The 144,179-nt window shown below is 45.1% G+C and overlaps 3 protein-coding genes across 3 annotated transcripts in view; 2 read left to right on the forward strand and 1 right to left on the reverse strand.

Moving 5' to 3' along the window:
• Nucleotides 1–1,415: 1,415 nt before the first annotated feature.
• On the forward strand, nucleotides 1,416–83,958 carry slit1a (slit homolog 1a (Drosophila); the record flags this gene model as incomplete). Its single annotated transcript, XM_056270157.1, has 33 exons — nucleotides 1,416–1,487; nucleotides 1,566–1,637; nucleotides 4,162–4,233; nucleotides 5,782–5,945; nucleotides 8,223–8,370; nucleotides 12,054–12,125; nucleotides 21,508–21,579; nucleotides 25,117–25,188; nucleotides 25,370–25,513; nucleotides 26,248–26,411; nucleotides 31,608–31,631; nucleotides 32,604–32,748; nucleotides 32,835–32,909; nucleotides 39,493–39,636; nucleotides 45,699–45,842; nucleotides 47,192–47,358; nucleotides 48,043–48,175; nucleotides 54,575–54,643; nucleotides 54,797–54,868; nucleotides 54,954–55,025; nucleotides 63,703–63,774; nucleotides 65,637–65,800; nucleotides 67,433–67,557; nucleotides 67,637–67,734; nucleotides 70,465–70,604; nucleotides 71,862–71,955; nucleotides 72,620–72,757; nucleotides 76,295–76,523; nucleotides 77,097–77,227; nucleotides 77,475–77,629; nucleotides 79,079–79,367; nucleotides 79,453–79,664; nucleotides 81,600–83,958. Coding segments are annotated over 33 exons (4,183 nt in total), but the record flags the coding sequence as incomplete, so codon positions are not given.
• Nucleotides 83,959–85,195: 1,237 nt separating this feature from the next.
• On the reverse strand, nucleotides 85,196–108,812 carry wu:fc17b08 (uncharacterized). The gene is made up of 7 exons (XM_056270141.1): nucleotides 108,696–108,812; nucleotides 105,648–105,713; nucleotides 91,980–92,059; nucleotides 91,516–91,648; nucleotides 90,050–90,328; nucleotides 89,872–89,965; nucleotides 85,196–89,740 (listed from the first exon to the last, which is right to left on the reverse strand). Exons 1-7 carry the CDS (start codon nucleotides 108,790–108,792, stop codon nucleotides 85,453–85,455), a joined length of 5,037 nt encoding a protein of 1,678 aa, XP_056126116.1. The 5' UTR covers nucleotides 108,793–108,812; the 3' UTR covers nucleotides 85,196–85,452.
• A 334-nt stretch (nucleotides 108,813–109,146) lies between these two features.
• LOC130103812 (nuclear valosin-containing protein-like) overlaps nucleotides 109,147–144,179 on the forward strand; it is a 48,845-nt gene continuing 13,812 nt past the window's right edge. Inside the window, exons 1-6 of the mRNA XM_056270142.1 lie at nucleotides 109,147–109,316; nucleotides 110,376–110,446; nucleotides 132,491–132,543; nucleotides 133,783–133,870; nucleotides 134,260–134,311; nucleotides 135,596–135,754. Of these exons, the coding sequence (XP_056126117.1) occupies nucleotides 109,260–109,316; nucleotides 110,376–110,446; nucleotides 132,491–132,543; nucleotides 133,783–133,870; nucleotides 134,260–134,311; nucleotides 135,596–135,754 (480 nt within the window). The 5' untranslated portion in view covers nucleotides 109,147–109,259. The remainder of the gene's footprint in view (nucleotides 109,317–110,375; nucleotides 110,447–132,490; nucleotides 132,544–133,782; nucleotides 133,871–134,259; nucleotides 134,312–135,595; nucleotides 135,755–144,179) is intronic.

Here is a 144,179-nt window from a genome sequence, read left to right on the forward strand (position 1 = left end):
ATAGTTGTCGATCTCATGAACCCAATGGCCAATCAGAGGTGTTTAAGTCAGTCAGAGGTTTTATTCAGAGTTATACAGCTCGCGAAACCTCTCGTTAACAAACACAGTGTAGACATGATGTAGAAAGAGATTCACTGTGTGTTGTTGGCAGCTTCGCTTATTATAACGCAACTTTGTGAGATCGCGATGAACTGACAAAGCAACAGTGTTTTAGTGACTGTAGTGGTCTACTAGTAAGTCGTTTAAATCCATTGAATGTTAGTATTGTTTTTCATGCTGCTATGAAGACCGACGACCATGCTACATTGTTTCAGAAGTGACATCTGCGTTTAAATGCTGGATTCACAGAAATATCCTCCTGAGACCCAGAACAGATTTTAGCATTTTTAGAATTATATTTTAGTGAATTTCTCTGACAACATTTTTCACAGTCACAGTTTTAATTATGGATATTCTTATAAAATATTATGAAAATATTCTTAATTATTACTCCCATTATTACACGTCTTTTTTTTATTACATGTTGCCCCAAACACACATTAATATGCAAATTAGATACAGTGCGTATGCATAGAATGGGAAGGGCATTCATTATGATCACGGGGCAGATTACATATAGAGCTCAATACTATATGAGCTCAAAAGACTTTTACAATAGTGGATGATTTGTAAGATAATACTTTATGACATTTGCATCTCATGATCAGCTTCATTTGAGTGGCTTTTCTGATGTAGAAACTTGTCGGCTGGTACAGCACTGCACTTATGATACGATCCCCATACAAGAGCTCAGAGACTCAAAGAAGCAAAGTAAAATGGCATGGTTGCTTGAGCAAATGCTTTTGTTAACACTATCGGTGTGTTTAGGGTTTAGTGTACAGTAGGTGCTATGTTTTTTTGCATACTGGGCATATATATATATAAAAAGCTGCATTTCCCAAAAGCCGCTGTATTGGCCAATAGTCTGCTCAGGCTTGCAGTGCATTTGGGGAGTTCTTACATCGATCGTCACTAACTGGCAAAATGTTCAACGAACAATGAGTAAAGATAGCCTTATATAAATCATTCATTTGAACACCTGATGTCAGAACAGAGCGTGCGTGGATAATGGTTTCTGGGCAATCTCCATATTCCATTGATGCATTAATTATAAGTCTCTCATGAACATTTTGAGATGTAAATTTAGAAGCGGTTAACTCAAGTGCACTGAATGCTGCGTGTCATTTATGAAATGCCATTATGTAAGGTAGTTATGTTCGCTTGACAACGGCAACATACGGATCTACTGTTTAAGCTTCTTCTTCATGTTAGCAAAAGTGTTACAACTTTATTTCAAACTTTCAAATAAGCCAACATCAAAGTTTGTCTTCAAACTCTTCTCATCTAGTTAATCCTATATCTTTGTCTTTTCACAGAGACTTGAGTGAGAACTTCATCCAGGCGATTCCCCGAAAGGCGTTCAGAGGAGCGACGGACATCAAGAACCTGTGAGACTCACGACACGACACAGAACAGCAGATCAGACTCCAGCATGTCCTAAACAGCATTTCCTTCTGTTTTAACAGTCAGTTAGACAAGAATCACATCAGCTGCATCGAGGACGGCGCTTTCCGTGCGTTACGTGGAGTTGAAGTTCTGTGAGTATAAAAACATACACAGTTAAACATGCCGACTGCATCTCATTACCTAAAGACCGGATAGAAACTGAACAGAATCTATGGCAGAAACAAGACCGAGTCTTTACCATCCAGGATTAATCTGTGTGATGTTGTGTGGCAAATGAAAATGTGACGTATGCTTGTACGTTTGCATACACAGTAAAACATACATTATGTCCTGACAGCATGTAAAACATCAGCATTTTACTCACAACTCTATGGGCAAATGTTCATGATTTCTTTTAGGATCATAGACTGATGAATTCATGATGTTAAAAAGGTTAAATCAGTGACATTCACTTGTTGTCATAGTCCCTGATTAGTGTCACACCGGTTCCCTGTTCCTTTGATTTCCTTCCTCGTGTATTTAAGCCTTCAGTCTTCCTCAGTTCTGTCTTGTGTTAACGTTACGTTGTGCATGTGTAGTGTTCTCTTCATGTTCAGCAAAAGTATTACCATTATTCGTTCATCCTGCATCACGCATCATTTTTGAATTGTCAACACAGCCAACTCCTTACAGAATGAGAGACATAAGAAGGTATTGTTTACGGCTGGAGCTGGGGGTTGCTCCCTCGAGGACCACACGAGGAACTTCCTCACCCTGGCATGTCTTATTCACTACCCCGACCGCTCGCTGTGTATATTCTACCACAGAGGCATGCAATATCTCACCGTTCACCTTCTGCCCCGTTGAGGAAGACCTCGCCAGCCCCGCTCCAGCCCCTGAGCCCAGCCAGCAGTCAGCCAGAGGTCAGTCATGCCCACCGCGGGAACGCCAGAACTGCTGACTCTGAGCCCGAGCCGGAGGCTGATTTACTGGAGTCTGTTGAGGTCATCGAGGACATGTTGGAGGAGTTTGAGTCGTCCTGGTTACAGAAGATCTGTTATAGTATGAACAAGTGTTTTCTGTGCTCCCGTCCAATTCTAAGTCGTCCAAGTCATTGCTGTTTAAGCTCAGCTCAAAAGTCTTCGTTGCCCAGCTCCAAGTCTCATTCATTCCAGATGGTCCCGCCTATCCTCCCTCTCCCTCCTCCACTGTCGAAGTTCTTCGGCCTCGTCTTCGCTGTCTCCCTTCAGTCCCTCGGCTCCTCCAGTGGTTCCGCTTTGCTGCATGGATTTTCCAGTCATCAGCTTCGCCGTGGTTTGTGAATCCCTCAGCTCCACCTCAAGCCTCCGAGCCCCGGACTCAAAGCTCCTCCGGCTCCACCATGGACTGCCATCCCTAAGGCTTCGCCGGCTCCCTCATCCCTCCGGCGCCCCCTTGGTCCTCTGTCTCTCCCTTGGTCCTCTGTCTCTCTGGCTCCACCTCAAGCCTCCAAGCCCCGGACTCAAAGCTCCTCCGGCTCCACTATGGACTGCCATCGCTAAGGCTTCGCCGGGCTCCCTCATCCATCTGGGTCCACCTTGGTCCTCTGTCTCTCTGGCTCCACCTCAAGCCTCCAAGCCCCGGACTCAAAGCTCCTCCGGCTCCACTATGGACTGCCATCGCTAAGGCTTCGCCGGGCTCCCTCATCCATCTGGGTCCACCTTGGTCCTCTGTCTCTCTGGCTCCACCTCAAGCCTCCGAGCCCTGAACTCAAAGCTCCTCCGGCTCCACTATGGACTGCCATCGCTAAGGCTTCGCCGGCTCCCTCATCCCTCTGGGTCCACCTTGGTCCTCTGTCTCTCTGGCTCCACCTCAAGCCTCCAAGCCCCAGACTCAACGCTCTTCCGGCTCCACCTTGGTTCTCTGTCTCTCTGGCTCCACCTCAAGCCTGCAAGCCCCGGACTCAAAGCTCCTCCGGCTCCACTATGGACTGCCATTGCTAAGGCTTCGCCAGGCTCCCTCATCCCTCTGGCTCCACCTTGGTCCTCTGTCTCTCTGGCTCCACCTCAAGCCTCCAAGCCCCGGACTCAAAGCTCCTCCGGCTCCACCTTGGTCCTCTGTCTCTCTGGCTCCACCTCAAGCCTCCAAGCCCCGGACTCAAAGCTCCTCCGGCTCCACTATGGACTGCCATCGCTAAGGCTTCGCCGGGCTCCCTCATCCCTCCGGCTCCACCTTGGTCGTCTGTCTCTCTAGGTCCACCTCAAGCCTCCGAGCCCTGGACTCAACGCTCCTCCGGCTCCACTATGGACTGCCATCCCTAAGGCTTCGCCGGCTCCCTCATCCCTCCGGCTCCACCTGGGTCCTCTGTCTCTCTGGCTCCACCTCGTTCTTCAGAGTCAGCTTCTGCGCCTCGACCGTCCACTTCTCGGACTCCTCCGGGCTCCTCCTTCCCTCCGGTTCCACCATGGTCGTCACTCACAAAAATTCAAATTTCGGATATTCGTCGAAAAAAATTTTTGCACATTCAAATGCAAAAAAACTTGCATTTTCTAATTTTTTTATTTAATTGATTTTTACTGAAAAGAAAGAAAATAAAAGGTTACATTTAATGTGTTTGGCCACTTTTGACCGGAGTATGAGTGATTGAGAGCCTAAATGAGGAGCACCAGAGGGTTTAATTGTCTTGATATTTTGCAGAACGCTGAACAACAACAACATCAGCGGCATTCCAGTGTCGAGCTTCAACCACATGCCCAAGCTCAGGACCTTGTGAGTAACACACACATGCACAGCAAACACAAACCATGCATGCACACACACACCCACACACGCACACACACACATGCACGCACGAACACACACACACACACACACACACACACACACAAGTGTCATTCCATGCAGTTTTGGTGGGACGGCTCAGGCCGCACGGCTCTGCCAGAAGCCACAGTCCGTAATTCACACAGACATACAGCAAATTCCCCCAGAAATAAACACCCCACACACTGTTTTTATGAAATGTATATTCTGGTATTTCTGTGGAATTTCTCAACCGGTTTACCACATGGAGTTTCTTTCTCATGATGTTCTGGTTTATTTATTTATTTATTTTATACGGTTACAGATTTATGGTTTGAAACTGACATTACAGGTTTCCATTAATGAATGTCAAGAACATGATTTAAGTTTTAGAGGTTTCAGAGAGTAAAAGCCAGATCCACGTGACTGCAGTCAGTTTGTACGTTCCCTGTTTATTAATTTGAACAGTTTGCAGCAGTAAAACAGGATAGTTTTTGTAGTTCATTCTGAAGCTTGTGTCCCGTCATCTCGCAGCCGACGTTCCTGCTTTACCTAGCAGAAAAAGACCCTACTAATCAGATAATGGAGTTAAAGATAGTGTGTATTGGCCAAATCAAGTCAATCACCTTTATATTCTAAAGCAGCTTCACAGTAATAAACAGGGAATTAATGATCAATAATGTACACTTCAACAAATATGAGACAAATTCTGCTGTTTTTTTAATACTTTCTTTAGTGTGTAATGTTGCTGTTTGAGCATGAAAAAGCTCCAGTTCTTATCAGTGTCAGTGTTTCTGAACTCCTGAAACGCCTCCATTGCAGTCTTGAGTTTCTCCCGGGAACGAACACGTCACAATATTAATCATTATAATAATTCATACGCAGAATAAAGGGGCGGGGCCTGGTTGAGTTAGTCAGTAGTGTGTTAAACTGGCGGTTATGGAAATGGGCGGGACATTTCCCAAACACACTCGAAGCGCTCGACCAATCACAACACACTGCTCCAGCCGACCAATCAGAGCACAGTGTGCTTTCAGAAGGAGGGGCTTCATAGAGACAGGAAGTAAACAGAGCGTTACTGACAGACTGAGAAGAGAGGAGCCGCAACAATGGAGAATATGAGGAGAATAATCAACATTCAAGCAGGAAAACCTGTTCTAGGAGAGCCTGAAACTACATCAAGACTTTGGATATATTAGATCCTCTTTAAACACATTTACAAGACAGATAAAACACCATATCTTGACTATATTAATGCAAGTGAATCTATATAATGAATAATTTAAATAGATTCACAAAAGGCTTTATATAATCTAAAGCTTTTATTATGCATTCAAGTTTGTTTTTAATTCAAACTCCAAAATATAATATTAATATCAGCTCAAAATAATCCAGTTCTCAGGCTTGTAAATGGAGCCGTCTCTGGCTGGATACAGATGTGTTCAAGCCGTCAGGAGGACTCGCTGCCGGCTCCCTCCAGATAAAGCTGTAATGACTTCTGCATGTTTCCTCCTTCAGCCGTTTACATTCCAACAACCTGAACTGTGACTGCAATCTTGCCTGGTTGTCGCAGTGGTTGCGTGAGCGTCCGACCATCGGCCTGTTCACCCAGTGCAGTTCTCCCGCTCCGCTACGAGGGATTAACGTAGCCGAGATCCAGAAACACGAGTTCAGCTGTTCAGGTAAGACCAATCAGTGACCGATCTGCCTTCCATTCCCTATTGTATTCCACTGATCTGAATGAATATATTACCAAAATAACTTACTAGAGCCGAGTTGGTAACACTGGACAATAAAGGCCCTGATATACTCACGGCAAAGTTTTTTCATTCTTCATGTAGGAGTAAAAAGAAATAAACATGAACTGTGATATAGCAAACATCCCGACATCGCACACGCAGCTGAGAGCGACGTTTGATGTGTAAATACGAGCTGCTCTTTCCTCTCAATAACAGAATAAAGAGATTCAGATCTACAGTCGCGTCACGTTTATTCATACAGCACTTTATACAATAGATAGATTTAAAGCAGCAGCTTTACAGTATTAAACATGACAAACAGTGTCAGAGTCTCTTTCAGTTAGAATCACAGCTTCAGTTTCTGCTATAAAGCGGCTCCAGTGTGTTCGTGTTTTTACTCGCGTCTGAACAGAAGAAATGGAGATTTACAGCTCGAAGAAGGCGGAGCTTCAGAGCCACACCCACCTATTACATCATCACCACACTGACCAATGGGAGTCTGAAGGTGTTTAACCAGCCGGAGTGAACTTTTCTAGAAAGATCAGCTTTTAGCCTGGGAAAACCCAGACAACTTCCGGCAAATTTAGATTTGCTCTGAAAGTTAGTCTGGCAAAGAGCTCATTCAAACTCATTTCCAATCCGCCGAAATTGAGGCACCGATCAGAAGCGTTGGGGCGGGCTTTACACGATGACGATAGCGCTGGGATTTTGAAGCAGATTTTGTGGCCTACATTACAAAGATGGATGCCGCCGTCGAACATCACTCGTTCCAATCAGCTATCGCGTCTGTTTTAAGCCATTTGAACGTTTCCTTTTTGTTAAAAACCGAGCAAAAAACAACACTCGGAGATGTGTCTCCGCCGCTCTGCATACGTCATCTCCTTCATCGCTCTGATTGGGTTTAGGTCTATCCGCCACGTCCGTTGGTGACGCCCCTCTGGAAATGATTTGTCTATGACGCTTTGCCAGACCATAACTCAGTTACAACTGAGAATGGTCTGGTTTTAACCAGGCTAATCAGCTTTAACAAGCAGCTTCAACTCCAGAAACGAACTTCGGTTTGGCCTGATTCGCATCAGTTCGCTCTTCAGTTTCACTCTGAAGTATATCGGGGCCTTAAGGTCCAATTATTTAGAATTGGTTAATGCATTAGTTATCATTAAATGCATTTTTTACAGTATGTATTGATATTTGTCAATAAAAATACAACAGTTCATGTTAGCTGAGGTCCAATAACTAACGCAGTCCCACTTATATTAGGTGTCTTTAAATACTACAGTATGTACTAACATTTAAATGAATCTTTGGATACAATGCACTTATTGTGTACATACATTGTTTTTATGTTGTACTTACATTTAAAAAATACCTGCCTGTCATTACAGCTGTAATTCATTTCTGTACTTAACATCTATAAATACCCTGTTGACCTCTTAACCCACCCTTAACACGACTCATCCCACCAAACCTGTCCTAACCGTGCCCGTATCAGCAGCATACGCTCACTCTTTATCTGGTAACACTTTATTTTACAGTGTCACTGTTACATATGTTACATGTAGTTACTATAGTAATAACTATAAATCATGCATAATTACATGCAACTAACCCTGAACCAAACCCTAATCCTAACCCTATAGTAAGAACATTTAGATACTTAATATTACTCAGTACTTAAATGTACAATTACAGTGTAACAAAGACACCTTAAAATAAAGTGTAACTCTTTTATTTTATGACATTGTTACAGTGTAATTTCACAAATTAGTACTGAGGAATAGTAATTAACTACATGTACGTTCTATAGGGTGTTAAGGTTAGGGTTTGGTTTAGGGTTAATTGCTTATAATTATGTATAAATAATTACTACTACTACAGTAAGTACATGTAATGTGTAACTGTCACCTTGAAATACCATGTTTTGCAACATGAACAATAAGTACATTGTACCTAAGAATTATTTTTATGTCAGTACATAGTAGTTAAGGACACGTAATATATGACCAATGAGGTCAACAGATACAACTTTGTATTTCAATAATGTTTTAGTGAATGTTGAATTGAACAAACTAAGATAAATAAATGCTTTAGAAGTTGTTTGTTAGTTCTTTCATTGTTCGAATACTGGGACCTAATTGTATAGTGCTGTTCCTGACTGCTATCTGCACAGTTCGTTTCCATTACTCACAACCTGTTGTCGTTGGTTTGGCCTGTCCTCAGGTCAGTCTGAGAGCGCGGTGGGCCAGTCGTGTAGTTTGGCCACGGGCTCGTGTCCGGCCGTCTGCACCTGCAGTAATAACATCGTGGACTGCAGAGGGAAAGGACTGACGGCGATCCCGGGTAACCTGCCCGACAGCATGGCGGAGATGTAAGTTCCTGAAGCGCAAACAGACGCCAAGGTTAAGGGTTCAATTCCCAGGGAATCCATAAACTGTGAAAACACACTCGCTTTGGATAAAAGCGTCTGCCAAATGCACAAGTATAAATGTAGGTTTGTCTTACATTTACACATTCTTAAAGCAAGATACATTTACTTGAGAGGCAAAATTACTCAAGATTATAATCTTGTTTTCTGAAAAATGTATCAAAATGAAGTGAGTTCATGCTTAAAACTGGAACAAATATCTGCCAATGGGCCAATTTTAGAATGTTTAGATATTCATACTGGTAACACTTCACAATACACTGGAAAATGAGACAGAAACGCTGAGAAAGAACATGATTTTTGCAGTGCAGCGTTGCAATCTCTGGATTCTAGTCACATGACCTACGACAGATGTATTTGGACAGAGACTGAACAGACCACAGGAATGTGCTGTCTGGAATCACTGCAATCCAAAGAATGTAAATTGTGTTTCTATATTTCCTGCGTTTGAAGAGAAGGGAAATTCTGCTAGTGTTTAAGTCGAGCTGTTATTGCCTCTGGCTCTGAAGGCTCCAAATGACCCTGACAAATGACTTTCCTGTTTTAAATGAGGCTGTTTAGACTGAAAGCAACTGCTTTCTTCACAGAACTGTGGACCGAAGCCGCAGGGTGTGCCATTAAAACAGACCCTTAAAAACAAAACCAGCCGCCACAGACACTAATGACATCCAAAACCAGACGAACAGACGAACGCGTCCCACCTTTATCAGCACTGCTGATGTTCTCGAAGTTTCTGCCATGAACAGATCGTTACAGCCAGGCCACAGAAATCATACACACATGAGACATTTATTTTTGGAAGGATTACTGTATGCAGTATTTACCTGTTTATACACTAAAATTACCAATTTAATTTAAACACAGCAAATACTTTAATCAGTTTGTGAATGTACTCTCCTTAAAGCAACTTGCAAATTGACAGAATCCACCTTATGTTTAACATAAGAGCAGGTGTGGCTATTTGATCCAGTGTCATTCGCTTAGATGTACAAAACAGTTTGTTATGTTGCTTGATATTGCAAACTGGTATTTTTACCATATTATTGTAATGTATTGTCTTAATTATAAACACATTGGTTTGTTGTGCAAACACTTTTACCATTTACTGCACTTTATTATTCATCTAGTTATTTCCCTTTAATATCTCACACATTCACAGATAAACAGCTTACATTTGTGTTGCGAAATAAGATGGGCATGTTAAGGCAGAAACATGCGCCTTGTTGCTACGAGACCCAGACCCACCCAGCACTGACCCAGAGCCAAGCCTGCCCAGTCTGACCAGTGCTGGGGGAGTTGCACATGAACTCTGAACTCTGTACCTCCTTATGTGAACTCCTTGATTCCCTCCTACATTTGAGCCCTGTCTCCACCGTTGGTCCCGTTCAGTCCCAAGTCATCTTCGCTGCCATTGGTTCTGCCCAGTTCCAAGTCGTTTAAGTTATCGCTGGTCAAGCCCAGCCCCAGGTCTCCTTCTTCACGAATGATCCCACTCAGCCTCCCTCTCCCTCCTCCGCTGCCAAAGACAGCCCTGCTCGGATTCACCTTGGGCTACGCAGTCGTCAGCTCCGCTTGGTGTGTGGATCCCTCAGCTACACCTCTAGCCTCTGTATAGCCTATAGCTGGTGTGTGGTGAGCGCACTGTTGCTGCACACTGGTGGTGGATTGAGAAGAGATCTTGTGAGATGATTGTTAAGCGCTTTGGGTGTACAGTAGTCCATATGAAAGCGCTATATAAATGCCTCATTCATTCATTCATTCAACCCCGGACTCCACCTTGGCTCAATCCTCCCTCAGCTCCACCTAGTCCGTCATCCCCCAGGCTCCCTCGTCCCTCTGGCTTCACCTTGGCCTTCCAACCCATCGGCTCCACCTTGGCCTTCCAACCCATCGGCTGCACCTTGGCTCAATCCTCCCTCAGCTCCACCTAGTCCGTCATCCCCCAGGCTCCCTCGTCCCTCTGGCTTCACCTTGGCCTTCCAACCCATCGGCTCCACCTTGGCCTTCCAACCCATCGGCTCCACCTTGGCCTTCCAACCCATCGGCTCCACCTTGGCTCAATGCGCCCTCAGCTCCACCTAGTCCGTCATCCCCCAGGCTCCCTCGTCCCTCCGGCTTCACCTTGGTCAGTCATCATCCTGGTTGTGCCATGGATATCCAGTCCTCGGGCTACACCTCTTCCCTCCACCCCTTCGGCACCACTGGGCTCTTCTTTCCCTCTGGCTCCACCATTGTCCTTACTCCCACTGGCTCAACCCTGGTCTGCTGTCTTCGGCCCTCCAGTCCGTCAGTGTCACTCCAGACAGTCGGCTCCTCTGCTCCGCCTAGGTCTCCTCCTCTGACAGCTCCACCTCAGTCGGACAGGCTGCTGACTCCACCTTCCCTCCATCAGTTCCCCCCGTGGGCCTTCATCTTGGCGCTGCTCTGGATCGCACTATGCCACGCACTCCTTCGTCTCCTCCCTGGCTCTTCCCTCCCTCCACTCCCTCCCTTGGGCTGTTCTGTCAGCCGGGAGCCCCCGTACAGGAGGGGGGAGTAACCTCTAGCCTCCAAACCCTGGACTCCACCTCGGACCTCCAACCATTTGGCTCCACCTTAGTTCATCATAATCTCAGGCTCCGCCAGGCTCCCTCGTCCCTCCGGCTTCACCTTGGTCAGTCATCACCCTGGTTACTCCATGGACTTCCGGTCCTCTTGCTACACCTCTTCCCTCCACCCCTTCGGCACCACTGGGCTCTTTCCCTCTGGCTCCCCCATTGTTCTTACTCTCAATGGATCCATACCAAGTCACCTTTATTTATATAGAACTTTTTACAATACAGATTATTTCAAAGCAGCTTTCCAGTGATAACACGAAAATAATGCAACAAAGTTTGTTTCTTGAAGAAAATAGCGTCATAGTCCATCTTAAGTAAGTTCAGGGATGGTTAATTTTTTGTTGTAAAAAAGTTATTAATTTAGTTCCTTTATATATATAGCCGCTCTGGAGAAACCCGTGATATCATCGTCCAGTTCAGTTCTCATATTATGGTGTCAATGCAGGCAGATCAAAATTATTGTTGAATATTCAGTGTCTCCGTACAGGAGAAGGGAGGAATGTCACGGTCTGATTTTCCCATCATCCTCCCTGGCACTTATGCACACACACCTAGCCCTCATGACCAGCAGTATATAGAGCACACACACTCCCTCAGTCATTGTCTGAACTCGTCTGATGCTACAGATTACTACGTGCCTGCCAAATCCCGCTTTAAAGTGAGTGTGTCAAATACGAGTACAGCTAAAAGGTCTCATTTACCAACAAACATCACTGGGAAAGACAATATCTGAATGATATGTTTGCAGAAGTTGATGGATTAGTTACGTCCTGATGTTATGATGCATTGTTGGCATTTAAGTGGCTAGAAAGTCATTTGCGCTGTATGATGTCCAATAAAATGCTAATAAACCAAATACAGAATCCAGAGAGAATATTGATGGCAGAGACTACAGTATTAGTGAAGACTAAACTCAAGACTGACTGCATGATTGCGGGTGAGATGGAGTGGGAGAGTGTGTATTAGAGATGCAATGAAATGTAAACGTTGCAATAACGCTTGCGTGTTTCTCTATTTCTCTTTTTGCAGACGACTGGAACAGAACGGCATCAAGTCCATCCCTCCTGGAGCCTTCTCTCCTTATAAGAAACTGCGCCGAATGTGAGTTTGTAACACAGCTGAGAAAACTCAGCACTGCCGTCATGTGTGCAACAAACATTAGGCTTGCCGTAGATCCCTCACCGTGCTTTAGGTGGCCTTTTTCGTCCAGTTCAATCTCTCATATTCAATTCAAGTTTATTTGTATAGCGCTTTTCACAATACATATTGTTTCAAAGCAGCTTTACAGTATGAACAGGCAGTAAATAAGATGAGTGTGTCAGTATGGCAGTGATATTCAGCTGTAATATAGTATGCTCTGTGGTTAGTTAACGTCATGTATTCAGTTAAAGTCGTCATGAAAGGGAAGTTGTGTTGGTCTTTTCTTCCCCATTGTGCCGTATATCTGAGCGAAACAATGTGGGCGGGGCTTGATTGTGTCTGTGGGGAATTGATTGGATGATTGGATGGTTGTGGTTTGCTATTGGCTGATCTCATGTGAGTGACAGTTGCCCCGCCCACATCATCAGAGAAGAGGAGAGATGCTGCAAGATTACAGGAACATGAATATAACACAATAATGATGTGCACGGATTCAATAGTAGACTACAATATATCAAGATTTTTGATTTTACGATAACTTTAAGTTGGTCGATTGGTGTTTTAACTCCATGGCTATTTTCACGGTGAGTAACAAGTTAAAAAAAAAAAGCAATTAAAAAACCTATAATAAGTTTAGATTAAAAACTCTTAATGGATTCAGTATTGATAGTGTTGCTGAGCCATATAACTTCCTAGGAGAACATAAACCAGAACAATTTAAATAAAACGTTTATGAGATTCTGGACTCTGGCATGAGGATAATATCAGTGGATATTCATTTGATATTAAGAACTTGTTTATTCTGAAACGTCCTGTTCTGTTCGGCATCATGTAGGCTATATATATATTTTACACAGTATGTTTGTATTGAGTTAAACAAAAACTTGATCTGAATAATGACACTTTTGTAGAGCTGCTTTTTTTTTAACTGAATATAAATTTGTCTCATATTTGATCAAGTTTGGGTCGATTGTGTTATTTCCCAGTGTATTACTGTGAAGCTGCTTTGAAACAGTGTGTGTTGTATGAGTAGACGTGCGCTGAGCTGTTGGAGCCGCCGTGTGCTCCTGTAAGCCGGCGCTCTGCAGATTCACTGGTGTCAGGAGCGCTCTCTCTCTCTCTCTCTCTCTCTGGCTGAGCTGGCGTGTGGTTCGATGGTTAGACCACAGGCTTATTAAAGTCTTCTCCGTGGCCTGTAATGCTGGCGTTCACTAATGCTCCTCACCGCAGCCGCTGGAGGCTCAGACCTGCTGGTGTACACACCGACTGAGCCAGAACCGCAGACCCAGCGGGACACTGGCAGACGCTCCACATCTGACCCGTGTGTTCCTCATCTGACCCGTGTGTTCCTCATCTGACCCGTGTGTTCCTCATCTGACCCGTGTGTTCCTCATCTGACCCGTGTGTTCCTCATCTGACCCGTGTGTTCCTCATCTGACCCTTGTGTTCCTCATCTGACCCTTGTGTTCCTCATCTGACCCGTGTGTTCCTCATCTGACCCGTGTGTTCCTCATCTGACCCGTGTGTTCCACATCTGACCCGTGTGTTCCTCATCTGACCCTTGTGTTCCTCCTCTGACCCTTGTGTTCCTCATCTGACCCTTGTGTTCCTCATCTGACCCGTGTGTTCCTCATCTGACCCGTGTGTTCCACATCTGACCCGTGTGTTCCACATCTGACCCGTGTGTTCCTCATCTGACCCGTGTGTTCCTCATCTGACCCTTGTGTTCCTCATCTGACCCGTGTGTTCCTCATCTGACCCGTGTGTTCCTCATCTGACCCTTGTGTTCCTCATCTGACCCTTGTGTTCCTCATCTGACCCGTGTGTTCCACATCTGACCCTTGTGTTCCTCATCTGACCCTTGTGTTCCTCCTCTGACCCGTGTGTTCCACATCTGACCCGTGTGTTCCTCATCTGACCCGTGTGTTCCTCATCTGACCCGTGTGTTCCACATCTGACCCTTGTGTTCCTCATCTGACCCTTGTGTTCCTCATCTGACCCGTGTGTTCCACATCTGACCCGTGTGTTCCTCATCTGACCCGTGTGTTCCTCATCTGACCCGTGTGTTCCTCATCTGACCCTTGTGTTCCTCATCTGACCCTTGTGTTCCTCATCTGACCTGTGTGTTCCTCATCTGACCCTTGTGTTCCTCATCTGACCCTTGTGTTCCTCATCTGACCCGTGTGTTCCTCATCTGACCCGTGTGTTCCTCATCTGACCCTTGTGTTCCTCATCTGACCCTTGTGTTCCTCATCTGACCCGTGTGTTCCACATCTGACCCGTGTGTTCCTCATCTGACCCTTGTGTTCCTCATCTGACCCTTGTGTTCCTCATCTGACCTGTGTGTTCCTTATCTGACCCTTGTGTTCCTCATCTGACCCTTGTGTTCCTCATCTGACCCGTGTGTTCCTCATCTGACCCGTGTGTTCCTCATCTGACCCTTGTGTTCCTCATCTGACCCTTGTGTTCCTCATCTGACCCGTGTGTTCCACATCTGACCCGTGTGTTCCTCATCTGACCCGTGTGTTCCACATCTGACCCTTGTGTTCCTCATCTGACCCGTGTGTTCCTCCTCTGACCCGTGTGTTCCTCACCTGACCCGTGTGTTCCTCATCTGACCCGTGTGTTCCTCCTCTGACCCGTGTTTCTCCTCTGACCCGTGTGTTCCTCCTCTGACCCTTGTGTTCCTCATCTGACCCGTGTGTTCCACATCTGACCCGTGTGTTCCTCATCTGACCCGTGTGTTCCTCATCTGACCCGTGTGTTCCTCATCTGACCCGTGTGTTCCTCCTCTGACCCGTGTGTTCCTCAGCTGACCCGTGTGTTCCTCATCTGACCCGTGTGTTCCTCCTCTGACCCGTGTGTTCCTCATCTGACCCGTGTGTTCCTCATCTGACCCGTGTGTCCACATCTGACCCGTGTGTTCCTCCTCTGACCCGTGTGTTCCTCATCTGACCCGTGTGTTCCTCATCTGACCCGTGTGTTCCTCATCTGACCCTTGTGTTCCTCATCTGACCCTTGTGTTCCTCATCTGACCCGTGTGTTCCACATCTGACCCGTGTGTTCCTCATCTGACCCGTGTGTTCCTCATCTGACCCGTGTGTTCCTCCTCTGACCCGTGTGTTCCTCCTCTGACCCGTGTGTTCCTCATCTGACCCGTGTGTTCCTCATCTGACCCGTGTGTCCACATCTGACCCGTGTGTTCCTCATCTGACCCGTGTGTTCCTCATCTGACCCGTGTGTCCACATCTGACCCGTGTGTTCCTCATCTGACCCGTGTGTTCCTCATCTGACCCGTGTGTCCACATCTGACCCGTGTGTTCCTCATCTGACCCGTGTGTTCCTCATCTGACCCGTGTGTTCCTCATCTGACCCGTGTGTCCACATCTGACCCGTGTGTTCCTCATCTGACCCTTGTGTTCCTCATCTGACCCGTGTGTTCCTCATCTGACCCGTGTGTTCCTCATCTGACCCGTGTGTTCCTCATCTGACCCGTGTGTTCCTCATCTGACCCGTGTGTTCCTCATCTGACCCGTGTGTCCACATCTGACCCGTGTGTTCCTCATCTGACCCGTGTGTTCCTCATCTGACCCGTGTGTTCCTCATCTGACCCGTGTGTCCACATCTGACCCGTGTGTTCCTCATCTGACCCGTGTGTTCCTCATCTGACCCGTGTGTTCCTCATCTGACCCGTGTGTTCCTCATCTGACCCGTGTGTTCCTCATCTGACCCGTGTGTTCCTCATCTGACCCGTGTGTTCCACATCTGACCCGTGTGTTCCTCATCTGACCCGTGTGTTCCTCATCTGACCCGTGTGTTCCTCATCTGACCCGTGTGTCCACATCTGACCCGTGTGTTCCTCATCTGACCCGTGTGTTCCTCATCTGACCCGTGTGTTCCTCCTCTGACCCGTGTGTTCCTCATCTGACCCGTGTGTTCCTCATCTGACCCGTGTGTCCACATCTGACCCGTGTGTTCCTCATCTGACCCGTGTGTTCCTCATCTGACCCGTGTGTTCCTCATCTGACCCGTGTGTCCACATCTGACCCGTGTGTTCCTCATCTGACCCTTGTGTTCCTCCTCTGACCCGTGTGTTCCTCATCTGACCCGTGTGTTCCTCATCTGACCCGTGTGTCCACATCTGACCCGTGTGTTCCTCATCTGACCCGTGTGTTCCTCATCTGACCCGTGTGTTCCTCATCTGACCCGTGTGTCCACATCTGACCCGTGTGTTCCTCATCTGACCCTTGTGTTCCTCATCTGACCCGTGTGTTCCTCATCTGACCCGTGTGTTCCTCATCTGACCCTTGTGTTCCTCATCTGACCCTTGTGTTCCTCATCTGACCCGTGTGTTCCTCATCTGACCCGTGTGTTCCTCATCTGACCCTTGTGTTCCTCATCTGACCCGTGTGTTCCTCATCTGACCCGTGTGTTCCTCATCTGACCCGTGTGTTCCTCATCTGACCCGTGTGTTCCTCATCTGACCCGTGTGTTCCTCATCTGACCCGTGTGTTCCTCATCTGACCCGTGTGTTCCTCCTCTGACCCGTGTGTTCCTCATCTGACCCGTGTGTTCCTCATCTGACCCGTGTGTCCACATCTGACCCGTGTGTTCCTCATCTGACCCGTGTGTTCCTCATCTGACCCGTGTGTTCCTCATCTGACCCGTGTGTCCACATCTGACCCGTGTGTTCCTCATCTGACCCTTGTGTTCCTCATCTGACCCTTGTGTTCCTCATCTGACCCGTGTGTTCCACATCTGACCCGTGTGTTCCTCATCTGACCCGTGTGTTCCTCATCTGACCCGTGTGTTCCTCCTCTGACCCGTGTGTTCCTCATCTGACCCGTGTGTTCCTCATCTGACCCGTGTGTCCACATCTGACCCGTGTGTTCCTCATCTGACCCGTGTGTTCCTCATCTGACCCGTGTGTCCACATCTGACCCGTGTGTTCCTCATCTGACCCGTGTGTTCCTCATCTGACCCGTGTGTCCACATCTGACCCGTGTGTTCCTCATCTGACCCGTGTGTTCCTCATCTGACCCGTGTGTTCCTCATCTGACCCGTGTGTCCACATCTGACCCGTGTGTTCCTCATCTGACCCTTGTGTTCCTCATCTGACCCGTGTGTTCCTCATCTGACCCGTGTGTTCCTCATCTGACCCGTGTGTTCCTCATCTGACCCGTGTGTTCCTCATCTGACCCGTGTGTTCCTCATCTGACCCGTGTGTCCACATCTGACCCGTGTGTTCCTCATCTGACCCGTGTGTTCCTCATCTGACCCGTGTGTTCCTCATCTGACCTGTGTGTCCACATCTGACCCGTGTGTTCCTCATCTGACCCGTGTGTTCCTCATCTGACCCGTGTGTTCCTCATCTGACCCGTGTGTTCCTCATCTGACCCGTGTGTTCCTCATCTGACCCGTGTGTTCCACATCTGACCTGTGTGTTCCTCATCTGACCCGTGTGTTCCTCATCTGACCCGTGTGTCCACATCTGACCCGTGTGTTCCTCATCTGACCCGTGTGTTCCTCATCTGACCCGTGTGTTCCTCCTCTGACCCGTGTGTTCCTCATCTGACCCGTGTGTTCCTCATCTGACCCGTGTGTCCACATCTGACCCGTGTGTTCCTCATCTGACCCGTGTGTTCCTCATCTGACCCGTGTGTTCCTCATCTGACCCGTGTGTCCACATCTGACCCGTGTGTTCCTCATCTGACCCTTGTGTTCCTCCTCTGACCCGTGTGTTCCTCATCTGACCCGTGTGTTCCTCATCTGACCCGTGTGTCCACATCTGACCCGTGTGTTCCTCATCTGACCCGTGTGTTCCTCATCTGACCCGTGTGTTCCTCATCTGACCCGTGTGTCCACATCTGACCCGTGTGTTCCTCATCTGACCCTTGTGTTCCTCATCTGACCCTTGTGTTCCTCATCTGACCCGTGTGTTCCTCATCTGACCCTTGTGTTCCTCATCTGACCCGTGTGTTCCTCATCTGACCCGTGTGTTCCTCATCTGACCCGTGTGTTCCACATCTGACCTGTGTGTTCCTCATCTGACCCGTGTGTTCCTCCTCTGACCCGTGTGTTCCTCATCTGACCCGTGTGTTCCTCATCTGACCCGTGTGTCCACATCTGACCCGTGTGTTCCTCATCTGACCCGTGTGTTCCTCATCTGACCCGTGTGTTCCTCATCTGACCCGTGTGTCCACATCTGACCCGTGTGTTCCTCATCTGACCCTTGTGTTCCTCCTCTGACCCGTGTGTTCCTCATCTGACCCGTGTGTTCCTCATCTGACCCGTGTGTCCACATCTGACCCGTGTGTTCCTCATCTGACCCGTGTGTTCCTCATCTGACCCGTGTGTTCCTCATCTGACCCGTGTGTCCACATCTGACCCGTGTGTTCCTCATCTGACCCTTGTGTTCCTCATCTGACCCTTGTGTTCCTCATCTGACCCGTGTGTTCCTCATCTGACCCGTGTGTTCCTCATCTGACCCGTGTGTTCCTCATCTGACCCGTGTGTTCCTCATCTGACCCGTGTGTTCCTCATCTGACCCGTGTGTTCCACATCTGACCTGTGTGTTCCTCATCTGACCCGTGTGTTCCTCATCTGACCCGTGTGTCCACATCTGACCCTTGTGTTCCTCATCTGAGCCGTGTGTTCCTCATCTGACCCGTGTGTTCCTCATCTGACCCGTGTGTTCCTCATCTGACCCGTGTTTTCCACATCTGACCTGTGTTTTCCTCATCTGACCCGTGTGTTCCTCATCTGACCCGTGTGTTCCTCATCTGACCCGTGTGTTCCTCATCTGACCCGTGTGTTCCTCATCTGACCCGTGTGTTCCTCATCTGACCCGTGTGTTCCTCATCTGACCCGTGTGTTCCTCATCTGACCTGTGTGTTCCTCATCTGACCCTTGTGTTCCTCATCTGACCCTTGTGTTCCTCATCTGACCCGTGTGTTCCTCATCTGACCCGTGTGTTCCTCATCTGACCCTTGTGTTCCTCATCTGACCCGTGTGTTCCTCATCTGACCCGTGTGTTCCTCATCTGACCCGTGTGTTCCTCATCTGACCCGTGTGTTCCACATCTGACCTGTGTGTTCCTCATCTGACCCGTGTGTTCCTCATCTGACCCGTGTGTCCACATCTGACCCGTGTGTTCCTCATCTGACCCGTGTGTTCCTCATCTGACCCGTGTGTTCCTCCTCTGACCCGTGTGTTCCTCATCTGACCCGTGTGTTCCTCATCTGACCCGTGTGTCCACATCTGACCCGTGTGTTCCTCATCTGACCCGTGTGTTCCTCATCTGACCCGTGTGTTCCTCATCTGACCCGTGTGTCCACATCTGACCCGTGTGTTCCTCATCTGACCCTTGTGTTCCTCCTCTGACCCGTGTGTTCCTCATCTGACCCGTGTGTTCCTCATCTGACCTGTGTGTCCACATCTGACCCGTGTGTTCCTCATCTGACCCGTGTGTTCCTCATCTGACCCGTGTGTTCCTCATCTGACCCGTGTGTCCACATCTGACCCGTGTGTTCCTCATCTGACCCTTGTGTTCCTCATCTGACCCTTGTGTTCCTCATCTGACCCGTGTGTTCCTCATCTGACCCGTGTGTTCCTCATCTGACCCGTGTGTTCCTCATCTGACCCGTGTGTTCCTCATCTGACCCGTGTGTTCCTCATCTGACCCGTGTGTTCCACATCTGACCCGTGTGTTCCTCATCTGACCCGTGTGTTCCTCATCTGACCCGTGTGTCCACATCTGACCCTTGTGTTCCTCATCTGACCCGTGTGTTCCTCATCTGACCCGTGTGTTCCTCATCTGACCCGTGTGTTCCACATCTGACCCGTGTGTTCCTCATCTGACCCGTGTGTTCCTCATCTGACCCGTGTGTTCCTCATCTGACCCGTGTGTTCCTCATCTGACCCTTGTGTTCCTCATCTGACCCTTGTGTTCCTCATCTGACCCGTGTGTTCCTCATCTGACCCGTGTGTTCCTCATCTGACCCTTGTGTTCCTCATCTGACCCGTGTGTTCCTCATCTGACCCGTGTGTTCCTCATCTGACCCGTGTGTTCCTCATCTGACCCGTGTGTTCCACATCTGACCTGTGTGTTCCTCATCTGACCCGTGTGTTCCTCATCTGACCCGTGTGTCCACATCTGACCCGTGTGTTCCTCATCTGACCCGTGTGTTCCTCATCTGACCCGTGTGTTCCTCCTCTGACCCGTGTGTTCCTCATCTGACCCGTGTGTTCCTCATCTGACCCGTGTGTCCACATCTGACCCGTGTGTTCCTCATCTGACCCGTGTGTTCCTCATCTGACCCGTGTGTTCCTCATCTGACCCGTGTGTCCACATCTGACCCGTGTGTTCCTCATCTGACCCTTGTGTTCCTCCTCTGACCCGTGTGTTCCTCATCTGACCCGTGTGTTCCTCATCTGACCCGTGTGTCCACATCTGACCCGTGTGTTCCTCATCTGACCCGTGTGTTCCTCATCTGACCCGTGTGTTCCTCATCTGACCCGTGTGTCCACATCTGACCCGTGTGTTCCTCATCTGACCCTTGTGTTCCTCATCTGACCCTTGTGTTCCTCATCTGACCCGTGTGTTCCTCATCTGACCCGTGTGTTCCTCATCTGACCCGTGTGTTCCTCATCTGACCCGTGTGTTCCTCATCTGACCCGTGTGTTCCTCATCTGACCCGTGTGTTCCACATCTGACCTGTGTGTTCCTCATCTGACCCGTGTGTTCCTCATCTGACCCGTGTGTCCACATCTGACCCTTGTGTTCCTCATCTGACCCGTGTGTTCCTCATCTGACCCGTGTGTTCCTCATCTGACCCGTGTGTTCCACATCTGACCCGTGTGTTCCTCATCTGACCCGTGTGTTCCTCATCTGACCCGTGTTTTCCACATCTGACCTGTGTTTTCCTCATCTGACCCGTGTGTTCCTCATCTGACCCGTGTGTTCCTCATCTGACCCGTGTGTTCCTCATCTGACCCGTGTGTTCCTCATCTGACCCGTGTGTTCCTCATCTGACCCGTGTGTTCCTCATCTGACCCGTGTGTTCCTCATCTGACCTGTGTGTTCCTCATCTGACCCTTGTGTTCCTCATCTGACCCTTGTGTTCCTCATCTGACCCGTGTGTTCCTCATCTGACCCGTGTGTTCCTCATCTGACCCTTGTGTTCCTCATCTGACCCGTGTGTTCCTCATCTGACCCGTGTGTTCCTCATCTGACCCGTGTGTTCCTCATCTGACCCGTGTGTTCCTCATCTGACCCGTGTGTTCCTCATCTGACCCGTGTGTTCCTCATCTGACCCCAGACTCTTTCTGTCTCTCTCCGCAGAGATCTCAGCAACAACCAGATCTCCGAGATCGCTCCCAACGCCTTCCTGGGCCTGCGCTCGCTGAACTCACTGTGAGTGTGTGTGTGAGAGAGAGAGAGTGTGTGTGTGTGTGTGTGTGTGTGTGTGTGTGTGTGTGTGTGTGTGTGTGTGTGTGTGTGTGTGTGCTGTACATCACAACGAGTGCTGTGATAGGTGGTTTGTGGCTTATCTCATGCATATTAATTAGCCCATGCTGACTCTCTGGGTGTAAACTCATTAATATTCATGAGACAACCCTTCACCTCATCTAAACTTACTGTACATCACCCAGATGCTTTATTCCTGAATTCTCTAATTCACTTTTGATTCTATTCCATCAGGTTTTGTAAGTTAAAGAACTGGCTGTATTTTGTTCTTCTTAAATTCAGAATAAAAAGCACATTCACCTGATCTGGGGCCGGTTGCAAAAGACTAATCTTACAAGTTAGTCATCACATGTTATTTAAACACCTTTTTTAGCCGGTTACATAAAAACGAAGACTGGTCTATTGTAATACTAAAAAGTAAGACTGATTACTGCCCCTTGACTAACCGCTAGTTGGTCATACTAGTATTAATACAGACAGTCTTAACAGAACGGCTATGTTTATGCAACTGGCCCCTTTTTACTAAATGTTAATTGATGATCTTATTGTGAACGATTCATGTTCCACTTTTATTTTATTTATTTTTAAATCGTAATGTTTAATCAAAATGTCATGACCAGTGAAGCGTCAGTCTTCTCTCTGGTGGCGTATGCAGATTCTCTTTAAACTCCGCCCCTGCAAGCTCACGCTCATCTGCATACACTTGAGGGACACGCCTACATCTCAACATCCAATCAACAACCTGGAACCAAGTCCCGCCCAACATTTGTCTTATTCGATAATCCATTACACTCGGATGTATGTTAACAATATGAAAGAAAATATCTCTCTACTACAATTTCATCGCAAATGTAATGCAAATAATTCATCTTTTTATTTTTTTTTATTTTTTTATTTATTATATTTATTGTAGATTTTCAGGTTTTCAGACAAATAGACAATACAATCACAGGACAGAACCAAATGAAATAACTTCAGATGCCAAAAAGTTCCCATAAAGTTATGAAAACGTTATTTCTCTGAACGTTCAAAAAGTTTTTAAAATGTTTTAAAGGGGTCATATAATGCCATTTTTGTACAAGCTAATATGATTCTTTAGGGTCTAAATTAAAAGTTTGTAATATACTTTAATTAAAAATTCTCATTAGTATTGTAAGAAAACAGTTATTTTACCTGGTCAAAAACAGCTCTGTTTTCAGCACGCCGTTTCAGTGCATATGCCTTTAAATGATCATGAGCTCTGCTGACTCCGCCCCTCTGTTCTGTGCTACACTGTAACTCAATAACACAATAACCATAACGCGTTGTTCAGTATAAACGTGGTATAAATTATGAATTATATTGAGAACGTCATACATAGAAAACATGCCGTAATGTACCCTGAGTGTAAACCTTAGACGCATTCATTGTGAAGCGTGCAGCTAGCAATATGCAAAGATATAAATATTAATATAAAGTTTAATAAAACGTTACAGCCACTTCAGTTCTTCTGGAGGTTCAGCAGGAACACGAATAGCTGGTACCGATCCTTTATTCAGGAAGCTTCTTAGCAAAACCAGCTCTATACTGACCCTCGTTTATAAAGCAGTCTGGTGAGAAATGATTTGCGCAAACATGAGAGCATTGACGTTGCTCGTGGGGAATATTCCCTTCGAAAACAAACTCAGCCACTGCGTCTTCAGCGGTTCGGATTCAGGAACATTAAAATGACTGTGTTCGTTATTACACCCAAGAACAGAACACCACAATCGCTTAGACGCCATTCTGCTCATAGACAGTGCTCCAGCATATCAACAATGAGCGCGCCGGTCCGCGCAGACTATGATTGACAGCTCTCACGAGCGAGGGCGGGTCTGGGTTGAAACGCTCCTGTCAATCAACAATCGTGGGAGGGGCTTCCGAGCGTGTGACGTCACAGGCTCGAACGGCTCGATTTGAGGCAGGGGAAAACATATAAGGAGATTAAAACAAAAACACTGGATGGATTTTTATCATTATATGATGGTTGTGTACAGGCACTGCCAACACACATTTCAGTACAATCAACTTGTAAAAGTGCATGTACCATTATATGACCCCTTTAAAAACGTTTTTTCTTGGAACGTTCCATTGTATCATTCTTCAAACATTATGTGAATGTTACTTTTGAATGTCCTCTGAACATCCCGAAACGTAACGTTTAAAAAACGTTTGACGAACATCTTACTAAATCATTACAGAAAAAAACAAAGTATAAATAAAGTTTTGAGAACATAATATATGTTATAATGCATCTTTTCATAAAATTATGACTTAAGTTAAAATGCATTATATTTGCATATTTCTTGTTACATCTGAAATTGGTCATTTTCTTAAATGTTTGAACATTATGCTTTTAAAAGGTGTAGCAATGAACAGATTTGTAATATGTATGTGGTTATAATTTTTCATGATATACATTCCAAGGCATAATTTATGCATTCAAATACTCTTCACCACTCTGTAAACCCGAATTAGTTGGCAAAACTCAAATAATTTGAGGTAATCAGTTACATACATTTTTTAAGTTAAGAAATCTAACGCTTAAGTAAGCAGAACTTGCAGATTTTTATTTTGTACTCATACATGCTTTTAAAAGGTGTAGCAATGAACAGATTTGTAATATGTATGTGGTTATAATTTTTCATGATATACATTCCAAGGCATAATTTATGCATTCAAATACTCTTCACCACTCTGTAAACCCGAATTAGTTGGCAAAACTCAAATAATTTGAGGTAATCAGTTACATACATTTTTTAAGTTAAGAAATCTAACGCTTAAGTAAGCAGAACTTGCAGATTTTTATTTTGTACTCATACATTTTAATCGCTCTTAACTTGAAATATTTGAGTAAGCTAATTCAGACACAATTTAAGATTATCATGTAATCTCAATATAAATATTTTTAGTAGTGGAAACTTGACTAGCTTTAACCAGCTTATTCAATAAATGCTACCTTGCTAATTAGTAACAAAATGCTTTGATAGCATTAGCATAGCATAGCACTCGATGAATGAGTGCAGCAATTTAAAACATTTAACATACACTGTTCTCAAAGCAAGCTCACGCTCCACTCGTCACGATGAAACCCCCAAAACCCAACAGAAACTCTTCTGAATGCATAACAAAACATTAAACACAACTAAATCTCACACTTAACATTAATCTGGCACAAAGCATGCTGGGAAATAGAAATCCCAGCCCAGTTTCCTAGCCTAGATAGATAGATAGAAGAAAAGAAAAGAAAAGAAAACAAAAGAAAAGAAAACAAAAGAAAAGAAAAAGAAAGTTCTAAATACTCATAAAAGTTAATTTGATGGAACTAATTTGTATAAATTTGAGTTGGCTCTACTCAAACCAATGAGTTATTTGAGCGTTAGGGTTCACGGTGATGATTGGCAGCTCCTCTAGCGTACGGACACGTGCTCACGCTCTAGCGCTGACTGTGTCTGTGATGTTCAGGGTTCTGTACGGAAACAAGATCACGGATCTTCCCAGAGGAGTGTTTGACGGACTCTACGCCCTCCAGCTGCTGTGAGTGTCACATGATGAAAACCTGAGAAACTGACCACTGGTGTGTGCGTGATGTTGTTCATCAGCGTCTCTCGCTCTCTCTCTCTCTCGCTCTCGCGCGCTCGCTCTCTCTCTCTCTCTCTCTCTCTCTCTCTCTCTCTCTCTATCTCTCGCTCTCTCTCTCTTCCTCCTGTGTTTCCAGGCTTTTGAATGCAAACGAGATCCACTGTCTTCGTGCAAACAGCTTCACGGACCTGCAGAATCTCTCGCTGCTTTCTTTATACGACAACAAGATCCAGACGCTGGCCAAGGGCACCTTCTCCTCGCTGCGCGTGATACAGACCCTGTGAGCACACACACCTGTGCACTCTTATCAGATCAATGCAGGACGTGTATGCATGCTTAATGCTTATTGATATCTAGTGCATTTAAATTTAGTGGTTATATTCTCATAAAAACATGCAGAATACTGTGTTGTTGATGTAGTCCTGTTAACTGTTGGCCTAAAGTTCTCTTATTGCAGAAGTGAAAGTGCTTGATGAAATGTTACGTTTTACAAAAGAAAGTTTAAGAAAGTATAGAAGTTTAAGTTTGTAAAGCAAATGTGCTGTACTAAACTTGATTTTTTTTTTTACCAAACATATATTTTACAAAATAATTTGCTATGAAATCAAAGCCGTATCTATTCTAATCGTGCTCCAAATTTGAGGTTTGTGTGAGGTTTTGTTTAGGCGCTTTCCCAAAAACAGCCGCCGGCGACAAACACACTGATGCGTTCTTCTGTCACAAAAGCAAAATTATCTGCCAATGGGGTGAGAAAAATAATCGTAATTAATTCAAACAGAAACAAGATGATTTTTCTTACGCCATTGGCAGATAATTTTGCTTTTTTTAAGCATCAACTCACTTAATTTTTATTTATTTCCCCAGAAAACATGACTTAATATCTCATGTCATTTTACTCATCTAGTAAATGCATCTTGATTTAAGAATTGTTAGATATTTGGACTGGAAACAAGACAAAACTACTGAGTACGAGAAGCATTTTCAGCAGTGTGTGTGTGTGTGTGTTGTCCTCAGTCATCTGGCGCAGAACCCGTTCATCTGTGACTGTAACCTGAAGTGGCTGGCGGATTACCTGCGCTCGAACCCCATCGAGACCAGCGGCGCCCGCTGTACCAGCCCTCGCCGGCTCGCCAACAAGCGCATCGGCCAGATCAAGAGCAAGAAGTTCCGCTGCTCCGGTGAAGCACACGCACTACACACTACACACTACACACTGACTACACACTACACACTACTGCACTACACACTACACACTACTGCACTACACACTACACACTACACACTACACACTACTGCACTACTGCACTACACACTACACACTACACACTACACACTACTGCACTACACACTACTGCACTACACACTACACACTACACACTACACACTACTGCACTACACACTACACACTACACACTACACACTACTGCACTACACACTACACACTACACACTACACACTACTGCACTACACACTACACACTACTGCACTACACACTACACACTACACACTACTGCACTACACACTACACACTACACACTACACACTACTGCACTACACACTACACACTACACACTACTGCACTACACACTACACACTACACACTACACACTACTGCACTACACACTACACACTACACACTACACACTACTGCACTACACACTACACACTACACACTACACACTACTGCACTACTGCACTACACACTACACACTACACACTACACACTACTGCACTACACACTACTGCACTACACACTACACACTACACACTACACACTACTGCACTACACACTACACACTACACACTACACACTACTGCACTACACACTACACACTACACACTACACACTACTGCACTACACACTACACACTACTGCACTACACACTACACACTACACACTACACACTACTGCACTACACACTACACACTACACACTACACACTACTGCACTACACACTACACACTACACACTACTGCACTACACACTACACACTACACACTACACACTACTGCACTACACACTACACACTACACACTACACACTACTGCACTACACACTACACACTACACACTACTGCACTACTGCACTACACACTACACACGCACTACACACTACACACTACTGCACTACTGCACTACACACTACACACTGACTACACACTACACACTACTGCACTACACACTACACACTACACGCACTACACACTACACACTACACACTGACTACACACTACACACTACTGCACTACACACTACACACTACACACTACTGCACTACACACTACACACTACTGCACTACTGCACTACACACTACACACTACACACTACTGCACTACACACTACACACTACACACGCACTACACACTACTGCACTACACACTACACACTACTGCACTACACACTACTGCACTACTGCACTACACACTACACACTACTGCACTACACACTACTGCACTACTGCACTACACACTACTGCACTACACACTACACACTACTGCACTACTGCACTACACACTACTGCACTACACACTACTGCACTATACACTACACACTACTGCACTACACACTACTGCACTACACACTACTGCACTACACACTACACACTACTGCACTACACACTACACACTACACACTACACACTACTGCACTACTGCACTACACACTACACACTACTGCACTACACACTACACACTACACACTACACACTACTGCACTACTGCACTACACACTACACACTACTGCACTACACACTACTGCACTACACACTACACACTACTGCACTACACACTACACACTACACACTACACACTACTGCACTACTGCACTACACACTACACACTACTGCACTACACACTACGCACTACACACTACACACTACTGCACTACACACTACACACTACACACTACACACTACTGCACTACTGCACTACACACTACACACTACACACTACACACTACTGCACTACACACTACTGCACTACACACTACACACTACACACTACACACTACTGCACTACACACTACACACTACACACTACTGCACTACACACTACACACTACACACTACACACTACTGCACTACACACTACACACTACTGCACTACACACTACACACTACACACTACACACTACTGCACTACACACTACACACTACACACTACACACTACTGCACTACACACTACACACTACACACTACTGCACTACACACTACACACTACACACTACACACTACTGCACTACACACTACACACTACACACTACACACTACTGCACTACACACTACACACTACACACTACTGCACTACTGCACTACACACTACACACGCACTACACACTACACACTACTGCACTACTGCACTACACACTACACACTGACTACACACTACACACTACTGCACTACACACTACACACTACACGCACTACACACTACACACTACACACTGACTACACACTACACACTACTGCACTACACACTACACACTACACACTACTGCACTACACACTACACACTACTGCACTACTGCACTACACACTACACACTACACACTACTGCACTACACACTACACACTACACACGCACTACACACTACTGCACTACACACTACACACTACTGCACTACACACTACTGCACTACTGCACTACACACTACACACTACTGCACTACACACTACTGCACTACTGCACTACACACTACTGCACTACACACTACACACTACTGCACTACTGCACTACACACTACTGCACTACACACTACTGCACTATACACTACACACTACTGCACTACACACTACTGCACTACACACTACTGCACTACTGCACTACACACTACACACTACTGCACTACACACTACACACTACTGCACTACACACTACACACTACTGCACTACACACTACTGCACTACTGCACTACACACTACACACTACTGCACTACACACTACACACTACTGCACTACTGCACTACACACTACTGCACTACACACTACTGCACTACACACTACACACTACTGCACTACACACTACTGCACTACACACTACTGCACTACTGCACTACACACTACACACTACTGCACTACACACTACACACTACTGCACTACACACTACACACTACTGCACTACACACTACTGCACTACTGCACTACACACTACACACTACTGCACTACACACTACACACTACTGCACTACTGCACTACACACTACTGCACTACACACTACTGCACTACACACTACACACTACTGCACTACACACTACTGCACTACTGCACTACACACTACACACTACTGCACTACACACTACACACTACTGCACTACACACTACACACTACTGCACTACACACTACACACTACTGCACTACACACTACTGCACTACTGCACTACACACTACACACTACTGCACTACACACTACTGCACTACTGCACTACACACTACACACTACTGCACTACACACTACTGCACTACACACTACTGCACTACACACTACTGCACTACACACTACACACTACACACTACTGCACTACACACTACACACTACTGCACTACACACTACACACTACTGCACTACACACTACTGCACTACACACTACTGCACTACACACTACTGCACTACTGCACTACACACTACTGCACTACACACTACTGCACTACACACTACTGCACTACACACTACTGCACTACACACTACACACTACTGCACTACACACTACTGCACTACACACTACTGCACTACACACTACTGCACTACACACTACTGCACAACACACTACTGCACTACACACTACACACTACTGCACTACTGCACAACACACTACTGCACTACACACTACACACTACTGCACTACTGCACAACACACTACACACGCACTACTGCACTACACACTACTGCACAACACACTACTGCACTACACACTACACACTACACACTACTGCACTACTGCACAACACACTACACACGCACTACTGCACTACACACTACTGCACTACTGCACTACACACTACACACTACTGCACTACACACTACTGCACTACACACTACACACTACTGCACTACACACTACTGCACTACACACTACTGCACTACACACTACTGCACAACACACTACTGCACTACACACTACACACTACACACTACTGCACTACTGCACAACACACTACACACGCACTACTGCACTACACACTGATTATTTTATTAAATGCCGTTGCGTACGTCTTCTATATCTTAAATTTATGCATGTGGCAAACACTTTTATCCAAAGCGACTTACATTGCATTTCAAGCCACACATTTACATTCTTATCAGTTCTTGCTTTCCTTGGGAATCGAACCCATGACCTTGGCGTTGCAAGCGCCAGCGCTCTACTGTTGTGCATAAGACTGACATGACGCCTTCATAATCATGACAGGACAGGACACATGTCATGAATATGAAGGAGGGTTTATGCATGTTTATGACAACTGTCATTAAGTGTCTTTCGCTCAATTATTACATTTTTTAATGCAAATATGACATTGTTTGAGATGTCTTTGTTATGACACCTTGACATTACCAAGACAAAATAAATTGTCATAAATATGTCATAAACATGACATAGCAGATTAATTATCAAAGTTAAGAAGCCACTTAGCTTTATGGGTTAACATTACATTAAACTGTCAGGTGGCTGGTTTTGACATTGGCTGTCATAAGGCCATTATAACTGTGTCATGAATATTTTTCTTGACCTCGACTACAGTGGTACACATTGAATTTGTTATTAAAAGGTTATAACGGCCTCATAACAGCCAATGTCAAAACCACCTGACAGTTTAATGTAATGTTAACCCATAAAGCTAAGTGGTTTCTTAACTTTGATAATTAATCTGTAATGTCATATTTATGACAATTGATGTTGTCTTGGTAATGTCAAGTTGTCATGACAAAGACACTGACAGGTTATGATGTATTGGTTTATGTCAAGGTGTCATAACAAAGACATCTCAAACAATGTCATATTTGCATTAAAAATGTCATAATTCAGCGAATGACACTTAATGACAGTTCTCATAAAAATGCATAAACCCTCCTTCATATTCATGACACGTGTCCTGTCCTGTCATGATTATGAAGGCGTCATGTCAGTCTTATGCACATCCCTTCAAGTAAAGTGTTACCCAACATATCTTGATGGCAGTAGCACAGCAAAATGAATGTTTTATGCTGTACACAATGGAGTTGTACTACCGTAAACATACACACTACATAGAGAGAGCCTGTAACAACACTTGCAACTCTCCGTTGTCTTCCAACATCGCTGGGATCCATTTCCCATCATGTGTGTGTATTGTGAGATGCTGATTGCTGATTCTTGTCCTGTTGTGTCTCCGTCACAGCCAAAGAGCAGTACGTCATCCCGGGTGAGTGTGTGTCCCGTCCACTGTACATCACACACACGCTTCTCTTAGTAGTCTGTGTTTGCACAGGTGCTTTCAGTCCAGTACACTATTACACATGTCTTTCAAAGAAGAAAATACTATTTCAGCTTTTCAACTTCACAATTTCACGTTCAACGTGTTACTTGCCGTTTCTTTGAAAATGTTTGTGAAATTGACTAACAATTGCGGTAACACTTTATTGTGATAGTCCCCTTTAGACATTCTACTTACAAATAACTACATGTCAGCTCTCAGTAGAGTATTAGTAGACTGTCAGGGTTAGTAGGATAAGTTGACCTGTAGTCAATCATTTTATCCCTTAAAACTAATCTTTGATCACCAAAATTACATATTTAAATGTTTTTTTCCTTGAAAAATGTCTTAAAATATCTTCAATGTAACTCGACACCCTTGTTTTAAAAAGCGAACTTAAAAAAAGTTACAGAATTTTACATGTATTTTTATGAAAAATGTGCAAAAATACTATTTTGAAATATATATTTTCAAAATCATGTTTTACTCTAAAACCGCAAGAAAATCAAAGCCATAAATCTGAACAAGTTGTGATCTTGATATCTCAGTAAATGAGCGTTCAGTGAGATGTTGTTCGGCTGCAGTACCGAACGCTTCCACTAGAGGAAACTCGTCTCTCATTCATTTCCAATGCGCTCGTGTCTGACCGCGAAGAGCACAAGTGTGACTATTGTTATCAGGACCATTTAACCTTTTCAAATCATGTTCATGATCTTTTTGTGTGTTCACACAGCAAGTGCCAAACCCTTTACCAAGCTTCATACCATTCCGATGAAGAAAAGAATTATAAAAAAAACGAATGTTCAATTTTCCGGTCAAAAATGACCCAAGAGCACCAGATGTTAGACCAGATGACTAGAAGAACGTTTGTTTGTAACCTTGAGAGAGCGTTTCCTGCTGACGGAGTTGTTTTTGCTGCAGGAACGGAGGACACGCGTCTAAACACCGACTGTAATAATGACCCGGTCTGTCCCGCCAAGTGCCGCTGCGAGGCGAACGTAGTGGACTGCTCCAACCTGAGACTGAACCGCATCCCCGAACACATCCCAGCATCCACCACTGAACTGTAAGACGCCGTCAGCCAATGTTTCTGATGAGAACGGATCCCATAAGTCTGTTTGGTTTAATCTCACTTTCATATGTTTTCACAAGCCGTCTCAACAATAACGAGATCACGACGATCGAAGCCACGGGTGTTTTCAAGACGCTGTCTCACCTGAAGAAGATGTAAGTCCCGCTTAGGGTTGGGTATCCTTTTAATTACATCGATTCTGATTCTTATCGATTCCTAATTTAAAGGTAAAAAAAAAACCTTAGATATCATTCACATTTAGTCTTATTGCAGGTTTAAAAGGTTTAAAAATACCATAGAAAAACAACTAGCCTAACTAAAATAAATTTCAAGCATTATTAAAGACAAGTAGACACTCAGTTATTAAAAAAGAACAAATAAAAAATTAGCAATCGAAACAAATAGATACAACTGAACAAAGATACGATTGAAATAAACTACTCGGTTACTATCGTAACCTCAGTTCCCTGAGAGAGGGAACGAGTATTGCGTAGCTATACGCAGTGGGGAAACTCCTTTTCCTCGATTTACTGAAACCTATATGTAAAACGCATTTGCATCTGCACAGCTAGCACACTGAGCGTCTGGCACGCTCATAGGCTGTGCTGCCGCAACTGCACAACCAATGGCGCGGGCGACTCTGACATGCAGCCAATGAGCTAGCTCAACGTCAGAGCCCGTCAAGGGGGTGTGGCTTAGCCTATAAAAGACCCCCGAATTCGCCATTATAGCAGGTTTATACGACTGAAGCGACAACTTCACCAGTTACTAAGTGCGGCCGGCTACGCAATACTCGTTCCCTCTCTCAGGGAACTGAGGCTACGATAGTAACCGAGTAGTTCCCTTTCGAACGGTCACTTCGTATTGCGTAGCTATAGGCAGTGGGGACGCCCTGTAAAACGCCGCACCCTTATTAACTGGTTGCACTGCAACTCAGGCCCCCTGAGCTAACAGAACAAGCCAGAACCCAATATATGAATATATATATATAACAGACCAGACACTGTCAGGCCTGAATAATATATAAGAGTCAGTAACAACCAACAGAATATACTAACAAACCCCGACACTGTCGGGATTATTAGTACAATTCATAACCGGCCTAAGCGGGTTTTATATGTATGTGATTATGCACAGTAATTTTTTGTAGACAAGACCAGACAGCATCGAGTCTTAATCATACTGAAAGAACCTTCGCCTGCAGGGAAGGCACCTCCATATTATAGAACTTCATAAATGTGGAAGGCGAGGACCAGCCGGCCGCATCACAAATATCTTGAATGGGAAACCCAGATGACCAAGCCCATGACGAGGCCATGCCTCTAGTCGAATGGGCCCTGACACCTATAGGGCAAACCTGACCCACTGAAGTATAAGCCATTGAAATGGCATCCACTATCCATCTAGACAGTCTTTGCTTGGTAACTGGACCACCCTTAGATCGGCCACCAAAGCAGACAAACAGCTGTTCTGACTGTCTAAAAGACGCAGAACGCTCCAGATAGACTCTCAGCGCCCTGACAGGGCAGAGAGGATTAACCTCCCCATCCTCAGCAGAAGGGGGAAGGGCTAATAGCGTGATAACTTGCGCTCTAAACGGCGTTGAGAGCACCTTGGGTACGTAACCATGCCTGGGTTTGAGAATGACTCTGGAGTCATCCGCTCCAAACTCCAAACATGCCGGACTCACAGAAAGGGCCTGCAGATCTCCCACTCGCTTGATAGATGCCAAAGCCAACAGGAGAGCAGTCTTAAGCGAGAGTGGTTTTAGATCCACCGACCGGAGCGGTTCAAAAGGCGGCCCCTTCAGGGCCCTGAGGACCGTGGAGAGGTCCCAGGGAGGTACTGATGGGGGCCTGGAGGGGTTAATTCTCCTAGCGCCCTTCAGAAATCTTACCACCAGGTCATTTCTTCCCAGTGATTGACCAGCCACCAACGCATGATGCGCTGCGATGGCTGCCACATAAACCTTGAGCGTGGACGGGGTGCGGCCCGCGTCCAGTAGCTCCTGCAGGAAGGAGAGTACCACCGATACCTCACATGACTCTGGGTCAACTCGATTTTTCGAGCACCAGCTGGAAAAACCCGACCACTTCAAAGCATAAAGACGCCTAGTAGACGGGGCCCTTGCTTCAGAGATAGTGCTTAAGACCTTGTCAGGAAGGCCCCCGGGTACCCGTTTAGGGGCCACACATGGAGGGCCCATAAATCGGGTCGGGGGTGCCATATCGTCCCTTTGGCCTGTGTGAGGAGGTCCCTCCTCATTGGAACGGGCCAGGGGACCGTGTCTGACAGCTGAACCAGCTCCGGAAACCATGGTCTGGATTTCCAGAGAGGAGCCACCAGAAGGACTGGGCATCCGCTCTCCTTGACCCGTTCGATGACTTGTGGGACCATCGAGATGGGGGGGAAAGCATAAAGGGGGCGGTTGGGCCAGGGATGGGCCAGCGCGTCCCTGTTCTTCGAGAAAAACACCCTGCAGTGGGTGTTGGCTCTCGAGGCGAAAAGGTCGATTTCGGCCTCGCCGAATCTCTCCCATATCAGACTGACCGTCTGAGGGTTCAGAGACCACTCGCTTACGGGAGTGTTGCCCCGTGAGAGCATATCCGCGCCCAGATTTTGGACGCCCGGGATGTGCGCTGCTCTCAGGGAGCTCAGGTTGGCCTGTGCCCATAGGAGGAGGTCCCTCGCCATAGCATGCAGGTTGCCCGACCTGATGCCACCCTGGCGATTTATGTAGGCCACCACTGACATGTTGTCCGTACGGACCAGGACATGGTGACCCCTGAGGTTTAACAGAAATGCTTTCAGGGCCAAACCAACTGCTTTCATTTCCAGACAGTTGATATGTAAGCTCTGCTCCGTGCTCGACCAGAGGCCGGAGGCAGGCTTGCCCTCGTGCAGCGCTCCCCAACCCAGGTTGGATGCGTCTGTAAAAACCACCTTCCTCCTGAAAACTATCCCCATGGTCACCCCCTTGCGGTACCAGTCCTGAGCCCGCCAGGGAATCAGTGTTCTTAAACACCCGTGATTCACCATAATGCGCAGGCTGCCTGACTGCCATGCATGGGTTGGCACACGGCGTTTCAGCCAGTGCTGCAGCGGGCGCATGCGCAGTAATCCCATGTGGAGTACTGATGATGCGGCTGCCATTAGACCAAGCAGTTTCTGAAACCTCTTCAGAGGCGCGCGCGCGCTCGCGCGCCCTGAATGCGGCTGCCAGTGTCTGCACAGAGAGCGCGCGCTCTTGAGTGAGCCGCGCTTTCATTGTCACCGAGTCTAAAACCGTGCCCAGAAAGACCACAGTCTGGCTGGGGTTCAGTTCGCTTTTGGCAACATTGATTGTGAGACCCAGGCATTTAAAATGGCCGAGAATCAAATCCCTGTGAACTATTAGTTCGTCTCTCGACTGCGCTAGCACCAGCCAGTCGTCGAGATAATTCAGCACACGCACTCCCTGGCTTTTTAGCGGGGAGAGCGCTGCATCCATACATTTCGTGAATGTACGGGGTGCCAAACACAGACCGAACGGCAGAACGGTGTATTGATATGCCCTCCCCTCGAAGGCGAATCTCAAGAATGGCCTGTGACGAGGGTCGATCTGAATATGAAAGTATGCATCTTTCAGATCCATTGAAACAAACCAATCCCCCGGGCGAACTTGCGCGAGAATTTGTTTGAGTATTAACATTCTGAAAGGCCGTCTCATGAGAGCCCTGTTCAAACGTCTCAGATCTAGTATGGGTCTGAGCCCGCCGTCTTTCTTTGGAATTAGAAAATAGCGGCTGTAAAACCCCGAATACATTAGCTCGGGAGGGACTGACTCTATCGCTCCTTTTGCTAATAAATTCTGAACTTCGGTGCGAAGCACGTGACCCACGCCGCTTCTCACCGATGTCTCGATAACCGCCTGGAATTTCGGGGGTCTGCGAGCGAATTGGAGCGAGTAGCCTCGCTTTATAGTGTTTATGACCCAACTCGACACACCAGGGATGGCTTGCCAGGCCATCGCCCGTGTGGCTAGGGCTTGACACACTGAATGGGGGGGACCGCCTAACATAGGGGGACCTGATATCCTTACACTGTGATTTGTGCACATACTGAGTGTTTGACTGATTATACAGGCTTTTGCCCGGGGGGATTTCAGTCTTACAACAGGGCGGGGGCCGCCTAGTGAAGGGGGACCGTGAACCCGTGTGTTGTGATTGTGAAACATACTCTTTTTGTGCTTTAGTTGGGTCGCCGTGAAAACGGCGTTTGTTTGCAAAGACGCGCTCACTGCTGCGGGCCTGTTTACAATAATAAAATCCCCAGCCGCCTGAACTGAACAGGGAGCTGTGGGAAGTTTTGCCGGTTTTTTCGAGGGTGGTCCGGCTAGCGCGAGACACGAGCCCTCTCTCTTTCCTCTCCGTGCTAGGACGACTTCGGAGGCACCTGGTCGGTCGCGGCGCTGGGTCGAGGGCCTTGACGCCAGGGGAGCGGGTAGCGCTTCACGGGCCTTGGCTGGCGTTGGCTATCAGCCGCAGGGCGGGGCTGAGAGGCCTGTTTCACCGGCTTGGCTGGATGAGGCGAAGGCGGCGGCTTGGGCTTGCTGGTCGCGGAGCTCGAACGTTTCGGCAAGAACTGTCGCATGGCCTGGGACGCTTTCTGTGCCTCTGTGTACCTCTCCGAGAATCCTTTCACCGCCGGGCCGAAAAGACCGGAGCTGGACACCGGGGCGTCGAGAAACCTCGTTCTGTCGGCGTCCTTAATCTCGGTGAGGTTAAGCCAAAGATGGCGCTCGAGCACGACCAAGCTCGCCATGTTTCTTCCGATGGCCTGTGCTGTAGCCTTAGTAGCACGCAGCGCTAAGTCTGTAGCACTCCTCAGGTCTCGAAAGGTCTCCGGGTCCGGGCCAGTCTCGTCCATGGACCGGAGGAGTTTGGCCTGGTAGACCTGCAACACGGCCATCGTGTGCAGGGCCGATGCAGCCTGACCGGAGGCGGAGTACGCGCGTCCAGCGAGGGCTAAGGTGTTTCGGCAGGGTTTGTTGGGATGAGCGGCTCTAGCTCGCCAGCTAGCTGCAGTGCTCGGGCAAAGATGAGCTGCCACGGCCTCTTCGAGGGGCGGCAAAGACTCATAACCCTTTTCCGCTGCGCCATCCACGGAGGAGAGCGTCGCGGAAACTGCAGATCCCACACGTGCTGAGTATGGAGCGCGCCAGGCCTTGGTTAGCTCCTCGTGGACCTCGGGGAAAAATGGCGCTGGTTTGTGACGCGGGGCCTGCTGGCGCCCCTCCAGAAACCATCCATCCAGCCGACTACGAGGCGGCTCCTCGGGCGAGGCCCACTCTAGCTCGAGGTCCGCATCGGCCTTCGTCAGGATCCGAAGCATTTCGGCGTCGGAGTTCGTCCTGGTCGCTAATCCACTGGCCACAGATTGAGAAGCGGAGACGGGGTCGAGAGAGCCCGGCCATTCGTCCTCAGAAGCGGCGATGGATATGCTGTCGTCGCGCTCGAGAGATCCGCCGAAGGAGACGAGGCCCGCCACGTGTGGGGGGGGGGGGGCGTTGGTCTCCTGTGAACAGGACCGGTGATGGCGTTTGAGTCGGAGAAAGTGAAGCACGCGGGGACGCGGCCGGCATGCGTTCACAAATCTCCAAACCCTCCGGTTGCCGTTGGCTGCGACGCTTCTTCTTCCTCGGAATGGAAAGCGTGGTTGAAGCGGCATCGCCGTCTCGAGAGAGAGCTAGCCGATTGCGCAGCACGGAGATAGGCATGCAGTCGCAGGCCGCACATCCGCCGACAGAGAGTGCATTCTCCGCGTGGTCGACACCCAAGCAGGAAATGCAGCTCTCGTGTTGGTCTGCCTCGTGCAGACGGCCTCCGCACGTGGCGCAGGATGAACGAGGCATTCTGAAACAAACACAATAATAGAAAGGATATAGGATGTTGCCGGATAGCCACAGGTGAGACGGCGTCAGGAGACGACGGCGTGCAGGCGAAGTCTGCTGAAGAGAAGCTCGCTCAGGCTGAAAGGCTTGTTCGACGGCGAATTCACAGTAAAAAGCTCAGGGACATGTGTACTGTCGCTGAAGGAGTAAAATCTGCTATAATGGCGAATTCGGGGGTCTTTAATAGGCTAAGCCACACCCCCTTGACGGGCTCTGACGTTGAGCTAGCTCATTGGCTGCATGTCAGAGTCGCCCGCGCCATTGGTTGTGCAGTTGCGGCAGCACAGCCTATGAGCGTGCCAGACGCTCAGTGTGCTAGCTGTGCAGCTGCAAATGCGTTTTACATATAGGTTTCAGTAAATCGAGGAAAAGGAGTTTCCCCACTGCGTATAGCTACGCAATACGAAGTGACCGTTCGAAAGGGAACAGTGTTTTAAGATATTCAGGTACAGAAACTGTAATCAAATGTAACACTGCACTTTATAAAATATACATTACAAGTATAGTTACAAAAGTTATTCAGTGAAAAACGAGTGAATTTTCTGTGTCTTGTGTTGTGTGATTAGTGTTATTATAGAGATGGCAGGAATATGAGTGCTGTCACTTTAAGAGCCGCACGGGTTCGATACACTGATACACACGACACAGCGCAGAGTCTCTCACGCTTGAAGATCATATTGAAATACTCACAAAGGGATCGATAAGAGGAATCGAAATGTTATATTTATAACAAGTATCTGATTCCCGACCCTACCGCTCTCATGTCTGGTTGTGATTCTTCACTAATGTTTCCCTTCGATCCGCAGAAACCTGAGCAACAATAAGATCTCTGAGATCGAGGATGGGGCGTTTGAAGGGGCGTCTTCGGTCAGTGAACTGCACCTGACGGCGAACCAGCTGGACTCGGCTCACAGTGGGATGTTCCGGGGTCTGGACGGCCTGCGCATGCTGTGAGCTCATGCACTCTCAGTCGAAAACCGTCATGATGTAGTAGAGCTGCACAGTTAGATGATGTAGTAGAGCTGCACAGTTAGATAATGTAGTAGAGCTGCACAGTTAGATAATGTAGTAGAGCTGCACAGTTAGATAATGTAGTAGAGCTGCACAGTTAGATAATGTAGTAGAGCTGCACAGTTAAATAATGTAGTAGAGCAGCACAGTTAGATAATGTAGTAGAGCTGCACAGTTAGATAATGTAGTAGAGCAGCACAGTTAGATAATGTAGTAGAGCTGCACAGTTAGATAATGTAGTAGAGCAGCACAGTTAGATAATGTAGTAGAGCAGCACAGTTAGATGATGTAGTAGAGCAGCACAGTTAGATAATGTAGTAGAGCTGCACAGTTAGATAATGTAGTAGAGCTGCACAGTTAGATAATGTAGTAGAGCTGCACAGTTAGATAATGTAGTAGAGCAGCACAGTTAGATGATGTAGTAGAGCTGCACAGTTAGATGATGTAGTAGAGCAGCACAGTTAGATAATGTAGTAGAGCAGCACAGTTAGATAATGAAGTAGAGCTGCACAGTTAGATAATGTAGTAGAGCTGCACAGTTAGATAATGTAGTAGAGCTGCACAGTTAGATAATGTAGTAGAGCTGCACAGTTAGATAATGTAGTAGAGCTGCACAGTTAAATAATGTAGAAGAGCAGCACAGTTAGATAATGTAGTAGAGCAGCACAGTTAGATAATGTAGTAGAGCTGCACAGTTAGATAATGTAGTAGAGCTGCACAGTTAGATGATGTAGTAGAGCTGCACAGTTAGATAATGTAGTAGAGCTGCACAGTTAGATAATGTAGTAGAGCTGCACAGTTAGATAATGTAGTAGAGCTGCACAGTTAGATAATGTAGTAGAGCTGCACAGTTAGATAATGTAGTAGAGCTGCACAGTTAGATAATGTAGTAGAGCAGCACAGTTAGATAATGTAGTAGAGCTGCACAGTTAGATAATGTAGTAGAGCAGCACAGTTAGATAATGTAGTAGAGCTGCACAGTTAGATAATGTAGTAGAGCAGCACAGTTAGATAATGTAGTAGAGCTGCACAGTTAGATAATGTAGTAGAGCAGCACAGTTAGATAATGTAGTAGAGCAGCACAGTTAGATGATGTAGTAGAGCAGCACAGTTAGATGATGTAGTAGAGCTGCACAGTTAGATGATGTAGTAGAGCTGCACAGTTAGATAATGTAGTAGAGCTGCACAGTTAGATAATGTAGTAGAGCTGCACAGTTAGATAATGTAGTAGAGCTGCACAGTTAGATAATGTAGTAGAGCAGCACAGTTAGATGATGTAGTAGAGCTGCACAGTTAGATGATGTAGTAGAGCAGCACAGTTAGATGATGTAGTAGAGCAGCACAGTTAGATAATGTAGTAGAGCAGCACAGTTAGATGATGTAGTAGAGCTGCACAGTTAGATAATGTAGTAGAGCTGCACAGTTAGATAATGTAGTAGAGCAGCACAGTTAGATGATGTAGTAGAGCTGCACAGTTAGATAATGTAGTAGAGCAGCACAGTTAGATAATGTAGTAGAGCTGCACAGTTAGATGATGTAGTAGAGCTGCACAGTTAGATAATGTAGTAGAGCTGCACAGTTAGATGATGTAGTAGAGCTGCACAGTTAGATGATGTAGTAGAGCAGTACAGTTAGATAATGTAGTAGAGCTGCACAGTCAGATAATGTAGTAGAGCTGCACAGTTAGATAATGTAGTAGATCTGCACAGTTAGATGATGTAGTAGATCTGCACAGTTAGATGATGTAGTAGAGCTGCACAGTTAGATAATGTAGTAGAGCAGCACAGTTAGATAATGTAGTAGAGCTGCACAGTTAGATAATGTAGTAGAGCAGCACAGTTAGATAATGAAGTAGAGCTGCACAGTTAGATAATGTAGTAGAGCTGCACAGTTAGATAATGTAGTAGAGCAGCACAGTTAGATGATGTAGTAGAGCAGCACAGTTAGATAATGTAGTAGAGCTGCACAGTTAGATAATTTAGTAGAGCTGCACAGTTAGATAATGTAGTAGAGCAGCACAGTTAGATAATGTAGTAGAGCTGCACAGTTAGATAATGTAGTAGAGCTGCACAGTTAGATAATGTAGTAGAGCAGCACAGTTAGATAATGTAGTAGAGCAGCACAGTTAGATAATGTAGTAGAGCTGCACAGTTAGATAATGTAGTAGAGCAGCACAGTTAGATAATGTAGTAGAGCTGCACAGTTAGATAATGTAGTAGAGCTGCACAGTTAGATAATGTAGTAGAGCAGCACAGTTAGATAATGTAGTAGAGCAGCACAGTTAGATAATGTAGTAGAGCTGCACAGTTAGATAATGTAGTAGAGCTGCACAGTTAGATAATGTAGTAGAGCAGCACAGTTAGATAATGTAGTAGAGCAGCACAGTTAGATAATGTAGTAGAGCAGCACAGTTAGATAATGTAGTAGAGCTGCACAGTTAGATAATGTAGTAGAGCAGCACAGTTAGATAATGTAGTAGAGCTGCACAGTTAGATAATGTAGTAGAGCTGCACAGTTAGATAATGTAGTAGAGCAGCACAGTTAGATAATGTAGTAGAGCTGCACAGTTAGATAATGTAGTAGAGCTGCACAGTTAGATGATGTAGTAGAGCTGCACAGTTAGATGATGTAGTAGAGCTGCACAGTTAGATGATGCAGTTAGATGATGTAGTAGAGCAGCACAGTTAGATAATGTAGTAGAGCTGCACAGTTAGATGATGTAGTAGAGCTGCACAGTTAGATAATGTAGTAGAACTGCACAGTTAGATAATGTAGTAGAGCTGCACAGTTAGATAATGTAGTAGAGCAGCACAGTTAGATAATGTAGTAGAACTGCACAGTTAGATAATGTAGTAGAGCTGCACAGTTAGATAATGTAGTAGAACTGCACAGTTAGATAATGTAGTAGAGCTGCACAGTTAGATGATGTAGTAGAGCTGCACAGTTAGATGATGTAGTAGAGCTGCACAGTTAGATAATGTAGTAGAACTGCACAGTTAGATAATGTAGTAGAGCTGCACAGTTAGATAATGTAGTAGAGCTGCACAGTTAGATAATGTAGTAGAGCTGCACAGTTAGATAATGTAGTAGAGCTGCACGGTTAGATAATGTAGTAGAACTGCACAGTTAGATAATGTAGTAGAGCTGCACAGTTAGATAATGTAGTAGAGCTGCACGGTTAGATAATGTAGTAGAACTGCACAGTTAGATGATGTAGTAGAGCTGCACAGTTAGTGAATGTAGTAGAGCTGCACAGTTAGATAATGTAGTAGAACTGCACAGTTAGATAATGTAGTAGAGCAGCACAGTTAGATAATGTAGTAGAGCTGCACAGTTAGATAATGTAGTAGAGCAGCACAGTTAGATAATGTAGTAGAGCTGCACAGTTAGATAATGTAGTAGAGTTGCACAGTTAGATGATGTAGTAGAGCTGCACAGTTAGATAATGTAGTAGAGCAGCACAGTTAGATAATGTAGTAGAGCTGCACAGTTAGATAATGTAGTAGAGCTGCACAGTTAGATAATGTAGTAGAGCTGCACAGTTAGATGATGTAGTAGAGCTGCACAGTTAGATAATGTAGTAGAGCAGCACAGTTAGATAATGTAGTAGAGCTGCACAGTTAGATAATGTAGTAGAGCTGCACAGTTAGATAATGTAGTGGAGCTGCACAGTTAGATGATGTAGTAGAGCTGCACAGTTAGATAATGTAGTAGAGCAGCACAGTTAGATAATGTAGTAGAGCTGCACAGTTAGATAATGTAGTAGAGCTGCACAGTTAGATAATGTAGTAGAGCTGCACAGTTAGATAATGTAGTAGAGCAGCACAGTTAGATGATGTAGTAGAGCTCCAGTTAGATAATGTAGTAGAGCTGCACAGTTAGATAATGTAGTAGAGCTACACAGTTAGATGATGTAGTAGAGCTGCACAGTTAGATGATGTAGTAGAGCAGCACAGTTAGATGATGTAGTAGAGCTGCACAGTTAGATAATGTAGTAGAGCTGCACAGTTAGATAATGTAGTAGAGCAGCACAGTTAGATGATGTAGTAGAGCTGCACAGTTAGATAATGTAGTAGAGCTGCACAGTTAGATAATGTAGTAGAGCTGCACAGTTAGATAATGTAGTAGAGCTGCACAGTTAGATAATGTAGTAGAGCTGCACAGTTAGATAATGTAGTAGAGCTGCACAGTTAGATGATGTAGTAGAGCTGCACAGTTAGATAATGTAGTAGAGCTGCACAGTTAGATAGTGTAGTAGAGTTGCACAGTTAGATGATGTAGTAGAGCTGCACAGTTAGATAATGTAGTAGAGCTGCACAATTAGATGATGTAGTAGAGCTGCACAGTTAGATGATGTAGTAGAGTTGCACAGTTAGATGATGTAGTAGAGCTGCACAGTTAGATAATGTAGTAGAGCTGCACAGTTAGATAATGTAGTAGAGCAGCACAGTTAGATAATGTAGTAGAGCAGCACAGTTAGATAATGTAGTAGAGCAGCACAGTTAGATAATGTAGTAGAGCTGCACAGTTAGATAATGTAGTAGAGCTGCACAGTTAGATAATGTAGTAGAGCTGCACAGTTAGATAATGTAGTAGAGCTGCACAGTTAGATAATGTAGTAGAGCAGCACAGTTAGATAATGTAGTAGAGCAGCACAGTTAGATAATGTAGTAGAGCAGCACAGTTAGATAATGTAGTAGAGCTGCACAGTTAGATGATGTAGTAGAGCAGCACAGTTAGATAATGTAGTAGAGCTGCACAGTTAGATAATGTAGTAGAGCTGCACAGTTAGATGATGTAGTAGAACTGCACAGTTAGATAATGTAGTAGAGCTGCACAGTTAGATAATGTAGTAGAGCAGCACAGTTAGATAATGTAGTAGAGCTGCACAGTTAGATAATGTAGTAGAGCTGCACAGTTAGATAATGTAGTAGAGCTGCACAGTTAGATAATGTAGTAGAGCAGCACAGTTAGATAATGTAGTAGAACTGCACAGTTAGTCGAAATGAAACCGCACGCAATTTGTCAAAAGCTGTGATTATTTTTTAATGCGCAGTTTGTCGGTGAAGCGGCTGATCGGTAGTAGATGCTCCATCTGAACACCAGAGGGCGTCACACACACACGCACACACCACTTATCCATCTGAACACTTGAGGGCGTATCACACACACACACACACACACACACGCACACACCACTTATCCATCTGAACACTTGAGGGCGTCTCACACACACACACACACACACACAAACACCACATATCCAACTGAACACCAGAGGGCGTCACACACACACACCACATATCCATCTGAACACTAGAGGGCGTCTCACACACACACACACACACATCCATCTGAACACTAGAGGGCGTCTCACACACACACACACACACACACACACACCACATATCCATCTGAACACCAGAGGGCGTCTCACAGACACATACACACACACACACACACACACCACATGTCCATCTGAACACCAGAGGGCGTCACACACACACACACACACACACACCCCGCCGCAGAAGTAGGATAACGCACATCATTCCAGGAAACCCCTATCGCTGTATCTGAATAAACAGAAGATTGAAACGCTTTGATTAAGCATGACTAATAAACACACGGCTGCCTTTTTCTGTGTGAGAAGCGCATCATCTCACTGAAGGACGAGCTCAACTGTCCTCATGAAGTGAGTTTGGAGTAAAAGTGTGTTATTAAATGTTGTCTTTTGTTGGACAAGAGGTTCATAAATGCATCTCACGTTTGGAAAGATGTTTGACGTGTTGCTTTTTCAAATGCACGTTATAAGCTACTCAAACTCGCAGATCTTTCAGAGTGAGCCGCGTTTACTGAGCCGTGCTTCACTGACACGCTGCGCATAACTAATAATCACAGACTTTGCCATTTCAAATCGTGATGAGCCAAATCAGTTTAAGTGCGATAATGTAGCATTTTCTTCATCTGAGTTCATCCTCACGCTCTGTGTGTTTTCCAGAATGCTGCGGAACAATCGCATCGGCTGCATTCACAACGACAGCTTCACAGGCTTACACAACGTGCGTCTGCTGTCCCTGTACGACAACACGCTGACCAGCATCACCCCGGGAGCCTTCGACACGCTGCAGAGCCTCTCCACCCTGTACGGACACACTGCTTTAGCATGAGCTGAGACATGTTTCCTCTAACCTGTAACTCCAGCTGGGAACGATAACTGAACCATCTCAGAACGTTACGAACAAACGTTCTTCCAGGAACGTTAATAGAACGCTCGTTCAAAGTTATCTGGCCTTTAATAATGCTCTCAAAGCACGTTATTTATACATCAGTTACAGAATTTTTTTTTCTGAAATGTTCTAGTTGTACATTCTTATGTTACTTCTTGTTTCAGAACGTTCAGAGAATATTCAAAAGTAACATTCCCATAATATTTGCAAAACGAAATGTTCCTTTAAAGGAGTAGGTCACTTCAGAATTAAAATTTCCTGATAATTTACTCTCCCCCACGTCCTCCGTTCATGTATTTTTTTCTTCAGTCTAAAAGAAAAGGTTTTTGAGGAAAACATTCCAGGATGTTTCTCCATATAGTGACTTCAATGGGGTCCAACGGGTCGAAGGTCCAGATGTGAGTTTCAGTGCAGCTTCAAAGTCTCGACACGATCCAGCCGAGGAATAAGAGTCTGATCTAGACAAACCAGCGGACATTTATAACAAAATACACATTTATATACTTTTAACCACAAATACTCGTCTTGCACTAGTTTTGCAATGCATAATCACGCTGAAAGGTCAAGCGTGACGTAGGAGGAAGAACAGACCCAGTGTTTACAAAGAGAATGTGCAAAGACTAAGTCAAACGCCATTTACAAAAAAAAATAACGAAATAAAAGGTAAAACAATGATGTCGGATGATTTTGAAGTAAAAAAAGAGATTAGAGTTTTTCGCTCTACTCTACTTTTCTGAACCGGAACACCCGTGACCTTTCAACCGGATTACGTAATGTATGGCGCATCATAGCTAGTGCAAGACCAGCATTTGTGGTTAAAAGTATATAAATGTAAAAAAAAATTAGACCGATTGTTTGTCTAGATAAGACTCTTATTGCTCGGCTGGGATCGTGTCGAGACTTTGAACCTTTAGATACTATGTATCTAGGGTGGCTATATAATGGAATTTTGTTCATTCCATTCCCAAAATTAGCCAGTAATCTTGCAAAAACGCCAAAGTTAGCTAACATATTTTAAGAAAGGCACACATAAAAAAAACACATTTACCCCTGTTTGCATCTGCAAGCCCCGCCTTCTAAATGAAAGAGCCAATCGCCAATTGGTAAAGTCATTGCATCACTGCAGCTTTACAATATCCCCATTCAAAGAGATGAAACTCTAAGAGGCGTTTCAAAGTGGCCGCCGAGTGAAATGACTTTCCTTATAGGGACTTTGGTTTGGTCATGCAGACGAGGCTAATTAATATGCATGTGTGTGTGGCAGAAACCTGCTGGCCAACCCGTTCAACTGCGACTGCCACCTGTCCTGGCTGAGCGTCTGGCTGAGGAGCCGCAAGATCGTGACGGGGAACCCTCGCTGCCAGCGGCCCGCCTTCCTCAAAGAGATCCCACTGCAGGACGTCGCTCTGCCAGACTTCCAATGCGGAGACGGTGGGATCGACAGTCAAAACAACATTCATTCAGACACCCTCAACATTTCTCACATCATCACAGTTTATTCGCTATAGCTATAAATATGAACTCAGAGTTCTCAGTTCTTGCACACTGAGTCCGAAATTTTCATATGCGCTTTTTCGTATTCGTGATTCGGTGGCTCTGAATTGTCAAAACACCATTCAAACTCCATTCAAAGAGCTTGCTACGGATGCGAAAAATGCAGAACATTGAAACGGATCCGATTTTTTTTTTATGACGAATGTTTAGGAGGCAGTGTGCAAGCGTTATTGACATAACGTGAGCTCGGATTTATTTTTTAACGTGCGACAATTTCAGAAGCGAATTTCGGACTCAGTGTGCAAGGGCCTTAACACTGCAGAAAAAACACTGCCACAAAACATGGTCAGGTCAAAGTTTCAGAATAATATTTGGTGCCAAATTTTTATAGATTTTACTGGTAGTCACTGTATGAAGAATATTTGGGTATAATATGTCACAGTTTACTTTATTCTGCTCTCCTCACTTACATAAATGAACTATAGTGTCCTGCACACACTAGTGAAAAAATATCAAATATTATATCTGGTGTCTGAATAATAGTAGGTTTGACTGTAATTCAGCGAGCTGCATGTGTGTATGCCCAGTGTTGTGCGAGTGCTAACGCTGGTGTGTCCTCAGATCACGAGGAGGCGAGCTGCTCTCCGCCGGCCCAGTGTCCCAGCGAGTGCTCCTGTCTGGAGGCGGTGGTGCGCTGCAGCAACAAACACCTGCACCTCCTGCCCAAAGGCATTCCTCGCAACGTCACCGAGCTGTGAGTCTCAGACACAACGAGCCAAAGCTATTACACTGTGTGTCCTGATCAGGGTTTGCAATTAACTTTTTTACTCACCAGCCAATTTGGCAAGTTACCGGCCATTCAGAACTTCTACTAGCCAAAATAAGAGAGAAATAAACCAGATTAACTACGTCAGATACTGTATATATATGATCAAATTTGGGTTTCATACAATTATTTCTTATTCAAACAAAATCCTCATCCAGCATCTCCTCTCTTCCTCTTTCATCCTCATCACCACAAATGTGTTTTAGGTAGACAGATCAATACAGGACAGAGAACATCAAAAAAGATTTAGGATGTTGGAAAATAACAATGCTCTTTAATCTTCGCTATTGCTTCAATGCAAATGAACAAGCGTGCCGTTATTTGTTGTGTAGTGACGTGTGTGTGTTCAAGTAAGCCAGATATGAGCAGATCTGTGCAGTACGCTGTATTTAATATATCACGAGGACTCAGTGTTTGCGCTTAATCTGTGCAGATTTGTCTTACTTGAACTTCCCCAGCAAAGTGAGTAAACATAATAAGTAACGCCAAACTGGCTCGTGATTTGACAGCTTAACCCGCCACAGCTGATCTTTACCCGCATATGGCGGGTGTTAATCTCAAACCCTCGTCCTAACCATAGACTGTAAAAAAATATGGACGTAGTGTGCGTGACATCACCTGAATGTTTCTGAAGAGCATTTCTGAAGCCCAAAGTGGGCGGAGCGGGCCGTCGCCATCTTGGCAGCGTCACTCCCGGATAAACGAAAATGTGGAGCGAGGCGGATTAGCTGAGATGACGTGACGCTAACGCTAACAGACAAATGGCTACTAGTGACAACAGCGGCAATCCACCTGTCACTCAAGTGGCCACGCCCTTAATTATGCAGAATGTCCTGGTTACGTATGCATCCCTGAAGGAGGGAACGGAGGACGTAGTCGACGTCGACTGAATGGGGATCACGCCAGGGAGCCAATCATCTTCGAGTACTATTGAACGAGCCAATGGGAATTGGCGTGCGTGAGAACATCACACACTCCGTCACATGGATCGGGCTGGGTGTCTCTACTGCGGCCGGCTCCAAGCTGAGGCCTGGCTGGAGGCTGCTGCGGAGGCCCAGCGGGAGCGGCGGCAGGGGAACGCCCTTGGCGACGAGCAGGCGGAGGAACTGCCACCGGCGGCGGGGTGGAGGCAGCAGCGGGCCGCCGGGGCAGGATGTGCCGGGTGGCCTCCTTCTGCGCTTGGGCGGCGTCGCCCACCAGCCCAACCTGAGAAACTGGGGAGACCAGGAACCGAACCTTGTCCGCATCCGCCATATCAACCAGGCTGAGCCAACGATGGCGCTCCTGGACCTCTAAGGTGGACATCGCCAGACCGATCGCGCATGCCACGACACTCGTGCCCCGGAAGGCGAGGTCGGAAGCACTGCGGTGCTCACCTATGAGCGCACAGTCTGGGCTACCCTCGTGCATGTCCATGGTTGCCCTGGCCTGACAGACCTGTAGCAGTGCCATGGCACACTTGCCCACAGGCTTTGTAAGCTCTGCCCGTCGGAACAGACGAGAACTCACAGGCCTTAGGGGGAAACGAGGATCCCCCCAAAAGGCAGCGGCCGCCGGACACAGGTGCACCTGTGTCGCGACAGACCGCTCCACTGGAGGGATAGCCTCGCAACCCTTCACCGCTCCTCCCTCAAGGGTAGTGAGGGGGAAAAGCTATTCAGGTAGTTTCTGGCAGAGAAAGGTGCCGTCCACAACCTGTTAAGCTCTCCATGCACTTCGGGAAAGAAAAGCACTGGGGCGGCGAGCTGAGAACCAGTGCGGCCCGCCCCGAGATACCAATCCTCCAACCGAGACTGAACGGGACACGGTGGAGGGTTCCACTCGAGCCCGGCAGCCTCGGCGGCCCGTTTCAGCATGGCTGACATTTCTGGATCTGGCTCGGGCAACGTTACACTCCCAGAGGGAGATAACACAGCCGAGTCGTCATCTCCAGAGGCCAGCTCACCCTCCGATGCTGCTATCGACATCTTATCCTCTGGGGGAAGCCCAATTGAAACGGCTGATCGGTCCATTACAGAGGGACCAGCACGTCTAACAGGAATTCCATCGGCTGCGGTGTGATGGAGGAGTGAGGAGCCCACAGGGAATGGTTACCGGGCGAGACCCCCATCACTATCCTCCGATCACCCATCCCACACGGCACCCAGGGGTGGGGCAAGGTAATGGGGATTCGCGCTTCGCGGACGAAGGCGAGTCTCGATCTTAACACCGCGACAGTCATATTTCCGCAATGGGAACATGTACCGCCCACAAAAGCTGCTTCAGCGTGCTGTAAGTCCAAACACGAGATGCAACAATTGAGACCGTCAGAGAGGAAAAGGGAACGACCGCATCCAGAAACGCACAGGTGGAATGACATCTGGAAAAAGACGCAAACGCACCCGTGTTGCTCTTTCAGGAAATAGGACCCATCACCAGTGCCGGATCACACAGGGGAATGACCGCGGCAACACTGAACAGTGATCTGAAACAGTGAAGCACTCACTCTTCCGCCCTCTAACCAGCCGTCAACACACACAAACATTTAGAAATTTGTTGCTGTTAAAGCTCGCGATCACCGCTGCACTCGCGCTGTAGAAACCACCAGCACTGGGAGATTCTTCCAGAAGAACACGACACACTCGGTCGTTGTAAAAACGGCACTCTTCAGAGACATCAAACGATCGGCTCCGAAGCGAAAGGCAACTAGTGCGTGCATCCACTTCCGTATTTATACCCGCGCCGCGGGGGCGGAGTGTGTGATGTCATCACGCATGCCAATTCCCATTGGCTCGTTCAATAGTACTCGAAGATGATTGGCTCCCTGGCATGATCCCCATTCAGTCGACGTCGTCTACGTCTGACGTTCTCGACTGAAAGGGAACTTTAAGGCTTAATATAATTTAAACGGATGAGTTATAAAAAATATTCACCCCCCTCACAGTTGTCATGAAGGGCAAAATTAGCTATATAGACCAAAACCCCTTTTTGCACCAGGCTGTAAACATGTTTTTTTCTGCTGTAAAGTTGAGCAATTTAACATGGGGGTTTATGGGATTGACTCTCTTTTGGAGCCTGACTCTAGTGGCCAGTCGATGAACTCCAGCGTAAGTCTCTTCCGTGTTGATTCACGAGAGATAACGGAAGGTGCAAGGAGAAGGACTGCATTTTTCTTTATTTAATCAGGGACAATACACATTAATAACATGAAAAAATCAAGATTTAGCCAAATAAGCTCATTTTCACCTGCAGTCCCTCATACAAATATTTTTTGGAGTGTTGTTGCTGGTTACAAAAACTCTTTAATGTCAATTCTTTAATAAACTCTGAGATGATCAGCTCCCTTATCAAATCGCAGTGTTACAGGATACAAGCTACTTTACACACATACAGTTTCAGTTATTCTGCCAAACATCTTTTGGTAACACTTAACAATATGGTTCCATTACCAACATTAATTACCATGAACTAAAAATTAAAAGTAATTTTCAAGCATGTATTATTAATCTTGCTTAATGTTAATTTCAACATTTAGGAATACATTATCAATATCAAAAGTTAATATTATTGAATTTCATTTAATTTCTCTTTATTTGAAAGGGGACAGTGTACATTAATCAACATTAAAACAATGTAAATGTACCCGAGTGAGCTCAGAAGTGCTCATTTTCATCGGTAGTCCCCCAGCCAGGTGTACAAAAGGCAGCCTTAAAGATAATCACAGGTATAAAATCACAAAATAAAATTACATACAACACATTATGGTTAAGAAATACAATTCTTGTAAAATAAATATATAATGTTTAAATGCACACAGAAAGCATTAGTGCCCACAAGTTTGGCTCTCTACAAGCCATTTTCTTGCATTCTTTTTGTATGAAAAGATTGACAAAGACTCTCGGATGGTTTCGGGCACTGTGTTACACTGCTGCGCTGCTCTTACGGAGAAGACAGCCTGACCAAAAGCTGTTTTTCTCCGGGGGATAATGCAGTCTTCCCTCACTGCCCCTCTGGTTACCCTACCCTCACTAGATCTAAAATGTATACCATGGAGCAGAGCTGACATGAACTAACAATGAACAAAATATCGTTCCCTGAACGGGACCTTATCTGAAGTGTTGTGGTCCTGGATGAGGCGGTTCTGTGTGTGTGTGTGTGTGTGTAATTAGTGTGTTTTAGAGTGGGAGTGACACACATCAGAGCCTGTCGTCCCTCAGAGCGTGAAAACCTGTCATTACTCCCGCTCTCACTGACCGTAGAGCTGGTCCAGGTGTTGCTCTCAGACCGTCATTAACCTCCAGCTCCAGCTGCTCAGGGTCTCACTCTCACACACACACACACACACTCTCTCACACACTCACTCACTCACTCACTCACTCACTCGCTCACGCACACACACACACTCACTCACAGACACGCACGCACACACACTCTCAAACACTCACACACTCTCAAACACTCACACACTCACACACAAACACACACACACACACACACACACACACACACACACACACACACACACACACACACACACACACACACACACACACTCACTCACTCACTCACTCACTCACTCACTCACTCACTCACTCACTCACTCACTCACTCACTCACTCACTCACTCACTCACTCACTCACTCACTCACTCACTCACACACACACACACTCACACACACAAAAAAAATGTATTTACATTTACATTTAGTCATTTAGCAGACGCTTTTATCCAAAGCGACTTCCAACTGAGGACTAAACCAAGCGAGTCATCGTGAAGGGGCAAAAATAACGCAAGAAGTGCTCAAAATACAAAGTTCAGACATAGCTCAGAGTAGCATAAGCCAGACAAGCGTTGAAGACTAGACGAGCTGCAGCATTCTGGATCATTTGTAGAGGTTTAGTTGCACATGATGGAAGTCCAGCCAGAAGAGCATTGCAGTAATCAAGTCTAGAGATGACCAGGCCCTGGACGAGAAGTTCAGTTAGGAAAGGCCTGATCTTCCTGATGTTGTGCATTGCAAACCTGCATGATCGAGCTGTCTTTGTAATGTGGTCTGTGAAGGTCAGCTGATCATCAAAGATTACTCCAAGATTTCTGACTGACCTTGATGGGGTGATTGAGGATGACTCTAGCTGGACAGTGAGGTCGTGCTGTAGAGACGGATTGGCAGGGAGGACGAGAAGCTCAGCCAGGTTGAGCTGCAGGTGATGTTCCTTCATCCATGCCGAGATGTCCGCCAGACAGCTTGAGATCCGTACAGCTACTGTGGGATCATCTGGTTGAAATGAGAGGTAGAGCTGGGTGTCATCAGCATAGCAATGGTAAGAGAAACCATGTGCCTGTATGATGGATCCCAGTGATGTGGTGTAGATGGAGAAGAGGAGTGGTCCAAGAACTGAACCCTGGGGAACCCCTGTGGTCAGCTGATGTGCTTTGGATACCTCGCCTCTCCATGCGACCCTGAAGGACCTACCTGTGAGATTGGACTCAACCCAGTGGAGAGGAGTACCTGTGATGCCCAGTGATGAGAGGGTGGACAGAAGGATCTGACGGTTCACAGTGTTGAAGGCAGCAGACAGATCCAGGAGGATGAGAACTGATGATTTGGAAGCAGCTTTTGCGATCCGCAGGGCTTCTGTGACTGACAGTAGTGCAGTCTCCGTTGAATGCCCTTTTTTGAAGCCAGATTGGTTGACATCCAGCTGGTTGTTCAGAGACAGGAAAGATGACACTTGGTTGAAAGCAACTCGTTCAAGTGTTTTTCGCAATGAATGGTAGGAGAGAGACAGGTCTGTAATTCTCTAAAAGTGATGTGCTTAACGTTGTTTTTTTAAGCAGTGGAGTTACCCGAGCCTGCTTAAATGCTGTAGGGAAAGTGCCAGTGTGGAGGGATGAGTTGATGATGTGTGTGAGAGCTGGTAGAAGTGTGGGAGAGATGGCTTGTAGAAGGTGTGAGGGGATGGGGTCTAGAGGGCAGGTGGTAGGATGACTAGAGAGGAGAAGTTTAGAAACTTCTTCCTCGGTTAGTGGAGCGAAGGAGAGAATATTTATATAAATATATATACAATATATATACTTATATATAATATAAATTATGTATAAATATATATACAGTATATACATGCAAATATTTCTTAAATATATACATGCATGTGTGTATTTATATATACAAAATAATTATATACAGCACACACACATATATTATGTAAACAAAAACTTTTATTTGTGTTGCGATTAATCGTGATTAATCATTGCCCAGCACTAGTAAAAATATTCAGTAGTGAGTAAGAAGATGTAATTATGTGAGAAACAGATGTAATTATGTTCTTTGAATGTAATTCCTGCAGGTACCTGGACGGAAACCAGTTCAGCGTAGTGCCAAAAGAGCTGTCCAACTACAAAAACCTGCAGCTAGTGTATGTCTCTCTCTCTCTCTCTCTCTCTCTCTCTCTCTCTCTCTCTCTCTCTCTCTCTCTCTCTCTCTCTCTCTCTCTCTCTCTTATTATAAGATAATAATATCATATACGCTGTCGTCATTCATCAGCTGGTTTGATGATCTTTCGTTTCAGAGACCTGAGTAACAACAAAATCAGCTCCTTGACCAACTCTTCGTTCTCCAACATGAGTCAGCTCACGACCCTGTACGTCACGCTCATTACTGTCATGCTGAGTCTCAGCTGTGAAAGGGAAATCTCACTGGAGGATGTGTGTGCTTTTGTCTTGCAGGATCCTGAGCTATAACGCTCTCCGCTGTATCCCGACTCTCGCCTTCAGGGGTCTCCGGTCTCTCCGCCTGCTGTACGTATCTCTATTACTAACTCTACAGACACTCTACACGGTCTCAAACACTCACGTACAGTTCTAGTGTCAGATGCTCGAACCTCTCAAGCGGATCGTGACGCAGCCGTTACCGTCCTGATCCCACTGAACTCAGAACAACTGGAAATGATTTGAGCTGAATAACGACACTATTGTCTTCTGTTTTATAGCTGAATCAAATGTATTCAAAACTGATGCATTTTGTAACATTAACAGTGTTATTGAACTAAACTGAATCAACATTGAACTGAATTAAATCAACATTGAACTAAACTAATCAACATCGAACTGATCTGAATCAACACTTAAGTGACTCAAAGTGAATAACGTCTTTCAGTTACGTCGGATGACGACGAATGGGGTTTCGCTTAGAAAGCCTATCAACTTCGAGCATTACAAAACGAGCCAATGGCAAAGAAATGCCATGGGTCTGCGGAATTTGCATGGCGCAACTCCGCCCCACCTCGTGGGTATAAATGGAGGACGCCGGCAATATGCAGATATGTTTCTTCGCTGCGGAGCCAAGACTGAGCTCAGGCGATCCCCGCAGTACAGCGGAAGTGGCAGGCAGACGTAACTATTACGTCGGATGATGACGAATGGGGTTACCAGTCTAATCACGCCACCTTCACAGCTGTCTTCCAGTGCCCTGCGTAAATCTGAGATCCCTGTCGTGAGACTAGCATGAACAAAGGACTCCTATTTAGCACAGGAATACCAAGGTACACTGGGGAGCATGTCTCATATCTCATAGAAATATGCAATTAATGCCAGCCCAGAGGGGGGGGGGGGGGCTTAGAGAATACACATATGACCCAGAGGGATGCATATGGAGAACACTGGGGTGTCCAGCCGCAGGTGTCTGTTAGCGAGGCGCCATGCGCTAGAGCCCGAGAGGACGCCACACTCCGGGTGGAGTGGGCAGTCACACCAAGGGGGCACGGTCGACCTTGCTGCTGGTATGCCAAAGCAATGGCGTCCACTATCCAGTGAGACAACCTTTGCTTGGAGAGAGCCTTTCCCTTCGGCTTCACACCATAACAGACAAAGAGCTGGTCTGAGGTCGTGAAACACTGCGTTCTGTCTACATAGGCATGGAGGGCGCGTACTGGACAGAGCAGTGCCAAGGCTGGGTCTGCCTCCTCCGGGGGCAGCGCTTGCAGGTTCACCACCTGGTCCCGGAAGGGAGTGGTGGGAACCTTGGGCACATATCCAGGCCAGGGTCTCAGGATCACGTGAGAGTAAGCCAGCCCGAATTCCAGGCACGCTTCGTCAACGGAGAAAGCGTGCAGGTCCCCTACCCTCTTGATGGAGGCCAGTGCAACCAGCAGAGCTGTCTTCATAGACAGGAATTTAATCTCCACTGATTGTAGAGGCTCAAAGAGAGCACTCTGCAGGGCAGTTAAAACCACTGATAGGTCCCAAGAGGGAACGAGAGGAGGGCGAGGAGGATTCAGTCTCCTCGCTCCTCTCAGGAACCTGACGATCAGATCGTGCTTCCCTACGGACTTACCTTCCACTGTATCATGGTGTGCAGCAATAGCCGCAACGTATACTTTGAGGGTGGAGGGAGACAGCCTTCGCTCCAACCCATCTTGAAGGAAGTAAAGCACGACACCGATCGAACATCTCCGGGGGTCTTCTTGGCGAGAAGAGCACCAGTTGACGAAGAGGTTCCACTTCAACACGTAGGCGTGTCTCGTGGACGACGCTCTAGCGGAAGTGATGGTAGCCACCACCACTGCTGGTAGGGTACTCAAACCTGCCTCGTCCCGTCCAGGAGCCACACGTGGAGGTTCCAAAGATCGGGACGAGGGTGCCATAGGGTGCCCCGTCCCTGAGAAAGGAGGTCCTTCCTCAGAGGGATTGGCCAGGGAGGTGCTGTCGCGAGGAGTACGAGTTCGGAGAACCAGGTCCGGGTTGGCCAGTGCGGCGCGACCAGAATGACCTGCTCCTCGTCCCCCCTGACCTTGCGCAGCGTCTCCGGAAGAAGGCTCACTGGAGGAAACGCATACTTGCGGCCCCGCAGCCAGCTGTGCGCCAGTGCATCCGTGCCGAGCGTGCCCTCGGTCAGGGAATAATACAGGGCGCAATGGGTCGAGTCGTGAGAGGCAAACAGATCTATCTGTGCGTCCCCGAACTGGTCCCAAATCAGCTGAACCGACTGGGGATGGAGTCACCATTCTCCAGGGAGGGGCTGAAGCCGTGAGAGCTCGTCGGCTGCACAGTTCAGGGCTCCGGGAATATAAATGGCTCGATGCGACCTCAGATGCTTCTGACTCCATATGAGGAGGTGGCGGGCGAGTTGCGACATACGGCGGGAGCGTAGACCACCTTGATGGTTGATGTACGCTACAGTGGCGGTATTGTCTGATCGGACTAGTACGTGTTGAGCCTTGAGCAACGCCCGGGAGCGGTGCAGAGCAAGACGTACTGCCAGCAACTCGAGGCAATTGACATGCCATAGGCGCTGGGGTCCTGTCCAGGAGCCCGCGGCAGCATGTCCATTGCACATGGCGCCCCAACCCGTGGTGGAGGCATCTGTTGAGACAACAACATGCCGGGAAGCTCGTTCCAGGGGCACTCCAGCCCGCAGAAAACTGAGGTTCGACCACGGGGAGAAGGTCTGACGGCAGGTTGGAGTAACTGGTACTCGGAGGGTGCCGTGTTGCCATGCCCACCTCGGGACTCTGTCGCGAAGCCAAAGCTGAAGCGGTCTCATATGAAGCAATCCGAGCGGCGTTGCCGCAGCTGCAGATGCCATATGCCCCAGGAGCCTCTGAAATAGTTTCAGTGGAACCGCACTCTTGCCCTCGAATTGTCTTAGGCAAGTCAGCAGTGACTGCGCGCGCTCGCTCGTAAGCTGCGTGGACATGGCGACCGAGTCGATGTCCATACCGAGAAAAGAGATCCTCTGCACGGGGCAAAGTTTGCTCTTCTCCCAGTTGACCCGAAGGCCTAGACGGGCTAAGTGCCGGAGCACTAGGTCCCTGTGTTTGCAAACCTGGTCTCGAGAGTGAGCTAGTATCAGCCAGTCGTCGAGATAGTTCAGGATGTGAACCCCGTGTTCCCGAAGGGGAACAAGGGCTGCCTCAACGACCTTCGTGAAGACGCAAGGAGACAGGGCCAGCCCGAAAGGGAGAACCGCATACTGGTATGCCTGCCCCTTGAAAGCAAACCGTAGGAACGGTCTGTGTCGAGGGAGAATGGAGACATGGAAGTAGGCATCCTTCAGGTCGATCACTGCAAACCAATCCTGGGGCCGAACACATTCGAAAATGTGTTTGGCAGTGAGCATCTTGAACGGCATCCTCTGAAGGGAGCGGTTCAGAACACGCAGGTCCAGGATTGGCCGTAACCCACCGGATTTCTTCGGTACAATGAAGTAGGGGCTGTAGAAGCCGGACCTCATTTCGGCTGGAGGGACAGTCTCGATCGCACCCTTCGCCAGTAGGGTAGCAACCTCCGCTCTCATGACAGGGGCATTGCCACCGACCATAGTGAAGCGGACTCCCCTGAAGCGGGGAGGAGACCGCGCGAACTGAATCGTGTAGCCGAGCCTGATAGTTCGTGCGACCCAGCGGGACAGATGGGGAAGCTCTAACCAGGCTCCCAAGAACTACACCAGCGGGGTCATGCGAACCACAGACTCTGTGGGGCAGCGAAGCGGAGTGACCGGCCCGGACGTGGACGGCATAGCGGCCCGGTGTGGGGGCACGGTCATCATCCGCGCCCTGACAGAGGAGGCCAGGGAACATTGTACTGTGTTTTTTGTCCAGTGAGTTACTTTAAGTGTCCTGACCGCAGGGTGATCAATCCTGGACAATGACGTATTGGAATCCCCAATTCTGCAGCACAGCGCCGAGATATACATTTAAGGAAACTAAACAACCGAGAGAAATATATGTCTACTACTTCAGATTTAACGTTTGATCTGTACATCAGCATCGGGGAATAACATTGTAATCTCATTCACGGTAGAGAAAGCTGCATGTACAAAAGTAACTGTGAAGACTTCAATGTAAAAACCTATTTTTTTACAGTCTATGGTAAAAACGAATCGCTTTTCTACCCTCGGTACTTCCAGTAATCGCTTGATTCCAGTTCTGGCTTGATTGACAGGTGTCTCGTCCAATCAGCGACAAGTATGCCATTCTCAAAATATACCTACCTTTTCCGTTTTGAATGAATTCATTGTCGTTGTGTTTTCTGAATTGTTATTTTGTTTTCTAAATTGTCGTGGTGTTTTCTGAATTGTTGTGTTTTCTGAATTGTTATTTTGTTTTCTGAATTGTCGTTGTGTTCCCTGAATTGTTGTTGTGTTTTCTGAATTGTTATTTTGTTTTCTGAATTGTAATTTGTTTTGCACCTCTCGGCCACCGTAGCAAAGTCCTCAACTGCACCGCCGAAAAGGCCGGCCTGGGACATGGGGGTGTCGAGCAGCCGGGACCGCTCGGCATCCTTCATGTCAGCCAGGTTCAGCCAGAGATGTCTCTCCTGGACCACGGCTGTGGACATCACCAAACCCAGGGAGCGTGCGGTCACCTTCGTCGCCCGGAGAGCGAGATCGGTGGCGGCGCGCAGCTCATCAAAGAGCCCTGGGTCTGTCCTACCCTCGTGCATGTCTCTGAGTATCTGGGCCTGGTAGACCTGCAGAGTGGCCATAGCATGCAGAGAAGCAGCCGCCTGTCCCGCCGCTCTGAAAGACTTCGCCACTAACGTAGACGAAAATCTACAGGCTTTGGATGGGTGCTTAGGCTGGCCACGAGAAGAAGCACTCTGAGGACACAGTTGCATCACAACAGAGTGTTCAACCGGGGGGAGGAAAGGCGGATGAGATAAGCAAGCGGTCCCGGGAAGACATGGGGGTCTAACGGGCACCGTCACTGGAGGGGGAGGTGCGGGGCACGGACAAATAGTCGCGCCTTGTTCCACACCGTCACCCTCAGGTCACCCTGGCCACCAGCCGAAGTACTAGCTCTAGGTCTAGACTCTAGAGGAAGTAGATCGGGGTGTGGATGAGGGGACTCTCACTCTTGCAAGATCATTGAGTCTCGACTGTAGTGTCGCGATGGTCATGTTCCCACAGAGAGAACATGAGTCATCCACGAGCGCTGCTCTAGCGTGATCAATGCCCAAACACACTAGACAGCGCTCATGCCCATCAGAGTCCGACATGAGTCTACCGCAACCAGAAGTGCACGGGCGAGGCATCTTTAAAAAGACGTGCCACGTGCAAGCTCTTTTGTGAGAGGAAACTCAGTGTTGAAGCGCCCAGGGAGAAACACACTCACTGGCAAACCACTGCACAGATAAGCAGGAAGTGTGCACTCGCCGGGAGATCGCCGTCACACCAACACCGGAGAATCTCGCTCGTCTGTAAAGCTGACAGTTCAGAGATGGCTTGTGGAGTGAAGAATAAACTTGGCTCTGAAGCGAAAACATATCTGCATATTGCCGGCGTCCTCCATTTAGACCCACGAGGTGGGGCGGAGTTGCGCCATGCAAATTCCGCAGACCCATGGCATTTCTTTGCCATTGGCTCGTTTTGTAATACTCGAAGTTGATAGGCTTTCTAAGCGAAACCCCATTCGTCGTCATCCGACGTAACTCGGAGTGACAACGAAAGGGAACGACACTATTGTCTTGTTTTGTAGTCGAATAAATTTTCTGCCAAACTGATGCATTTTGTAACATTAACAATGTTATTGAACTGAACTGAATCAACATTGAACTGAATTGAAATAACTTTGAACTGAATCAACATTGAACGGAACTGAATCAACACTGATCTGACTCAAAGTGAATAATGACACTATTGTCTTGTTTTATAGTTGAATATATTTTTTTCAAAACTGATGCATTTTGTAACATTAACAGTGTTATTGATCTGAACTGAATCAACTTTGAACTAAACTGAATCAACTTTGAACTGAATTGAACCAACTTTGAACTAAATTGAAACAACTTTGAACTGACCTGAATCAACATTGAACTAAATTGAACCAACTTTGAACTAAATTGAATCTACATTGAACTAAATTGAATCAACTTTAAACTGAACTGAATCTACATTGAACTGAATTGAATCTACATTTAACTAAATTGAATCAACTTTAAACTGAACTGAATCTACATTGAACTGAATTGAATCAACTTTAAACTGAACTGAATCTACATTGAACTAAATTGAATCAACTTTGAACTGACCTGAATCAACATTGAACTAAATTGAATCAACTTTGAACTGAATTGAACCAACTTTGAACTAAATTGAAACAACTTTGAACTGACCTGAATCAACATTGAACTAAATTGAACCAACTTTGAACTAAATTGAATCTACATTGAACTAAATTGAATCAACTTTAAACTGAACTGAATCTACATTGAACTGAATTGAATCAACTTTAAACTGAACTGAATCTACATTGAACTGAATTGAATCAACTTTAAACTGAACTGAATCTACATTGAACTGACTCAAAGTGAATAACGACACTCTTGACTCTATAGAGCTGCTCTACAACAGAATTTGTCTCATATTTGATGAAGTTTATTCTGTTATTTTCCTTTTTATTACTTTGAAGCTGCTTTGAAGCACTATAGAAATATTCGATTCATTCACCACATAAAACAAATGACTGCCAACATGTTTGAAAGAAAAGCATAGTAGGTTTTCTAGAATTAATCAATATGTAATAATTAGGGGTGTGACGAGATCTCGTGCCACGAGATCTCGCGAGACTAAATATGACGAGATTTTTCGTCGAGTGAAAAAGCTGTCTCGCGATATCCCCATTAATATTCCACCGCTACACTCACATTCGCCTAAACTATCGTTTTGTTGTTTTTATAAAAAAATAAAAACCATTATAAACTAATGCAAAAGTCTGCTCTGCTCATCCAGCGCGAGTTGCCGTTGCAATCAGTGCAGCACGAATCACAGTTCACTGATCGCGTGACGATGGCGGAGGATTCGTTGCGCAACAGACTAAACGTCTGGTAAATGTCTTATCATTTAGAATGCGCGCTCAGCACCGCTGCTCCCTATACGCGCGGTCACGAATTTGTAAGTGAAAGTAAAACACAAGCTCCCTGATGTGCATTGCGCACAAATTAGGCTGCATACATAAAATAATCCGTCTCCCAATACCCATCTCTGGACTGTTTATTTGCGGCTCTGGTCTCTGTTTGCACTGCGAATATTGAGAGAGCACTGTAACGTACAAAGGACAACAGACAAGGGAGGCTCCGTTTCTGAACTTATAATCGGAACGCAAGAACAACTGTAGAGACAAACAGCCTCGTTTCTCTCGGCCTTTTCCGAACTCACCGCATTAACCCTATAACTGCCGGTGCAAAATAAAACCGCAATTTCACAACAATTATAAAGAGTCTGTGTGCTAACTTTGATTATGGTTGCACTCGCACTTATTGTTTGCACTTAATAAGACTAAGAGAAAACAGTTATTTATTTTTGTTATTTATACGGTTTTTATTTCTCTGTTAAATGTATGTAAAGGAGTTCAGTTAGGAGGTCACACACAGCCTCAATCAGAAGTTCTGAAAGCTCTTAAATGTACAGTAAGGTCTGAAGAGACTAATGTGAAATTATACAGGAGAAAAGCCAGTCAATAAAAACCTTTTACAGTGCTTGAATATTGTTTTCTTTCAATGCATTTGATAATTCATACTCATAAAGTAGACCTGAAATGACATGCATTAGAAGATTATTAGTTAAAACATTGAAAAATGCACCTGCATACTATTTTTCCAGCCATGAATTTTGTCATTGAGGATTTCTGAAAAATTGTGCAAAAATCTCGTCTCGTCTCGTTCTCGTGAACCCAATCTCGTGTCTAGTCTCGTCTCGTGAGATAAGCGTCTCGTCACACCCCTAGTAATAATTATAAAATAATATTTCGGATATAATATTATTCATAACCACCCATTTTACAGAAGTCATGTTTAAAGAATAAACATTGTAAAAATGCCTGTAAAGAAAAAAGACTGTAAAAATGCTACAGAGGAAAACTGTTAAAGATCTAACCGTACATTTTACAGTAAAATACAGTTTTTGGACGTGAAAAAGAACAAATCATTGTATAATTTACAGTGAAAAAACGTAAATTGACAGTCCCACACTTCACATTTGATGTATTTTTGTTGTAATTTCTGTTTCTTCATATTTTTTTCTTGCAGTTTTTTCAAATTTTATGTTTGTTACCCTGATGGTAATTAGCGTGTGTGTGTGTGTGTGTGTGTGTGTGAATGACACACTGCGCAGCTTCTATATATTAGTTTGAACTTTCTCATCTTGTGGAAAACCTGCTTGTGATGAGCTTTGATTGATCATGTGACTCTCATCTCCACTGTGATTGGTGGCTGTCAGTGTATTACAATGGTACAAAACAGATATTAGTACTACAATAGGTCGGTAAATTAATGTTATATGAGATAATGAAATACGTTTTCTTTACTGTAATTTTAAGGTAAGTCTGTAAAACCTGAAATTTTGCTACCTTATTTTTACGGTAAATTCCTGGCAACCCCAGCTGCCATTTTTTAATCGTAAATTTGATGTTTTTTTTGTTTTTTTCAGTGCAGTGTCTGATGCTTTCTAGCATGTTTCTGTCTCTCGTGTGGTTCTCAGGTCTCTGCACGGCAATGACATCTCAGAGCTGCCTGATGGCATCTTCACCGACGCAGCGTCACTGTCACACCTGTGAGTAAAGACACACACACACACACACACACACTGCTTCATCTGATGGATCTGAGCACTGTAACACTGAGAGTATTGAACACACTGGCTTTAAAGTGAGCCGAAACCGAGCAGCACACCAAGTCTTTTACGTCTGCTTTGCCTTAAAGGGATAGTTCACCCAAAAATGAAAATTAGCCCATGATTTACTCATCCTCAAGCCGAATACAATCAGAGTTATATTAATAAATGTCCTGGCTCTTCCAAGCTTTATAATGGCAGTGAATGGCCGTTTTCTGCTTTTATGATGGATAGATGCACTTTTATGATGGATAGATGCACTTTAATGATGGATAGATGCACTTTTATGATGGATAGATGCACTTTTATCATGAATAGATGCACTTTTAAGGACTTCAAAACAGAAACACCCATTCACTGCCATTATAAAGCTTGGAAGAGCCAGGACATTTTTTAATATAACTCTGATTTTATTCGTCTGAAAGAAGAATGTCATATACACCTAGGATGACTTCAGGGTGAATAAATCATGGACTAATTTTCATTTTTGGGTGAACTATCCCTTTAAGCTGCAATTTAGAGCTGTGTAAACACACATCAGGGTTCGGTCCGTCGGTCTTCAGATCCATTAAACATCTTCATGTCCCTGCGTCTCTTCTGTGTGACCTAGAGAATGAGTGTAACCCTTCGTGTCCGTCGTCTGCCCGCACGTATGCTGTTATAAAACAGCTCTTAAATCTTATAGGATGGAAAGTATTCAATACGCACACGTCTCTGACACACATCACTTGGATACTGGCGATAGGTGATTTCTGATTGCTGGCAACGGTAAATAGCCTAATTAGTCTAATGTGTAATGAGCTGAAACTTAAATAACATTTCTGTTGCTTTAAATAAAATGAACTGTCACTAAAATAATAAAACAGAAAAATAAAATACAGTTCACCCCATAAAACCTGTACTAAAATCCATTTATCTTTGGATCACAAATTAAGATTTTTTTTTCTATTATATTTAGTCACGATATTGATGACAGAATTTAGATTTCTTGTTTTATTTCTGCATGAACAGTCCCTTTAAATCCGTAACGCAGCCTCTGTGGACATGTTTCTTTATTTAGAGGAGTTGAATAGAATTGAAACTCTTTGTTTGGCCATTGCAGCAGTTTATGGTTCGGCCCGCAGCGCCATCTAGCAGTGATGATGCAGTAATACACCCTCCAGGAAACTTACATTCAGACATTTATCTTTTCATGGAAGACATACTGGGGTTTATTAAAGATGTAATATTCCAGCCAGTGAGACTGCTTGACCAATCACCAAAGAAGCATGTGGATATTATCTATACAAATAAGATTTTCTTATTAAAGTGCTAAAATGTTGAAGTATAAAGCCAAAGTATTACAGAAATTCAACACAGTAGGTGCCAGTCCCTCCTCATTAAATTGACTCTCTGATTGGTGGAATCTTCTGTATTGCATCATGGGTAATGTAGTTTTCACCACAAATTCTGCTGTTAAACATGATTTTTAGAAAAACTAGCTAAAATGATGTGGATTGGTGACTTCAACAGAAGCAGACCCATCGATTAACAGCCTCGCTGCTCACAGTCGGGCTGGCTTAAAGCGTTACAAGCTATAGTTAAAAATCGATTTCCATATGAAGAAAATGAATGTTCATGCAAATGCTGTGAAAGGCGTGTGACGGGTAACTGATAAAAATGACGAGAACAATGACAAGAGGGGTTGTGCTCGTTTATGTGCTCAATAGGATATACACAGGCAGGTTTTCTTCAAATACATGCTTTCAAAATCATCTCATTTTGACTGGAGCGTGTGTGTGTGTGTGTGTGTGTGTCCTCAGGGCCATCGGTGCGAACCCCCTGTACTGCGACTGCCGCCTGCGCTGGCTCTCCGACTGGGTGAAGACCGGATACAAGGAGCCTGGGATCGCGCGCTGTGTCGGGCCGCACGGCATGCTGGGAAAACTGCTGCTCACCACGCCGGCCAAGAGGTTCGAGTGCCAAGGTGAGATGAGTGAAGGATTCGGCGGTGAGCGGGGATATCTCCCTATCATTGAGATGCTATGATTTCTATTGATATTTTCAAATAATTTTAATTTTGATTTTACATTTAGTTGTGTTTTTGCCCTTTTTTATAATTTTTTTTAAGTCTATATAGTTTTTATTCATTTTTATTTCATTTGTATTTTAGTACATCAACTTAAAATGAAAATGAAAAATTTCAGGAAACGTTTTGTTGCTAAAAGTTAAAGATAAATCCATGAAGCTGGGTTATAAAGATGGTTATGATGGGTTATGTAGACCACAAACTCTGATTTGATCTTTTATCTTTATATCTCGTTTATATATGGGCTATATATAAGCTTCTGACTTTAAAGATGGTTTTTCTTCTGGCTATCACTTCTTTGAAAACAATTGGAGATTTGCAGGCTCTGTCGATCTCGCCATCCGGCCTACTCTTTGCCCCAGTAATGGTGAAAGCAATCCTGACGACCTGCCTAAGGTCCCGTTCTCGACTGTACATCCGGTCACTCTTGAGGCCTTCTGCCCTCCGCCGTTCACACCGCCGGATCAGGAGAGGCTGTGAACGTCCGGCTCCTGAACTGGCTGCAGTTCCTCTCCGGCTCCACATGTGGGCGCTCACAGGACGAGTGCAGAGGTCTATGGAGATATACCCCTCAAAATACACTTTTCTCAGGATATCATTTTTCGTCTAGTAATTTGAATGTTGTATTCGAAACAAGATGCAAAGAAATTACACATTACTGGGTGTTAGATTTTTTAGAGTCACTTATTTGCTTTAAAAAGTCTTTTAAAATGTCAATGACGTCACACACATCGATACTGCTTTCCGGCAATCCTTCAGTCACTGGTTTCGCGCTCTGCACTTTCTGTTCTCTCGAGACAGCGGACACGGGTAAACACACGAGCTAGAAGAGTTTTTGTAAAACTAAAGTTCTTAACATTCTGGTCTGGATGCCACGATGCCATCAAGCGGTGTCTGGTCGTAATCAGTCCTTCACTGACCAACCAGCGTCCATTAGCAGAATGCTAGCGTGTTATGGGCAACAACAACTCACTCAACTTGTAGGAAATCGAAAGGACATAAGTGCTCGTACATTCAACTTTCGCCCTATAACCCATGTTGAACTTGCAAAACCTACAATCAAATCTGAGATTTCTCAACGACAATCGGGTGAGAGAGACACATTTAGCCGTCTAGCTCCATAGACTCCCATTCACTCATGGGCGATCGCCCCCAGTGGAACTCTGGTGGAACTACAACCACAATTCGGTACAATAGGACTTAACAGGGAGTGGCCAGGCTCAACGTAGACGGGCTCTGGCGTTACTGACAGACTGGGAAGAGAGGAGCCGCAACAATGAGAATATGAGGAGAATAATCAACATTCAAGCAGGAAAACCTGTTCTAGTAGAGCCTGAACACAACATCAAGACTTTGGCCTCTTTAAATAAAAATCTTTACATAATATTTGTCATTCATACCTGAGCAAAGCTCTTCTACCCGTCTTTGTTCTGAGAGAGACCCACTCAGATTGTCATTGTGCCTCTTTGAGATATGGATGCAGGTGTTGTTGATATTTGCGGGACTTGTTGTGTGTGTGTGTGTGCGCAGGTGAAGTGGACACTGCGATACTAGCGAAGTGTAACCCGTGCATGTCTAGCCCCTGTCTGAACCACGGCCGCTGCGAGGCGGATCAGACGGACGGATACAGGTGCATCTGTTCTGAGGGGTTCAAGGTGAGCGCACAAAACACGGGACCAATGTGAACGCTGACAGACGGACGTGAAGCGCTCATGCATTTGCTTTCACGTACAGGGCAAGAACTGTGAGACTGTGAGTAACGCTTGTGTCAGTGAGCCCTGCAAGAACGGAGGAACGTGCCACGTGTCCGGAGGAGAGGAGCAAGGCTATAGGTGAACTATCCACATCACAGTTTATTAGCGTTTAAAAACATGTGGATTAGATGAAAGCATGCAACAAAATATTATTTCTTGTACTAAATTCATCATATTTTCATTTGAAGACACTGCATTACAGCTAAATGAATTGTTCTGGGGCTTAAAAGAAGTCGAGAGGACTCCTAACTCACTAAGACCGATTCACACAGGATTGTAGCGCACACCAGCGCCTCTCGCAGTCGTCCGGGGTCTGCGACACAAGCGGGAACGCTGCATCGATCTGCAAACAAATCCTCTCCCATTCTCACGCTTAGTTTTGCTTGATATCCCAGTGCCGAATTTCCCTTTTATTATGTTTTTTTTTTTTTTTTCAGCACCAGCTGGGCCAGCAGCAGTAACTGATCCTGCGTCCAGTTGGGCTTTCTTTTCCGTTTTGGCGAGTTCATAATCCACCGTCATTCAACTATTACATTACTTCAATAGGAGCAACATTTCCTTGCTTTAAGTAGTCTATTTAGGCTAATAGGATGTCAATTAACCAAGCAAGCGTTAATACAAGTGTCATTTTTCATTATTAGGCAAGTGACGGTTTTCATTAGGGTATTAGGCTACCTTGATTTAATTTAATTCACGACTTTCTCTCTCTCTGCCTTTTTAGAATTACACTTCAATGGGGCCTGCACAAACATGTCATTATATATGCATTTCGATGATATTACTATTATTATTTTGTGTAGGACATGATTTGTTGCGTCTGTGTTATGCTCCGCATGATGGCCCTGTCATCTAACAACCAATCACCGTGATCACTGCGAGGAAACTCGTGCATGAGACTTGACGTCATCCATAGCAACGAAGACTCACTCTTAGTTTAGGAGTTGTCATTTTTCCTTACTAAGAGTAGGTCTGAAAGGCGTTGTGAATAACTTTTAAGAGAAAACTCCTAGCTAAAATATTTTAGTGTGATTTAGGAGAACTCCTAGTGGTAAGATAAAATTCTTTGTGAATACGGCCCCTGAAAATTATATCACAGTATAAAAATTGTATTGTCCGAAAAGTGGTGTTCAATTCCAGGTTTTTTCAGAGAATCGACTTAATGCAATCAATTCCTCAACTTCATTAACCATTGATTTTACATCAAAACGGGGTCAGCAATTGAATACAAGATTGCAGTTGCAAAATTAATTTAAACGTTTTTTCCAACACAAAGCCTTTAAAGTCCCCCTGTGGTTAAAATCCAGCTTTTAATGTTGTTTATGTGTCTATGTGGTGTTTTTAATCTGCTTTAAGACACACCATGTGTAAGTTCATAAGTCGACAGCATTGCTGAGTATTTCCTCCTTAAAACTGCAGTGAACCAAAGACAGTCTCAAAAACACGGTTTGAAATCGCTGGTGTTTCTGACGTCACAAACGACCTTGTAACCAATCAGATCAACGTGTGATCGTCAACCAGTGGATCTCTGAGCTGAGTGAGTGAGTGGAGGCGGGGCTCATTTGCATATTCATAGAACCACGCATACTAAATGAGGCAAGGGTGTCGAGTTACATTCAAGATATTTTAAGGCATGAAGACATTTTCAAGGAAAAAAATGCTTTAATATGTAATCTTAGGGATCAAAGATGAGTTTTAAGAGATAAAATTATTGACTACAGGGGGACTTTAAATTTTAGCCTTTTAGCGTGACTTTCCGAATTAGTCCAATTTAACAATGCCATTACCGTGATATGACGAGTAACCCATGTTTACCCAGTTGGGTAACACTTTATTTCAATAATCCACCTTAGACATTCTACTAACTATAACTAACTAACTCTCATTAGAGTATTAGTAGACTGTGCTTAATATCTGATAACTCTTTATTTTGATGCTCCAAACAGACTTTCTACCTTCGCAACAACATGTCAACTTATTCAACTAACTCGAACCCTAAACCAAATTAGTATTTATAGCATTAATGTTACATTAAAAAAATGACAAAGCCGGCATGGAGGTATTTATAATTACAATCTATGGTTACTGAATGTTATTTATTTAAGTAGGATAAATGTATGTAACGCATGGTGTAGTATGTCAGGGTCCGAATTCGCCTTTGGCTAAACGACACCCTTGAATGTAGATTGACCAATCACAGCACAGCCAAGAACGAGCTCCCACAGAGGTCCGACACTTTTTCACAGCGCTCCATTGACTTTAACACAGGCGTCTCATGTTATATTGCAGCCCCTTTAGCCTACTTCTGTCGGACACTTTATTTGCTGCTTTATAAAAGTTTGATAAAATTTCAGCATGAAGAGCTGTCACAGCATAAGCCATGTTGATACCAAACCAGAGCCCAGATGAAGTTTGTTTGTCGGACGTAGCAACAGTAACTAAGGGGGGCGGGGCTTAGCCAAAGGCGAATTCCCTACGTCCTTTCATTGACTCCATGCTGATATAGTGCACTCAATTGCTGTGCACTATATAGTGAGTGAACATGTGAGAGATTTCAGACACAGCAAGAGTGTCAACAACAACGAGAGTCGATTATACTGTAGGATCGAGCTCGACTCTAGGGCTCTTCACACTCGAGGAATTGACTCTTTTTCACCTCTAGCTTCTAAAATAAGCTGCAAAAACATACTGTGATGTGATGTCTTATATTTGAAATATGACGAGGACTTCTTAATGAAATTCAGTGTTTCATTCCCACAGTGCTTAGAAAGCTTGATCCCCATTTAAAGCAATGCATCTGTGTTTTCTCAGCTGTTCATGTGCTGCAGGCTTTGAAGGTCCCGCGTGTGACACCGACACTGACGAGTGTAAAGATAACGACTGTCAGAACGGAGCGACCTGCGTAGACGGGATCAACAATTACACATGTTTATGTGCCCCTTTTTACACAGGTACATGATAAGGCCCCAATATATTCACTGCGAAGGGGTACAAAGAAAGTTTGAAATACCTTTGCAGTGATAAACTGTTAGAGAACATCCTGACTACGCCCACATTTCTGTTAGGGAACATCCTGACTCCGCCCACATTTCTGTTAGAAAACATCCTGACTCCGCCCACAATTCTGTTAATGAACATCCTGACTCCGCCCACAATTCTGTTAGCGAACATCCTGACTCCGCCCACATTTAGATGAATATGTAAATATGAGCTTCTCTTTCCTCTCAATAACAGAATAAACACACAATAACAATAAGAAAACAGCGGTTCAGAAAGCATCTGATCATAGTGATGTGGAGATGTTTGCTCCAGCATCAAATTTATAGGTAAGACAAGTAGTTTGTTTAGGCATGGTTTGTAGGGAAATTACAAACCTGCGCGCACATATTCAAACGAATTTAACTATAGAATCAATTTTTAATGCGCATGTGAACGCCATCAGGTCACAGGTTCGCGTTTAAAGTCTGTTTAGAGAGAACGCCGTCGTCTTAGTGGCCCCTAATGTAATAACAAATGATCATTTTGCTGGAAGTGAATTAATCAAAACTAACTTGGAAATAACATTATTCAAAAATCGCTATAAAGCCAAAACAATCTGTTACCGACCGTAAATTGTATTAAGTTTATCTCTGTAAAGCTGCTTTGAAACAATCTACATTGTTAAAAGCGCTATATGAAGATGACTTGACTTGACTCTGAGATTCAGATCTACAGTCACGTCACGTTTTATTCATGCAGCACTTTATACAATAGATAGATTTAAAGCAGCAGCTTTACAGTATTAAACATGACAAACAGTGTCAGAGTCTCTTTCAGTTCGAATCACAGCTTCAGTTTCTGCTATAAAGCGGCTCTCCAGTGTGTTCGTGCTTTTACTCGCGTCTGAACAGAAGAAATGGAGATTTACAGCTCAAAGAAGGCGGAGCCTCAGAGCCACACCCACCTATTACATCATCACCACACTGACCAATGGGAGTCTGAAGGTGTTCAACCAACCGGAGTGAACTTTTTCCGGAAAGTTCAGAAACGAATTTCGTTTTGGCCTGATTTTGTTCGAAATGAGTATATTGGGGCCCTTAGTATTACTGTCTCAACGTATACATTTGTGTTTTCTTTAAATCAAAGCATTTTACCATCTTTTGTCTTAAACTCTTGTAAGCAAATTGTTATATCACCAAACTTACAGATGTGTGTGTGTGTGTGTGTAGGGGAGATGTGTGAGGATATGGAGGATATGTGCGCTTCTACTCGCAGTCCCTGCAAGCACCAGTCGACCTGCTTCATCACAGTCTCTGGCCCAAAGTAACCACTTCTCTTTTAACCTAGTAGATGAGTAACAGCCTTTTAATCAAAGAGGATCTGTTCTGCTTTTCTCCATGTTCATCTCTCTTTAGTGTGTGATGTTGCTGTTTGATCATGAAAAAGCTTCAGTTATTCTCTATATCAGAGTCAGTGTTTCTGAACTCCTGAAACGCCTCCATTGTAGTCTTGAGTTTCTTCCGGGAACGAACACGTCACAATATTCCTCATTATAATAATTCATACGCAGGATAAAGGGGCGGGGCCTGCTTGAGTTAGTCAGTAGTGTGTTAAACTGGCGGTTATGGAAAGGGGCGGGGCATTTCCCAAACACACTCGAAGCGCTCGACCAATCACAACACACTGCTCCGGCTGACCAATCAGAGCACAGTGTGCTTTTCAGAAGGAGGGGCTTCATAGAGACAGGAAGTAAACAGAGCGTTACTGACAGACTGGGAAGAGAGGAGCCGCAACAATGGAGAATATGAGGAGAATAATCAACATTCAAGCAGGAAAACCTGTTCTAGGAGAGCCTGAAACTACATCACGACTTTGGAAAAGGACACAATAGTTCCTCTTTAACTAAAAAAAATCAAATCTTTTCAAAATGCTCCATAATGTGTGTGTACAGTGGTTTGCTTAGCATGTGCACGTGTGTTTGATTCAGGTGTATATGTGCCCCTGGTTATGTGGGAGACGACTGCAGTGTGAACTATGATGACTGTCAGGACCACAGGTGTCAGAATGGGGCGCAGTGTGTGGACGAGGTCAACGGATACTCCTGTGTGTGTCCCAAGGGCTTCAGGTCAGTTCTACACAACACTATCTGTACATTTTAACATCTGTGGAATGAACCCCACGTCACCAGTGATCCAGAAAGACACTTCATCTTTTGAAAGACTGAAACTAATGTCAGTGTTTTATGTTTGCAAATTTTTTTGCATTTTTCTGACTCGATAAGTGAAGGAGTTGAGGATGTGTTATGGTGTGTGTTGACGTGGATCTGTACACTGGAGTGCCTCACATTTCTCGTGCAACTCCGTGGGATGAAATGCTTTTGTTATGACCTAGAAGAATCCTAGAGCATCAGCTACGGACTTAAAAACTCTGTCTATGATATGGAAAACACTAAACAAAAACCTCTTGTTGTACTTAGTTGAAGATCACCCTGAGATGTTAGAAGCCCTGGATGTTGTTGGGCTGTCCTGGTGTTCACTGAGGTGTTTTGTTGGGAGAACTATGGAAGAATGGATTCCACTTATGCATTTCATCTGGTCCTTATTGAAGGTCTGCCGGAACAGCCGGACTGAGTGGCAGAAACTGAGAAAACGCCAGTAAAACAAACGATTATCAGTTTAAACTAAAGGTTGGACTCGATATAGTGTTCCTTACAACTCACACAGATCCAGCGATCGTGGATATTAACATGCAGCAGGAATCGTGTTTCCTGACATTTATATGAGCCTGATTTCAAAGCCGAGGAAATACATAAAGCAAATTTGCCTGTGAATGCTTTATATAAATATAATATAGGTCTAAATCCATGTGATCACTCATATCAGTGTTATATCATCATATCATCCAATATACCTCAGATATCTTGTCAACTATCTCAATCTCAAAGCTCTTTCCCGTTTTAGATGTGTTTTGTGTGTTTTTCACGGTGAAAACAAATGCTGCCACTTTGGTGTGTAAGCGCAGTCACTCCGGCCGACGGTGACGTCACACTCATAACCTCTACACAACTTGTGCTAAAGGTGTGTCCGCATTCTCTGCAACAAGTCAAGCTTGTTCTCAGCTGGTGTTGGACTCCACCAAGGCTGTCCTTTGTCACCTATGCTGTTTGTGAAATTTATGGACAGGATCTCAAGGCACAGCCGAGGAGTGGAGTGGCATTTGCTAACCGTGACCTTCAATGGCAGTTTGTGGCCAAGTGTGAAGCCATTGAGAGTCTGGACCTCCATATCTGAGGCCATGGTATCATATGATGATACCATGGTATTAAGATGCGTTTTGGTCGAAGTGGATGACGCTTAATCACCAGGGTATAAAACAGGGTATAAAACGTTTTGAGCTTGTCCCCTTTCCACCACTTGCAGAGATAGTGGAAAACACATTCGACCGGATTGCTTTCTTAGTGTAAACGCTCATGTGGTCGAATGTGTTCAAACAGCCACTAAAGATGCCTACTCTCCACCCACTGAACTAATGCGTATTCATTGCGGGACGTGTTATTGGGAAGTGCGCTTGTCAGACGGGATTTAAACTTGACGGAATCAAAGGGACCCGCCCATTGACCCTCCCCTCAACGTAATCAGGACAGAAGCGGTCGAAAGTGGACAAACGAGACGGATTAAAACGCCAGGTGTAAACAGATATGTGTCTCACTCGTCGTCTGTTTGTGATCCAATGGACCAAAACGGATCTTAAAGGGACACTATGCAGCTCTTTTAGCTTAACTGAACAGCTTCAGAGTTATTGAAATGGTTATATAACTTCTTTCGGGTTGAAAAGTGGGCGTCTCGACCCCCCCTGGTGCCTGTGAGCGGAAAAATCTCACTTGCAACTTCGGTGCGGCGGGCCGCCGTGCTCAGTGTCAGGAAGTATCGCGTGATATCAGCTCTCGCGATGTAACATATTCCTTTACGGCACTGCACACATACACACCCCCATCCAGGAACAATGTAGAGAGGGATGGAGTTTGTCACACTATCGTCATGGCTGAGCCGGCATATAAGATGCAGAAAGCTAGGAAAGCATTGTCGGAGGAACAGAGAAAGAGGAAACGGCAGACTGACCGAGCGAGGAGTCGGACACGAGCATAGGCATATTTTGCGGGTGTGTTATGTCCCCATTGAAACATCTCGCAGCACGGATGTACCATTACAAACAAATAAAACATCTCCAGGTAACTCTAGTAGAGCATTCATTTAGTTCGTTTGTTAAATAAGAGTCGATCTGAAATGTGTTATTTTTGAAATCAAGTGATCAAAGTGCTCGTTGCCTCTGCGATCAGTGGTGCAGATAAGTTACAGTGTTCTGTTGTGACGCGCGAACTGTCTTCACCATAGACTGCACATGGACGTGCGCCTGAATCCGTTGCGGGGACTGAGAGACTCTCTATATTTTGTTATGGTGAAATCACAAAACCTAATGCACAAAAAACATGTCCCTGCTTGAAATACAACCACTAATAAACAATCGGTTTTGATGAGGAAAATAAACTATACTACTAGTACGGATTAGAACCCAGAACCTCTGACACACTTGGCAAAAGTTCTGCCACTGGACCATTAAAGTTCATGGGGATAATTGTCGAATCTATGTATTTAATCACGTGAAAATTCTCACCACTAACAACATATATTGTATCTCATTAAACGACAAATTAAACACAATGTACTATTGTATACTATGTAATAGGCCATGTCACGCTCTGTGTGAGTGGTATTTACGACAGTAACGTTAAATTCAAGTACTCCACAGTAACTCTAGGGGTCGCTGTTTGACAAAAACGGGATTCCTGCATAATGCCCCTTTAATACTTCAGTCAGAAAGAGGTAGGTTGTCCTCTTTGCGTAAGAAGTGAGTTCCTTCCGCAAGTGCAGGAGCTTACGCACATATCTCGGGGTCTTGTTCACGAGTAAGGGTCGGTCAGAGCATGAGATTGGTAGGTGGATGAGGGCATTGGCAGCAGTAATGAGGTGATTGCACCAGGCTGTAATGGTGAAGGCCCAGACAGCAACATAAGGTGCTTTCGCAGCGGAGAAACCTTCTCTTAGTTCCTAGAACAATTGGCGGATTTTGGCGAAACTAACTCTACGAACATGGAAAACAGTGATGGGTGGTGAACAGCTGAGCATGTGTGCAAAACTCTCAATTGACCAATGAATCAATGTTCCTGACCCTCACCTATGGTCATGATCTTTGGATAGTGACCGAAAGAGCGAGATTGCGGGTACAAGCAGCTGAATTAAGTCCTCGGTCATGGTTTATGTTACAGTGAGCGTGTACTGGCTGTTTGCAGTGCTGCTGATTATCAGGTAAGATTATTAGGTGATGGCACTGTGGATGTTTTCTGTGCTGCTTCAGGGGTCCACAACTTCTCCCTATAACCACTTGTGGGGTTCCAATGGTGTGTATTGTCATCTTTAAGATATTTAATGGATTGTGTCTCTGCTATTATCTACAAATGTGATTCAGACACTGAGAGAGGAAAGTCCCACATTAATCTGCAAATTGCAGTTTCATGCATGCTTCTAATAGATGCTCACTCCAGCAAACGAACACGCATGACAGAGAAAATCACAATCAAATTTGATCTGAAACATTTTGTGTGCAGTGGACAGCTTTGTGAAGTGCCATCTACTCCGCGTTCTCTCTGCGAGTTGGCCGACTGCCAGAACAACGCCCCCTGTGTGGAGCGGGGCGGGCATCCACTGTGCCAGTGCCTGGCAGGGTTTGGTGGACCACGCTGTGAAAAGTTGGTCAGTGTCAACTTTGTGGACCGAGACTCCTACCTGCTACTGAGTGACCTGAAGAACTGGCCTCAAGCCAACATCACGCTACAGGTATTCAACCAAGCCCGACCATTGAACAAACACTGGATGAAATTTGTCAGTGTTATTGTATAACATTTTTCACATGGCTTCAGGTATACAGAACTAATAAATGCGGCTGTGTATAAGAAGAGGTTTTGTAAGCAGCTGTGCTTAATAACAGGTAACCAGTCTAGTGACAAGGTCCATTTCTTGGCATAGGCAAACTAGGTGGTCGCTGCGGTCAGATTGTTTTTTCTTTATTTTGATGGTCCCTTTAACACATTCTGTTGACTATAAGTAACTTTGCCTACTATCTACTATCTCTCATTGAGTGTTAGTAGAGTATTAGTAGACTGGTAGGGTTAGAATAGGTTGATGTACTTGCAAAGTTACTTCTAGTCAGTATAATGTCTGTTGGAGGAGCATCACAATAAAGAGTTAGCAGATATTAAGCAGACAGTCTAATAATATTTTAATGAGAGTTAGTTGACATTTAGATCCAAAACTACTTATAGTCAACAGAATGTTTAAAAGGGACCATCAAAAATAAAGTGTTACCGTCAGATTTATCTTTTGATGATAGCTTTTTGGTTCTGTCTACAGGTGTCCACAGCAGAAGATAATGGCATTCTTCTGTACAATGGAGACAATGACCACATTGCTGTGGAGCTTGATGAAGGTCATGTTAAAGTCAGCTATGACCCTGGCAGCCAACAAAGTCATGCAATCTACAGGTGAGCTAGAGTTTTTTAAATTCAAATCGAATGTTGGCATGCAGGGACATTATTAATTATGAAGATGTGCACGATATTGATAAATCCATGATAATGCTTTAAAAAATATTATTTGAGAATAAAAGGTAGGATGGAATAAGATGCACCATTTTTTTTTTTTTTTACCATTGATGTCACTAAAAGTAATTTTAAATTTCCACAAATTAAATATGGAATCAATAATCTTTCATGTTTGTTTTACACTCAGTACTGAGACCATCAATGATGGTCAGTTCCACACTGTAGAACTGGTGACCTTTGACCAGATGGTGAACCTTTCCATAGATGGTGGCATCCCAACAACCATGGACAGCTTTGGTAAAGTGCAGCCCTTGAGGGGAGAAGCTCCACTATATGTGGGAGGTAGGAGTGCACCATTGATATCTGTCTCCATCACAGCCATCGTGACTGTACAATACTGTCAATCACCAATGACACCACCTAGACATGACACATGCTCTCCGTTCCATTGCTCTGGATGTTTAGGATGCACAAGTAGAGTGAAACAAAAGCTGAAAAGTTCTAGTCCTGATCGTGGTTGAGTATCCCCAGACACCAACATAGTGTCGGCCCAGATCCGGCCCACATCTGCCACACATGGATTCCACACGTACCAGATGTGGGCTGGATCTGGGCAGACTCTATGTTGCTGTCTGGGGTTCTTCAATCCAGCTTCTGGAGGTCAAGTGTCATGCAGAGTTTAGTTGCAACTCTAATCAAGGTCTTCAGGATTACTAGAAATCTATAGGTACGTGGGTTTGAGCAGGGTTGGAGCTAAACTCTGCTGGACAGCAACCCGCCAGGACCGGATGTGAAGAACCTTGGTATACTGTTAAGGTGATGATACACAGGGCGACTTTTTGATCAATATTGATGGGCAATGTTGCCGTCAACGGGCAACCAGATATGAGACAGGGCCCATGACCGATCTAAATTATCCAGATAGAAATGTATTTTCCATTTTCAATGGGAAAGTGCCCAAGCAACAATCGCTCGACAAGATTGCCCAGCAACATTGCTCAAAAAGTTGCCATGTGTATCATTACCTTTACTCTACTCATATTTGATGGATGAGAGGCCATCCAAGAGTGCTGACCCAGACAGTGGAGTCGGGCCAGATCCGGCCCACATCTGGTAAAATAATAATTAATAATAATTAGTTACATTTATATAGCGTTTTTCTGTGTCCTCGAAGCACTTTATACATGTAAGGGGGGAATCTCCTCAGTCACCACCAGTGTGCAGCTCCACATGGATGATGCGACGGCAGCCATAGTGTGCCAGAATGCCCACCACACACCAGCTTACTGGTGGAGAGGAGATGAAGCCAATCAGTGTATATGGGGATGATTAGGAGGCCATGATGGACAGAGGCCACTGTGCAAATTTGGCCATTTTGGGATTTTTAATGACCACAGAGAGTCAGTACCTCGGTTTAACATCTCATCCGAAGGACGGTGGTCTTTGACAGTATAGTGTCCCCGTCACTATACTGGGGCGTTAGGACCCACACAGACCACATGGTGAGCAGCGCCTCCTACTGGTCTCACTAACACCTCTACCAGCAGCAACCTAGTTTTCCCAGGAGGTCTCCCATCCAGGTACTGACCAGACTCAACCCTGCTTAACTTCAGTGGGCAATCCATGGGTGGAATCCACGTGAACCAGATGTGGGCCGGATCTGGGCCGACACTATGTTTCTGTCTGGGACCCTACCGCACAGCATTAGCCGTAACTAGCATCAGTGTTCTGCTGCATGTGTGTTACTTCTTCCCAACTCTGCTCTTACAGCACTTTCTCTCTCTTAATAAGGCATGCCGGTCAGCGTCCACCCCACAGCTCCTCGTGTATGGCAGATCCAAAACGGCTCCAGTTTCCACGGTTGCATTCAGAACCTTTACATCAATAATGAGCTACAAGACTTCACCAAAACCCAGATGAAACCTGGTGTGGTGCCCGGATGTGAGCCCTGCCGAAAGATATACTGCCTGCACGGCATCTGCCAGCCCAACACTGCGACGGGCCCCGTGTGCCACTGCCAGCCTGGGTGGAGCGGGCAACACTGCGACCAGCCTTCAGCCAACCCCTGCCTGGGCAGCAAGTCAGTCCAATTCTTGAAGTGAAATATGCCGATCGGACTGACACGCAACACGTAATGCTCTAATTCTGTCATTGGCTTTGCACAGGTGTGTCCATGGAAGGTGTATTCCAATGGACATGCAGTCGTACCGTTGTGAATGCCAGGAGGGTTTTCATGGAGCCCTGTGTAACCAGCTGGAAGAACTCTTCAACCCATGCAGAAAACTGCAGTGCAAACACGGTCACTGTCAGATCTCCGACACCGGAGATGCCTACTGTCACTGTGAGGTGGGCTACAGCGGAGAGTTATGCGACAAGGGTAAGAGAACTAATGCACAACGTATGTCAAGTATTCTGTTTCTGATGAGATGACAAAGCATGGGTAGCTAGTAAGCTACCTAAGCTTGCCAAAACTTTGAATTCATTGAACCAATTGCTTCTCAAAACGATTCACTGTTTCAAAGCGCTCGAAACAACACAAACTGGTGAGGCCTGCTGGTTCATGCTATTTTATTAAATTGTTGGGCTTGTTTCATGGAGAGCTTGTTCAATCAGGCCATTAAGAGACTTTTAGCTATTCCTTTTTATTATACAAATGTCATTAACTCTTTCCCTACTAGCGTTTTTTCATTTTTTTAAGTTGCCAGCTAGTGACAGCATTTCTGATTAAAACTTCCATGGCCAGAATAATATTTTGTTGTATGAATATGTAAACAATCAATTAGAGTTGTCAAAAAGTACCGACTTCGGTACTGAAATTTTATGTGACGCTTGAGTGCTGTTGAGCGGATTCATAAACACCTCTCATTACCCTTTACACTCACGCGCATCAGATATGTCTGTGAGATCACATGGCTTACACAGATCCAGACGGTAGCGTGTGAATCAGGTCCGCTGATAGACTCCTGCTTGTGCTTTCAAACACTCCCGCTCCTGTTTTTTTCACTTCCAAGACACTTTCAAACACTTCCGTGTGTTCTCAAACGCACCCGTGCGTTGATCATTGTTGCCAATCACAGACAAATCCGATGAGCGTGTGAAAACAACGGCCAATCAGAGGTGTTTATGATTCCACTCAACAGCGCTCAGAGCGGTTAAACGTTAAAATTTCAGTATCGACTTGGTACCGAAGTCGGTACTCTGACAATTCTACAATCAATATAACAAAAGAAAAAACAAAGCCTCTGCTTTCAGATGGGATTCAAAACAATGATCAAAACACAGATGAAGATCTTTAGAAGATGCGTAACGGCGCCCCCTACCATATAATAGCCAAAACACTCATTGGTGGAACAACGTGTCAACGCGGGGAAGCCTTGCGTCATAAATGAACCAATTTAAAGAGATCTGAAACCCTCAGTGAATTTTGAAACGGTTATGACAAAACTTTGTTTACTGAAATCACATGACTTTAGCAGTTTGATACATGCTCTGAAACAAATGATTTGCAAAGGTTTCGGAAGCTTCACAAAGCAGTGGCGGCCATCACTGTGGATGGATCCTTCAGTTTACAGTTATTAACTCTTTCACTGACGGAAATCTCTGGCTTTCAGTGTTTTTGCTCTTACTGTATATGATAGGGGGCGCTATTACGCATCACAGTCCAGCTTAAGTAAATTCAGTGATGGTTCATTTTTGCTGTAATCAAAAGTTATTTTTGGCACTGCCATCTCAATTAGAGCTAGGTAACCGGTAATACATGACGAAGGATTAAAGCACTTACAACTCAGACATTATCTGGCGTTTAGCCTGCACACTTGCACAAGAGAGCAGCAGCCATTTTATTAATGATTGCAAACCTGTGTATGTTACTCCACCCACATCATGATCACAGTCAATTAGAGAACATATACAATTACATAGCTTAATTACATAACTTAGTTCATTTATATATATATATATATATACAGCCGCTCTGGAGAAAACCGTGATGTCATCGTCCAGCTCAGTTCAGTTCTCATATAATGGTGTCAATGCAGCTGATCAATAATATAGTTGAATATTAAATTAAATGTCCATTTGTATGCTGTTTGTTCTGTTGTAGAGTTCGAGTGCCACGGGGAACACGATTTTCTCAGCTTTTTCTTAAAAAAATTTACGTAAAAAAAAAAAGAAAAGAAAATTCTATTCATATTCATACCAAGTATTATGGGGGCCATGAAACTTTTGTGAAAATTATCAAAAAAGCTAGAGTTAGAAAGTTAGAGTTTAGAGTTAAAAGAGTGTCTCTTGTTTGCTGTTTGTTCTGCTGTAGAGTCCGAGTGCCACGGGGAGCCGGTGCGGGACTTCTACCAGGTCCAGCGGGGTTACTCCATCTGTCAGACCACACGCATGGTGTCGTGGGTGGAGTGCAGTGGCGTCTGCGAGTCCGGCTCCTGCTGCGCCAGCCAACGCATGAAGAGGAGAACACACACCTTCGAGTGCAGCGACGGCTCGTCCTTCAGCGAGGAGGTGGAGAAGACCGTCAAGTGTGGCTGCGCGGGGTGCATGTAGAGCCACAACACCACAACACCACAGAAAGAGCCATCACAACAACACAACAACAGAAAAATATAGACATACCCCCGCCCCACCCCACACAACCTTTATATTCCCACCACAACCTGACATTTCCACCCGTAAAAGGGTCAAATAACACCAACTCTGCTGACAGAAGGGCAAGCAGAGGCTTGTTTCAGGCCTAAAGCAGAACATTAGTCATGTATTAGAAGAAAACGATGACTCTCTCTGCAGTGCTGGACGTGTATTTGAGCAGATTACGCTCCAAAATGGTGATGAAAGGAACATGCACTACATGTATGATATACCTGTGTGGGAAAATACATCCTCAGCGACATGCTGGTAAGATAGAGCATGTGAATCACAAGTACGGCGGGAGATTTTGCATGGAACCACATGCTGTCAAACCAGATATTTCCAATGGTTTTGTGTGTTATGGGACTCTTCCATTCATTAATAAACGACATGGGGGCCGAAACCACCCAGAAGCCTTCCATCTGAACATGAAGAGACACCCCTGGTGCCATAACGTAGAGTTACCCTTCGGGAGCTTCTTTATAATATTTCGACTTTCAATAGATCGAGGAGCGAGTCAGAAAGAAGGATCTATTCCATAGTGTTTTGTCATTCCATTACCTCAAACAGAGCCTTGACCGAATGTAAGGGAGAGCTGAAATCAAGCGCTAGATAGATCTCATCACGCCATTTTCTAAGATGCATGCTCATTGTCATGTGATGTCTGGATTGTGGTTAATATTAGCACTGCCGAGCAGAAAATAGACCATCGCTTATCGAAACCCTGCCGACTACGCCATGCCACTGCAGTTTAATATGGGTCAGTGTTGGAGCTGTTTGAGGGGTACAATATGACTATGGGTTATGACCACAACACTGTACACACCGAATCCCATCCGCTGACGCAGCCGTAACGACTCCTACAGTATTACCTCGGCAAGCTTCTGCGTTCACCAAGGTTTGCAAATCGCCATGAACATCGTCCTAGAATTAAAAACGCGAATAAGTGCAGTTTGGCTTACTTCATTTAATTTCGGTGGGTGTTTGTTTTCGCTTTGATTTCCTTTTCCCAACTTCCCTAGACCTTCACTTTATACAGAAATGCTTAACAGATTCTAATATATATTTGTATTTCATTTTGGTATAGTATTTTTATATGTTAAAGAATAAATTTGTTTTCAGGATTTTATTATCAAAACAGCAGTGTGAAATTTGGTGACTTTTTGGTGTTTTATTCAGTCATTTATTTCACTTGCTTATACAGGCCACAGTGGTTTGAAACTGGCCACAAGCATAGATAATAATTAGCCTATTAGCCTTATTGTAATATGAGCCAGTGTTGATTGTTTCGGAAGGTTTTTTCTTTCTTTTATATTGTAAATGTTGTCTTCCATGTGAATACCACATTTAATTCATTTAAAATATCTTTGTGCTTGATTTTTGTAATTATTTATTTTAAGACCTGTCCAGATAGAAAGCTGATTTTGAGTTGTGAATACAGCCAAGAGGAAAAAGAGGTTATTAAGGCATTTTTAATAGTGTAATTACCATCCAGTACTCATAATAAAGAGCAAGTCAACAGCCCCGATTGCTCAGAGAAATGCAGTCATATTTTAGTTAACTCTTCTTTAGTGAAGTGGCACTATTTGAGAAGTAATTCAATTCTCCATACATTCATTGAACCACATGGTTGATGTTTCCATAACGCAAACATTAACCGGTTTTCCTACTCTACGGTGGATACTTATTGCTCTTATTGTACATTGAGGTACTGGGAATGAAAGCTGATGAATGTCATCGCTAAAGATGTGATCGCTTCAGTGCACACAAATCATTGGAAAGGGTTTCCGACTTTTCCTGTAGATGTCATGGTCTGAGCTTAACCTTGTGCCAATCACAACCATTGCATCATGAACTCCAGAAACTTTGTGAAAGATACTGTCGCTGTTGCATATAGAACATTTAAGAGCTCTTGCTGTTTATTCTTCTGATGTTACGTTGATAGTTACATTGACTAACTGCAGTTACTCCGAATGTAAGTAGCGCCACCAAAATGTTTACTGAACTTCCTTTTTCATTCATTAAAATGTGTGATTATATCAGTGTCTATGTCTGCTTTATCACAACCACAACCAGAGCTTCAAGCAGCAAAATATCTGGTTCCTGGCACGTGTAAATCAAAGCAAACATGAGGATCTGCTTGTCATTCGTATTTCGAGAAAGGAGGAAAACAAACCTTGAGAAGGAAAACTGAATTATTAATGATTCACTATACATAAACGTAGGTCATGTGTTTAGCAAATTGCTTTTTCTGGATGAAATTACACGGTTGAGAACCAATTTCACTGCACATTCCTTACTTTACTCATCACTTATTTACTTTGGGGGACAAAAAAAAAAAAACATCCCAACAAAATGCATGATAAATTGACCAAAGACAGAATACATACATCTCAAAGCCAGTTCATTTACATTTTTATCATTTTTTCCTCATGAGATCAAAAACCATATAAATGGGGTCTTCAAGCCTGGTATATGTAAACTACATTTTACATTTACTTTTTTGACTTTTAAGCAATGTTAAAAAATAAAATAAAACAATGAAATTACAAAACAGAGTAAACTCAAATAAAAATCTCATGATTCTTCATCAAACTAAATGTCTAAAGTAACAAAGCAGAAAGATATTTTAGAAATCCTGTAATCTTGCATAGTTTCCTTTTTTAGCATCATAAATACAGCGGTTTTAGAACAATCGAGACCATAATGCATAAATTACTCTCATCTATAGAAAATCTACGTGAGAAACAACAGTGATACGCACAAGTTTCTATGCATAAATCATCATCATCATCATCATCATACTAACTAAACGGACAAAATGAGGGAGGTACGGCACTGGTAGACTATGAAAATACAACATATTTAAACTTCAGTGCTCTAAAAGAGAAATTACTAATTATGAATACAAGAAAAAAAAGCCATGATCTTAAAGAATTTTTGGACAAATTTCCCATATCTATGTGCAAAAAGAATGAGGCTTTATTTCATGAGGCAAACTCAATTATTTATAAATACAGATAAGAAAAAGGCACATTATTCAGGTTACAAAGCCACTTTAATTCACTACAAGTATTAATGGTTTTAGAATTGTGGATCACTCCTTAAATAATATCTGGTTCAATATTACAAGTTGTTGTAATAATAAGCTATACAATGTAACGGTCAAAGAGTTATTCATAACTCATATTTAAAATGCCCCAGTAAAGAGAATCGGAACCTTTATTTATTGACTTTTTTTACATTAATGGCTCCGTCAAGGGGAATTTTTTTTAATTTTTCTAAAACAAATAGATTTCTTAAAGCATATTTGGAAAGGTTTGACACTGTTAGGTAGAGCAGTCAAAAGTTCCTTCTTTTCAAAGACAAATCTCTCTCAATATATTCAAAACTCTGAAAAAATGTACTGCCAAGCTTCAAAAATAGTTTCAAAAATAAATGTCCTTCCAAAAAAGGAACATTTTGAAAAGCATCAGCACCCCTTGTTCTTGAGAAACACTTCTGCACGAGCTCACTAGACCTGCACACACTCCTCAGGGTTTTGAGGTCCGTGTGCGTTTAGTTGGAGTGACCAGTGGTTCCAAGCCTCGCTTCGTGGAGGCTTTAGGAGAGCCCGTCTGCGCAGAGGAGACCTCCATCTTTCTTTGAGACCTAGTTAACACTTGGTCTTCCAATGCCAGAGGCTTAATGTCCACATCTAAAGAATGTGGTTCAGAACTATTAGGGCCTTTTTGGAGCACCGATTTCTTTATGTCAGCTTTAGTCCCACTTGTTTTCATTTGCTGTGCCTTATCAGTCCCAGATTTGAGCAGCATCTGTTTTTTACTCGAGGCGTTAGTCGAGACATGCTCACCAATGGCTTTCGTCACTTTTTTGAGTGCCTGCAACCTCTTTGCAGAGGCACCGTGTTTGTGACATTGGTTCTTTTTCAAAGCCTGTTCTTTGAGGGCAGAGTTTGCTTTCGCCTTCTTGGTGAGCGATTTGATCCTTTGGACAACCACAGACTTCGGTCCTTTACGCGTCTGTAATTTCTGTTTGCCGACTTTCTTTGGAATTAATGCCGCCTTCAAACGAGCCCCTTTGAAGGCTTTCTCTTTGCATTTCTTATTTTGCTGAACCTGAAGTTTCTCACGCATGTTAGAGTATTTCCTAAGGATTCGAGCACTTGCTGGGTTCTTCGCAACGCCTGCGATCGCACCGAGGCTCTCCGGAGCCAGTGCCGGTGCCACTCCATTAAGACTCTGTGCCTTTGTAGAGATCCGCGTGGCAGTTGTCGGTTCGTGCTTCTCTTTACTCTTCATTACGGAGATACCCTGACCTAACGCTTTTGAGATTAGCCTTTGATTCTTGGGGTTACTCTTCACCGGTGACGCCATAGCAAACTTCTTCAGATGCTTCTTTAACCGTTCGGCCTGGAGGCTCGGAAATATGTCTTGAGACGACCCTGCTCCTGCTGATGAAGAGTGAAAGCACAATTGTGTTTCTGACGGAAGTCTGGTGTTCACCTTCTTAACAATTACAAGGGATTTTGTTTCGGTTGATTGCAGGAACCACCTGCAGATACTGGGCAAGTCAAAGGGCTTCATGAAAAGCATTTGCACAGGGGAAAACTTCTGTGGTTCCAATGGTCTTGACTTTCGTGCCCTGCGTTTGCTTTTCCAGATTTCCTTGAGTCTATCTGCCTTGTTTTTGGGTTTCGGTGCAGGCTGACCCTCCTTGTCCATTTGTACCCAACCTTTGTGCATTTTATCAAACGTTGTATTTAAATTTGAAATTAACTGCTGGTGTTCTTCTCCCCTTAGCGCCTCAAAAAATTTGGAGGGACTACAAACCACTGGTTCAGTTCTCTGAACGCCAGTTATGCATAAGGACTCACCTGGGAGATTCAAAGGGCCTCTTATTTGGGGCTCCATATGCTTCCGGGTTTGGATTTTAGGTTTTGAGCTCAATGGGCTCTCTTCAGCTTCCCCACTTGAGGATGCTGAAACCCGTTGAGGTCTCAAAGAACGCTTATTTTTACTAGGGGGTGTTGTTGAGCCAACCGACTTTTCAGTATTAGACGCATTCCCTCTTCTCAACGACATGCGCCCTGGGCTCTCTAGTGCATCTACGATAGCGGATTTGTTATGGGGGGGTTCTGCAATTAAACTGGCACTACTTCTTAAGGGCATGTGCGCATTGGCCTCTGTTTTTCTACAGGTAGTACTGGATTGTGAACTGATAGGTTGTTCACTGACGCAACTTTTGATGGAACTTTTAACAGGAGATTCTTTAGTAACAGTCTGTTTAGTTGTGCTAATAGTCCTGCTTCGTAGGGGCATGCGTGTTACCCCCTCGGAAGACGTACACGAATCTTTATTCGTTGCCTGCTCACTAGCAGAGCTGCTGCTCCTTAAAGGCATCTGCCCTTGCTTTTCTGAAAGGCCTTCTGTTGGATTACCGGATTTGCTACCAAAAGTCCGTTCAGTGTTACTTCTGCTTCTCAAAAGCATATTTTCAGAGCTTGGTGGGGACTTTTTAATGGGTGAACAATCTCCACTATCTGACAGTTTAATAGGACTACTTTCAGTTTTAATTGGCATATTTTCAGAGCTTTCAGAAGCTTGATTATTCAGTTTGTGGTGTTTCCCACTCTCTGTGGAGGTGGAGGGGGTGCTAACAGTTTCTGGAAGAACCTCAGGTGACAACACACTTGGCAACTCCTCGTTCATTTTGACGCTTGGACTAGTTTGTTCATCTCTTTCTTTTGCATTTCTTAATTTTGGTCTTGTTTTGACTGCATGATCCACAACCAGACTGCTACAAGGTTTTGAGGCTGGGAGCTCCTGTGCAGTTTCAAGAATGTCTAGAGCTTTCAAATCACGCTCTTCCTCAATATGCACATTTGTTTCAGTAGATTGAGTCTTTGGGCTTGTATCATTGGCACGCTCAAGTTCAGATGTAACACACTTTACAGAGTCTTTCACTATGTCAACGCTGCCTTTTGAAACTCTACTACGCAAGCATCTGTCTGAGGACACTGTTTGTTTTGCATTCACAACCTTTGGACTATGCGGATCCGTATCCTTCTCCTTGCATTTTAAAAGTGGTTGTACAGTAGAGACTTCAGTTAGGCTGGACACCGCTGAATCCCCTGGATCCGTCGCTGGTAGTTCGGAAGAGTTCGTCGTTTGGAGATTACTTTCAGTGTCGTGCGAAACTTGCTCTTGAGAACTTTTATCCTCCTCAGTGTTTGCCTTTATTTCTGAGGTCTCAGATTGTTTGTGGACATCTGCTGCAGTCTCGACTTCTGTGGGATTTGTCATGTCGCTCTCATTTCTCGGTTCCACGTCGACTCCATCAGATGACTCTATGGCCATGTTAGGGGATACAGGCATCAGTGATGGCTCCAAAGATTTATCCTCACACTCAGCCTTACTTTCTGTACCACATTCCCCCTCTTCCAGCATGGGTCCAATTTGGGACTCACATCCTTCTTTCTGTACAGCGAGTTCTGTTGTTTCAGTGGTTTCTTTGATTTCTACCATGCACATGTCTCCTTGCACTTCTGAATTAGGATTAACGAGAGCTTCAGTGATCAAATCTGGTTGCATGGTTAATTCACTCAGTTTACAAGATGGTTCATGGGAAATTTGCCCATTACTTTCAACTTTACCGGTCTGACTGGTTTCAACCACCAGACCGAGACCAGTTACTTTGACAACATCTCCTGGCATTTCATTCTCCGCTATCTGCTCCGATGCGAATTTCTGAATAACATTTTCCATGCAGTCCCCTGCAAAAGGTGCATTTATGAGAGGAACACTGCCAGACATAGAAAGGGCCTGCTTTGGAGCAACTGAGGTGTGCATATCTGGCATATGAGCTGGACAATTCCCACTGGAACTACCTATAGATTTACGAGCTAGCGTACGGACAGTTTTTAGTTCCAAGTACTCCTCAACGTACTTGTGCCCTCTTGTGCTCTTCCGAGCATTTTGTCGTGGATGCAGTCGGTAACGAGATTGAAGCTGACATTCTGTTATTGATTTTCTAATATACACTAAGTCACAATGGCTATCGGTATCATTTATGATACAACCTAAAGAGCCATTACTTTGGCTGAGGCAAGAACCTTTTCTGCTTTTCCTGGCTGTTCTTGGAGATATTGGTAAAACTACATTTGATGTCTTGCTGTTGTAAAGCCCTCCACAATTCTCATCTTTGCTTTGTGCAAGTGATAACGGATGATCAGACTCTGCAGTACATGTCGGCAAGCATCGCTCAGCACTGCATACCGAATCGCTATGTTGAATTTGCTGAATGCTTGATCCTAATAATTTTTTTGTTTCCTGATGATCAGTAGTCGTCTTTGTCATGACGAAAAATTTGTTTGGAGAACTTTCTTTTCCACACTCAACATCTGTTCCACAAGATGAAGACGACAAAACTTCTATCTTGCAAAGGTCTACTGGTTTTTCAGTCATTACACGTGCAAAACCTGTATTTAAAACCTCTCCAGTAGGCTTTTGACTTGTCCTAACAACAGATGCCTCTTGAGAGTTTGTAATGCTCACCGCAGCATCCACAGAGCATGTTCTTTCAGACTTTGTTTCAAATGAAGCATGACCGCAGCTGGTTGTCGCTAGCTTCTCGGTCAAATTTGGAGTGGGTGCTTGGAAAGGGTTGGAAGAAGCCACAGTCTTGACTTCGCTTTGTAAGAAGCCTAATGCATCAACTATCTGGCGCTGGTGATGCAAACACAGCTTAGACATGAACTGTTCCAAAGTGGACACCGACTGTAGATCTCCTTCTCGGGCGAGACTCGGGTCAACAGAGTCCCTGAAGGACATGCAAAGAAATTATAAGTATATTAGACACAGTCTCAACTGGATAATACTACAAAACATGTCTTTATGTGATGAGCAAATAATACATTTAAAACTGTTCAATGGAGTCCTGATTTCCTTTACCTTTTGACCAAATGTGTAGCCGGGCTATTAGAATTCCTTAAAGATGTATGGCTTTTGTTGGAATTCTTCCTAGTCGAGAGGTCAAGAACTCCATCTAAAGAGACAAATAATTAAAAGCTAAATTGAACAATTCTTTTAAACTAGTAGCTCTTTATAGATTCATAATTTTATACTGCACCTTGCTCGATGTCCTCTACTTTGACCTTTTTCACAGAGAGGTCCAGCGGGGCATCTTGGTCCACCATGATGAACTTGTTCTGAGCAGAAGCTATATCGACAGCAGTGGGTGAAGTGACACAGCTAGTTTTCAGAAGGTCCTTTTCTCCATTGTTTTGAAGTGAGTCCTGAGAGCACTTTTTTCTTGAGGTATAATACGTAGCCAACTCATTAATCATCTGCTGAACGATACCACAGGCCACCACAGGGATGTGCGGATCCGGAATCCTTGGTGTGTATTCTGTTGATAGTTCAATTACTTGTGTTAAAATTAACACAAATGATTTGGCAACATAAGAAAATTCTGACAAATCACAGTTGATGTGACCTTGTTGTGAAATGCTTCATAGGGATATGCTAAAACTTGATCGACTCATTTAAAGGGGTCCTTTTATGCCCTTTTACAAAGTCTTGATTTTGTCAAGAGTCACCTCTCTCCCCAGTCTGGCTCGAACGCGCCATTTATTTCCTGTTTTGATGAAGCCCCTCCTTCCCAAACAAGAAATGTGCTGTGATTGGTTAGCTGGCCCAGTGTGTTGCGATTGGCACACAGCTTAGCGCGTGGTACACGCACGGCGGTGAACAGTCTTACAGAAGCAAGAGCTTACAAAAGCTACAGTAAACACTACATCAACAATAATATTAGCAGGCTAACAGAGCCTAACAGCTTTGCTCTCCGTTTACATCATAGCAACAACATAAAACGTATTATTTCTAGTTGCGTTTTTTATTAACAGTTCCAATTATAAGACATACTAACAAGTTATGCAACAAGATTGTCCTAACAAAGTGGGAACTACTCCATTTCAGGAGAAGCTTTTGTGCATAGCCTGGATAGTACTCTTAGGTTCTGGAAGCTGTTCTCCGTAAAATGTGCAGCATACAGATAAACATTAGTGTTATAAAGTTCAGGAACAGTGTTTAAAATAAATTAACCACTAAGTTCGTCAGCCTTGGGAAGGTCAAACATGAGTTTTGGAAACGGGGTGGAAAAAACAGTGTCTCTTTGATATAGTGACAACACCGTCTCTAATGCACCTTAACCAGGCCTCATTCCTTTTTTGCGTATTCAGTGGGCGGCGATTATTTAAATGAGTAATATTATGACTTCGTAAGATCCGGAAAAATCACACTGTAGTCCAAACAAGTTGTTCAATGTAGTTCTTGGAAAGTGGATTCTGTTAAATAAAATATCTCCCTTTGGAGTGGACTTTAAGCTTTGTAACCTTGCAGATATTTTTATGCTCAAACAGCAACATTACACACTAACTAACATTAAAAAAAGTGAAAAAGCATAATAGGACCCCTTAAAGGTGGGCAGTAACTGCTCTTACTAGAGAAAACGTTGCAGTCATTCCCATTACTATAATGAACCATCTCCGATCATGCATTATTAGACACATGACAGACCATATGCGGTATACTCACTTTTCCTCTGTAGCACTGCATTCAGGAATTCCTCTGATTGCCACTCGAGTCGGTTGATATTAGAAGGATCTTTACCTAATAAAGGTTTTCCTCCACTTTCCACAATTTGTTTGTTGAGTGCAACTACATGTTCCTGTTCATGAGGTAAAAAACAGGCTTGAATAAGTATAAGGGTGGAGCTGTGCACAAGGTGTTATTTTACATTCTTCTAGGAGACACACATGCAACATGTACTTAAAATGTATTCAAAACCATGGAAAATGGAAAATGAACTTAACATGTAAAAAGCTATAATTGAAACCATTGTGTCCTTTGAACACATTACTTGAAATAACTGTAGAGTCCATAATAAAGCTAGTGCAAGAGAGACAGATAGGTAAAAAATCGGAACGGTTCTTCCAAGGTGTCTTGACATATCAGGAAAGAGGGAGGGGGGAATGTAAATGAACAAAAAAAAAAACTACCTTCACTTTTTCTCGTCTTAAGCAGCAGTAAAGACAACTTTCATCAAATGACCAATTTGACACACTTGCAGGCTTACAATCTGTGGATCCAAAAGAAGAGGCAAAATTCAACCGTGTGTGCAGGGAAGGGAAAGACCAAACTGTACCGAACACAGAGTGCTGCTACTGCTAAAACACTACTAGCAGGTTTACAGACTAACTAGCAGTCTATTTTAGTTTGCATGACTTTGTCAATTTAAAACTGAAACAGTAAATCAAAAGCCTACGTATACCAGTGTAATTACATTTTATTTAAATCCTCAAGTGCCAGCACCAGCTCAAAGTCTGACTATTGGTTTGGGTTGAAAATTCTCAAGTTTTGTCCAGTCTTCACCAAATTTGGTTCACATAATCAATGTCACATGATCTGACCATACCTGCTAAGTTTGGTGACAGTGCCACTCACTGGCGAGGGGAAAAAAGCAGCAAAAAGGCAACTTTTCAGCATTCGAGTTCCCATTTCTCTTACAAATGTACATTTTAATATTGGATAAAAGCATCTGCCATAAATGCGCACAGCAACATACTGTCCATTCATGGTATCGGTTTATCAGTATGCATGTTCTTTGAGAATTGAAACCATTATAACGGCCAGCAGAGAGGATTGGGGATTTTGATTTATTCCAGTAACGAGAGAGATTTATTGCTTGAACGTAAAGGGAACCAAAGTGATTTTCTGAGCCCCTTTTCTCACTCTGAATGTATAGTTCTTGGAGGGTGGGCCGGGGAGCACCAATAGCCCTCTCAGCAGTTCGAAGAGTCCTCGGTAATCTTCTGGGGTCTAATTTTGAAGCCGAGCCAAACCAGACAGTTATAGACGTGCAGAGGACAGACTCAATGATGGAGGAGTAGAACTACATCAGCGGCTCCTGTACAGGTTCAACTTCCTCAGCTGGTGAAGGAAATACAACTTCTGCGGGGCCTTTCACAAATAGAGCCCATGTATTACCCCTTTTCCACCAAGGCAGTTTGAGTGCTGGTTCAGAGCCAGAGCCTAGTTTCAAATCAGTTCTTTGTCTTCCGACACTCAAAGCACCAGCTCTGAAACAGGAAAAGTTGTTCGTAAGTAGCAACCAAACATCGCTGGTCTAGAAGTAAGAAGTGCTTGGGTCAGGGGCTGGGGTTACCGTGACCAACAAGGCGAACAGAAACTTGTGACCGACATTTTTGACATAGCAGCTAAAAACGATGGACGTAATTAAGACAAAACACAAATTATACAAATTACGGCGAGCTGTACCAACAAGTTGTAGCCTGGATGCCAGCCCGAACCCCGCCCACAACATTTTTTGGTCGGGAAGTTCGGTCTGGACTCGATCCATTGAGGAGTAATTATGACCGGTTCAGAATTAGTCGGGCCAATCAAATTGCCAGGGTGGGCTTTATACGATGATGGACAGATGATCTGGAGTTGCGTAATCCTCACGTTATCAAAGAGCGCTTGGGTTGAACTGGTTTCCCTCAGAGATGGCCGCCGCTGGAGAACTGAGATGTAGAGATCCCGCTATCGCGTCTGTTGTAGAAGAAATCGACAGCGCATTCATTTTAAAAGACGAACAGAGAACTGCAATCAAGGCATTTGTCGATCGGAGAGATGTGTTTGCCGTCCTTCCTACGGGATTCGGCAAAAGTGTATTTTATCAGCTGGCTCCGATGGTCGCTAAGAAGATGGGCCGCACTGAAAGCCCTGCGGTCGGTGTGGTTTCTCCTTTGGTCGCACTCATGGAGGACCAAGTAAAAGAAGCAACACTCATTATTTTACTAACGTTACTTCTTCCAGCGCGTGTAGTTGAGGTATGTTGACAATTTGCGTAGCTCATAAAAAAAAAAAAAAAACACTTAGCCTACTGCGTTGCACTGATTGGTTGTAGGTCTATCCAATTGAGTGCAGAGTTTTTTTTTTCCTGGTTCGGTTAAGACACGCCTCATAATCACAGCCCTATGGAGCCGTATCAGACTCACATACTGACTAGAATATGAGTATGACGAAGTCAGGCTAAACAAGTTGGGTAAACTTGGGTAAATCTGATTTCTTATGTCGCTCTGGAGATCCAGCACCACAGGACCCACTGGCATCAACCATCTACCATCCCTCACACAGGAACAGGCGATGTTGGGAACCCCAGCTCCCCCTTCCTGTCCTACAAACGGTGCTGTCAATAAAAGATACGCACAAATCGAGGTTTTGTTGGTTTTTGCCAAATATTCAGACAAATCAGGTTTGTTTTGCCCATCTGTTGCATCACTCTAGCTATGTTTCCTGCCACCTATTTTTTATGTGCATTTTGGGAGATTACATAAAAAAAAAAAAAAAAAAAAGCTGGATGGAAACGTCACGATGCCCATAAATTAAAAAAAATGTGCATTAAATACTCAGCACTAAATTGAGGCAGAGCAGTTGTTTATCCAATAAAAAAAAAAGGTGCATAATCTATGATGGAAACACATTTATTGAATAAATCCCTCGATGCGCAACAATAAACTCATGTGACTTTGCCTCAGCTGTGATTGGATAACTGGAGTAACCAGTGGACCAATGGCGTCGCAGCGTCTCTAATGTTGGTCTGGTGTTTCTGAAACGCCGGAGTCGGAGTGTGTGATCAGAATGATTGGCTGTAATTCCCTCCAGAAGCGTCTCACACACACGAGTGTGTTCCCGAACACCAGCATCCGAACGCCAGAGAACACGACAGACTTTACTGTGTTTCGTCTGACACTCGACACACACTCGTTTATGATGACGCTCGACACACACTCGTTTATGATGACGCTCGACACACACTCGTTTATGATGACGCTCGACACACACTCGTTTATGATGACGCTCGACACACACTCGTTTATGATGACGCTCGACACACACTCGTTTATGATGACGCTCGACACACACTCGTTTATGATGACGCTCGACACACACTCGTTTATGATGACGCTCGACACACACTCGCTCATGATGACGCTCGACACACACTCGCTCATGATGACGCTCGACACACACTCGTTTATGATGACGCTCGACACACACTCGCTCATGATGACGCTCGACACACACTCGTTCATGATGACGCTCGACACACACTCGCTCATGATGACGCTCGACACACACTCGCTCATGATGACGCTCGACACACACTCGTTTATGATGACGCTCGACACACACTCGTTTATGATGACGCTCGACACACACTCGTTTATGATGACGCTCGACACACACTCGTTTATGATGACGCTCGACACACACTCGTTTATGATGACGCTCATGATGACGCTCGACACACACTCGCTCATGATGACGCTCGACACACACTCGCTCATGATGACGCTCGACACACACTCGTTTATGATGACGCTCATGATGACGCTCGACACACACTCGTTTATGATGACGCTCGACACACACTCGTTTATGATGACGCTCGACACACACTCGTTTATGATGACGCTCGACACACACTCGTTTATGATGACGCTCGACACACACTCGTTTATGATGACGCTCGACACACACTCGCTCATGATGACGCTCGACACACACTCGTTTATGATGACGCTCGACACACACTCGTTTATGATGACGCTCGACACACACTCGTTTATGATGACGCTCGACACACACTCGTTTATGATGACGCTCGACACACACTCGCTCATGATGACGCTCGACACACACTCGCTCATGATGACGCTCGACACACACTCGTTTATGATGACGCTCATGATGACGCTCGACACACACTCGTTTATGATGACGCTCGACACACACTCGTTTATGATGACGCTCGACACACACTCGTTTATGATGACGCTCGACACACACTCGTTTATGATGGCGCTCGACACACTCGTTTATGATGACGCTCGACACACACTCGTTTATGATGACGCTCGACACACACTCGTTTATGATGACGCTCGACACACACTCGCTCATGATGACGCTCGACACACACTCGTTTATGATGACGCTCGACACACACTCGCTCATGATGACGCTCGACACACACTCGTTTATGATGACGCTCGACACACACTCGCTCATGATGACGCTCGACACACACTCGTTTATGATGACGCTCATGATGACGCTCGACACACTCGTTTATGATGACGCTCGACACACACTCGTTTATGATGACGCTCGACACACACTCGCTCATGATGACGCTCGACACACACTCGTTTATGATGACGCTCATGATGACGCTCGACACACTCGCTCATGATGACGCTCGACACACACTCGCTCATGATGACGCTCGACACACTCGTTTATGATGACGCTCGACACACACTCGCTCATGATGACGCTCGACACACACTCGTTTATGATGACGCTCGACACACACTCGCTCATGATGACGCTCGACACACACTCGTTTATGATGACGCTCGACACACACTCGTTTATGATGACGCTCGACACACACTCGTTTATGATGACGCTCTACACACACTCGTTTATGATGACGCTCGACACACACTCGTTTATGATGACGCTCGACACACACTCGCTCATGATGACGCTCGACACACACTCGCTCATGATGACGCTCGACACACACTCGTTTATGATGACGCTCGACACACACTCGTTTATGATGACGCTCGACACACACTCGTTTATGATGACGCTCGACACACACTCGCTCATGATGACGCTCGACACACACTCGCTCATGATGACGCTCGACACACACTCGCTCATGATGACGCTCGACACACACTCGCTCATGATGACGCTCGACACACACTCGCTCATGATGACGCTCGACACACACTCGCTCATGATGACGCTCGACACACACTCGTTTATGATGACGCTCGACACACACTCGTTTATGATGACGCTCGACACACACTCGTTTATGATGACGCTCATGATGACGCTCGACACACACTCGCTCATGATGACGCTCATGATGACGCTCGACACACACTCGTTTATGATGACGCTCGACACACACTCGTTTATGATGACGCTCGACACACACTCGTTTATGATGACGCTCGACACACACTCGTTTATGATGGCGCTCGACACACACTCGTTTATGATGACGCTCGACACACACTCGTTTATGATGGCGCTCGACACACACTCGTTTATGATGACGCTCGACACACACTCGTTTATGATGACGCTCGACACACACTCGTTTATGATGACGCTCGACACACACTCGTTTATGATGACGCTCGACACACACTCGTTTATGATGGCGCTCGACACACACTCGTTTATGATGACGCTCGACACACACTCGTTTATGATGACGCTCGACACACACTCGTTTATGATGACGCTCGACACACACTCGTTTATGATGGCGCTCGACACACACTCGTTTATGATGACGCTCGACACACACTCGTTCATGATGACGCTCGACACACACTCGTTCATGATGACGCTCGACACACACTCGCTCATGATGACGCTCGACACACACTCGCTTATGATGACGCTCGACACACACTCGCTCATGATGACGCTCGACACACACTCGTTTATGATGACGCTCGACACACACTCGCTCATGATGACGCTCGACACACACTCGCTCATGATGACGCTCGACACACACTCGTTTATGATGACGCTCGACACACACTCGTTCATGATGACGCTCGACACACACTCGCTCATGATGACGCTCGACACACACTCGCTCATGATGACGCTCGACACACACTCGCTCATGATGACGCTCGACACACACTCGCTCATGATGACGCTCGACACACACTCGCTCTTATGACGCTCGACACACACTCGCTCATGATGACGCTCGACACACACTCGCTCATGATGACGCTCGACACACACTCGTTCATGATGACGCTCGACACACACTCGTTCATGATGACGCTCGACACACACTCGTTCATGATGACGCTCGACACACACTCGCTCATGATGACGCTCGACACACACTCGCTTATGATGACGCTCGACACACACTCGCTCATGATGACGCTCGACACACACTCGCTCATGATGACGCTCGACACACACTCGTTTATGATGACGCTCGACACACACTCGCTCATGATGACGCTCGACACACACTCGCTCATGATGACGCTCGACACACACTCGTTCATGATGACGCTCGACACACACTCGCTCATGATGACGCTCGACACACACTCGCTCATGATGACGCTCGACACACACTCGCTCATGATGACGCTCGACACACACTCGCTCATGATGACGCTCGACACACACTCGCTCATGATGACGCTCGACACACACTCGCTCATGATGACGCTCGACACACACTCGCTCATGATGACGCTCGACACACACTCGCTCATGATGACGCTCGACACACACTCGCTCATGATGACGCTCGACACACACTCGCTCATGATGACGCTCGACACACACTCGCTCATGATGGCACTCGACACACACTCGTTTATGATGACGCTCGACACACACTCGTTCATGATGACGCTCGACACACACTCGCTCATGATGACGCTCGACACACACTCGCTCATGATGACGCTCGACACACACTCGCTCATGATGACGCTCGACACACACTCGCTCATGATGACGCTCGACACACACTCGCTCATGATGACGCTCGACACACACTCGTTTATGATGACACTCGACACACACTCGCTCATGATGACGCTCGACACACACTCGCTTATGATGACGCTCGACACACACTCGTTTATGATGACGCTCATGATGACGCTCATGATGACGCTCGACACACACTCGTTTATGATGGCGCTCGACACACACTCGTTTATGATGGCGCTCGACACACACTCGCTCATGATGACGCTCGACACACACTCGTTTATGATGACGCTCGACACACACTCGCTCATGATGACGCTCGACACACACTCGCTTATGATGACGCTCGACACACACTCGTTTATGATGACGCTCATGATGACGCTCATGATGACGCTCGACACACACTCGTTTATGATGACGCTCGACACACACTCGTTTATGATGACGCTCGACACACACACTCGTTTATGATGGCACTCGACACACACTCGCTCATGATGACACTCGACACACACTCGCTTATGATGACGCTCGACACACACTCGTTTATGATGACGCTCGACACACACTCGTTTATGATGACGCTCGACACACACTCGTTTATGATGACGCTCGACACACACTCGTTTATGATGACGCTCGACACACACTCGTTTATGATGACGCTCGACACACACTCGTTTATGATTGTACTCGACACACACTCGTTTATGATGACGCTCGACACACACTCGTTTATGATGGCACTCGACACACACTCGCTCATGATGACGCTCGACACACACTCGTTTATGATGACGCTCGACACACACTCGTTTATGATGACGCTCGACACACACTCGTTTATGATGACGCTCGACACACACTCGTTTATGATGACGCTCGACACACACTCGTTCATGATGACGCTCGACACACACTCGTTCATGATGACGCTCGACACACACTCGCTCATGATGACGCTCGACACACACTCGTTTATGATGGCACTCGACACACACTCGCTCATGATGACGCTCGACACACACTCGCTTATGATGACGCTCGACACACACTCGTTTATGATGACGCTCGACACACACTCGCTCATGATGACGCTCGACACACACTCGTTTATGATGGCACTCGACACACACTCGCTCATGATGACGCTCGACACACACTCGTTTATGATGACGCTCGACACACACTCGTTTATGATGACGCTCAACACACTCGTTTATGATTGTACTCGACACACACTCGTTTATGATGACGCTCGACACACACTCGTTTATGATTGTACTCGACACACACTCGTTTATGATGACGCTCGACACACACTCGTTTATGATGGCACTCGACACACACTCGCTCATGATGACGCTCGACACACACTCGTTTATGATGACGCTCGACACACACTCGTTTATGATGACGCTCGACACACACTCGTTTATGATGACGCTCGACACACACTCGTTTATGATGACGCTCGACACACACTCGTTCATGATGACGCTCGACACACACTCGCTCATGATGACGCTCGACACACACTCGTTTATGATGGCACTCGACACACACTCGCTCATGATGACGCTCGACACACACTCGCTTATGATGACGCTCGACACACACTCGTTTATGATGACGCTCGACACACACTCGCTCATGATGACGCTCGACACACACTCGCTCATGATGACGCTCGACACACACTCGCTCATGATGACGCTCGACACACACTCGTTTATGATGGCACTCGACACACTCGCTCATGATGACGCTCGACACACACTCGTTTATGATGACGCTCGACACACACTCGTTTATGATGACGCTCGACACACACACTCGCTCATGATGACGCTCGACACACACTCGCTCATGATGACGCTCGACACACACTCGTTTATGATGGCGCTCGACACACACTCGCTCATGATGACGCTCGACACACACTCGTTCATGATGACGCTCGACACACACTCGCTCATGATGACGCTCGACACACACTCGCTCATGATGACGCTCGACACACACTCGCTCATGATGACGCTCGACACACACTCGTTTATGATGACGCTCGACACACACTCGCTCATGATGACGCTCGACACACACTCGTTTATGATGGCACTCGACACACACTCGCTCATGATGACGCTCGACACACACTCGTTTATGATGACGCTCGACACACACTCGTTTATGATGACGCTCGACACACACTCGTTTATGATGGCACTCGACACACACTCGCTCATGATGACGCTCGACACACACTCGCTTATGATGACGCTCGACACACACTCGTTTATGATGACGCTCGACACACACTCGCTCATGATGACGCTCGACACACACTCGTTTATGATGGCACTCGACACACACTCGCTCATGATGACGCTCGACACACACTCGTTTATGATGACGCTCGACACACACTCGTTTATGATTGTACTCGACACACACTCGTTTATGATGACGCTCGACACACACTCGTTTATGATGGCACTCGACACACACTCGCTCATGATGACGCTCGACACACACTCGTTTATGATGACGCTCGACACACACTCGTTTATGATGACGCTCGACACACACTCGTTTATGATGACGCTCGACACACACTCGTTTATGATGACGCTCGACACACACTCGTTCATGATGACGCTCGACACACACTCGCTCATGATGACGCTCGACACACACTCGTTTATGATGGCACTCGACACACACTCGCTCATGATGACGCTCGACACACACTCGCTTATGATGACGCTCGACACACACTCGTTTATGATGACGCTCGACACACACTCGCTCATGATGACGCTCGACACACACTCGCTCATGATGACGCTCGACACACACTCGCTCATGATGACGCTCGACACACACTCGTTTATGATGGCACTCGACACACTCGCTCATGATGACGCTCGACACACACTCGTTTATGATGACGCTCGACACACACTCGTTTATGATGACGCTCGACACACACACTCGCTCATGATGACGCTCGACACACACTCGCTCATGATGACGCTCGACACACACTCGTTTATGATGGCGCTCGACACACACTCGCTCATGATGACGCTCGACACACACTCGTTCATGATGACGCTCGACACACACTCGCTCATGATGACGCTCGACACACACTCGCTCATGATGACGCTCGACACACACTCGCTCATGATGACGCTCGACACACACTCGTTTATGATGACGCTCGACACACACTCGCTCATGATGACGCTCGACACACACTCGTTTATGATGGCACTCGACACACACTCGCTCATGATGACGCTCGACACACACTCGTTTATGATGACGCTCGACACACACTCGTTTATGATGACGCTCGACACACACTCGTTTATGATGGAGGGAAAATAGCCGATTGCAGAAACTTAGTTTTATTACTGATATTCTGTGCCAATTTCCCAGGAAGTGATGATTTTGTTCTCTTGAACACATCTGTGAATAAAGCACATCTGTGAAAGACTCCTCAAGGCAGTTTGCATCACATTTTTTGTGACTTGTGAGAACGGCACATCCACAGCCTTCCAAAACTCTTCCTTTCCAAGACATCAAAACTAAAATAGACTGAAGCTTGATATGATATATAATATGACTTTGTTCTGTCAAACTTCTTCTCACTGATACTTAGTTGGTTTAGGGGATTTTTTTTGTTCAATCGGCCCCTATCGTTTCTGAAAATAGTACAATATAAAGCCTGTTAACGAAACGATGCGTGCATCAGCGGGCGGTTGTGGCATGGTGCGAGGAGGAAGAACAAACAGGGCTTTATAACTGAAGCTGTCAATCATTCAGTTTAGAGTCTGCACTGTTACTGACACTCTAAACTCTTTCTATAAAGCCATCGTTGTCTCTTTAAAAGACTTGGATTTAGATTAAACTGCTTGATTATTTTCACGATTCCTTTATGATATTTTTTTTAGATCTTTTAAGTTTTAGGGGAATTGATTTTAAAGGGGACATATCATGCTAAATCCATTTTTTTAGCCCTTAAAAGGAACACTCCGACTTTTTGGGACTTTAGCCTATTCACCTTATCCCCCAGAGTTAGAAAAGTCCATACATACCTTTTTCATCTCCGTGCGTGCTATACGTCTGTTTGACGCACCCACCGCTAGCCTAGCTTAGCACAAAGACTGGATGTAAATGGTTGCAGCTAGCATACTAATCCAAATAAGTGACAAAATAACGCAAACATGTTTCTATTTACATGTTGTGATTTGTATAGTCACAGAGTGTACAAAAAACAAAGTCACATGAGACACAGACATATTTTAACCGTATAAATACTGGGAACTATATTCTCTGAAGGCGACTATATATTCTCTGAAGGCGAAGCACTGCTACTTGGGCGGAGTGATAACCGCAGCACCTGAGACGTGCGTGGTGAGGAGCAGAGAGTTCGTCTCAGGTGCTGCGGTTATCACTCCGCCCAAGTAGCAGTGCTTCGCCTTCAGAGAATATAGTTCCCAGTATTTATACGGTTAAAATATGTCTGTGTCTCATGTGACTTCGTTTTTTGTACACTCTGTGACTATACGAATCACAACATGTAAATAGGAAAATGTTTGCGCTATTTTGTCACTTATTTGGATTAGTATGCTAGCTGCAACCATTTACATCCAGTCTTTGTGCTAAGCTAGGCTAGCGGTGGGTGCGTCAGATAGAGTTACAGCACGCACGGAGATGAAAAAGGTATGTATGGACTTATCTAACTCTGGGGGATAAGGTGAATAGGCTAAAGTTTCAAAAAGTCGGAGTGTTCCTTTAAATGCATTTTGTTGTATATTTGGAGTGTTTAGAAGTACAGAAAAGTTTAAATTATTCTCTTCAGGTGCTTCGTTGATATCTTTATATTCTGTTTTGGTTATATTTTTCAACCTGTTCCGATTTTTCTGTTCTCTATGACGTGTTTTGAACTATTACGTCACAGTATTTGCAGCGGAACTGCCAAATAAGGACATCGACTTCCGGCGCACCACTTCGAGCAATCCGCCATTTTTATTTCTCGCTGCAATTTTGTAGTCCAAGCTAAAGGATGCAGAACTTACGAGAGGGTAAGTTAAAATGTTCGGTTGTTGGATGTAACCCACACGCTTCATTACACCGTCTAATGTAGATGAACTGCCGTGCTTGTGTTGTGACAGGGCGCATGTTTAACTGAAAGAACGAGCAGAGAGAGAGAGAGAGAGAGAGAGAGACCCGGTCGCGCGCGCGCACTCTCTTTCTTCGGAGCCAGGCGAAAGTGTAAACAAGACTTCACCGTCTCCAAACTAGGCGTTGTCTTGGTCTCTCTCCCTCGCACATATTAATCAAAATAAATCAATACGGTGGTAAAAGGTCGGAAGACCAAAGTTTCATGTGTAAATAATACAGTAACACATTGCGATACATCCATATGAAGACGTTGTTCTGCAGGTTCGTCGTCTTCATTTTCATCTCGCTCCGGCTCCGACTCTGGCTAGAACATGTAAGGCTGGCTGGACAAGTCTTCCGTTGTTGACATTTTGTTAATAACGTGTGAATAAAACGTTTCTGTGCCGCTAGATAATCGTATCTCTGCTATCAAACTATACAAACTATGGCCGAACGGGGTGGAGTTGAACCGAGTGTCACCCTGTCTATGGTGTCACCGGGGGCGGGGTATGAAGTGTCTCAATTGTATTTAAAGAGACCGCACCAAAACGAGTTGCTCTCAGACGCACATCAGAAAAGGGGTAGAAAAGGGGCCTGTGGAGCTATAATAATGAGGAATTCAGACCCAGGCATTGCAGTTCCGCTTTATATAGACTACAAATGTATGATTTATATGTAAAAAGGAACGATTTAAAAGCATGATATGTACCCTTTAAAGGGAGGGTTAAACTCTCAGGTTTCATAATATGTTCATTATTGTTTGGAAGAAGAATGAAAACCTCATAGGTTTGAAACCACATGACAGAATACTTTATAAATACAGTGTGGCGAGTCTTGGATAAAACTAACTCTATCGTGAATCATATCGTTTACATTAACGATACATAACTGAGCATTTTCATATCGCGATATAACGATGTATCGTTACACACCTAATTTTAGCATATATTATTATTATTACTACTACTACTATTCACCTATATATCATATAAAAGCATGCCATCAAATGCAACAGATTTGATTTCACTGGACAGTTGAAATATTATCATTAATTTCCTAAGGAGCAAAAATAAGTTATGAGTGTTAAATAAACACGAGAAATTTGGCATTGGATTTGTAAGTACGTGGATTATCCCACACGGCAGCCAATCAGCAAACAAGAATAATTCATATGAACTTTTACAACGGAAAACAAGAAACAAGCACATGTGACACTGTGTGAATGCTAGACGCTCCAAGCTGATTCACTGGAAGTGCAAAAGCTGCGCTACAGAAAACTGACTAAGACTGATGCTATAGACATGATACCCCGTCGAGTCGTTGGTGTAAACTGTGTTAATGTAAATAAAGTGCTCTTTTTGTAGGCTATTTTAATTTTTTTTTAAAGTTACAAAGTTACGTTGTCCTTCGTAAGCAAAGCAAAACGAACATGCATGAATGGGAAAATAAAGTGTGGGACGTGCTTGATGTTAAACAGAGTTATTAAGTGCAGTAACCTGAAAAAGATCTCAATGCATTACACACACACACACACACACACACGAAGCGGTGCACAGAAAGCCGTGTCCCTCAGACAGCATGTGGTCTCTGTAAAGGAATACTGAGCTTGAGCGGACAGACACGCAGAAATATTTTTAAATTCTGTCTTGACAAGCATTCACGTAAACATAGTTGGTTTGGTTATGTCATAAATGGATGTAAACAGTTGGGGGGGGGGTCTGATGTGTAGCACTATATTAGATCTGTGCATTATGTCTTAACATAATAATCCTGCTGTCTGTCATTAATGTTGATCAAACGACAAGAGGAACTGAATAACTTTTGTAGCTTTAATAATTTATTTATTGATAATAAATACACTAAAGACTCTATATTCCCGGTTCCGGCTCTGAGAGACACACCTGTTAGACGCCCGAGGTCCTCCCCCACCGAGGTCCTCCACAACACTGCCAAGATATTGTCCAGACCTGTCGGAGAACAGAGACGTGTTCAAGAGCAGTTTCTCACTGTAATCAACACACATCTCCATAAACAACGATAATGATGAAAATACATGCCACACTATTGTCCATTTAGGTTTCATGGTGACGCAGAACGGTTGTCTGTAAGGGGAGATACGAGAGGCAGGAACCCGCTGTACGACGGCTTTCAAAAATCACACAAATCAGTGAGAACAGATAAACAGATGCAGACATGCAAGCGGCTGGAGTGAGTGAGCGCAGAGTTTAGTAGCTGGCATGAAATCTATTTTCTACATGCATGTAATTGATCTTATTGTGAATGATTCTTCCATGCATACTTTTATTTATTTTGAGCTGTCTCCGGTGAAGGAGCAGTCTTCTCTCTGGTGACGTATATGCGTAATGCTTCTCCAATAAAGTGGTCCACTGAATCCCTGCCGGTCCACAAGCGCACACGCGAGGGCCACGCCCACATCTCAAGCTAATCAACAAACCATGGATCAAAATAAAAGTATATTTCTACTGTGGATTTCCTTTTTCACGGCAGCTTTACCAGCCGCTGGTACTCGTTTGGCAGATGTAAAGGGAACTGAAACGGGTACTCTGCAAGAAACCCCACACTGACGGACGATTGCGGGACGCTTCCTGCGGTTCAGGGCAAACCTGCCTGTACACAATGAGTCACATGACCTGCCTGTACACAATGAGTCACATGACCTGCCTGTACACAATGAGTCACATGACCTGCCTGTACACAATGAGTCACATGACCTCCCTGTACACAATGAGTCACATGACCTGCCTGTACACAATGAGTCACATGACCTGCCTGTACACAATGAGTCACATGACCTGCCAGCAGCAGCGGCCAGTCGGTGTGCGGTTTATTATGATGTATAAATAGGTACTACCATTTATAAATAAATAAAAAATAAGGCATCTGCAGGGTTTTTAAAATTAAATGTACACCTTTTAAGAACTTTTGCACAAAAAAAATTAATGCTGTATTGGGGGGGGGGTCAATGTATATGACTAATATTCAGCAATATTACTGATTTGCCTGCAGTGACCCTATTGGATGAGATCTCAACTAAAGGCTACACGACTTTTAAACAGATTAAAACACCAAGCCAGGGGTTTTCAGAAGGGGTCGTATTTCCGGACTATTTTTTTAATCATCTGAAACATGTTACAATTTAAATTCCAAAGTTGGGCTACTTATATAATGCATTTAACGTCAAATAAGTAAACCATAAGACACTTAAAAGTAGGCACTTCAAGGTTTCTAAAGATATATTGTTCATATCTGTGTGTAGTAGGCAGTACTTTCTGCTGAATTTGGTACATGGCTTCAGGCCGTCGTTCATGGACACCGAGACGGCACACGCATTTTTGTTTGTTTTCTTTATTTTGCAAAAGTATGATGTTTTGCTGTTATTTTGAAGGTACACAAATACAAATATATTGTTTATCGCTTTTAAATGATATCTTACTCTCGTCTGACGGAGTATTTTAAGTTGTAGGCTATATGGTGTCAAGAAAACACATGCAAATAGAAGAACATCACACACACACACACACACACACACACACACACACACACACACACACACACACACACACACACACACACACACACACACACACACACACACACACACACACACACACACACACACACACACACACACACACAGCTGTGTATAGCAGAGCACAGTGGAAGTGTTATGGGGACCCGAGGTGGCGAACGTCGTTTTAGTTTCAGCATAACATTAAAATACCATGCATATTTTTTACTTTCTTTAAACAAAAATATATATATTTGACATAATGCTATAGAAAAGCAATAAACGTTGTTCAGGAAAAGAGTTTTTTTAGCTTGTTTATTTTGGTATAACAACAATACGGCTTGCAGTCGCTTCAAACGATGGTATAAAGCTATTCAAAACATCATTCAATGTAAATTGTGATAATCGCGTAATTACAATTTCAAGGGAATAATCGACAGTGATGTTTTCTTGATTCGCTGGTGTTTCTTCTATTTGCATTAGAGCTGTGCAACATTGACTAAATATTACATCTCTACATTTTCTTGGATTTTATCGATAATGATAATTAGACAATATTTTGAATATTTATTGACAGTCAACTCCTAAAGTTTTCCATATTCTGTGTTATGATTAGTTCGCAGCAATGCCAGAAATGATCTTTTCCAATAAGTTTTAAATAGATTTTTACCTTTTATGGGCATTTTAACCCAATTAAATCCTATGCAGTGTTTTTTGTCTCAAATTCTACTGTACGACAGTAATATATTTCGGTCTCAATTTCTTCAAGTTAAACCAGGCTTATTTTGACTGCCATGAGACCTTTGAGATTAACCACAGCTCAGTGCTTCACAGTCAAACTATGTGATATTATTAGAAACTGCACTTCTTTATGAAATGCAATAGTAATTTATGTTTGTAACACATTATTTTGCACCATCACAGGCTTACAATTTTCAAAAGGGAACCTTGAAAAAAAGCATTTATTTATTTAAAAAAAAATAGTTTGATTAAAACAAACGTTTAGTCAACACAAACAGTAAACAAACTTATTTACATTTTCATTTGTTGAAGTTCTTTCACTTCTGCATTGCTGACTGACATTTGCTTATCTGTCAATCACGCTCATGCTGAACTGCACATGAACGCGCATTTAAAAAACAACTTTCAGACGAACGTGAGCGCGCAGAGAGCTAGCAATACACATAACTCTATATGAATATCAATATCGCGACGAGAAATAGACCGAGTGGATCACAGTGAAACGGAAGTTCGTCGCGTCTATGATTGGAGCACCGAAAGCCAAAGATTAACGGGGTTTGGTCCGATCCTGACGGTTAGCGTTAGCATGCTAACTGCAGGAATTAGTGCCCACATTTCTATTAAACTACCGTGAAGAAACAATGAAAACAGAGTGTTCTGCAGGGAGTGCTCATCTTACCCACAGAGTGAATGAATTCAGACCTCCAGCAATCCGCTTCCTGGCGAGAAACAAACCTTTCATTCGTGCACAACCGCTTCGTGCACGGACTCGCCATTTTCTACTGTGAGTGATCACGTGAACGCGCACGTTCACTGATAGCGCACATACGTGTCGCTTCGGCATGTGACGTCATGACGCACCCGTCCTCTTTTTCTGCGGTCGACGAACTGACACAGACACACACTACAGTCGTGCATTAATTATTATTATTACCACTTCATGACATCATTAGGAGAAAAAACAAACACATTTTCTTTGGTTAATACCTCTGTAATATTGTAAAAGTGATAGTGGCTGGCGTCTCCAGGCCGACAGGTGGCGCTGGCGTGTGTTGAGTAGCAGCGATCAGCGTGTGTGTGTGTGTGTGGTGTGTGTGTGTTCAGTTTCCACATGTAACGTGACAGTAGCGTGATGCTAAAGATGGATCTGTAAACTTCTTAAACTGTCTTTAGTGTTTCTCCTCCTCCTCGTTTAAACTCTACATTAATGAAACTTCGTTCGTGGCTTTATGTGCGATAAACCATGAGGAACCGCGGCGCTTATAATGTAGACCCGAGACTCAAACACCGAGTCCATCAGGTAAAATTAAAGCTTTATTATTATTATCATTCAGATAATATTATATACTGTACAATAACTAATAATAAAGTAATCTAAAAAAAGCTACACGAAGACAGCCAGGGGAAACTAAAGATACAGTAACTAAATAAATAAAAATACGAAGGAAAGTAGGCTATTTGTGCCCCAAAGAGTCTGTAATGATTTTAATGTGCTACTTATTGATTTTAAGTTATTAACATAACAAAATTGGCTTGTCTATGTTTACCTAGCAAGTTTAAACATCAGATGGTTGTGTGAATGCCTGTATAACACATGATATTCCTCCTCATGCTTCCTTCCCATATAAACATTGTATACAATCAATATGTGTGTTGTGTGTGTGTGTGTGTGTGTGGCCCAAAGTATCAAACGGTAAGATTTGTTTATGTTTTAAAAGAAGTCTCTTCTGCTCATCGAGGCTTCATTTATGTGATTCAAAATACAGCAAAAACAGAAATATTTTTACAATTTAAAATAAGCTTTTGCAACATAATAAATGTCTATACTGTCACTTTTGATCAATTTAATGCATCATTGCGGAATAAAATTATTAATTTCTCTCTTTTAAACTTGACCCCACACTCTTGAAGGATAGTGATAATGTTACAAAAGCTTTCTATTTCTGATAAATGCTGTTCTTTTGAACTTTCTATTTATCACAGAATCCTGAAAATAAATTGTACACAACTGTTTTCAACATCGATAATAATCATAAATGTTTCTTGAGCATCAGATCCTCATATTAGAGTGATTTCTGAAGGATCATGTGACACTGAAGACTGGAGTAATGATGCTGAAAATTCAGCTTTGATCACAGGAATAAATTACACTTTACTGTATATTCACATAGAAAAAATATTTCACAATATTACTGTTTTTTCTGTATTTTAGATCAAATAAATGAAGCCTTGGTGAGCAGAAGAGACTTATTTTTAAACTCTTACCATTCTAATAATTTTGGCCACCACTGTATATATATATATGTGTGTTTGTGTATGATGTATTTTCAATGGTCTCTCCCACATCTGCCTGTTTCAGTTCCTGAAGACACATGATGATCAGTATGTGGATATTTCAGCCATGGCCTCTGAGCTTCAGCAACAGTTCAGGTGCGTTTCCTCATCAATCTCCTGCAGAACAGCAAAAGCAAGTCTGAGATGTGTCTGAGTCTGAGATGTGTCTGAGTCTGAGATGTGTCTGAGTCTGAGATGTATCTGAGTCTGAGATGTGTTTGAGTCTGAGATGTGTTTGAGTCTGAGATGTGTTTGAGTCTGAGATGTGTTTGAGTCTGAGATGTGCTCGAGTCTGAGATGTGTTTGAGTCTGAGATGTGCTCGAGTCTGAGATGTGTTTGAGTCTGAGATGTGTTTGAGTCTGAGATGTGTCTGAGTCTGAGATGTGTCTGAGTCTGAGATGTGTTTGAGTCTGAGATGTGTTTGAGTCTGAGATGTGCTCGAGTCTGAGATGTGTTTGAGTCTGAGATGTGTCTGAGTCTGAGTTGTGCTCGAGTCTGAGATGTGTCTGAGTCTGAGATGTGTCTGAGTCTGAGATGTGTCTGAGTCTGAGATGTGTCTGAGTCTGAGATGTGTCTGAGTCTGAGATGTGTTTGAGTCTGAGATGTGTCTGAGTCTGAGATGTGTCTGAGTCTGAGATGTGCTCGAGTCTGAGATGTGTCTGAGTCTGAGATGTGTCTGAGTCTGAGATGTATCTGAGTCTGAGATGTGCTCGAGTCTGAGATGTATCTGAGTCTGAGATGTGCTCGAGTCTGAGATGTGTTTGAGTCTGAGATGTGCTCGAGTCTGAGATGTGTTTGAGTCTGAGATGTGCCTGAGTCTGAGATGTGCCTGAGTCTGAGATGTGTTTGAGTCTGAGATGTGTTTGAGTCTGAGATGTGCTCGAGTCTGAGATGTGCTTGAGTCTGAGATGTGTTTGAGTCTGAGATGTGTTTGAGTCTGAGATGTGTCTGAGTCTGAGATGTGTCTGAGTCTGAGATGTGTTTGAGTCTGAGATGTGTTTGAGTCTGAGATGTGCTCGAGTCTGAGATGTGCTCGAGTCTGAGATGTGCTCGAGTCTGAGATGTGTTTGAGTCTGAGATGTGTCTGAGTCTGAGATGTGTTTGAGTCTGAGATGTGCTCGAGTCTGAGATGTGCTTGAGTCTGAGATGTGTTTGAGTCTGAGATGTGTTTGAGTCTGAGATGTGTTTGAGTCTGAGATGTGCCTGAGTCTGAGATGTGTCTGAGTCTGAGATGTGTCTGAGTCTGAGATGTGTCTGAGTCTGAGATGTGTTTGAGTCTGAGATGTGTTTGAGTCTGAGATGTGTTTGAGTCTGAGATGTGTTTGAGTCTGAGATGTGTTTGAGTCTGAGATGTGCTTGAGTCTGAGATGTGTTTGAGTCTGAGATGTGCTTGAGTCTGAGATGTGTTTGAGTCTGAGATGTGTTTGAGTCTGAGATGTGTTTGAGTCTGAGATGTGTTTGAGTCTGAGATGTGCTTGAGTCTGAGATGTGCTTGAGTCTGAGATGTGTTTGAGTCTGAGATGTGTCTGAGTCTGAGATGTGTCTGAGTCTGAGATGTGCCTGAGTCTGAGATGTGCCTGAATCTGAGATGTGCTTGAGTCTGAGATGTGCTTGAGTCTGAGATGTGCTTGAGTCTGAGATGTGCTTGAGTCTGAGATGTGCTTGAGTCTGAGATGTGTTTGAGTCTGAGATGTGCCTGAGTCTGAGATGTGCTTGAGTCTGAGATGTGTTTGAGTCTGAGATGTGTTTGAGTCTGAGATGTGCTTGAGTCTGAGATGTGCTTGAGTCTGAGATGTGCCTGAGTCTGAGATGTGCTTGAGTCTGAGATGTGTTTGAGTCTGAGATGTGCTTGAGTCTGAGATGTGCTTGAGTCTGAGATGTGCCTGAGTCTGAGATGTGTTTGAGTCTGAGATGTGCTTGAGTCTGAGATGTGCTTGAGTCTGAGATGTGCTTGAGTCTGAGATGTGCTTGAGTCTGAGATGTGTCTGAGTCTGAGATGTGCTTGAGTCTGAGATGTGTTCGAGTCTGAGATGTGTTTGAGTCTGAGATGTGTTTGAGTCTGAGATGTGTTTGAGTCTGAGATGTGTTTGAGTCTGAGATGTGCTTGAGTCTGAGATGTGTTTGAGTCTGAGATGTGTTTGAGTCTGAGATGTGCCTGAGTCTGAGATGTGCCTGAGTCTGAGATGTGCCTGAGTCTGAGATGTGCCTGAGTCTGAGATGTGCCTGAGTCTGAGATGTGCCTGAGTCTGAGATGTGCCTGAGTCTGAGATGTGCCTGAGTCTGAGATGTGCCTGAGTCTGAGATGTGCCTGAGTCTGAGATGTGCCTGAGTCTGAGATGTGCCTGAGTCTGAGATGTGCCTGAGTCTGAGATGTGCCTGAGTCTGAGATGTGCCTGAGTCTGAGATGTGCCTGAGTCTGAGATGTGCCTGAGTCTGAGATGTGCCTGAGTCTGAGATGTGCCTGAGTCTGAGATGTGTTTGAGTCTGAGATGTGCCTGAGTCTGAGATGTGCCTGAGTCTGAGATGTGCCTGAGTCTGAGATGTGCTTGAGTCTGAGATGTGCTTGAGTCTGAGATGTGCTCGAGTCTGAGATGTGTCTGAGTCTGAGATGTGCTCGAGTCTGAGATGTGCTCGAGTCTGAGATGTGCTCGAGTCTGAGATGTGTCTGAGTCTGAGATGTGCTTGAGTCTGAGATGTGTCTGAGTCTGAGATGTGCTTGAGTCTGAGATGTGCTTGAGTCTGAGATGTGTCTGAGTCTGAGATGTGCTCTAGTCTGAGATGTGCTCTAGTCTGAGATGTGTTTGAGTCTGAGATGTGTTTGAGTCTGAGATGTGCTTGAGTCTGAGATGTGCTTGAGTCTGAGATGTGCTTGAGTCTGAGATGTGCTTGAGTCTGAGATGTGTTTGAGTCTGAGATGTGCCTGAGTCTGAGATGTGCTTGAGTCTGAGATGTGTTTGAGTCTGAGATGTGTTTGAGTCTGAGATGTGCTTGAGTCTGAGATGTGCTTGAGTCTGAGATGTGCCTGAGTCTGAGATGTGCTTGAGTCTGAGATGTGTTTGAGTCTGAGATGTGCTTGAGTCTGAGATGTGCTTGAGTCTGAGATGTGCCTGAGTCTGAGATGTGTTTGAGTCTGAGATGTGCTTGAGTCTGAGATGTGCTTGAGTCTGAGATGTGCTTGAGTCTGAGATGTGTCTGAGTCTGAGATGTGCTTGAGTCTGAGATGTGTTCGAGTCTGAGATGTGTTTGAGTCTGAGATGTGTTTGAGTCTGAGATGTGTTTGAGTCTGAGATGTGTTTGAGTCTGAGATGTGCTTGAGTCTGAGATGTGTTTGAGTCTGAGATGTGTTTGAGTCTGAGATGTGCCTGAGTCTGAGATGTGCCTGAGTCTGAGATGTGCCTGAGTCTGAGATGTGCCTGAGTCTGAGATGTGCCTGAGTCTGAGATGTGCCTGAGTCTGAGATGTGCCTGAGTCTGAGATGTGCCTGAGTCTGAGATGTGCCTGAGTCTGAGATGTGCCTGAGTCTGAGATGTGCCTGAGTCTGAGATGTGCCTGAGTCTGAGATGTGCCTGAGTCTGAGATGTGCCTGAGTCTGAGATGTGTTTGAGTCTGAGATGTGCCTGAGTCTGAGATGTGCCTGAGTCTGAGATGTGCCTGAGTCTGAGATGTGCTTGAGTCTGAGATGTGCTTGAGTCTGAGATGTGCTCGAGTCTGAGATGTGTCTGAGTCTGAGATGTGCTCGAGTCTGAGATGTGCTCGAGTCTGAGATGTGCTCGAGTCTGAGATGTGTCTGAGTCTGAGATGTGCTTGAGTCTGAGATGTGTCTGAGTCTGAGATGTGCTTGAGTCTGAGATGTGCTTGAGTCTGAGATGTGTCTGAGTCTGAGATGTGCTCTAGTCTGAGATGTGCTCTAGTCTGAGATGTGCTCTAGTCTGAGATGTGTTTGAGTCTGAGATGTGTTTGAGTCTGAGATGTGCTTGAGTCTGAGATGTGCTTGAGTCTGAGATGTGCTTGAGTCTGAGATGTGTTTGAGTCTGAGATGTGTTTGAGTCTGAGATGTGCTCGAGTCTGAGATGTGCCTGAGTCTGAGATGTGCTCGAGTCTGAGATGTGTCTGAGTCTGAGATGTGTTTGAGTCTGAGATGTGTTTGAGTCTGAGATGTGTTTGAGTCTGAGATGTGTTTGAGTCTGAGATGTGTTTGAGTCTGAGATGTGCTTGAGTCTGAGATGTGTTTGAGTCTGAGATGTGTTTGAGTCTGAGATGTGCCTGAGTCTGAGATGTGTTTGAGTCTGAGATGTGTTTGAGTCTGAGATGTGTTTGAGTCTGAGATGTGTTTGAGTCTGAGATGTGTTTGAGTCTGAGATGTGCCTGAGTCTGAGATGTGTTTGAGTCTGAGATGTGTTTGAGTCTGAGATGTGTCTGAGTCTGAGATGTGCCTGAGTCTGAGATGTGCCTGAGTCTGAGATGTGTCTGAGTCTGAGATGTGTCTGAGTCTGAGATGTGCCTGAGTCTGAGATGTGCTTGAGTCTGAGATGTGTTTGAGTCTGAGATGTGTCTGAGTCTGAGATGTGTTTGAGTCTGAGATGTGTCTGAGTCTGAGATGTGTCTGAGTCTGAGATGTGTCTGAGTCTGAGATGTGTTTGAGTCTGAGATGTGTCTGAGTCTGAGATGTGTTTGAGTCTGAGATGTGCTCGAGTCTGAGATGTGTTTGAGTCTGAGATGTGTTTGAGTCTGATATGTGTTTGAGTCTGAGATGTGCTTGAGTCTGAGATGTGTTTGAGTCTGAGATGTGTTTGAGTCTGAGATGTGTCTGAGTCTGAGATGTGTTTGAGTCTGAGATGTGTTTGAGTCTGAGATGTGTTTGAGTCTGAGATGTGATTGAGTCTGAGATGTGTTTGAGTCTGAGATGTGTTTGAGTCTGAGATGTGCTTGAGTCTGAGATGTGTCTGAGTCTGAGATGTGTTTGAGTCTGAGATGTGTTTGAGTCTGAGATGTGCTTGAGTCTGAGATGTGTTTGAGTCTGAGATGTGTTTGAGTCTGAGATGTGCCTGAGTCTGAGATGTGTTTGAGTCTGAGATGTGTTTGAGTCTGAGATGTGTTTGAGTCTGAGATGTGCCTGAGTCTGAGATGTGCCTGAGTCTGAGATGTGCCTGAGTCTGAGATGTGCTTGAGTCTGAGATGTGCTTGAGTCTGAGATGTGTCTGAGTCTGAGATGTGCTTGAGTCTGAGATGTGTTTGAGTCTGAGATGTGCTTGAGTCTGAGATGTGTTTGAGTCTGAGATGTGTTTGAGTCTGAGATGTGTTTGAGTCTGAGATGTGCCTGAGTCTGAGATGTGTTTGAGTCTGAGATGTGTTTGAGTCTGAGATGTGTTTGAGTCTGAGATGTGCCTGAGTCTGAGATGTGCCTGAGTCTGAGATGTGCCTGAGTCTGAGATGTGCCTGAGTCTGAGATGTGCTTGAGTCTGAGATGTGCTTGAGTCTGAGATGTGCTTGAGTCTGAGATGTGTCTGAGTCTGAGATGTGCTTGAGTCTGAGATGTGCTTGAGTCTGAGATGTGTCTGAGTCTGAGATGTGCTCGAGTCTGAGATGTGCTTGAGTCTGAGATGTGTCTGAGTCTGAGATGTGCTTGAGTCTGAGATGTGCTTGAGTCTGAGATGTGTCTGAGTCTGAGATGTGCTCGAGTCTGAGATGTGTTTGAGTCTGAGATGTGTTTGAGTCTGAGATGTGTTTGAGTCTGAGATGTGCTTGAGTCTGAGATGTGTTTGAGTCTGAGATGTGCTCGAGTCTTAGATGTGCCTGAGTCTGAGATGTGTTTGAGTCTGAGATGTGTTTGAGTCTGAGATGTGTTTGAGTCTGAGATGTGTTTGAGTCTGAGATGTGTTTGAGTCTGAGATGTGCTTGAGTCTGAGATGTGCTTGAGTCTGAGATGTGTTTGAGTCTGAGATGTGTTTGAGTCTGAGATGTGCCTGAGTCTGAGATGTGTTTGAGTCTGAGATGTGTTTGAGTCTGAGATGTGTTTGAGTCTGAGATGTGTTTGAGTCTGAGATGTGTTTGAGTCTGAGATGTGTTTGAGTCTGAGATGTGTTTGAGTCTGAGATGTGCCTGAGTCTGAGATGTGTTTGAGTCTGAGATGTGCCTGAGTCTGAGATGTGCCTGAGTCTGAGATGTGCCTGAGTCTGAGATGTGTTTGAGTCTGAGATGTGTTTGAGTCTGAGATGTGTTTGAGTCTGAGATGTGCTTGAGTCTGAGATGTGTTTGAGTCTGAGATGTGTTTGAGTCTGAGATGTGCTTGAGTCTGAGATGTGCCTGAGTCTGAGATGTGTTTGAGTCTGAGATGTGTCTGAGTCTGAGATGTGTCTGAGTCTGAGATGTGTTTGAGTCTGAGATGTGTCTGAGTCTGAGATGTGTTTGAGTCTGAGATGTGCTCGAGTCTGAGATGTGTTTGAGTCTGAGATGTGTTTGAGTCTGAGATGTGTTTGAGTCTGAGATGTGCTTGAGTCTGAGATGTGCCTGAGTCTGAGATGTGTTTGAGTCTGAGATGTGTCTGAGTCTGAGATGTGCCTGAGTCTGAGATGTGCCTGAGTCTGAGATGTGTCTGAGTCTGAGATGTGTCTGAGATGTGTTTGAGTCTGAGATGTGTTTGAGTCTGAGATGTGTCTGAGTCTGAGATGTGTCTGAGTCTGAGATGTGTCTGAGTCTGAGATGTGTTTGAGTCTGAGATGTGTCTGAGTCTGAGATGTGCCTGAGTCTGAGATGTGTTTGAGTCTGAGATGTGTTTGAGTCTGAGATGTGTTTGAGTCTGAGATGTGCTTGAGTCTGAGATGTGTTTGAGTCTGAGATGTGTTTGAGTCTGAGATGTGTTTGAGTCTGAGATGTGTTTGAGTCTGAGATGTGTTTGAGTCTGAGATGTGTTTGAGTCTGAGATGTGTTTGAGTCTGAGATGTGTTTGAGTCTGAGATGTGTTTGAGTCTGAGATGTGCTTGAGTCTGAGATGTGTTTGAGTCTGAGATGTGCCTGAGTCTGAGATGTGTTTGAGTCTGAGATGTGTTTGAGTCTGAGATGTGTCTGAGTCTGAGATGTGCCTGAGTCTGAGATGTGCCTGAGTCTGAGATGTGTCTGAGTCTGAGATGTGTCTGAGTCTGAGATGTGTCTGAGTCTGAGATGTGCCTGAGTCTGAGATGTGCCTGAGTCTGAGATGTGTTTGAGTCTGAGATGTGTTTGAGTCTGAGATGTGTCTGAGTCTGAGATGTGTCTGAGTCTGAGATGTGTCTGAGTCTGAGATGTGTCTGAGTCTGAGATGTGTCTGAGTCTGAGATGTGTTTGAGTCTGAGATGTGTCTGAGTCTGAGATGTGTTTGAGTCTGAGATGTGCTCGAGTCTGAGATGTGTTTGAGTCTGAGATGTGTTTGAGTCTGAGATGTGTTTGAGTCTGAGATGTGCTTGAGTCTGAGATGTGTTTGAGTCTGAGATGTGCATGAGTCTGAGATGTGTTTGAGTCTGAGATGTGTCTGAGTCTGAGATGTGCCTGAGTCTGAGATGTGCCTGAGTCTGAGATGTGTCTGAGTCTGAGATGTGTCTGAGTCTGAGATGTGTTTGAGTCTGAGATGTGTCTGAGTCTGAGATGTGTCTGAGTCTGAGATGTGTCTGAGTCTGAGATGTGTTTGAGTCTGAGATGTGTCTGAGTCTGAGATGTGTTTGAGTCTGAGATGTGCCTGAGTCTGAGATGTGTTTGAGTCTGAGATGTGTTTGAGTCTGAGATGTGTTTGAGTCTGAGATGTGTTTGAGTCTGAGATGTGCCTGAGTCTGAGATGTGCCTGAGTCTGAGATGTGCTTGAGTCTGAGATGTGCCTGAGTCTGAGATGTGTCTGAGTCTGAGATGTGTTTGAGTCTGAGATGTGCCTGAGTCTGAGATGTGCCTGAGTCTGAGATGTGTTTGAGTCTGAGATGTGTTTGAGTCTGAGATGTGTCTGAGTCTGAGATGTGTCTGAGTCTGAGATGTGTCTGAGTCTGAGATGTGTTTGAGTCTGAGATGTGTTTGAGTCTGAGATGTGTTCGAGTCTGAGATGTGTTCGAGTCTGAGATGTGTTCGAGTCTGAGATGTGTTTGAGTCTGAGATGTGCCTGAGTCTGAGATGTGTTTGAGTCTGAGATGTGTTTGAGTCTGAGATGTGTTTGAGTCTGAGATGTGTTTGAGTCTGAGATGTGCCTGAGTCTGAGTCTGAGATGTGTTTGAGTCTGAGATGTGTTTGAGTCTGAGATGTGTTTGAGTCTGAGATGTGTTTGAGTCTGAGATGTGCCTGAGTCTGAGATGTGCTTGAGTCTGAGATGTGTCTGAGTCTGAGATGTGTCTGAGTCTGAGATGTGCTTGAGTCTGAGATGTGTCTGAGTCTGAGATGTGTCTGAGTCTGAGATGTGTCTGAGTCTGAGATGTGTCTGAGTCTGAGATGTGTCTGAGTCTGAGATGTGTCTGAGTCTGAGATGTGTCTGAGTCTGAGATGTGTCTGAGTCTGAGATGTGTTTGAGTCTGAGATGTGTTTGAGTCTGAGATGTGTTTGAGTCTGAGATGTGCTTGAGTCTGAGATGTGTTTGAGTCTGAGATGTGCTCGAGTCTTAGATGTGCCTGAGTCTGAGATGTGTTTGAGTCTGAGATGTGTTTGAGTCTGAGATGTGTTTGAGTCTGAGATGTGTTTGAGTCTGAGATGTGTTTGAGTCTGAGATGTGCTTGAGTCTGAGATGTGCTTGAGTCTGAGATGTGTTTGAGTCTGAGATGTGTTTGAGTCTGAGATGTGCCTGAGTCTGAGATGTGTTTGAGTCTGAGATGTGTTTGAGTCTGAGATGTGTTTGAGTCTGAGATGTGTTTGAGTCTGAGAAGTGTTTGAGTCTGAGATGTGTTTGAGTCTGAGATGTGTTTGAGTCTGAGATGTGTTTGAGTCTGAGATGTGCCTGAGTCTGAGATGTGTTTGAGTCTGAGATGTGCCTGAGTCTGAGATGTGCCTGAGTCTGAGATGTGCCTGAGTCTGAGATGTGTTTGAGTCTGAGATGTGTTTGAGTCTGAGATGTGTTTGAGTCTGAGATGTGCTTGAGTCTGAGATGTGTTTGAGTCTGAGATGTGTTTGAGTCTGAGATGTGCTTGAGTCTGAGATGTGTTTGAGTCTGAGATGTGTTTGAGTCTGAGATGTGTTTGAGTCTGAGATGTGCTTGAGTCTGAGATGTGTTTGAGTCTGAGATGTGTTTGAGTCTGAGATGTGCTTGAGTCTGAGATGTGTTTGAGTCTGAGATGTGTCTGAGTCTGAGATGTGCCTGAGTCTGAGATGTGTCTGAGTCTGAGATGTGTCTGAGTCTGAGATGTGCCTGAGTCTGAGATGTGTTTGAGTCTGAGATGTGTCTGAGTCTGAGATGTGTCTGAGTCTGAGATGTGTCTGAGTCTGAGATGTGTTTGAGTCTGAGATGTGTCTGAGTCTGAGATGTGTTTGAGTCTGAGATGTGCTCGAGTCTGAGATGTGTTTGAGTCTGAGATGTGTTTGAGTCTGAGATGTGTTTGAGTCTGAGATGTGCTTGAGTCTGAGATGTGCCTGAGTCTGAGATGTGTTTGAGTCTGAGATGTGTCTGAGTCTGAGATGTGCCTGAGTCTGAGATGTGCCTGAGTCTGAGATGTGTCTGAGTCTGAGATGTGTCTGAGATGTGTTTGAGTCTGAGATGTGTTTGAGTCTGAGATGTGTTTGAGTCTGAGATGTGTCTGAGTCTGAGATGTGTCTGAGTCTGAGATGTGTTTGAGTCTGAGATGTGTCTGAGTCTGAGATGTGCCTGAGTCTGAGATGTGTTTGAGTCTGAGATGTGTTTGAGTCTGAGATGTGTTTGAGTCTGAGATGTGCTTGAGTCTGAGATGTGTTTGAGTCTGAGATGTGTTTGAGTCTGAGATGTGTTTGAGTCTGAGATGTGTTTGAGTCTGAGATGTGTTTGAGTCTGAGATGTGTTTGAGTCTGAGATGTGTTTGAGTCTAAGATGTGCTTGAGTCTGAGATGTGTTTGAGTCTGAGATGTGCCTGAGTCTGAGATGTGTCTGAGTCTGAGATGTGTTTGAGTCTGAGATGTGTCTGAGTCTGAGATGTGTTTGAGTCTGAGATGTGCTCGAGTCTGAGATGTGTTTGAGTCTGAGATGTGTTTGAGTCTGAGATGTGTTTGAGTCTGAGATGTGCTTGAGTCTGAGATGTGTTTGAGTCTGAGATGTGCATGAGTCTGAGATGTGTTTGAGTCTGAGATGTGTCTGAGTCTGAGATGTGCCTGAGTCTGAGATGTGCCTGAGTCTGAGATGTGTCTGAGTCTGAGATGTGTCTGAGTCTGAGATGTGTTTGAGTCTGAGATGTGTCTGAGTCTGAGATGTGTCTGAGTCTGAGATGTGTCTGAGTCTGAGATGTGTTTGAGTCTGAGATGTGTCTGAGTCTGAGATGTGTTTGAGTCTGAGATGTGCCTGAGTCTGAGATGTGTTTGAGTCTGAGATGTGTTTGAGTCTGAGATGTGTTTGAGTCTGAGATGTGCCTGAGTCTGAGATGTGCCTGAGTCTGAGATGTGCTTGAGTCTGAGATGTGCCTGAGTCTGAGATGTGTCTGAGTCTGAGATGTGTTTGAGTCTGAGATGTGCCTGAGTCTGAGATGTGCCTGAGTCTGAGATGTGTTTGAGTCTGAGATGTGTTTGAGTCTGAGATGTGTCTGAGTCTGAGATGTGCCTGAGTCTGAGATGTGTTTGAGTCTGAGATGTGTTTGAGTCTGAGATGTGTCTGAGTCTGAGATGTGTCTGAGTCTGAGATGTGTTTGAGTCTGAGATGTGTTTGAGTCTGAGATGTGTTCGAGTCTGAGATGTGTTCGAGTCTGAGATGTGTTCGAGTCTGAGATGTGTTTGAGTCTGAGATGTGTCTGAGTCTGAGATGTGCCTGAGTCTGAGATGTGTTTGAGTCTGAGATGTGTTTGAGTCTGAGATGTGTTTGAGTCTGAGATGTGTTTGAGTCTGAGATGTGCCTGAGTCTGAGTCTGAGATGTGTTTGAGTCTGAGATGTGTTTGAGTCTGAGATGTGTTTGAGTCTGAGATGTGTTTGAGTCTGAGATGTGCCTGAGTCTGAGATGTGCTTGAGTCTGAGATGTGTTTGAGTCTGAGATGTGCTTGAGTCTGAGATGTGTTTGAGTCTGAGATGTGTTTGAGTCTGAGATGTGTCTGAGTCTGAGATGTGTCTGAGTCTGAGATGTGTTTGAGTCTGAGATGTGTCTGAGTCTGAGATGTGTTTGAGTCTGAGATGTGTTTGAGTCTGAGATGTGTTTGAGTCTGAGATGTGCTTGAGTCTGAGATGTGTTTGAGTCTGAGATGTGCTCGAGTCTTAGATGTGCCTGAGTCTGAGATGTGTTTGAGTCTGAGATGTGTTTGAGTCTGAGATGTGTTTGAGTCTGAGATGTGTTTGAGTCTGAGATGTGTTTGAGTCTGAGATGTGCTTGAGTCTGAGATGTGCTTGAGTCTGAGATGTGTTTGAGTCTGAGATGTGTTTGAGTCTGAGATGTGCCTGAGTCTGAGATGTGTTTGAGTCTGAGATGTGTTTGAGTCTGAGATGTGTTTGAGTCTGAGATGTGTTTGAGTCTGAGAAGTGTTTGAGTCTGAGATGTGTTTGAGTCTGAGATGTGTTTGAGTCTGAGATGTGTTTGAGTCTGAGATGTGCCTGAGTCTGAGATGTGTTTGAGTCTGAGATGTGCCTGAGTCTGAGATGTGCCTGAGTCTGAGATGTGCCTGAGTCTGAGATGTGTTTGAGTCTGAGATGTGTCTGAGTCTGAGATGTGTCTGAGTCTGAGATGTGTCTGAGTCTGAGATGTGTTTGAGTCTGAGATGTGTCTGAGTCTGAGATGTGTTTGAGTCTGAGATGTGCTCGAGTCTGAGATGTGTTTGAGTCTGAGATGTGTTTGAGTCTGAGATGTGTTTGAGTCTGAGATGTGCTTGAGTCTGAGATGTGCCTGAGTCTGAGATGTGTTTGAGTCTGAGATGTGTCTGAGTCTGAGATGTGCCTGAGTCTGAGATGTGCCTGAGTCTGAGATGTGTCTGAGTCTGAGATGTGTCTGAGATGTGTTTGAGTCTGAGATGTGTTTGAGTCTGAGATGTGTTTGAGTCTGAGATGTGTCTGAGTCTGAGATGTGTCTGAGTCTGAGATGTGTTTGAGTCTGAGATGTGTCTGAGTCTGAGATGTGCCTGAGTCTGAGATGTGTTTGAGTCTGAGATGTGTTTGAGTCTGAGATGTGTTTGAGTCTGAGATGTGCTTGAGTCTGAGATGTGTTTGAGTCTGAGATGTGTTTGAGTCTGAGATGTGTTTGAGTCTGAGATGTGTTTGAGTCTGAGATGTGTTTGAGTCTGAGATGTGTTTGAGTCTGAGATGTGTTTGAGTCTGAGATGTGCTTGAGTCTGAGATGTGTTTGAGTCTGAGATGTGCCTGAGTCTGAGATGTGTTTGAGTCTGAGATGTGTTTGAGTCTGAGATGTGTCTGAGTCTGAGATGTGCCTGAGTCTGAGATGTGCCTGAGTCTGAGATGTGTCTGAGTCTGAGATGTGTCTGAGTCTGAGATGTGTCTGAGTCTGAGATGTGCCTGAGTCTGAGATGTGCTTGAGTCTGAGATGTGTTTGAGTCTGAGATGTGTCTGAGTCTGAGATGTGTCTGAGTCTGAGATGTGTCTGAGTCTGAGATGTGTCTGAGTCTGAGATGTGTCTGAGTCTGAGATGTGTCTGAGTCTGAGATGTGTTTGAGTCTGAGATGTGTCTGAGTCTGAGATGTGTTTGAGTCTGAGATGTGCTCGAGTCTGAGATGTGTTTGAGTCTGAGATGTGTTTGAGTCTGAGATGTGCTTGAGTCTGAGATGTGTTTGAGTCTGAGATGTGCCTGAGTCTGAGATGTGTTTGAGTCTGAGATGTGTCTGAGTCTGAGATGTGCCTGAGTCTGAGATGTGCCTGAGTCTGAGATGTGTCTGAGTCTGAGATGTGTCTGAGTCTGAGATGTGTCTGAGTCTGAGATGTGTCTGAGTCTGAGATGTGTCTGAGTCTGAGATGTGTCTGAGTCTGAGATGTGTTTGAGTCTGAGATGTGTCTGAGTCTGAGATGTGTTTGAGTCTGAGATGTGCTCGAGTCTGAGATGTGTTTGAGTCTGAGATGTGTTTGAGTCTGAGATGTGCTTGAGTCTGAGATGTGTTTGAGTCTGAGATGTGCCTGAGTCTGAGATGTGTTTGAGTCTGAGATGTGTCTGAGTCTGAGATGTGCCTGAGTCTGAGATGTGCCTGAGTCTGAGATGTGTCTGAGTCTGAGATGTGTCTGAGTCTGAGATGTGTCTGAGTCTGAGATGTGTTTGAGTCTGAGATGTGTCTGAGTCTGAGATGTGTCTGAGTCTGAGATGTGTCTGAGTCTGAGATGTGTTTGAGTCTGAGATGTGTCTGAGTCTGAGATGTGTCTGAGTCTGAGATGTGCCTGAGTCTGAGATGTGTTTGAGTCTGAGATGTGTTTGAGTCTGAGATGTGCCTGAGTCTGAGATGTGTCTGAGTCTGAGATGTGTCTGAGTCTGAGATGTGCCTGAGTCTGAGATGTGCCTGAGTCTGAGATGTGTCTGAGTCTGAGATGTGTCTGAGTCTGAGATGTGTTTGAGTCTGAGATGTGTCTGAGTCTGAGATGTGTCTGAGTCTGAGATGTGTCTGAGTCTGAGATGTGTTTGAGTCTGAGATGTGTCTGAGTCTGAGATGTGTCTGAGTCTGAGATGTGCCTGAGTCTGAGATGTGTTTGAGTCTGAGATGTGTTTGAGTCTGAGATGTGCCTGAGTCTGAGATGTGTCTGAGTCTGAGATGTGTCTGAGTCTGAGATGTGCCTGAGTCTGAGATGTGCCTGAGTCTGAGATGTGTCTGAGTCTGAGATGTGTCTGAGTCTGAGATGTGCCTGAGTCTGAGATGTGTCTGAGTCTGAGATGTGTTTGAGTCTGAGATGTGCCTGAGTCTGAGATGTGTCTGAGTCTGAGATGTGTCTGAGTCTGAGATGTGCCTGAGTCTGAGATGTGTTTGAGTCTGAGATGTGTTTGAGTCTGAGATGTGTTTGAGTCTGAGATGTGTTTGAGTCTGAGATGTGTCTGAGTCTGAGATGTGTTTGAGTCTGAGATGTGTTTGAGTCTGTGTTTGAGTCTGAGATGTGCCTGAGTCTGAGTCTGAGATGTGTTTGAGTCTGAGATGTGTTTGAGTCTGAGATGTGCCTGAGTCTGAGATGTGCTTGAGTCTGAGATGTGTCTGAGTCTGAGATGTGTCTGAGTCTGAGATGTGCCTGAGTCTGAGATGTGCTTGAGTCTGAGATGTGTCTGAGTCTGAGATGTGCTCGAGTCTGAGATGTGTCTGAGTCTGAGATGTGTTTGAGTCTGAGATGTGCCTGAGTCTGAGATGTGCCTGAGTCTGAGATGTGCTTGAGTCTGAGATGTGCCTGAGTCTGAGATGTGTCTGAGTCTGAGATGTGTCTGAGTCTGAGATGTGCCTGAGTCTGAGATGTGCCTGAGTCTGAGATGTGTCTGAGTCTGAGATGTGTCTGAGTCTGAGATGTGCCTGAGTCTGAGATGTGTCTGAGTCTGAGATGTGTTTGAGTCTGAGATGTGCCTGAGTCTGAGATGTGTCTGAGTCTGAGATGTGTCTGAGTCTGAGATGTGTTTGAGTCTGAGATGTGTTTGAGTCTGAGATGTGTTTGAGTCTGAGATGTGTTTGAGTCTGAGATGTGTCTGAGTCTGAGATGTGTCTGAGTCTGAGATGTGTTCGAGTCTGAGATGTGTTCGAGTCTGAGATGTGTTCGAGTCTGAGATGTGTTTGAGTCTGAGATGTGTCTGAGTCTGAGATGTGCCTGAGTCTGAGATGTGTTTGAGTCTGAGATGTGTTTGAGTCTGAGATGTGTTTGAGTCTGAGATGTGTTTGAGTCTGAGATGTGCCTGAGTCTGAGTCTGAGATGTGTTTGAGTCTGAGATGTGTTTGAGTCTGAGATGTGTTTGAGTCTGAGATGTGTTTGAGTCTGAGATGTGCCTGAGTCTGAGATGTGCTTGAGTCTGAGATGTGTCTGAGTCTGAGATGTGTCTGAGTCTGAGATGTGCTTGAGTCTGAGATGTGCTTGAGTCTGAGATGTGTCTGAGTCTGAGATGTGTCTGAGTCTGAGATGTGTCTGAGTCTGAGATGTGTCTGAGTCTGAGATGTGTCTGAGTCTGAGATGTGTCTGAGTCTGAGATGTGTCTGAGTCTGAGATGTGTCTGAGTCTGAGATGTGTTTGAGTCTGAGATGTGTTTGAGTCTGAGATGTGTTTGAGTCTGAGATGTGCTTGAGTCTGAGATGTGTTCGAGTCTGAGATGTGTTCGAGTCTGAGATGTGTTCGAGTCTGAGATGTGTTTGAGTCTGAGATGTGCTTGAGTCTGAGATGTGTCTGAGTCTGAGATGTGTTTGAGTCTGAGATGTGTTTGAGTCTGAGATGTGTTTGAGTCTGTGTTTGAGTCTGAGATGTGCCTGAGTCTGAGTCTGAGATGTGTTTGAGTCTGAGATGTGTTTGAGTCTGAGATGTGCCTGAGTCTGAGATGTGCTTGAGTCTGAGATGTGTCTGAGTCTGAGATGTGTCTGAGTCTGAGATGTGCCTGAGTCTGAGATGTGCTTGAGTCTGAGATGTGTCTGAGTCTGAGATGTGCTCGAGTCTGAGATGTGTCTGAGTCTGAGATGTGCTTGAGTCTGAGATGTGCTTGAGTCTGAGATGTGCTTGAGTCTGAGATGTGTTTGAGTCTGAGATGTGTTTGAGTCTGAGATGTGTCTGAGTCTGAGATGTGTCTGAGTCTGAGATGTGCTTGAGTCTGAGATGTGCTTGAGTCTGAGATGTGTCTGAGTCTGAGATGTGTTTGAGTCTGAGATGTGTTTGAGTCTGAGATGTGTTTGAGTCTGAGATGTGTTTGAGTCTGAGATGTGTTTGAGTCTGAGATGTGTTTGAGTCTGAGATGTGCTTGAGTCTGAGATGTGTCTGAGTCTGAGATGTGTTTGAGTCTGAGATGTGTTTGAGTCTGAGATGTGCTTGAGTCTGAGATGTGCTTGAGTCTGAGATGTGTCTGAGTCTGAGATGTGCCTGAGTCTGAGATGTGTTCGAGTCTGAGATGTGTCTGAGTCTGAGATGTGTTTGAGTCTGAGATGTGTTCGAGTCTGAGATGTGTCTGAGTCTGAGATGTGCCTGAGTCTGAGATGTGTTCGAGTCTGAGATGTGTTCGAGTCTGAGATGTGTCTGAGTCTGAGATGTGTTTGAGTCTGAGATGTGTTTGAGTCTGAGATGTGTTTGAGTCTGAGATGTGTTTGAGTCTGAGATGTGTTTGAGTCTGAGATGTGTCTGAGTCTGAGATGTGTTTGAGTCTGAGATGTGTTTGAGTCTGAGATGTGTTTGAGTCTGAGATGTGTTTGAGTCTGAGATGTGTTTGAGTCTGAGATGTGCTTGAGTCTGAGATGTGCTTGAGTCTGAGATGTGTTTGAGTCTGAGATGTGTTTGAGTCTGAGATGTGTTTGAGTCTGAGATGTGCTTGAGTCTGAGATGTGCTTGAGTCTGAGATGTGCTTGAGTCTGAGATGTGTCTGAGTCTGAGATGTGTTTGAGTCTGAGATGTGTTTGAGTCTGTGTTTGAGTCTGAGATGTGTTTGAGTCTGAGATGTGTTTGAGTCTGAGATGTGTTTGAGTCTGAGATGTGTTTGAGTCTGAGATGTGTTTGAGTCTGAGATGTGTTTGAGTCTGAGATGTGTTCGAGTCTGAGATGTGTTCGAGTCTGAGATGTGTCTGAGTCTGAGATGTGTCTGAGTCTGAGATGTGTCTGAGTCTGAGATGTGTCTGAGTCTGAGATGTGTCTGAGTCTGAGATGTGTCTGAGTCTGAGATGTGTTCGAGTCTGAGATGTGTTCGAGTCTGAGATGTGTTCGAGTCTGAGATGTGTTCGAGTCTGAGATGTGTTCGAGTCTGAGATGTGTTCGAGTCTGAGATGTGTTCGAGTCTGAGATGTGTTCGAGTCTGAGATGTGTTCGAGTCTGAGATGTGTTCGAGTCTGAGATGTGTTCGAGTCTGAGATGTGTTCGAGTCTGAGATGTGTTCGAGTCTGAGATGTGTTCGAGTCTGAGATGTGTTCGAGTCTGAGATGTGTTCGAGTCTGAGATGTGTTCGAGTCTGAGATGTGTTCGAGTCTGAGATGTGTTCGAGTCTGAGATGTGTTCGAGTCTGAGATGTGTTCGAGTCTGAGATGTGTTCGAGTCTGAGATGTGTTCGAGTCTGAGATGTGTTCGAGTCTGAGATGTGTTCGAGTCTGAGATGTGTTCGAGTCTGAGATGTGTTCGAGTCTGAGATGTGTTCGAGTCTGAGATGTGTTCGAGTCTGAGATGTGTTCGAGTCTGAGATGTGTTCGAGTCTGAGATGTGTTCGAGTCTGAGATGTGTTCGAGTCTGAGATGTGTTCGAGTCTGAGATGTGTCTGAGTCTGAGATGTGTCTGAGTCTGAGATGTGTCTGAGTCTGAGATGTGTCTGAGTCTGAGATGTGTCTGAGTCTGAGATGTGTCTGAGTCTGAGATGTGTCTGAGTCTGAGATGTGTTTGAGTCTGAGATGTGTTTGAGTCTGAGATGTGCCTGAGTCTGAGATGTGCCTGAGTCTGAGATGTGTCTGAGTCTGAGATGTGTCTGAGTCTGAGATGTGTTTGAGTCTGAGATGTGCCTGAGTCTGAGATGTGTCTGAGTCTGAGATGTGTTTGAGTCTGAGATGTGTTTGAGTCTGAGATGTGCTTGAGTCTGAGATGTGTTTGAGTCTGAGATGTGTTTGAGTCTGAGATGTGTTTGAGTCTGAGATGTGTTTGAGTCTGAGATGTGCTTGAGTCTGAGATGTGCCTGAGTCTGAGATGTGTTTGAGTCTGAGATGTGTCTGAGTCTGAGATGTGCCTGAGTCTGAGATGTGCCTGAGTCTGAGATGTGTCTGAGTCTGAGATGTGTCTGAGATGTGTTTGAGTCTGAGATGTGTTTGAGTCTGAGATGTGTCTGAGTCTGAGATGTGTCTGAGTCTGAGATGTGTCTGAGTCTGAGATGTGTTTGAGTCTGAGATGTGTCTGAGTCTGAGATGTGCCTGAGTCTGAGATGTGTTTGAGTCTGAGATGTGTTTGAGTCTGAGATGTGTTTGAGTCTGAGATGTGCTTGAGTCTGAGATGTGTTTGAGTCTGAGATGTGTTTGAGTCTGAGATGTGTTTGAGTCTGAGATGTGTTTGAGTCTGAGATGTGTTTGAGTCTGAGATGTGTTTGAGTCTGAGATGTGTTTGAGTCTGAGATGTGTTTGAGTCTGAGATGTGCTTGAGTCTGAGATGTGCCTGAGTCTGAGATGTGCCTGAGTCTGAGATGTGTTTGAGTCTGAGATGTGTTTGAGTCTGAGATGTGTCTGAGTCTGAGATGTGCCTGAGTCTGAGATGTGCCTGAGTCTGAGATGTGTCTGAGTCTGAGATGTGTCTGAGTCTGAGATGTGTCTGAGTCTGAGATGTGTCTGAGTCTGAGATGTGCCTGAGTCTGAGATGTGCTTGAGTCTGAGATGTGTCTGAGTCTGAGATGTGTCTGAGTCTGAGATGTGTCTGAGTCTGAGATGTGTCTGAGTCTGAGATGTGTCTGAGTCTGAGATGTGTCTGAGTCTGAGATGTGTCTGAGTCTGAGATGTGTTTGAGTCTGAGATGTGCTCGAGTCTGAGATGTGTTTGAGTCTGAGATGTGTTTGAGTCTGAGATGTGTTTGAGTCTGAGATGTGCTTGAGTCTGAGATGTGTTTGAGTCTGAGATGTGCCTGAGTCTGAGATGTGTTTGAGTCTGAGATGTGTCTGAGTCTGAGATGTGCCTGAGTCTGAGATGTGCCTGAGTCTGAGATGTGTCTGAGTCTGAGATGTGTCTGAGTCTGAGATGTGTTTGAGTCTGAGATGTGTCTGAGTCTGAGATGTGTCTGAGTCTGAGATGTGTCTGAGTCTGAGATGTGTTTGAGTCTGAGATGTGTCTGAGTCTGAGATGTGTTTGAGTCTGAGATGTGCCTGAGTCTGAGATGTGTTTGAGTCTGAGATGTGTTTGAGTCTGAGATGTGTTTGAGTCTGAGATGTGCCTGAGTCTGAGATGTGCCTGAGTCTGAGATGTGCTTGAGTCTGAGATGTGCCTGAGTCTGAGATGTGTCTGAGTCTGAGATGTGTTTGAGTCTGAGATGTGCCTGAGTCTGAGATGTGCCTGAGTCTGAGATGTGTCTGAGTCTGAGATGTGTCTGAGTCTGAGATGTGCCTGAGTCTGAGATGTGTCTGAGTCTGAGATGTGTTTGAGTCTGAGATGTGCCTGAGTCTGAGATGTGTCTGAGTCTGAGATGTGTCTGAGTCTGAGATGTGCCTGAGTCTGAGATGTGTTTGAGTCTGAGATGTGTTTGAGTCTGAGATGTGTCTGAGTCTGAGATGTGCCTGAGTCTGAGATGTGTTTGAGTCTGAGATGTGTTTGAGTCTGAGATGTGTCTGAGTCTGAGATGTGTCTGAGTCTGAGATGTGTCTGAGTCTGAGATGTGTTTGAGTCTGAGATGTGTTCGAGTCTGAGATGTGTTCGAGTCTGAGATGTGTTCGAGTCTGAGATGTGTTCGAGTCTGAGATGTGTCTGAGTCTGAGATGTGCCTGAGTCTGAGATGTGTTTGAGTCTGAGATGTGTTTGAGTCTGAGATGTGTTTGAGTCTGAGATGTGTTTGAGTCTGAGATGTGCCTGAGTCTGAGTCTGAGATGTGTTTGAGTCTGAGATGTGTTTGAGTCTGAGATGTGTTTGAGTCTGAGATGTGTTTGAGTCTGAGATGTGCCTGAGTCTGAGATGTGCTTGAGTCTGAGATGTGTCTGAGTCTGAGATGTGTCTGAGTCTGAGATGTGCTTGAGTCTGAGATGTGTCTGAGTCTGAGATGTGTCTGAGTCTGAGATGTGTCTGAGTCTGAGATGTGTCTGAGTCTGAGATGTGTCTGAGTCTGAGATGTGTCTGAGTCTGAGATGTGTCTGAGTCTGAGATGTGTCTGAGTCTGAGATGTGTCTGAGTCTGAGATGTGTCTGAGTCTGAGATGTGTCTGAGTCTGAGATGTGTTTGAGTCTGAGATGTGTTTGAGTCTGAGATGTGTTTGAGTCTGAGATGTGCTTGAGTCTGAGATGTGTTTGAGTCTGAGATGTGCTCGAGTCTTAGATGTGCCTGAGTCTGAGATGTGTTTGAGTCTGAGATGTGTTTGAGTCTGAGATGTGTTTGAGTCTGAGATGTGTTTGAGTCTGAGATGTGTTTGAGTCTGAGATGTGTTTGAGTCTGAGATGTGTTTGAGTCTGAGATGTGCTTGAGTCTGAGATGTGCTTGAGTCTGAGATGTGTTTGAGTCTGAGATGTGTCTGAGTCTGAGATGTGTTTGAGTCTGAGATGTGTTTGAGTCTGAGATGTGTTTGAGTCTGAGATGTGCTTGAGTCTGAGATGTGCTTGAGTCTGAGATGTGTTTGAGTCTGAGATGTGTTTGAGTCTGAGATGTGCCTGAGTCTGAGATGTGTTTGAGTCTGAGATGTGTTTGAGTCTGAGATGTGTTTGAGTCTGAGATGTGTTTGAGTCTGAGAAGTGTTTGAGTCTGAGATGTGTTTGAGTCTGAGATGTGTTTGAGTCTGAGATGTGTTTGAGTCTGAGAAGTGTTTGAGTCTGAGATGTGTTTGAGTCTGAGATGTGTCTGAGTCTGAGATGTGCCTGAGTCTGAGATGTGCCTGAGTCTGAGATGTGTTTGAGTCTGAGATGTGTTTGAGTCTGAGATGTGTTTGAGTCTGAGATGTGCTTGAGTCTGAGATGTGTTTGAGTCTGAGATGTGTTTGAGTCTGAGATGTGCTTGAGTCTGAGATGTGTTTGAGTCTGAGATGTGTTTGAGTCTGAGATGTGTTTGAGTCTGAGATGTGTCTGAGTCTGAGATGTGTCTGAGTCTGAGATCTGCCTGAGTCTGCGATGAGTCTGAGATGTGTCTGAGTCTGAGATGTGTTTGAGTCTGCGATGAGTCTGAGATGTGTCTGAGTCTGCGATGAGTCTGAGATGTGTCTGAGTCTGAGATGTGTCTGAGTCTGAGATGTGCTTGAGTCTGAGATGTGTTTGAGTCTGAGATGTGTTTGAGTCTGAGATGTGCTTGAGTCTGAGATGTGTTTGAGTCTGAGATGTGTTTGAGTCTGAGATGTGTTTGAGTCTGAGATGTGTCTGAGTCTGAGATGTGTCTGAGTCTGAGATCTGCCTGAGTCTGCGATGAGTCTGAGATGTGTCTGAGTCTGAGATGTGTTTGAGTCTGCGATGAGTCTGAGATGTGTCTGAGTCTGCGATGAGTCTGAGATGTGTCTGAGTCTGAGATGTGTCTGAGTCTGAGATGTGTCTGAGTCTGAGATGTGTCTGAGTCTGAGATGTGTTTGAGTCTGAGATGTGTTTGAGTCTGAGATGTGCTTGAGTCTGAGATGTGTTTGAGTCTGAGATGTGCCTGAGTCTGAGATGTGTCTGAGTCTGAGATGTGTTTGAGTCTGAGATCTGCCTGAGTCTGAGATGTGTTTGAGTCTGAGATGTGTTTGAGTCTGAGATGTGCTTGAGTCTGAGATGTGTTTGAGTCTGAGATGTGCCTGAGTCTGAGATGTGTCTGAGTCTGAGATGTGTTTGAGTCTGAGATGTGCCTGAGTCTGAGATGTGCCTGAGTCTGAGATGTGCCTGAGTCTGAGATGTGCCTGAGTCTGAGATGTGTCTGAGTCTGAGATGTGTCTGAGTCTGAGATGTGTCTGAGTCTGAGATGTGTCTGAGTCTGAGATGTGTTTGAGTCTGAGATGTGCCTGAGTCTGAGATGTGTTTGAGTCTGAGATGTGTCTGAGTCTGAGATGTGTCTGAGTCTGAGATGTGTTCGAGTCTGAGATGTGTCTGAGTCTGAGATGTGTCTGAGTCTGAGATGTGTCTGAGTCTGAGATGTGTCTGAGTCTGAGATGTGTCTGAGTCTGAGATGTGTCTGAGTCTGAGATGTGTTTGAGTCTGAGATGTGTTTGAGTCTGAGATGTGTTTGAGTCTGAGATGTGTTTGAGTCTGAGATGTGTTTGAGTCTGAGATGTGCTTGTGTTCGAGCAGGACGGAGTACGGCCGCAGGAACAGGACCGCCTTCAGGATTCAAGTGGAAAAAGGTCCAAATTACTTCAAACTGTTGTGTTATTATTATTATTATATGAAAACTGTGTTAGAGCAGGGGTTTCCGATCCGGGAGGGACGACGGCCGTGGAGAAGATTACAAACAAACAAATAAGACTAAGATAAATGATACATTTAAATCTAATTGAAATTAATTTAGTAAGTTATTAGTCTATTCCATCGATTAAATTAGATTAAAATCATTTAAAAAAATCATTAAAATAAAAAATTTGTTTGCAATTAAAACGATTGAATTAAAATAAATGAATAAAAATCTGACTAAAATAAATATAGAATAAAAATAAAAATGTTGGTTATTAATCTATTAAATCGAATAAATTATATTAAAATAAATAAAAAATGAATTGTATAAATAAATGTTATATTAAAATTAAATAAATAAATAGTAGAAATTAGTAGAAGTAAATTAAATAAATTAGTTTAAAATAAATAAAATAAAATGTGATTAAAATAACATCTTAGTTATCTATTAAATCGATTAAATTTGATCAAAATAAATGAAGAAATGTGATTAAAAAATAGTAGTTATTATTCTATAACAGTTGTGGCCAGAGTTATTGTGGCCGATGTGTTTTGGAAAACTTTTATTTCATATTGTGATTTACCTTTATTTTACCTAAATGAAAGGTCCGATTTTTGAGATTTTATTTATTTGTTTTAATTTTATTTTTAAATAAAAGATCAAAAAGATAAACAATTCTGATTTATAGAGTGACAATAATTCTCACCACATCTGTATATCGATTCAAGTAGATTAAACACTTTTTTAATTATATAAATAAATAAATATAAATTTGATTAAAATGTAATAAATAGACAAATACATTTAACAGTACATCGCTATAGTGATCAAAAGTAAATAATTACATTAGATTAAAATAAATTAGTAAAAATGTGGTAAAAATAAAAATGTATTAATTTTTTGTAAAATAAAAATTTATTAATTGTTATAATCTATTATAAATGATAATAATCAACCGAGTATAAAACCAAACATTGCACTAACTTAACCAACGTAAAATCAAAGAGGGCATAACGTGTGTGTGTGTGTGTGTGTTGGGGAGGTCTGAGGAGTAAAGTGCATGTATTTAAATTGCAAGAAACAATGTGTGATGAAACAGGTTGAACGCGTTAGAGCAGTGTCAGTGTGTGTGCATGCCAAGGAAACGCTTTGAGCTGTTGGTGGTAAAGTGTGTTTGATTGTATGTGTGTAGTGTATGCAGTGATATGCAGCGAGTCTGACATCTGTGTCCTGGAGAACACACACCTGGCCAAGCGAGCGCGGCGCAGCCGAGAGGACGGGTACGACAGCACACACACTCTCCATCATCAGCAGTGTTCCTGCTGCGTGCTCCTAACACACACACTCCATCATCAGCAGTGTTCCTGCTGCGTGCTCCTAACACACACTCTCCATCATCAGCAGTGTTCCTGCTGCGTGCTCCTAACACACACTCTCCATCATCAGCAGTGTTCCTGCTGCGTGCTCCTAACACACACTCTCCATCATCAGCAGTGTTCCTGCTGCGTGCTCCTAACACACACTCTCCATCATCAGCAGTGTTCCTGCTGCGTGCTCCTAACACACACTCTCCATCATCAGCAGTGTTCCTGCTGCGTGCTCCTAACACACACTCTCCATCATCAGCAGTGTTCCTCCTGTGTGCTCCTAACGCTGTTGTGTGTTTCAGGGACGCCAGCGAGGGCAGCACTGACAGCGAGGACGAGGTTCCCGAACACGAGGTAACTCCACAACACCAGACACATCACATCTCCCTCCAGGCGGGACGCAGCCGCGCGCACATCACCCTTCAGATTGAGCTAATTGAAAATACGCCCGATGGAAACATGTATATCGCAACTCGTGTATCACAAAACAGTTTCACGCTCGCATGAGGGGTCTTCAAGCACTTCGAAACAGGAATATAAAACCCTGCAGTGGAAACAGCTTTTGCGCATGTACAGTCTCCTGTCGTAGATGATGTGTGTGTGTGTGTGGACAGAAGACGAGACAAGTTCTTTATTAAACTCATGAAAGACAGAAGTATTACAGGAATACTGGACTCTAAACCACAGAAATGCCACAGTTTATCAAGAGCTTGAAGAAGAACTGAGGAGAATCTCCCAGAAACTCCTCACACGCGCCGCTCACAGTCTTACACCGTGTCCTAACTACAGGCGCCGCGCGATAAAAGGCTTATTTTCCATCTTAATCAGAGTGTTTGTGCTAACCAGCCGCGACGTCGCGCTCGAACAACAAACAAAGTGTGGCGATGATGATCTCAGGCACTGTTTATGTCCTTTATTTACCGTTAAAAGCGTGTCATGTGACTCTGAATATCAGTTAGAGCTCCAGCTTAAAAGCAACAATGGATAATTCGCCTCAGATCTTGAAATTAAACAAATGGAAACAAGAACGTTCAAACTGTGAACAAACAAGTGTATTCTTTGACACAGATTGTTTAGTAACTCAGTAGCCTATGTGTTTGAATAATGTTTAAATGGTGTAATATTTGTGAATTTGATTATGTACTTATCCATGTTCTTGCGAGTGCCGTCAGGATTGCTCTCCGGTGCCGCTAGACTCCGCCCACACACTGCTCTGATTGGCTGTGGGTTTTGAGTGATTTTGATGCATCTCGCGTCGCCGTCTAGTGGCGTCTAAATAGACAAATTATTTGTTGCTGGAATCTTATCGCATCGCGTCAGGTTAGGACACAGTGTAAGAGTCTTTCCTTGGCATTAATGCTGAATAACACACACACGTCTCCATCCGTTAATAATAATAATGTCTAGTGCGGTGGCTGAGATACACAAACCCACTAACATCCGTCGCCGTGATGTTTGCGATGACTTATCATGAGAGGAAAAAAATATGTTTTAGTCAGATCGGTTAATGGAAACGCCGCCGTCGTTTCGCAATAGTTCTCCATCAAACGACTCTGTTTAGCTTAGCTCTGTAATGTAGCACAGCTCCTGGTAAGCGTGTGTGTGTGTGTGTGTGTGTGTGTGTGTGTGTCTCGACAGCACACGAACCTGATGAACAGCTCTCTGACGTCCCTGTACCAGAGCGGAGCGAGCGGCTCGACGCCTCGGAGGAGCGAGGGCTGGGTCCTGGACCACACAGGAGAACCACAGGACAACATCTGCATCGACCTGTGTGAGGACGAGGCCGCCAGCACTGAGGTACACACAGCCTTCACACACACTCACACACACCCAGAACACACACAGCCTTCACACACACTCACACACACCCAGAACACACACTCACACACACCCAGAACACACTCACACACACCCAGAACACACACAGCCTTCCGCCAGCACTGCGGTACACACAGCCTTCACACACACTCACACACACCCAGAACACACACAGCCTTCACACACACTCACACACACCCAGAACACACACTCACACACACCCAGAACACACTCACACACACCCAGAACACACACAGCCTTCCGCCAGCACTGCGGTACACACAGCCTTCACACACACTCACACACACCCAGAACACACACAGCCTTCACACACACTCACACACACCCAGAACACACACAGCCTTCACACACACTCACACACACGCAGAACACACACTCACACACACCCAGAACACACACAGCCTTCCGCCAGCACTGCGGTACACACAGCCTTCACACACACTCACACACACCCAGAACACACACTCACACACACCCAGAACACACACTCACACACACCCAGAACACACACAGCCTTCCGCCAGCACTGCGGTACACACAGCCTTCACACACACTCACACACACCCAGAACACACACTCACACACACAGCCTTCCGCCAGCACTGCGGTACACACAGCCTTCACACACACTCACACACACCCAGAACACACACAGCCTTCACACACACTCACACACACCCAGAACACACACTCACACACACCCAGAACACACTCACACACACCCAGAACACACACAGCCTTCCGCCAGCACTGCGGTACACACAGCCTTCACACACACTCACACACACCCAGAACACACACAGCCTTCACACACACTCACACACACCCAGAACACACACAGCCTTCACACACACTCACACACACGCAGAACACACACTCACACACACCCAGAACACACACAGCCTTCCGCCAGCACTGCGGTACACACAGCCTTCACACAGCCTTCACACACACTCACACACACCCAGAACACACACTCACACACACAGCCTTCCGCCAGCACTGTGGTACACACAGCCTTCACACACACTCACACACACCCAGAACACACACTCACACACACAGCCTTCCGCCAGCACTGCGGTACACACAGCCTTCACACACACTCACACACACCCAGAACACACACTCACACACACCCAGAACACACACTCACACACACCCAGAACACACACAGCCTTCCGCCAGCACTGCGGTACACACAGCCTTCACACACACTCACACACACCCAGAACACACACTCACACACACAGCCTTCCGCCAGCACTGCGGTACACACAGCCTTCACACACACTCACACACACCCAGAACACACACTCACACACACCCAGAACACACACAGCCTTCACACACACTCACTCACACCCAGAACACACACTCACACACACCCAGAACACACACAGCCTTCCGCCAGCACTGCGGTACACACAGCCTTCACACACACTCACACACACCCAGAACACACACACTCACACACACCCAGAACACACACTCAGAACACACACTCACACACACCCAGAACACACACAGCCTTCACACACACTCACACACACCCAGAACACACACTCACACACACCCAGAACACACACAGCCTTCACACACACTCACACACACCCAGAACACACACTCACACACACCCAGAACACACACAGCCTTCCGCCAGCACTGTGGTACACACAGCCTTCACACACACTCACACACACCCAGAACACACACTCACACACACCCAGAACACACACTCACACACACCCAGAACACACACAGCCTTCACACACACTCACACACACCCAGAACACACACTCACACACACCCAGAACACACACAGCCTTCCGCCAGCACTGCGGTACACACAGCCTTCACACACACTCACACACACCCAGAACACACACAGCCTTCCGCCAGCACTGCGGTACACACAGCCTTCACACACACTCACACACACCCAGAACACACACTCACACACACCCAGAACACACACAGCCTTCACACACACTCACACACACACCCAGAACACACACTCACACACACCCAGAACACACACAGCCTTCCGCCAGCACTGTGGTACACACAGCCTTCACACACACTCACACACACCCAGAACACACACAGCCTTCCGCCAGCACTGCGGTACACACAGCCTTCACACACACTCACACACACCCAGAACACACACTCACACACACCCAGAACACACACAGCCTTCACACACACTCACACACACGCAGAACACACACTCACACACACCCAGAACACACACAGTCTTCCGCCAGCACTGCGGTACACACAGCCTTCACACACACTCACACACACCCAGAACACACACTCACACACACAGCCTTCCGCCAGCACTGTGGTACACACAGCCTTCACACACACTCACACACACCCAGAACACACACTCACACACACAGCCTTCCGCCAGCACTGCGGTACACACAGCCTTCACACACACTCACACACACCCAGAACACACACAGCCTTCCGCCAGCACTGCGGTACACACAGCCTTCACACACACTCACACAAACCCAGAACACACACTCACACACACCCAGAACACACACTCACACACACCCAGAACACACACAGCCTTCCGCCAGCACTGCGGTACACACAGCCTTCACACACACTCACACACACCCAGAACACACACTCACACACCCAGAACACACACAGCCTTCACACACACTCACACACACCCAGAACACACACTCACACACACCCTTCCGCCAGCACTGTGGTACACACAGCCTTCACACACACTCACACACACCCAGAACACACACTCACACACACCCAGAACACACACTCACACACACCCAGAACACACATAGCCTTCCGCCAGCACTGTGGTACACACAGCCTTCACACACACTCACACACACCCAGAACACACACAGCCTTCCGCCAGCACTGCGGTACACACAGCCTTCACACACACTCACACACACCCAGAACACACACTCACACACACCCAGAACACACACAGCCTTCACACACACTCACACACACACCCAGAACACACACTCACACACACCCAGAACACACACAGCCTTCCGCCAGCACTGTGGTACACACAGCCTTCACACACACTCACACACACCCAGAACACACACAGCCTTCCGCCAGCACTGCGGTACACACAGCCTTCACACACACTCACACACACCCAGAACACACACTCACACACACCCAGAACACACACAGCCTTCACACACACTCACACACACCCAGAACACACACTCACACACACCCAGAACACACACAGCCTTCACACACACTCACACACACGCAGAACACACACTCACACACACCCAGAACACACACAGTCTTCCGCCAGCACTGCGGTACACACAGCCTTCACACACACTCACACACACCCAGAACACACACTCACACACACAGCCTTCCGCCAGCACTGTGGTACACACAGCCTTCACACACACTCACACACACCCAGAACACACACAGCCTTCCGCCAGCACTGCGGTACACACAGCCTTCACACACACTCACACAAACCCAGAACACACACTCACACACACCCAGAACACACACTCACACACACCCAGAACACACACAGCCTTCCGCCAGCACTGCGGTACACACAGCCTTCACACACACTCACACACACCCAGAACACACACTCACACACACCCAGAACACACACAGCCTTCACACACACTCACACACACCCAGAACACACACTCACACACACCCAGAACACACACAGCCTTCCGCCAGCACTGCGGTACACACAGCCTTCACACACACTCACACACACCCAGAACACACACTCACACACACCCAGAACACACACAGCCTTCACACACACTCACACACACCCAGAACACACACAGCCTTCCGCCAGCACTGCGGTACACACAGCCTTCACACACACTCAGAACACACACTCACACACACCCAGAACACAAGGGGGGTGCACCTGAGACCCGCAGTGACAGCTGCTGTTAGACTCTAAAATGGAGAGCGACTGGAGTGACGCAAGTAGCTTTGCAACAGAGCGGTCATTTGAAGTCGAGGACTTTTCTCCCCCGCCTTCACCTGAAGTGGAGGATGTTGAATTGTCTGTGGACACAGGGCCAGAGCCATATCAGTTCCAGCCGCTAGCTCAAACTGCGGTCTTAACCGTGCGTTCACACCGCCGCCGGCGAGAGCGTCAAAGTGGCCGGAAGCCATTCAGTTTCAATGAGAACCGGCGGTGAGCTCCGGCGAGGGCGGCGTGGCGCGGCGCGTTTTGGGCGGTGAGGAGAAGTTGAAGCCAGGTCAACTTTATGGTAATGAGCTATGACGCGGTTTGGCGGCAACCAATCGGAATTTAGAAGTGCTCCGTTTGAGAGGATTCCAGGGAACGCAGTCCTGCAAACTTTGGTTCCGACCACATTAGTTCCCAAGCAAAATAGAGGAGAGGTTGATCTTTTTAATTTGATAAGAAGGCGCGCAACACTATTATAGGCAAGATTTTTGGTTTGGAAGGCTTGTTTTTCAGCGGGAATGCAAATTAGATTAGCACTTAACCATGAACACAAAAGCCACACCACACAAATGGCTTTTAATTGTTAAACTATAATTGTTAAGTTCTTTCCATCGATCAATTTATTACTTTCACATTTAAAAGATTCCATGAGGTTCACCTATACCTACTTTGTCAGTCTGCAAAAATATCGATCGACATGCTTGTTTGCTTTGCGGCCCCTTTAAATACAGTTAAATACAGAGCGTCCACAAATCTTTCCTCGGCGTCGTTGGCAGGGTGGCGAGAGTAAATTTTACTCTCGCACAGTAACTCCCGCATCACGATCGGCATCCGACGATGCTAGCGAGAATATTTTTTTCCAGGATTATTATTACTATTACGTTCAGTATATTTTGCTGCTATGTGAAAAAAAATCCAGCAAATCGCGCCGGCGTGTTTGCCGACACCAGAGGGTTAACTTTAGCCTAATAGGAAGGAACTTAAATTGTGATTAAAAATATATGCTCACTCGCATCCTGACGCCGCTGCGGTGGTGGAGTCCATGCAGTAAGAGCAGCGTTTGGCACTGCGTCGCTTCTCAGCGCGAGCTGTGTGGAGAAGCCCATTTCCACCTCCATTGTGTTGGAGAAGCAACCCCGCGTAAAATGCAGGTTGCACACAGTGATAGACGGGAACTCTGGCGCCTAATTTCCAAGTCTAGTGGAAAGTTATGCAGTCCAGCAGTGCTGTTGCAGCCAGCAACACTACACCTACGTACCATCCTAACCAGTGTACTAAATACAGATAAAGCTAATGCTAAAAATCTTTGCTAATATACGCTATCCTGATTGTTTTCAATACTCGTAATTCCAACTCCTGACTCGCTACAGTAGTTTTGACGGAACCAGATGCTTTTATACCAGGGGCTGCCAAGGGCGTGGTGAGCTTGCAGCAAGGGCGTGATAGAGTACCCTACGTCACAGAGTACCCTACGTCACAGAGTACCCTACGTCACAGAGTACCCTACGTCACAGAGTGCCCTACGTCACAGAGTGCCCTACGCCACAGAGTGCCCTACGCCACAGAGTGCCCTACGCCAGAGAGTGCCCTACGTCAGAGAGTGCCCTACGTCAGAGAGTGCCCTACGTCAGAGAGTGCCCTACGTCAGAGAGTGCCCTACGTCAGAGAGTGCCCTACGTCAGAGAGTGCCCTACGTCAGAGAGTGCCCTACGTCAGAGAGTGCCCTACGTCACAGAGTACCCTACGTCACAGAGTGCCCTACGTCACAGAGTGCCCTACGTCAGAGAGTGCCCTACGTCAGAGAGTGCCCTACGTCAGAGAGTGCCCTACGTCAGAGAGTGCCCTACGTCACAGAGTGCCCTACGTCAGAGAGTGCCCTACGTCACAGAGTGCCCTACGTCAGAGAGTGCCCTACGTCGCATAGTGCCCTACGTCGCAGAGTGCCCTACGTCGCAGAGTGCCCTACGTCGCATAGTGCCCTACGTCGCAGAGTGCCCTACGTCAGAGAGTGCCCTACGTCAGAGAGTGCCCTACGTCAGAGAGTGCCCTACGCCGCAGAGTGCCCTACGCCGCAGAGTGCCCTACGCCGCAGAGTGCCCTACGCCGCAGAGTGCCCTACGCCGCAGAGTGCCCTACGCCGCAGAGTGCCCTACGCCGCAGAGTGCCCTACGCCGCAGAGTGCCCTACGCCGCAGAGTGCCCTACGCCGCAGAGTGCCCTACGCCGCAGAGTGCCCTACGCCGCAGAGTGCCCTACGCCGCAGAGTGCCCTACGCCGCAGAGTGCCCTACGCCGCAGAGTGCCCTACGCCGCAGAGTGCCCTACGCCGCAGAGTGCCCTACGCCGCAGAGTGCCCTACGCCGCAGAGTGCCCTACTCCAGGAGCTTTCCGTTTAACCTGAAGAGGGCAGCACTCAGACGTTTTTACACCATATATTTGAAAATTAAAACACTTTAAACCCAAATGTCAAAAAATTTACTCAAATCAATGAACAGCATTTATGAAGCTCCATTCTTACAGATCATTAACTAAAAAAAGTTGTTTTAGTGTTTAGTTACCCTTTAAATGACTAGATTTGATCAATTAATAAATAGTAATTTAAGCACATTCCTCACATTCTTTCAACTTAAATCCAAAATAACTCACAATTTCATGCATAACCCTTTTAATTCAGCTCTAAATATCTTACATTGTGTGTCTTTCCCGACCTCGTGTAAAAAAAAACAAAAAAACAATCATGATATTTCATGACTCTAGATGGGCTTATAGCTCTATAGACCTTATTCGCAAACACCGGACGTAGCTAACCGCGGCCATATTGTTGACATGACAACTGTCCTGCTGCCCCTAGCCGCGCACAGATTTGAGTTGAGGGGAGCAGTAGCCTGGCTTCATCTCGTCGGTATCAAGAGAAGATAATGATATTATTTGATGTGGGTCCACCACACCAATCAAGCTTAAGTAAAGATCCGTCCTTATTGCCACTTTGCCAGCCGTAACTTATCCGGATGTTTATAACGATCTCGTTCATACAGTATCCGTATACAAACAATGTACCTCAACAAGGCAACATAATGAAAGACACTCGTTTCATTCGTGGAGGTGGAAAAACAAGTTCTTTGTGACATGCAAGATTTGTTGTATTAAAATGTAAATGCAAAGAAAAGGCATGAGAGTCGGTTGTTTTTGTCAATTTTAAGTTTTCATTTAAAATGTTTGCGATTTTAATATAAGTACATGGTTACATATTTGACCACTTGCTTGAGCAACTTAATATATAGAAGTAATGCATGGAATAATTGGCTTACGTTGTTGAAATAGTGAGTATGTGTTAAAATAATGTTTGTGGTATAGCCGCGGATCAGTTACGCACTGCAAACGCAGCATATAAAGCACTATAGCGCGTCCTGCTTCTGTACCGTATACTGCACACGCATTGCACACGGATTGTGTGTGAAACCTGTGGTAAAATGATGGGAACAGTCGGTAACTTATTGCAATCATAAAAACTAACTCCGGGGTTCTTATTGCTGTTGTTAGAACAGCCGTGTATTACACAAGACACCATCACGCTGTTTTAAAAAAAATACAGTGATAATACCATGGATAATTGCGACGCTGCCTCGCTTGTCAATTGACAGACTGACAGTTGCCGTGGTTTCTATGTCAACAATATGGCCGCCGCAAACATTGATGACGCAGATCGAATAACATCTATATGGAGCAGAGGAGCTGTTCCGCTGGGTCCTAAAGGCACTTTCTCTTCAGTGTGCATTCACATACATCACATAATTTTTTGGTATTTTTAGTTTGAATTTTGAGCATTTCTAGGTTTTTCTATGTGTCCTGATGCATTCCTCGCAGTCCATTCATTCACATGAATCTGCCCTGTAAGCGGACAGATGGGGTATTCCCGTCAATGCGAGTCGTACGTCACTGAAAAAGCAACGGTGGCGAATGATGTCAACTCCAACTGCGATCACATGACTCTGTTAAAAAAAAAAAATGGAGCGCACCTGGAAGAAAACTGAACTAGAGGTATTTCGCATTTCATGGAAAGAGAGCTCGATTGCATACAGAGAGGCTTTAAAAGCTGCTAGCTCTGCTTATTTTTCAACCCTATTAGAAGAAAATAAACATAATCCTAGGAATTTATTTGAAACAGTGGCTAAACTAACGAAAATTAAAGATTCAACCCCAGAAGTGTCCAAGCAATGCAGCAGTAATGACTTTATGAACTTCACTTATAAGATCGATAATATCAGGGAGAAAATTATAACTATGCAACCATCTACCACAGTATCGCATCAGACAGTGCATTGTAGTCTCCCTGAGGAAAAATGCGATTCATTCATTGTTATAGGAGAGGAAGAATTTTCTAAACTCGT

Source organism: Rhinichthys klamathensis, unplaced genomic scaffold, assembly GCF_029890125.1.
Source record: "Rhinichthys klamathensis goyatoka isolate OS25496 unplaced genomic scaffold, OSU_Roscu_1.1 h1tg000298l_1, whole genome shotgun sequence".
NCBI lineage: Eukaryota > Metazoa > Chordata > Actinopteri > Cypriniformes > Leuciscidae > Rhinichthys > Rhinichthys klamathensis.

What these genes read in the sequence shown, in the direction of transcription:
- wu:fc17b08 (XM_056270141.1), bottom strand. Translation starts at nt 108,792, where the DNA reads ATGGCGAGTCCGTGCACGAAGCGGTTGTGCACGAATGAAAGGTTTGTT. An exon ending in TAAGACGAGAAAAAGTGAAG is followed by an intron (nt 91,649 to 91,979) that starts GTAGTTTTTTTT and finishes CCTCATGAACAG; the next exon opens with GAACATGTAGTTGCACTCAA. An exon ending in TGCAGTGCTACAGAGGAAAA is followed by an intron (nt 90,329 to 91,515) that starts GTGAGTATACCG and finishes AACTATCAACAG; the next exon opens with AATACACACCAAGGATTCCG.